Source organism: Narcine bancroftii, chromosome 2 (assembly GCF_036971445.1).
Source record: "Narcine bancroftii isolate sNarBan1 chromosome 2, sNarBan1.hap1, whole genome shotgun sequence".
Classification (NCBI taxonomy): Eukaryota; Metazoa; Chordata; class Chondrichthyes; order Torpediniformes; family Narcinidae; genus Narcine; species Narcine bancroftii.
The window spans coordinates 46,447,418-46,591,596 of record NC_091470.1 but is presented as its reverse complement, the minus strand read 5'-3'; the positions used below and the strand labels follow the sequence as shown (position 1 = coordinate 46,591,596).

The window sequence follows — 144,179 nt, the reverse complement described above, 5'->3', positions numbered from 1 at the left end:
ACATGAAATTCAGATCATGTGCCTTTAAACCTATATAACAGTTTCTATGTTGTACAAAAAAAATAGATGCGACTTTTAGTAAATTCTACATTAACCTTGTGATGTGTAAAAGTTTAACTTTAATTGTTTAAATGTTCATGATAAATTGAAAGCTATATAAAAAATTACATACAGTGTCATTATTTTCAACTTTCTAGTCTATAATGGATGTACTGAAAAATATTATTTAATCTAAAAGGATTCTCAACCAATTGCATCAAAAATACTAAAAAAAAGACATTGTTGTATTAAAGTATAAGGTCCTGAGATGTGCCCCTTTCGTACACACTATTAATCTCCAAATTCCTAATGGAAATAAGTTGTGCCCTGGAAGTGCTCCTAATAGTGTTGAATTTTTAATTGTGATTAATCAGTAAAGAATTGTCCTGATCACTGAAGATCCTTACAAAGTTAGGGGACTCTCTGACCATAACAACATTTTTGCTAGGATCTGCTTTAGAAAAATTTCATCACGGGTGTCAGTGGCTTTCATAAAAGTGCATTCACTTTTCCAGCAGTCCCGATTAAAAAAAACTGAACCAACTCTTCAAATCTGCTCATATGCTGACTTAATATGGCTGTGCAGCTGATAACCCTCTGATAAAATAAACCACTGCTTTACTCGGAAAGCACTAAAAGAAATGAGATTTCAAGTGTACATCTGAGCACAATAAATTTTGTCGGACTGACACAAGCGAGTTAGATTTGAGATTAGCAGAGGATGAAATGCAAGTAAAATGGCAACTCCTTCAGTGGAATTCTCAGATCAATATGAAGTGTAACATCAAGCGTAATATTGCTATTTTAATAACATTCTAAGCGGTTAGAAACATTCCACAGTGAAAATTCAAATTCTTTTTTGAAGCAAAACAAAAAATGCTATTTCAAATAAGTTATAAAATGCATCACTATTCCCTGCAGACATAATTGAATTGTAAATTAAGCTTCACAGGCAAAGCTCCATGATATAAAATCATATTGCAAATCTGTACAGAATTGCACGCACAGTGAATTCAGAACAGTTGTCCCTTTCATACTAACTACTGTGAATCATAAAAGTATGGGAGAGTTGACTTAACTAAGAATACACAGAGACAGACCCAATGCAGAAAATATTAAAATGTTACACCACAAGGCCTTGACTTCAAATTCATGTTTTGACATCCCAATAATACACAGCCCTTTTCCACCAATTTCTATCCCCTACTCCACTTCTGTGTTCCTCCACCAGCCAGCACAAATCTGCACTTCGCCAACTCTGATCTCTTGCATACCCCAATATTTCATCACTCCATCCTTGTGGGAAGGCTTCCTAGACTCTGCACCTTCCTACCTCCCTCTTCCTTTTCCTACTGCTCCATGTGACACATCTGTGTTACTCTCTGAGGTTCAGTTAAATTTTGTTTGTTTATATAAAATCAAATTCATGTGATGGCCAATTGAACTGGGCTTGAGCCAATGAATTAAGACTTGGAGATCAATGCTCTACATAGCTAACTATACCAAAATTTTGTTGGAGTTAGTCATTTACTGTTGCTTCCCAGTTCAATTGCTGTGTATAACAGAGCCGCAGTGCTTGGAAATTAGTGTGATTTTAAAAATGTCAACATTGGTTGAAGACTGTAAAGCCAAATGGCTGCTGAACTGGATGCATTAACTGTAGACAAATTAGTCTAATAGCTGTTGTTGAGAAAAAGTCTATAATCAAGGTTGAAATTGCAAATCATTAAGAAATATTTAATTCAATCAAATGAAGTCAATATGGTTTTATGAAAGGAAAATAACAAGAAGAGTAAACTGAAGGGAACCAGCGAGCAGAGCGAATAGAAGGGAGTCTATACAAGTACTGTATTTAGATTTCCAAAATATATTTGACAAGGAGCCACCTAAAAGGGTGGTACCTCAAGGTGAGAGCTCATAAATTTGAGAGGCCGAGGCAGAGATATTTTTATCACTGGGTGAAGTACTGGAAGACTGGACAGTGGCTAATATATGTTTTTATCTAAGAAGAACTGCAATGATAAATATCTCGCATGATAAACTGATCCAAAAGGTAATGGAGGATTCCTTTCCAGATTGTGACTAGTGGTGAGGTGCAGATATCGATGCTGGGTTCTTTTTGTTTGTCATGTACCTTAATGATTTGGGTGAGAATGAAGGTAGCATGATTAGTAAGTCTGTGTATGACAATAAAATTGGTGGTATAATGGTCAGTGAAGGAGCCTATCTAAGATTACAAATGGATTAAGCTCAACTTGGAAATAATAGATGGAATACAACTCTGACAAGTTTGAAAAATTAAGACATGGCAAAACTTAGAGTAAATAGCAAGGTGTTGTAGAATCAGAATGTGAGTGCAGAGATTAGGGTTGATGAGGAAGAACAGGCAGGGGACAAAACATAAAGGTAGTCAGAAAGAAGGATTGAAATGTATATATTTCAATGCTAGGCATATAAGCAATAAAGGGGATGAACTTAGAGCATGGATCAGTATGTGGAATTACGATGTGCTGTAACTGAAACTTGGCTGGAAGAAGGGTGAGATTGGCTCATGCAGGTACTGGGGTTTAGGTGTTTTAAAAAGAAAAGGATAGGGGTGGAAAAGGGGGTGGAGTGGGGAGTAGGATTACTGGTCAGGGATCGTATCACAGCTGCTGAAAGGGAGGACTCTGCAGAGGGAGTGTCCACTGAATTGGTGTGGGTGGAAGTCCGAAATGGGAAGGGACCAATCACTGTGGTGGGAGTAGTCTATAGGCTCCCAAATAGCCCTTGGTACACCGAGGAGCAGATTAGGAGGCAGATTTTGGAATAGTGTGGGAAATGTAAAGTTGTAGTTATGGGTGATTTCAACTTCCCTAATATTGACTGGCAACTACTGACTGCAAGAGAGATAGATGGGGCTGAATGTGTCAGGTGTGTTAAAGAAGGTTTCTTAATACAGTATGTGGGCTGGCCAACTAGTGGAGAGGTCATACTGGATCTTATTCTAGAGAATGAACCTAGTCAGGTGGCAAACCTCTTGGTCGGGGACCATTTTGGTGAGAGTGACCACACCTTAGCTTCAACATAGCTTTGGAAAAGGATAGAAACAGTCAAAATGGGAAAGTGTTTAACTGGGTAAGGGTTAATAATGAAAGGGTGAGGCAGGAAGTAGTAAAAGTAAAGTGGAAACAGATATTTAAAGGTGAAAGCACAGAAGGAATGTGGAGGAAGTTTAGGGCCCACTTGTGCAGGATTCAAGATGAGTTTGTCCCACTGAGACAAGGAAAAGCTGGTTGGAAAAGGGGACCATGGCTGATGAAACATGTCAGGCAACTAGTCAAGAGATGGAAGGAAGCATACATTAGATATAGGAAGCAGGGAACAGGAAGGGCTTATGAGAAGTATATGGTAGCCAGAAAGGAGCTTAAGAAAGAATTTAAAGAGGGCATGAGGAGGCCTTGGCATATAGAATTAAGGAGAACCCCAAGGTGTTCTATGCTTATGTGAAGAACAGAAGGATGATAAGAATGAGGAACGGGCAGCAAAAGGATAAAGGAGGCAACATATGCCTGGAGATGGAGGAGGTTGGGGAGATCCTAAATTAATATTTTGCATCAGTATTCACAAGAGAAAAGGATCTTGATCAGAGTGAGGTCAAAATTGAAAAGGCCGGGTGCTGGACAATGTGGAGGTTAAAGAAGTGGAAGTCTTGGAGCTTCTTAAAAGATTAATGTCTCTGGGGCCAGACGTGATATACCCCAGGTTGTTGTGGGAAGTGAGAGAAGAGAGAGCTGGGGCAATAGCTATGATCTTGGAAATTCTCTTTGGCCACAGGGGATATGCCAGACAATTGGAGAATGGAAAATATAGTCCCCTTGTTTAAAAAAAGTAATAGGGAGAAATGGCAAAGGAGAATTTAAAGGCCACTCAACAGAAGATGAAGGTTTGGTATGATCGCAAGGCAAAGACGAGAAATTTTAAACCTGGTGACAAAGCGTTGGTTCTGTTTCCTACACATTCAAATCCAGTTAGGATGAGGTTTTCAGGACCCTATGAAGTTAAGTCTAAAATTAATGAGGTCACTTATGTTATTGAAATACCTAATCGCAGATGAGAAACTCAGGTCTGTTATGTAAATATGATTAAGCCATATTTTGAGTAGGTGCCTCACAGTGAGAATAGATTTTTGCCAGAGGTGATGGTTATCGACCAGGATAATGAGGAGACAAGTAAAACACATTTCAGAGATGGTCATGAGACACAAAAATTGATAAGCCTGAGGTTGGAAAATTCTATGGTTTTGCAGGACCTGGAAACAAAGATAGCTCATCTCCAAAATTCAGAAAGGTAAGAAATGAGACAGTTACTTTTAAAATGTGATCATTTATTTCCAGGTGTACCTCAGAAAATTTTCCTATCTTACCATGATGTAGGTGATGTTAAACCTATTAAACAACATTCCTATTGGCTGAATATGGAAAAGTGTAGACTAATAGATCAGGAAATTGACTACATGTTGAAGAATTATATCATTAAAAAGTCTACTGCAAATTGGAGTTCACCTTGTGTTTTAGTGCCTAACCAGATGGAACTGTTTGGTTTTGTATTGACTATAGAAAGGCGAATTCTGTGACAAAGATAGGTGCTTATTCTATTCCTAGAGTGAATGATTGCATAGACAAAGTGGGAAAGGAAAATTTTCTTACTAAAATTGACTTGTTGAAAGGTTACTGGTGTGTTCCTTTAACAGATAGGGGTAAAGAGATTTCTGCATTTGTAACACCTTTTGGCCTGTATGAGTACAATGTCTTACCCTTTGGAATGAAGAATGCTCTGGGGACATTTCAAAGAACGATTAATTCTGTAATTCAGGGGTGAAAGCACACAGGTGCTCACATTGATGATTTAGTTGTCAGTAATGACATGGAATTAGAGATGTTACAGGCCCAGAGGACCCCAAGACCCAGCAGCAATAGAAATTCACCAAGACAAATGGTTACTGAAACAAAAGTTCCTTTTAAACTTCTTTAAGCATAAAAATATGATCAAACTTTAACTTATTACTATTAACTTAACCTAACTTAACCCCTTCTAATTCTAAGTGCAGGTGTATGAAATGTGTATATATTCAGGAAAGTTCTTTGATTCACAGTCCAATCTCACTTCTCACTCCTCCAGGCAATTCTTATACTGTGCACAGAATTTAACATTTATGAATTTTCACCAGTCTCTAGTGAAAAGGTAAAGGGTTAGCATTCAGAAAGATTCAGAGAGAGATTTGTTGCTTGTTGGACACACACAAACTGATTTCCCACAATCAGTCACTTCAGTGTCTTGCTGAAGAAACTTGCCCCATCATGGGTTTTCTAAATGATAACCTCTTCTTCCAGGTCATTCATCACAGAGTTCCTCTCGTTTCCCTTATTTCAGGAGAAACTAGTCAGCCATTTCCTCTTGTAAGGACTACAAGGATTTTTCAACAGGTTGAACTCAGAACTCACAACCCATCTTCCAAAAGCCACTGAAGAAGTCAGTTCTCTCTCTCTCTCACACACACACACACACACACACACACACACACACACACACACACACACAATCCTGTCTGGTCTTTTTCTCTCTCTTAGAACAGCAAACTGAAAGCAGACAGATTGCTGGCACTGGAATCAGTTTCTGCCTGGGCCATCTGTTGCTTTTAAAAACAATAATCCATTTACTCCACAGCATCAGTCCAATTAACACCTACTTGTGAAGTCTCCATCGGCATTCTTCAAAGTTTCTACAAAGTCACTATGGACATGAAGTCTCCTTATGCATGGCTCTTCATTTTAAATGAGATGCCTTTTGTACACCCCCCCACCCCCCCCCCCCACCGTCTATCTCTTTTAAAGACATATAATATACCTCATCACAGAAGAATTGTTTAAATGACTTTCAAAAGAAAATCTCAATTTAAGTAAAAGTGAGTTTGCTCATGTGACTGACTTATCTGGGTTATGTCATAGGACAGGAGAAGGCAAAGGTTTTAACTATCTCTGAGTTCCCTGCTCCAATTAGTAAGAAAACTCTTCAAAGGTTCCTGTGAATGATTGCCTACAATTTCAAGTTTCATAAAAAGTTTCCAGATATTACACTCTTTCTAACAAAAAATGCTTAATAAGGGAGAAAAATTTGTCTGGTCAAAATGTTGCCAAGAAGCATTTGTAAAATTGAAGGTAATTTTATGCCACCAACCTGTACCTAAGTCACCTGACTTAGATAAACCCTTTTCTTTAGCCGTGGATGCCAGTGATGAAGTTGTGGGTGCGGTGCTGTTACAGAAGAAGAATGATGATGACATTGACCATCCTGTATCCTACTTCTCAAAGAAGTTTAATGATCATCAGACAAATTATTCCACCATTGAGAAAGAGTTGTTATTTCTTGTGTTGGCTCCACAACATTGTGATGTTTACATTTGTACAGCTCAAAAATTCTTATTCTTCATTTTTCACAAAAAAATACAATGGATCATGATCAGTATACATCATAAGAATAGACACTTGTTAAATTGGAGTTTAATTTTACAACAGTATGGTTTGATGATAACACACATTAAAGGAAAGGATAATGTGATTGTTGATTGTGTTTCTCGATGCTAAATTTGTAAATGAAATTAGTTACTGTGCATGCTTGTAGATGAACATCGTCTTTTGCTTTATATTGTAATACCTTAATTAATTATTAAAATTCCGTTCTTGCAGACCAACATTTTCTTTGAGGGTGGGAGGTGTTATGGACCATGGACTGACCTTTTGGACTGTGGAGTGTCACCATAAAGGATGGAATTCTAGGAACTCTGTGTGACTTGTGGTGCAACTGGGTTGAACTGTGCAGACAGAGAGAGAATGGAATGTTCAGACTGGCAGTTGGAGCAACAGAACTGTGGTTGGTGTGGTGGAGACCAACTGGGGAGCTGTGCGCAAGTTAATGAAGGGTTAAAAACAACAATTTGAAAACTGAAGGAAGCCATCTAAGGAATCCTTGAAAAAGGATTATGGCAAAAAGCTTATGGCAATGCAACATCAGTCATTTCTCTCTCCAACATTCAATATGTTATTCATTTGGGGGAATTGAATTTGGACATTGAGTTTTGAGATTGAATTCTGTGGACTGTTTTTGGTCTGACTTACGTGACTGACTTATCTGGGGTTTTTGGGGATTTTTTTCGTTTTGAATATTAGGCACAGACTGTAATGGTTTGGGTTTACTTTTACAGGCACACTGTAAAGATATGATATCTGTTTATTTGTCATAGATATTTATTATGAGTTAATTGGATTAAGACATTATATTGTTAATAGTCATCAATAAATTTGGAGTTAAAATTTAACCCTTTTGAATTTTGTCTTCTGGTGTGGCTGGTTTGAGGCATAACCCTTCTCTCTTTGGCTACAGAAAGCTGAAGGTTGACTTTACAAAGGTACACAAAATCATGATGGACATAGATAAGATCAATAGTCACAGACATTTCCAGAATAGTGGGGTTGAAAATTAGATGGCATAGATTTAAGGTGAGGGGATCGATTTAAAGGGGATCGAGGGGCAGCTTTTCACGCAGACGGCATTTGGTATGTGAATGAGCTGCTAGAGAAAGCAGTAGTGGAGCTATAATTACAATGTTGAAAAGGGTCGTAGATGGTAGATGAAGAGTTAATGACATATAGGCAAAATAGGACTCCTTCAGAAATGCAACTTAGTTGACCTGGATGAATTAAGAAAAAGGGCTAGTTATATTTTGCTCTACAATTCTGTCTCTAACCAAACTAAGATGTATTGCATTGAAAGCTGTTTTACAGATGTACATTAGATCAGAGTTACATCAGACCATAATGATTTGGCACCTAATATACATTCTCATCAGTAGCAACATAGTTCATACTGTGCACACCCTATATTCCTTGCTCAATGAATGCAGTATGAAAATCTCTAATTTTTACAGCCCAATTCACTGTCCATCCCTGATTGGGATGGTGTTAATGAGGTGCCTTCTTGAATTAATGTAGTCCTTCTGGTTAATGTAATTGCATAATTCTGGGATTTAGCCCTTCCAAAAGGATGAAAGGCACATTTCTAAGTTAGAATATTATGCGATTGAAAAGGAACCTACAGGTGCTAGTGTTTCCTTGCATATACTGCTTTTGTCCTTCTTACAGGATTGAAGGATGCATTTGGAGTGCCCTTGGCAAATAAATTGCAGTGCATTTTATAGATGGTGCACACAGCACTCATTGTGCTATGGGTACAGATTGGTAAACAATCACATTGTGAAGGAAATACAGTTTGGAAAGTATTAAGTGGAACATAAACTAAATTAATTACTTAAGGGACTTTAACTCACAAACTTTCACTTATCAGATGTTTAGGTTTTAATACATAGCTCCCACGTTGATTTGATATCCAGGCTGAGGTGTTTAATCAAAGAGGAAGAGGCATTTATTGCCAAGGACAAATACAGTTTATTTTTTTTTACTGCAGTTCAAAAATTAAAGATTCGATTTTATTGTGATTGAAATATTTTACGGGTTTAAATTTAATAACTTGGTGGCACAGTACAATCTTTGGTTAATGGGCAAATGCTGAAAGGTGTTAACAACAAAAAAATACACAGCTCCTGCATGCTTTGGGTCAAATGAATTCCAGATGCCTAAAATTGTGTCTATTTTAAGAAACCTGTTTCACCATGTTGCAAATCAGGTGAAAATTTCTACACAACCTTCCATTTCCTATACTATCCCGGCTCAGTTACTAGTGACTTCCTTCCTCCCATTCAGGTCAGTAAGGTCCTGCATTTTTTAACTAGGTCACCCTTTTATGGTTGTTCTAAATTAATGCTACCTCAGTTTGTGAATTGCATAATGATGAAATTGCAACTTGAATGAGCCTTACCAGTATTTAAAGATGTTATTTAAGTGAACCTTATTAACAGTTTAAGCTCCAATATATTGGGTGGTACAAGTTCTGTATTGTACATGGGTTCTATCTTACAATAGTGTAAATGGTGTTTAATGCAGGGAGTTGCGGGATCATGCACTTTGGTTAGAGAAATCAAAAGGCATATTATCTAAATGGACAGAGACTGAAAAATAAATGAAGGTCAGTGGGATCCAGACATTCTGGCATATGGATAGCAAAACACAAGCAGACAAGTCCAGCACAAAGTCAGACGACAAACAACATACTGGCCTTCATTGCAAAAAGGTTGGAGTTTAAAAATACAGCAGTGAGTTTTTGCTGCAATTGTACAGTATATTGGTGAAGCTTCATCTGGAACACTGTGCACAACCTTGGTCCCCTTACCTAAAAAAACATAGAACTTTGGAGACCATACAAAAGGTGATTCACCAGGTTAATTCCTGGGATCAGAGGTTTATCCTACCAAGGGAGATGAAATAGTTTGATCCTACATTCCTTGGGAATTCAGAAAATAAGGGGTGACTTTATTCAAACATTATAAAATCATAAGGAACCTTGAAAGGGCAATGTTGGTATGTTTTCACTGGATGGAGAATCTCAAACAAGGAAACTGTTGGGCACTATCGGTAGCCCAATAATAACACAGAGAGAAGACTGAGGGGAATGATAGGCTTCATTGAGCAACAGACTGCTGGCCTGGGTCTAGGCTAGGAAAATGAGCGGGAAGGAGAGGGGACTCGACTTTTATGGCCAGGGGTCACATGGGAAGGATCAAGGGAGGAGCTATGTCAGGGAGACTCCCAAAGGGCAGGTCAACCAGTACATATAGTCATATCACCACAGAAACATAAGCGCAACTTAAGGGGCTGGTCATTTAAAAATTGAGGAATGTAGAAATGTCTTATTGCAGAGGGTGTTGGACCTCTGGACATTTTTGGCCTGGGTGATGGAAGCTAGATAAGTATTTGATAGATCAAATTATGGAGCAATGGCACAGAAAATTAGTATTAATCATATTAAATGGTGAGGTAGACAAGAAGGGGCTCATGGCCTAGTCTTGCTCTCATTTTCTTGTGAATCAGACACCAAGTATATTTCAGTATATCCTTTGCATATTACCACTGTATTAAGCTCTTTAATATTGTATTACTTCAGCACAGTGTCGGACAAGCCTAACTCATTCATGCCTACAAAATTGCCATTCAGGTAGACCTATTTGCTTGCATTTGGTTCAAATCCTGTTCGCTTCCAATCCATATTATTTGTCCAATTTCCTTTTAGAAGTCCAACATTGTACCTGCTTTTTTAAAGCTTACTCTGGCAGCTCATTTCCGTATAAGAACTACCCTCTGATGAGCTTGACTCGCACGTCTCTCTTAAATCTCTCTCCTCTCGTCTTAAACCTACACTCTTGTTCAAGAATCGTCTACTCCAAGAAATAGACTGTGAGCATTAACTTTATTCATGCCTCTGCAAATTTAATAATCTTCCATAAGGTCATCGCTCAGCCTCCTGCCCTCTGGGGAATAGAGACCCAGCCCATCCAACCTCTCCCTACCATTCAGGCCACATTCTGGTGAATCTCCTCTGCACCCCTTTCAATCGATTGATAACCGGAACTGTACACATGATTCCAAATGTGATATTATAAGCTTCCAGATTGCTTCATTAAGACTACAATATCAGTGATGAAATTTACCTTGCCATGATCATAAATTTGCTTACCAAAGATGTTTGAATTGTTTGACATGATCATACAGTCAAGGATTCCATATCATTCTGCATCTTAATAAGTCCATGATCTGTTGATCAAAGAAGACATCAACCACATTACAAAGAACACACAATTTATAATGGAGCTAAAGACCATTTTAAATAAATTCCCCCTCTGCATTGATTTTTTTCCCCCCAATTCTGATCAGCCAAACAAAGCTATTTATCTGTCCATGGCTGCCATTGTTTATCACAGAATGGTTTACCGAGGAAAGTGTATGCAATGATTTGGATGTGTCACAAGATTACCTATCTGCCTCAATAATGTAATAATTTATAGCAGTTATTATAAAAACAACAAAGATTGCATTGTATACCCAGTTAGGTCTAAAATTTGAACCAAATAATTTTGTAATAGTGGAGAAATGACAGTGTTGCTCTAGCTTCCAATCCTTAATAGAGATTAATATTTAATTTTAATAAAGTAATCACTTAATATTGTTAAATCCTTATTGAATTTTTCCAGTAAAACATTCTCACTGACACTTGCAATGTAAATGTAATTTCAGTCAAATAAATATTATTCACTGCTGTCATCCAAATCAATAAATGTTGGGATTTACCAGTGACCTCTAAATCTTCAAAACTGAATAAATAATGTGTTTCATATACTACCAACAAATTTACTGGCTGATAAATTTGAAAGTTTTCACTGATATTCAATGATGTTTTAATGAGCAAGAGCACATTGCCCCAGCACAGTCCGCTGCAAATGATCGCCCTTAAATTTGGTCAGTTATCGTGGTGCTACCTCTTGTCCAAATCAAGGTTAAATTTTTCCAAATATAGGCATTTTGAGCATATTTATTACAATAATATGGCGATACCGATGTAAGATTGCATGTCTAACAATATTTATAGTCTGATGATTTTAAATCCTTGAAATTGCTGCAGATTTCTCTGGCTCAGAGTAGCATTCTGATATCATGGGAAAACTGTCCTTTCCTGTGAAAACAGAACAATACGGCATCATTAATATAGTAAATTTCCCCAATGCACATCATGTGAGAATACGCATGCAAAATTTAAACCAGAACCACACAAGATGCATTTTCTTCACTAACTTATGCTCGTGTAACGACCTTCAGAGAATTAAATACAGTAGAACCCCTGGTATCTGGAATTCAAGCAACCGACAAAAGAAAATGAGAAAAAAAAAATAGGTAAAAAATATGCAAGTTTGAAACTGTCAAAGTAACTCATAAAGCTTTGGTAAAGATGGGAGCGAATATTCAGACAGTGGAGGGCCTCGGCCGTGCTTTGGGCCCCGCAGCAGACTGAATAAAGTTTGAATAAATTGTTTAAACAAAATAGCGACACCAAGGATGCGGAGCTAGTTGATGTTGTTTGCCATTGGGGTGACTCTCTTAAAGGACTCTCATCCCCGCTTAGTAATCGGTTTTAGTATATTAGTAAGGCTTTATCTGTAAACTTGGGGGAGGGGGGATTAATTCTATAATGTTATTGCTCATCTTTTGGGCGGCTCCGTGGAGGGGGCGGATCCTACAGATGCAGTGACGGTTAAATGTTTTCAAAGGATATCATTGAAAAATAAAGTAAAATGCTCTAAAATTTATATGTGCAAGTGAAATTTGTTCAGTGAAAGTAGTTTTGTCTTTTAAAACTGTTTATTCTTAATGCAAGTATATTAGTTAGGCACTGTAAGAGGAAGTCTCAAGCAACTGGAAAATACACTTATCCAGGATCTACCAATCTCCATAGGTACCAAGGGTTTTACTGTATTTATTATCTCTAGATCTCTTTTTTTTCAAAAACATTCCCCATGGCCTGTGATGTTTCTTCTAGTGTGATAAAGAAACTTGGGTTCCCTTGTATTACAGCAATTGGACCCGGATTATATACAAGGCAAGAGCCACTTAATGTGCACGTCTTGTTCTTTGAGATAGGACATTAAATGCCATCCTGTGGCGCAGCAGATGTTTAGAAGTGGTGTGTCGAAATGATTAAGTACAGTAATGTTTATCTTGGTGGGGAATTCATCGCATGGATGAAGGTGTGTCCTGCCACAAATGGGGGGGCGGGAGGAGGGCTGTTGGTGTGTGTCCTGCCACAAATGGGGGGGGCGGGAGGGGGGCTGTTGGTGTGTGTTCTGCCGCAAATGTGGGGGGGATGAGTGCTGCCACAAAAAGGGGGGAGGGGATTCTGCCGCGATCAATGCGTGTATATATTGTGCACAGTGGAACCCCAATTTAGCGCAATCCCACTTTTTCGTGATGCAATTTTTTTTGACCCCCAACTTTTGTGTTATAACAGGATTGCACTGTATTTATATTTTATTATCAACTCATGACCTTGTGGGACACATCCATTTTGTGCATCTAACCTGAGGTGGGACATTCCGTGTCCAGTGCCCTCTCGTAGGCAGGAGGATCACCAACTCCCAATCACCACATCCCCTTTCGATAAGTTGTTCAATCTTGCAACATTAAGTTGAAAAGAATACTGGATTACCATGTAAAGTTAAACACAAACATCAAGAGCACAGACTTTTAAAGTGCGCAGTTCTTTTTCTTTTAGAGATTCAGCCTGTCAGGTGCTTTGATAAACATGTGATTCTTCTCAACAAAAATGCTTGTCAGCTCTGCTGGTCCACTACTGTCTAGCACTGATGGTGTTTCCTCTGTTGCTGTGTAGGCTGGATCTTCTGCATTTGTCTGTTCTTGCAGCATCCCTTGTGTTTTCAGCAGACTCTTTCGATTCCTTCTCAGTATTTGACCATCCTCTGTTCTGACAGTGTAGGATCTTGGATTTACTACCTCTGGAACGGTGGCCTTCTTGTACCAAGTGTTGGGATCTGCAAGTCTTGGTGTGTCATATTGTGCCAGTGGCCCTAAGCTTCTTGCTGACTTGTTATAGTTGGCTTTTTGTCTCCTTTGCAGATGCTTTTTCTTCCTTTTGACATCTCTATTCTTGTTTGGGTCTGTATAGGGGTGTGGTGCTTTGTCTATGTTCCATCAGGAGCTCAGCAGATGACATGCCATGTTCAAATGGTGAAACTCAGTAACTCAACAGAGCTAGATAAGGATCTCAGCCACTGTCTTGTGCTTTCTTGAGCAGCTGTTTAACTGTGTGAACTCCTTACTCTGCTATAATGTTTAACTGGGGATGCAGAGGACTTGAAGTCACATGTCAAAAATCATACTCCTGCAAATTTATAGAATTCTCTACAACTGTAGCATGGTTTATTGTCACTGTAGATGATTTGAGGAATTCCTTGTTTTGCAAAGATAGACTTCATGTATCTGACGTGCAGGCAGCAGACATGTTGGGAAACAGCACAATCACCATACATAGTTAATAACCAGCAGATAATTCTTTCCATCCAGGTGGAACAGATCAGTCCCAACTTTTTGCCATGGCTCCTCTGGTAAGTCAGTTATGGTCATGGTTCCTTTGTCTGCTTTAGGTGATGTTTCAGACAAGTCTCACAGCTTGAGACCAGCATTTATTCCTGGCCAATAAACAGCAGCTCTGGCCCTCCTCTTGCATTTTTTTCACTCCAAGGTGACCCTTTTCACACATCTTGTTGCGTGATTGAGGAATGATAATTCTCCTGTCTGAATAGAACCCCAGGGATGAGAGTCAGCTCTGCTCTGATGTTGTAGCATTGCTGACATTCACTTCCATTCCAACCTTCATTCAGATTTTTGATGACCTTTTGTTAAATGATGCCCTTTTCTGTTTCAGCTGTGATCTAGTTGGATTTCATGTCAGATGCAGGAAGAGATTCAGTGACCAGGTTCACGTGGAGATTCACATCTGTCTCTGTGGAACTCTCATCGTGTGCTTTACTCTGCAACATTGCCCTAGATAAGCTAACACAATAAGTTTCCCTGGTGTGTAAACCAATTCAAAGTCATAACATTGTGGCTTCATCATTAGTCTTAGGATTTGCAGCGATTTCTCACTGAGGTATTTCTTGATTATGGCTATTAATGGATTGTGGTCTGTTTCTGCTGATAGACCATACACATAGCGGTGGAATTTCTCGAGTCAAGAGACCAGACCTAGATATTCTTTCTCTATCTGTGCATATCAACATTCAAATATGATCATCATCCATGATGCGTCTGCAACTGGCCTACAATCTTCTCTCACAGCTTGAAGTAGTACGGCCCCATTCCATCTTTTGAAATGTCGATAGATATTTTCATCCTTCTGGATGGGTCAAAGAACATCAAAAGACTGGTTCTGTAGTTAGAATGGTCTTCAGTTGTCCCTATTCTTCCTCATGGTTGGTCGTCCACTTGAATTCACTTTTGTCATATAACAACTCTCCCAGGAACATTGTTTTGGAAAACATGTTTGGTATGAATTTACCAATAAAATTGATCATTCCCAGTACTCCCAATATACCCTTTTTGTCTGTGGGTGTAGACATCTCTAGAATTGCTTTCACCTTGCTCCTGTCTGGCTCCACACCTGCCTCCAACAGTTTATCTCCCTGAAAGGTGACTTCCTCTGCACCACACTGACATTTTGCTCTGCTTAGATTTAATCTATACTTCTCAATGAATTGTAGCACTTTTGGTGAGCCTCTCTTAATGTTACTCCTGTGAGGATCCCCATAGGATCATCTCATCCATGTACACATACCCCATTTATGTCTTCTATGATGTGCTCCATCGTCCTGTGGAACACTTCAGGAGCTGAGGAAATTCCAAAAGGCATCCTTGGCCAAACGGTGTATTGAATGTACAGTATTTTGCACTATCCTCATGCAGTTTTATTTGGATCTCGCTTGTAATTTCATCCCTTGTTGGAATCTGATAATGTTCTCTCTTCATATAGCATTCAAGTCTTTTCGGTTCATGCACACGTAGGTCATCGTTCTTCTTTTTGACACCCACCATTGAATTCACCCATCCTGTAGGGTCTTCCACTTTCTTTATGACCCCTAGTGATGTTATTTGGTTGAGTTCCTGCTTAAGATAGCCTTTTAGTGGTGCTGGATCCTGCCTTAGAGCATGGACTACTGGCTGTGCGTCCTCCTTTAATATCTTATAGGTGAACGGTAGAGCTCCAAACCCCTTGAAGATGTCTCGAAATTGATTCAGTATTTCCTCTACGTTGTTCTGTTCATGGGCACTGTTAATGTGGTACACCCTCTTGACTAGGCCTAAGTTTTCACATGCTTTGTCACCAAGCAGAGATTCATGACAATCTGGGACTACTGCAAACGTGAGGTGGTGCTCTTTACCTTTAACTTTCTCCTTGAGTCTACATTAGCCATTTATGCCAATCTACTGTCCATTGTATCCTTTGAGCCAAACAGAATTTGGATGGATCTGGGCTTTCTCTTCATCGACCTCATGTCGATGGTCTTTGTCCCTGTGTTCAGCATGAAAGGAATATCTGCTCCTTTTGCGTGGAATGACACCGTCCATTTGTTCTGCTCAACTCTGTTCATGCTTGACTGTTTGGTGTCTGATGATTTGAAATCTTCCTGTGCTAGCATGCCCATGAAGATTGTATCACTGGGGGCAGTTTCTTCTATAGCAGGGATGGCCAAATTTGCTTAACATAAGAGCCACAAACAATAAACTTTGGAAATTTGAGAGCCGTAATCACGTGATCAAACCATGCTGACTAAAACTACCAATTGTGAGCAGCAGCTAATACGATTCCTGTCTCAGCCACCTTACTGTACATAGTGTTGTATAGGATGACGATGTACAGGACAACCCTGGAATTTCCACCTAAAATGTTGGTTATGAGTGATACCCTTTCAAAAAGGCATCCCCCCCAAAAAAATCTGGCACTTACTGCTGACCAATAGATGCTGTTAAAAGCAAATCACAATATTTTAATAAAAAATATTATTTAAAGGTTTAAATTTTATTTGAATATTGTAAAATAAGCCACTGTCAGCTCCAGTGACAGGCCATTTAAAGCCTGTATAGAGCCAATGGCACTGAGATCGGGCGAATGGATCCCGCGGAGGAACGCTGAGACTTCGCAAATAACTAACGGGGCATGCTCAAGATTACGTTGGAGCCAGCAAGAAAATGCAGCGGAGTTGCAACTTCACTGTCCAAGGTAAAAATTTTAAACTCTTTGTATAGGACTACTCAAAATTTAAGGTGAAAATTTGAAGTTTAGCTGATCGTCCTATACAACAGCATATACACTACTGTTGCGAGCTGCACATTATATGTCAAAGACCCGCATGTGGCTCGTGAGCCGCTGTTTGGCCACCTTTGTTCTATAGTGTGCACACTTTCACTTGTGTTTTGTTTCCCTTTTGAAAAACATTGCATTGTAATTCTGTCCTTTGCACTTAGTATAGAATTTTCCATAGGCTGGGAATGTTGCATGCCACGTCATTTACAATTGAATGTCTCTCTATCTTTTTATTATTTCCTATGCCTCAGTCTCTTTCTTCACTGTCCACCATTCCACCAATGTTGGTGTAATCTGAAAACTTACTAATCATGCTATGTTCTAACCCAAATTATTAATGTACCTGTAGATGATGACACATGAAGGGGACCTGTGGTGCACCGCTGGTCACAGGTTTTCAATCTAAAAAGTAATTCTCCATGACCATCTTCCATCTCTTCCCACAAAGCTAATTTTGTATCCAATCGGCAAGCTCAGAATCCTGTGTTCCAGCCTATCCCGCAAAATAGAATCCATTCTAATCCCTTCATTCACAGAATCCCTTCCACTTGCTTTCCCCAGGTTCCTTGGACATTTCCTTGAGGAACACTTCCATCATTTCTTGAGTCCAAGATGAACAACTCCAACAATCCAGATTTATCACAAATCAATTCTAGAGTGGTGGACTTTCACCTGATTATTATTGATTTCAACTTAGTTCAGGCTACACTTGCTTACGAACTCCCCTCTTGTCAAACACAACCTCTTTCACTCTGGTATTTGTTTATTTTTTTTCCCATGGTTCAAGATTTGGAGTAAAGTTATCCTGAATTAATCTAAATAAAGCACTAGAGAATTTTTTGACAAACATTTGGCACTACTGATGAATCCTTTCACCAATGTTTTTGATTTAGGGCTAATTGAGAATTAGGGGAGTTACAAAAAATTGTTGAAGTTCAGAAAATAAGCTTTTCTCTCTCAATGCTTCACAGAACACTGATCTCTCCCAATTAATAAAAGCATCAGAGTGTCAAGAATGCCTAGACGGCCCTGATCCACTAGAATCTGTATCTGTTAGGAAGCTTTTGGCTTCTACACCAGAAAATATTGTGCTGTACAACTCTGTGAATCTATTTTTCCACGCCTGGTGCACAGTGGCTGCAGTTGGTACCTTTTACAAAAAGAATGCACTGCAGTCTTTCCTTGGTTGTGCCAGCAGTGCCTTCTATATGACTTCAATGACCTCTATAACCAAGAAAATGTGCATTACATTCCCTACAAGTTACACATCATCTTCACTTGGAACTATATTATCAATCCTCCTTCATTGCTCAGTTTAAATCCCGAAACTCTTCTCAGTGGCACTGGATAGGACCCCATCAGAATGACAGTCGTGAGCCACATTTGAAACCTTGGAGAACAATTATGGTTGGCAATAATGCTGATCTTGCCTTATAGGTCCCCAGATGCTGGCTGAAGCAGGGCAGTGAATTTGGTCTTGGATTACCCCATCAATGAGCTTGCATAGGCATAATAGGGAAAGAACCTTCCTGTCCTAGAATTGGTTCAACAAGAGTTCCATTCTTACCTCTGCCTCCTCATAGCATTTACACCTCTTATGTTCTACATTAATTGTAAGAAAGCATCCACATAAGAGTGCAGACTTCATTTAAATGTCAATCTGAATTCCTCGAAGAGGACCCAATGGTTGAAAAAGCAGTTTTAATTGTAAATAGTTTGTGCAATGTAACATGAAATTATGTTGATTTTTGTTGATGACTTTTAATTGCTTACATAGCAGTAAGTAATCAAAATCACTTTTACCAATTACAGTGAATACCAAATGTTGTCTGGGAACTTGTTCAAGAGCCAGGGGTATTAACACAACACTCTACACCAAATATATTCATCTAGAATACATAACATCTGGAAATTAAGCCTTCAAGGCAACTGGGGTGCTGCCACAACAGGCTTATTTATTACTTCTTTAATCTCCTTAGATCGACTAAATTATTTAACGTTGCAAATAAGGTTCACTGAGCAGAGTTTTAAAGATCTTCAGGCAAAATGTGTAATGTGTGAATAGCCTACCAATTCAACAATGCAGCTTGTTTACAGTCCATTAATTTTTTTTTAAAAAAGGGGTGCATCTCATGTGCTGGCCATGGTAAATATTTTGGCCAGATGTCTGATTGTAAGTCAGCTCTTTAATCTGTGAATGGGCTTCTCTCTGCTCACATTAAGATGCTCCATTCTTTTCAAATGTTTTGAAGGAGTTATGGAGGCAAATAAATGTGCTATCCCATATGATATATTAATGTCTCTCCATCTCTCCATGATATATGGGATATTAATGAAGCATTAAGATATGGGTCGACATCTCTTTCCACATTCTACAAAACTGTAACCTTATAAGAGCTCGGAAATTATCGTTGAAGGTATTGAATTATTTCTTCATATCAACAAGAAAAATAATTGTCACATGATTCTTCCTCAATTATAGAGTCAGACAGTGTGGAAACAGGCCTTTCAGCCTAATTTGCCCACACCGACCAAAATGTCCCATCCACGCTAGTTCCATCAGCCTGTGTTTAACCCATATTCCTCTAAACCCATCCTTTCCATATATCTGTTCAATTACTTTTCTAAAAACATTGCAACAGTACCTGCCCCAACTACCTCCTGCAGTAGCCCATTTAATACTCCCAATGACCCTTTGTGTAAATATAGTTATCCCTCAGGTTCCTGTTAAATTTGTCCTCTTCCCCCCCCCCCCCCACCCCACACACACACAAACACACACACACAATACCTAGATCCTCCGGTTAACAATTCCCCTGCTCTGGGCAAAATACTTTCTATATTCACCTGCTCCATGGTTTTGCATATCATTATGAGAACACCCCTCATCTTGCTGCACTCCAAGGAATACAGCCCTAGCCTGCTTAGGTGTCTTATAGCTCAGGAATTCGAGTTCTGGTAACATCCTCATAAATATTGTCTGCATCCTCTCCATCTTGACAACATCTTTACAAAAGCACAATTCTAAATGCAATATTCCAAATGGTGCCTTATCAATATCTTATACAACTGCAACATGACCACCCAACTTTCTATACTCATTCCTCTGACTGGTGAAGATCAATGTGCTAAAAGCTTTCTTGACCATCCTCTCAATCCATTCAAGGTAAAATGTACCCATGGTCCTAGATCTCTCTGCTCTACAGCACTTCTCAGATCCCTACCATTCATTCTGTAATTCACACCCATGTTAGATCACCCAAAATGTAAAACCTCACATTTATATGTATTAAATTCCATCAACCATTCCTTTGCTCACTGCTCAACCAATCAAGATCCTGCTGGAATCTTTGGCAACCATCTTCACCATCCACAATACCAGTATCATCTGTTAATTTGCTAATTATGACATGTACATTTTCATCCAAGTTGCTGATATAGATGACAAACAGTAATACACCCAGCACCAAACTCTATGACACACCATTAGTCCAAGGCCTCCAGTCTGGAAAAAAAAATTCCAACATCATCCACTGCTTTCTACCATGAAGCCAATTTTCTATCAATTTTGCAATCTCACATTGGATCTCATGTGATCTAACCTTCCAGAGAAGCCTACCAAGCATAGCCTTATCAAATGTTCTTAAATAATTCCCAGTGAAACTCTTAATTCGTTGTGCAGTGTCAAATTGGGAAATTTTGGGGACTATTGGATTTTGTTCCTATTAACAGACTGGCACACTTTAATTCAATTTATTTAGAAATGGCATGCAGGATACTAACTTTCTGAATGAAACCAGTTAAAGAGAGTACAGGAAACAGAGGCCAGTGAGTTTAAAGGGAGAAGTGGAACATCACCCAATGAGTCAGATGCCAGAACGTTGATAATCTGTTTTTCTATATTTCACAAATCCCAGAATTTTACTGTAACTATTGACAGACTGTCTATCCCATTTATCCCACAAGTATTAAGTGGCTGGGAGCTGAAGGGATAAAGGAAAGTATAATATGTTCATTATATGGGTACAAAATTGTTGTACATGATAATATAACAGACCAGACACTTCTTGAATATGAAATGAAACAGTAGATTAAACTACACGTGGAGAAAGAAATGGAGTAAAATTTCAGCTTAATGACATTTATTGTGGGCTTGAAGGATTAAGTCTACTTCCCTCTCTACACTTGTTGCTGACCTCCCAGGTATTTTTATCTGTTTCAATGTATAGAATTTTGCTGTTGTTAATTCAATGACATTATGGATTTATAGTGTCATCCTTCCACACAAAATAAGTTTGGTCTAAATTATTGAGAGTAGGCACAAGTCCTTCCATGCACCGTTCTCATTTAATTTACCAGCAGATTCTAAAGACAAATGGGGGCTCAATTGTAACAGCAAAAATAGGAAGATGTAGGGAGGTAAAATTTATATGATGCAGATGAATGATAAAAAGCTTAAATACATTTCAACCGATTAGCGGATCCTCACAAAGTTAAGAGGGAGAAATTGATGAACAACTGAAATTTAAAAGGGTAAGCAAGCTTGGGGTGTTGAGAACTGATGGAGTTGGCCGGCATGAGGAGCATACACCGTTGGTGACAGGTGCTGCATAAAGGATGCTCACTTTCCTATTACCAACTACATGACTTCTATCAGCACAGGAATTTTAAAATGGCTAAGTAACAGCTTCAAGTATAAAAATAGAAGAATAGGCTTCTATAAGTTTGCAAAATGAAAATAACTTATTCCTTGTTCAGTGCACCCAACATTTCATTCCATGTGGAAAGTTTAATAAAAAATATTAAAAAACAATAAATGTTGATATTTCTAATGTTTTGTCTTTAGAACAAGCACAGCTAATAAAGATTCTCCGATCTTACTCTAAAGTGAGACAAACAGAATAGTCACCAAAATAAGAGCAGCACCAGCAAATGACTGACTGGAAATGCTTCTGATCCAGCTGTGGTATGTAGGGCAAAGCTGGATATTCAGTCCACTCCTGAATTTGTTTACACTTGTCCCAAATCTTTGCTTATATGCTACAGTCACTATAACACCACAAGAATGTTCCATTCCTTATTTCAACTATTCTAATATTTTAATTCAGAACTCTTGGATGACCAAAACAATTTTTTCAGCATATTTTATTTTACAAATAAAGGTTTGGTTGAGATAGCAGCTCCTGTAATATCTTTATCAACTCAAATAAGAAATGACTTTTGTTAAATCAAGTAAACTCTAGTGAGGAATGTCACTAGAGTTTACTTGATTTAACAAAGTCATTTCCATGTCCAAACATAGGAGTGCCCCAAATATCCCAACATGATAGGGCTCCTGCAACAAGTTCCTGGATTGCTAGACACAGAATTGGGGCTGGTTCTGTAAAGCATTGTGTGCAGGTCGGCTCTTCAGCCGAATCACCCAGGCTCTGTTTGCAGGTCTGAATTTACAAACAGGATTTACATCCTCTTTAACTGGATTAAAATCAAATTCCAGAGTTAGAATTGAAATATAATTTCACTAATTCTCTTTTATATTTGTAGTAATATCTACAAAAATTAAATTACCGGTAAATATTTAGTTACTGGAAATGTATGCTCAAGGATAATGTTGTTATAATAGTTTCATTATCAGCCAAGAACCTTGAAGTAACTGAGGGATGTGTAACAAACAAGGGCTCCGTTTTGCTAATGGCCAGCTCATAGTTCAACGATTTTAAAGGTGACAAGCTGACAAGAAATTGAGAATTTTAGCTTTTATATTGGTTGACACTGCAGTTAACATAATTGGAGAACCACAAAGAATGCAGATGGTGAATTTTAAAAAATTATTTTATTTTCAAAAAGACTCATGCAAATGCAAACAAATAATACAAAACGTTTTCTTGCCACACAATATAATTTACAGAGACCAGTATTTTTCCCTCCCCTTGTTCCTCTCCCCTCTTCCCCCAACTTATACAAGGACACAATTACATAAGAAAAAGCAATTGCTGAAGGAATTCCGCATCCATGGGTAGAAATGGTCAGTCAAAATTTCAGGTTGGCCTTTTATCAAGACTAAGATATAAAAAGAGGAAAGAAACTGGGATGGGGGCCAAGAGATGCTACGATATAGAATACAAGGCAAGGTGGAGCGATATACCACCAGGAAGCGATGGAGAAGAAAAATTAGAAAGGGAAGACAAAAGCAAGTACAGGAATAGGTTACAAAAAATATGGAAAGAGCGGGACCAGGTTTGGGTGGGGTTACCTAAAGTTGGAAAGAAAAATCAATAATCACGTGTCAAGGAAGAATATTGTTCTTCTTGTTTACATTTGTCCCATTCTGACAATGGATGGATATATCTTTGTAGAACAATATCACCCCCTTTTTCCTTTCATCTCAATAAACATCCAGACTCAAAATATTGACTGACCATTATGATCCATGGATGCTCTCTGACCTGTTGAGTTTAATTCAACATGGATTAGTATGTTTGCGGAAATTAGAGGTACTTTTATGAACGGTGAAGAAGGTTGTTTATGTTTTCAGCAGCATTCAAATTAACTAGCAAAAAATGGGCCAGAAATGGCAGATAAAATTTAACGGATTAGTGATAGGTGAGGCATTTTGGTCCGTCAAATCAGGGCATTATTTCAGCAGTAAATGGTATAGCCCATAAAATATTTAACAGGTAAATGGTTCTCTGAAGCTGGCAAAATAGGTAGGTAGGATAGTGAAGAAAGGGATTGGCTGGAAAGGGTGCAGAAAATATTCACAAGGATATTTCCAGGAGTGGAAGTATTGAGTTCTAAGACTATATAGGCTGGAAATTTTCTCACTGGTATGTTGGAGGCAGAGGGGTGACCTTCTAGAGGTGTACAAACTAATGAGGGGCATAGATCAGGTAAATAATGACAGTCTTTTTTCCCCATGGTAGAGGAGATTAAAACTTGAGGCGTAGGTTTACAGTAAATGGGGAACAATTTATAAGGGATCTAAGGGGTGCTTTTTCTACAAAGATGGTGGTAGGTATTGGTACAAGTCCTTCCATGAAGTATTGGTGCCAGAAGGAAGTAATTGTAATTAAAATATTCAAAAACATTTGGATGGGTACATGGCTAGGAAGAGTTCAGATGGACATGGGACAAAGTGCGGCCAAATGGTATGGTTGGGATGGACGAGTTGGGCAGATGGGCCTGTTTCCATCCTGTAAAGGTTTACGAATCTCAGTGATTCCAATTCAAATTAGTGATCCAGTTAGTTAAATTTTGTGGAAGGCAGTCATTGAGCCATATAAAATTTTGTCTCGGATGTGGCAATTGTTGCATGTGTAAGTTAATAACAGCTTCTGGATGAGTAAGCTACTAACAACTTCTACATGTGAATTAAAATGGATTTAATTTCATTATAATTTCTGGCCCTTATGCTACTGTCCCCCCCCCCCCCCCCCATGTTGAAGCTCTCAAAGAACAAACATTATTGAAATTACAAAATTGTCAGGAACTTTAATTTTTCTAGGAAATATTCTACCATAAATAATGTCAAAAAATATATTTTGGTGAAAGAAGTACCTGTAGCAGTAATTTTAAAAAAAAGCACATTGTCATAATTACTGCTGAACAATTTCTGATCAACTTCATTCCACAAATTTTTTTTAAAAAGTGCTTTTTCACAGTTACATCAGTCACACACATTAACTTCCAAATTACAAAATTTTCTTTTCAGTTCCTTGTTTGCTATTTATTGGAATTCATGAATAAGAGGGCACAGAGGAGATTTCCCAGATGTTGCCTGGATTGGAAAATATGTCTTCTGAGGCAAGGTTAGCAGAGCCAGGGCTATTCTCGTTAGAGTGAAGACAGATGAGAGGTGACAATAGAGATCTACTTGATTATGAGAGGCATAGGTAGGGTAGACAGTCAGCACCTTTTCCCATGGAAGGGCTGGCACTAACCATTAGGCCAACTAGGCAACTGCCTAGGGCACACACCTCAGAGGGGCACTGTTGAAAAGAGATTCCAACAAATCTGGCACCTCTACATCAGTGGCATAGCTAAGATGGTGCAAGGGAAATGACCGCTCCCCCTGAGCTCATTAGTTCCAAAGTGATGCCTGTTTTTGAACAGTAGGACCACAGCATCTGCTGCAGATGCCATGGTCTCACAGGCATCACTGATCTGCCCTGCCATCTCCTTGTGTGTGCTCCCTGCTGATTGGGTTATTAGCTGGCGTGGATCACATGCCATGCATGAGTGAATCGCTGTGAACACAAGGCGAAAAAAAAATTTGAGATTTATGTTTGAACAGTAAATTGGAAAGGGCAAGCCCGAGAGGTGAGAGCCGTGAGTAAAATGTTTGTTTGATTTAAAAAAACTGAATTGATTTGCAAATTGTACCCCATAGTTCAGGTAGGCTGAGAGGAGGGTTCAGAGTCGGTGTCGGGAGCTCTGGTCACTGGAGCCAGGAGTTCCCGATGCTGAACCCTCTCTTTGGCATACACCAGAACTTCCAATGCCAGAGTCCTGAATCTGAACCCTCCCCTGTGCCATCTACCTACCACCCATGCACACCATAGTATGGCAAGAGGAGGGCTCAGAGTCGGCATCAGGAGTTTTAGTGTGCATCTGTAGGCCAGGTGGCGAGGGTAGGGTTTGGGTGTCGTGAGCTTCCAGCTCTGTTGACTGGAGCTCCCAATGTCCAAGTCTCATCTCAACACTGGAAATCCCGTCCAGCCCTGTATCAGGGGCTAATTATAGCAGAAGCCATAGGTCAGATACAATGCTCATGTGGAAGCAGGCAGTCCACTAGTCAACCCACCTGTGGATAGCACAACACAACAGTAAAATTAGCAGTGGTTCAGGCAGTTGAGAACCACTAGTACAGGGTGACAATAAATATATTTCTGAAGTCGTGACAGGAGAAGAGAACAGGAACCAATACAGCCCAAGGGGAGAGATGAGGAAAATGAAGGGAGTGAGGTGGTTGAGCAATATCCCCGATGATGGATCTCTTCTAAGTACGGGGATCGATACAGATTGTTCTCACCCAAATTTAAAAAAATGGTAGGATGAAATTTGAGATACGTAATCCTTAATAAGGGATAGAATCATTCACAGGGGTTTTTCACATGTTATTAGAGATGCGTATGGTGCACCGAGAAATGGTGCCGAGAGGAATAGCGGGAGATTGGGCACACAATGATAATGGTCAAGTGTTAGGTAAAAACATCATGAGCTGGGAATGTAGAGGGAGTCACCCAGTGCTGGGCCGTAACAAGATGCAGTTGTGACCTTGTACTCTCAAGATAAGAGTGGGGATGACAAATTGATGTGCAGGAGGCTAGCAGAGAGGGACAGCAACAGTTTATTCATTGGACAATGTCATGGTATGATAATTTACTAAGTACCTATCCTAAGGTATATAAAAAACACCACTTGCTGATAACGGCAGAATGCACCTTCTCCAACTAACACTTGTTAGTTGCAAGTATTACAATCCGACAATAAAGAACAAAGAACCTTGATTTCGACTCAGTCTGGTGTTTGACTCACTCATTCATGAACAAAGCAGACCTAACACAAGGCAACATGTGAAGATAAATTTGGCTCAAGGCGTGGCCCAGCAACATCATGACTTTGTTGAGGCACCAAAATCAGGAACAAAAAAATCATAACTGAGTTTATTTCCCACACTGAGTGGTCATGTATCATCCAGTCATTCTTTTGCCAATCAGGCATCCATACCACAAGTCCATTAGCCACAGCCCAGGAATCAGTATACTGGTGAAGAGGGTGATCATGGGGATCTAGTGGTAAAGTGACTGCCTTCAACTCAGCATACTGACTGGAGCCACCATCCCCCTCCTCTGATACATGAGTTCCTGACTTGGGATGGTAAGCCACTGCCTTCCACTTTTGCTTTCCTTGCACCCACCAGCTACTACCATCAGTAAACCAGGCATCCTCTTGTTCTGCTGGAGTGAGCAAATCATATGGTTTACCCCACTGAACTGGTGAAGGGGGTAAAGGAGGGGGCAAGGCAGGTTCAACGTCCTCATGACGAGACGGAAGATCAGCCACCTGTTCGTGTATGCGGCCCACCCCTTCAGGCCCTCTGGTTGCACGACTCTGAATATACCACTTCCATTTAACAATAGAAGAATGCTGCGCCCGCCTGATCTTTAGATTAGCATCATTAGCCAGAACCCAATTCATTATTGGAAGTGCAGGTGTCAATTGAACATCTGCATCACCTGTTATTCTTTCAGTCTCCAGCAGGGCCCAGTAACAGGCTAGTAACTGTTGTTCAAAAGCAGAATAACGAGTGGCAGCCTCAGGCATGATATGTGACCAGAATCCCAGCAGGACTCGGCGACCCTCTTGTTTCTGCCAGAGGCTCCAGCAGGCCACATCATCAGTAACGGAGACCTGTAGTTCGTAGGGGGTATCTGGGATACGGGGAGCAATGGGCAGGGCCTGAAGAATAGCCTGCTTGGTGGACTGGAATGCCCTTTCCTGATCGTCACCCTATAAAAAGTCTGTTTTCTTTCGGGTAACCTTATACAGAGGACGTAAAAGCAATGCCAAGTGTGGAATATGGCGTCGCCAATATCCCAATAACTCCAGGAAACGCTGGGTCTCTTTTTTGTTAGTAGGAGTCGCCAAGTCTGCGATTTTATTGCGAACTTTATCGGGAACCACTTGTTCTCCAGCATGCCACTGAATTCCAAGGAAAATAACTGTCTGGGACGGGCCCTGTACCTTGGCAGGATTAATGGCCCACCCTCTTTGCATCAGGGTATCTTGGACACTCTCCAAACCTTCCTGTACCATCTCTTCTGTGGCCCCTTGGATCATCACATCATCAATATAATGGTGAATTGAGAGGGAAGGCGATACTGGCACCGTCTCCAGGTCACGGGAAATTAGGCTGTGACAAATGGTGGGAGAGTGTACATAACCCTGAGGGAGGCGAGTGAAGGTATACTGGTGCCCCTTCCAGGTAAAGGCGAACTGATCCTGTGAGTCCTCAGCTATAAGAATACTGAAGAAGGCGTTAGCGAGATCAATGACAGCATACCATGTTCCTGAGTTCCCAGTAGCAATGTTTTCAATAAGGGTAACAATGTCCGGAACTGTTGAAGTTCAAAAAGCGATAATCAACTGTCATTCTCCAGGAGCCGTCCGGCTTCTGGACCGGCCAAACAGGGCTATTAAAGGGCGACGTTGCGGGCCTCACTACCCCTTCTTCTTGCAAAGCATCAATGGTGGCACTAATCTCTTCTTGCCCTCCAGGGAGGCGATATTGTGGAATGCACACTGGTTTCATGGGGGGTGGCACCATCACAGGATCCCACTTAGCCTGACTCACTACTAGTTTTTTTGTAATGGTCCGAATTCCAAATGCAAATCCCCCTTGGCTAGAATTAAGGGCCATACCGGCCAACATATTAATACCCAGGATACACTTGTCAGTAGCAGCCACCAGGGCATGTAATCAGATAGGGGAAGGGCTATCACCCACCGTGGCACGGACTTTTATTTCCTTTGCCAGGGTGACCGCTCCTCTCAACCCCTCTATTCGAAAGGTCGGTCCAGTACAGAGGTCGGGGTTACCCGAAATCACCGAGTGCTCCCCACCCGTATTGACCAAGGCCAAATATTGGTGGTCATTACCCCCACCCCAATGGATTGTTAACGGTATGTAGGGCCGTGGGTCCCTGTGTATCTGCCGTATCTCAATGGAGTAGACACGGGAGTCCTGCCCACACCCTCATGCTTTAGTAGGGTTCGGGGGCTTCCAGGCCCACATGCCACTATTATCCATGAGCCTTGTTAACCATTTGTTGTACTTCATCATGGGTAACTGGAGCAGGAGAACCCTGCTCGATAGAAGCAGCAGGGGGAGCAGAGGGCACAGCTGGGCCAGGAGGACTCAGCAGCTGGCTGTCGGATCGCTTGAGGCCAGGAGTTCTGGGCTGCTGTGGGCTATGCCGATCGGGCATCCACATTAAGTTCAGTATCCATATGGTGCTTCCAGGGGAACCTAGAACCACCAGGTGCGATAAAGAGGGGTGAAACGGCCCAGGTCGGAAACGAAGCGAGGCAACGACTGCACACTTGTAGTAGGTTGTCAGGGTGCCAGTAGCAGCTTCTTCACCTCCCCTGACAGGACGTTGGCTGGACTCCAAAAGTTCTTCTTCTTGCTGAGAGATGTGGCCACCTCTCAGAGAGTCTCAAACTTCAGCAGCGGGACCATGGCTTATATTACCCAAAAACTGCTTACCCAAGTACCTATTCCCAGCGCAGCAACAAAGATAAGCAAGCAAGCTAGCATACTAGGCTTTTAACGAATAACATAATTTTCAGCTTATCACTTTGAATACAATGGTTTATTTTGCATCAAGGCTAGGCCTCTGACAGTCTGTGACCAAAACAAGCAGGAAGATTAAATGTTCTTGGTACACAGATGTCCTTTCGTCAGATAACAGCATCTCTGGCCCCTTGGTGGAATTTAGCTTATGTCTGCTGATTCTAAAACACAAGCAGGTTCTCAGCCTTGCAGAACCCAAAGCTGCAAGTTTAAAAAAAACAGGTTAGAATCTTCCATTACACCCTCTAGTGAAGGCTTTCATTGCGTCCCATAATATAAATTTGTCTTTCACTGATCCTGTGTTTATTTCAAAATATGTTTTAATTTGGCATTCAATAAACTCCCTCAACTCCTGCCTTTTAAGTAGCATGGAGTTTAACCTCCATGTATATGCTCTTGGTGGGATGTCCTCCAGTTCTATTGCTAATAATAGGGGTGAATGATCTGATGGTAGTCTAGCTTTATACTCAGTTTTCCTAACTCTCCCTTGAATATGGACTGACAACAAAAACATATCAATCCTTGAGTAAATTTTATACCTACTCGAATAATATGAGTATTCCTTCTCACTTGAGTGTTGCCTCCTCCATATATTCATAAGTTTCATTTCCTGCATTGATTTAACCATAAATTTGGCTACTTTATTCTTTTTGCTTGTCTTTTGTCCAGTTTTATCCAACATTGGATCCAAATTAAGGTTAAAATCCCCTCCTATCAATAAATTTCCTTGTGTGTCTGCAATCTTAAAAAAAAATCCTGCATAAACTTTTGATCCTCCTCATTAGGCGTATATATATATTGAGCAAATTCCAAAATTCTGAGTATGTCTAACACTTTATCATTGCATACCTCCCTGCCGGATCTATTATTTCCTTCTCTATTTTGATTGGTTAATTAGTATGATACCACCTCTAGCTTTTGAATTATAGGATGCTGCCGTTACATGTCCTACCTAGTCTCTCTTTAGTTTGTTATGTTCCAGTTCAATTCGATATGTTTCCTGCACAAATGCTATATCTATTTTTTCCTTCTTCAATAAATTTAGTAGCCTCTTCCTTTTAATTTGGTTATGTATTCCATTAATGTTTATAGTCATATAGTTCAACATGGCCATCTTATATCTTGCATACACCTCTTTTCCACCTCTTCGCCACCTCCATCCCCTTTTTCCCATTTTCATCTCTTAGTTTTCTCTTATTACACTTAATGTACACATTTAAGACATAAAGTACCCCCACAGTTCCCACATCCACTAATACCTTAACCCCAAAAACTCCCCCCCTCTCTGAGTTGCCCCATATCTTGTTCGCAGTGTCAACTGATTTTGCAGTGATGGTTATTCCCCCTCTACCCAACCCTCAACCGAAAACACTTTATAAAAACACATATAACAGTTTTTAACAGTTTAAAACTTATGTCTGGGTAAAAAAAAATTTTTTTGACCCTTCTATTCCAATGGTTTATTATCTCCTCAAACTTTATTCCTTGCCTGTTCCAGTATATTTTCTCTTGTCGTGCATCTCAAAAATTTTATTAAGATGGATCTTGGTTTTTGATGTGCCTCTGGTTTCGGAGCTAATGCTCTGTGTCCCCTTTCTATTTCCATTTCTTCCTGCATTTCTGTCATTCCCAGGACCTTCGGGATCCATCCTTTTATAAATTCCTTCATGTCTGTGCCTTCTTCACCCTCCTTCAGGCCCACTATTTTTATATTGTTCCGCCTACTATAATTTTCCAACATATCAATTTTCTGAGATAACAACTCTTGTGTCTCTTTAATTTTTTTGTCACCTTTTGTCATTTTCTTCCAATTTTTCTCCAATTCACTTCCATTTCTATAGCCGTTTCCCGCTCTTCCACATTCTTTACTCTTTTCCCTATTTCTGTAATTACCAGTTTTAACCTTTGCATTTTATCTTCTGTTCTTTTCATTTTCCTTTTAATTGCATTAAACTCTAATGACAACCATTCTTTTAGGGATCTCATTTGTTCTTCAAAAAATACTTTATCTATATTCTGTTCATCAGCTTTACCTTTTATTTCTCTTTGTCTATCAGTTTTACCTTCTATTTCTCTGTGAAGATCTTGGTCTTCTTCTTCCTCTTCTTCTGTGTCTGTACCTGTGTTTGTGTCTTCTTCTCTTCTTTGTGTCTGTGTCTCTTCTGTTTTCCCTGATGAGCTGCTTGTATCCCTTTGTTGGGCCTCTTTTTGCTGGGCCTCTTGTTGCAGGTCCTCCCCTCCTGGACTGCTCGTCTGTTGTGCTTCCTGACATTTGTCTTCTTGTCGGTCATCCCTCCGTCTATCTCCCATGTCTATTTCATCGCTCCCTTTTCTGCTGTCTTCCTCGTCCTCCACCTGAGAGCCCTGGTGTTGGGCGTCCCTCAGTTGTTAGCGCTGTGGCAGCCTGCTCCTCTGCTGAGCCCCCCCTCCCACTGGTGTACTCTTTCTCCTTTGATTGCGTACTTTTGTTTGGCTCCGAGAGCCATTTTTGTAGTCCACCGGCTGGTGAGTCGCGAGTCCGCAGGGCAGGTACTGACCTTGAGGGTCGGGCACTCCTCACCACCACAGTGCCTTCTTCTTTCTTGCAGGTAAGTCCTTCTTTCTTGCAGGTAAGTCCTTCTTCTTTCTTCTCTGGCGACTTTTCTACTTTTTTTCCAATTGTTCTTACTTTCTCCTTCTTGGAAGCCATTTTATTTCTCTTCTCTGTATCTTTATCTTCTATTTCTTATATTTTATTTTTGTTATGCTTTGCTTTTTCCTATTTTCCTGGAGAGGGTTGGTTCTCCCGACTGGCCACTACTCCGTCACATGATTCCTCCCTCTGAAATATTTTGCTTGAAAAAAATTGTCAGTGGCCCATTACCTTTGTTCTGAAACCATCCACATAACTAGTCAATTAGGTACGATTAAAACAGTGGTTTTCAAACTTTATCTTTTTGCCCACATACCACCATAAGTAATCCCTTACTAATCACAGAGCACCAATGACATAGGGAATACTTAAAATGGTATGTGAGTGGAAAGAAAAAAGTTGAGAACCATTGCTAACAGGTAGGTTTTTACAGAGCCATGCAGATAATTCAATCCCCATTGATAGCATTACACACATTATATAATGGCAAAAGTACAATATGTTGCTGCTGTATGGCGTTGAAAAAATGGAATGCATTTCTCGACCAAGCAATTTGCTTTTAGGCCCACAAGGCCTAAAAGCATATTGGGCCATTCAACCCATTGAGTTTGCTCCACTGTTCGACCGTAGCTGATTTAACTGTCTCTCTCAACCCCTTACTCCTGCCTTCTCCCTTACTAATAAAGTACCAATCAACCTCCACTTTAAATATACCCAATGACATGGCCTCCACAGCAGTCTGTGGCAACAAATTCCACAGATTCATCGCCCACTGGCAAACAAAATTCCTCCTGATATCTGTCCTAAGGGGACGTACATTTTTTCCTGGGGCTGTGCCCTCTAGTCTTAGACTTTCCCACTATTGGAAACATCCACTTCACCCCCACACTTTTCAAGATTTGGTAGGTTCTAGGAGATCCTCCATCATCCTTCTAAACTCCAACAAGTACAGGCCCAGAGCTATCAAACACTCCCTTTATGCTATCTCAAGCATTTTCCCTGAATTGGCAAATATTAAGCTATTTGCAATGATAAATAAAACGTTGATTATTTCTATCACAAACTATTTTCTCCAAATTTTCTTTCACGTTAAAAAATGGCAGTACTGCCAGACCTGCTGCAACAGCAATGCTGTTGCTGGTGTGCAGCTGGAGAGAGCAGGGAGTGGAGATACAGTGCTCCCCGAAGGGTCCAACCACCCACCCTGACTGCTAAGGGAGCAGTCTGTAAAAGAAGACAATGTGCATTATTTTTAAATCCTGCGACTGCGGTGTTTGGGCCCAAGTTGGCAGCACCTATGTTCAGCAGCAGGCCACAAGGGGTTGCAGACTCCAGGGGAGCAGTGGAGAACATCTTAGGGTCAGCGCCAAGGGGGGCATCTGCAGACATTTCCCCACCCTCAAACAAGGTGCTGTGCCCCCTCCTGCCCCCAATATAGTCACAGCCATTCCTGGCCTACTAGTGATTCACTCTCCCCCCCACCCAGAGAGAGGTCAGACCTTTAGATCCCTGTCAGCATTATCCTTCCCCTCACCCCTGTTGACAGGTCAGTCCCTGCCCCCTAACTCACAAATGCCCCCTTCTAACATTCATTCTGATGCCGACACTAGATCACCCTCCATTGAGAAGGAAAAGCAGAGGAGACTACCGCAAGGTTGGTGACCACAGTGGCAGACATGTGAGGGGCTCTACAGCTGAGTGATACACACAGGAGGCAAGCTGTTGGTGACTTGTGGGTGTCGAACCCACACAAGGCTGTGGGCTGCTGGAGACTGTCTCCTATGAACTAGATGTGGAACCAGGATTCAAGAGAGTGCTGAAGGCAAGAAGGGCTCCTGAAGGGCCCTGGTGTTGAAGGGCTCCTCATCACTTTAGAGGCTCAGGTTACTGATGATTTGAACTGAACTGCAGAGGCTGCAGGAACACTGGAGGCAAATCCACAGATACTTATTAACTCTGAGGAGACTCTTTTGCTTTTCTTTTTCTTAGCAATGCTAATGGCTAATCTTTGTCTGCTTTATGGCAGACTAAAGACAATTTCATGTAATATGATATTTCTGTTTTATAACATGACAACAACTGGTGTCTAATTTTATAAGAATATGGTCTTCAATTTGAGCCATGGAATCAAATAACATGGAAAAGACCCTTTATTCCAACCAAAATATCCTACTTACCTGTGTTTGGCCCATATACCTCTAAATTCATCTTATCCAAGTGGCTCCAACATTTTTGTAAATATAGTAACGACCTCAAACAACTCTTCAGTCAATCCATTCCACACACCCATCACCCTCTGTGTCAAAAAAGATGGTCCTTCAAGTTCCTGTTAAATCTCTCCCTCTATGTCCTCTGATTATTGATTCCCCTACTCTTGGCAAAAGACTATGTTCATCCAATTGCACGAAAATCTATTTAATATTTTATATATAAAATAAAATATGCATTTAAAAAAAAAATGTTGTTACAAGTTGTAGTCAATACTGAATGAGGGTTCTTAGATTTAATATCTGACCTGCTTTGTGAATAACTTGAAAGTAAGAAGGTCATTGCAGTTGCCCAAGTAACACAGTTGGATATGTCTAATGTGAGCCAGATGCAAGCCTTCAGATCACCAAGTGCTTGTGAAGGGACCCAGCTGGAGGAGAAAGTGACATTTAGCAGAAATTGTCAGATTTCACTACAGACATGGATCCTCTGCTTTTATTGGTCAAGAGAGTCTCCCTGCCTTGTTTCTCATGGCAGATGGACTTGATTTTAATAAAAAAGTATCTGAAGTCAGCCTTTATGTAAATTGTCCAAATGCTTCTCACACACTGGGAGCAAGATTTGCTTGGAAATTAACTAATTGGGCACCACATATTTAAAGACTACACAGTCGGGACATTGGTGTCACATCCTTTAATGGGTACATCTCATTTAGCAGTTCAGCTAATCTCATACACTAGCCAATTGGCACCTTCTGGCTTGAAACCCCAAAACATTGTGTACACAGTAATGCTCTAAATCAAATATTGAGATAATTGATCCTTTAGGTTTAGAGTGATAATAATTTGGGATTAGCTAGCAGAGGATGGGGTTATTTCTCTGCCAAAATTACATTTAGACAAAATCAGCACATGATTATGCTTTGTTTACTTAAAAAAAACTCCAATCAATCTCTTCCGTTGATAAAATTCACCTATAATCATTATCATTCCATTAGCAATTGACCTATTAGCATCTACCCCTCAAGGTAGTCAATTATCCAGCTATATGGTCTCTATGATAAACAGGACAATATAATCTAGCTAATTACTCCCAATTGACCTACAATGAATCGTAAGCAAAGCAATGAAAGGTGCTATCAATGAACATTTAATAATTTACAAAAAAGGTAGTGATCATTTTGAACAAGAGGGAATCTAATTACCTGCCCTTAACATTAAAGGCATTGCCACTTCTACATGCCCCAGCATCCTGGGGATCACCACTGAGCAGAAATTAAACTGGACCAGTGACATAAATATGATTGACAGGTGACTCAACTTCTGGATACACTAAAACAGTTCATTCACCTACAAGGAATAAGTCAGGTGTATGACCGAGAATTTCTTATTTGTCTGGATGATGCACTTTCCAACAACACTCAAGAAACTTAGATAAGAGAACAGAACATCCCACTCGAATGGCACCCCAATCCCACCCTAAACATCCATTTTCTTCACTACTGGTACATTGAAACTACTGGGTAAACCACCAAGCAAATGAGTTTCAGCTTTTCATCTACTCTGCTGCAATAACATAGCCAATCAAGATGTCATCACTGCCTCTGGTGTGGTGTAGGGAGAGGCAGTCTTTCAATTTCCTCTAGTGATGGTTTTAATTGAAGATCCATAGTATCCAGCATCCAAGATGGCAGTGGTCACGATTGGCAGCCCAGACTCTAGGGAACGGTCCCCAAGGAAGCACATGGCATCAGACTAGGAAAACAACCCCTGCCAGGATGGAACAACCTAGAAGAGTACAGAGTAGGAAACCACAGTAGTGGACTAAATGTCAGCTTGAAGTTCAGTGGCCAACTGCCTCACACCAGGCTGTGTGCCTCTTACAAATGGGTTTGAAGACCAGGTGTCATGACAGGGATTCACGAAGAAGCTGCTGGCAACAAGGACTCACTAAAGGCATCGGGCACTGGCAGCTTCCTAATAGTTTCAAAGGTTCAGAACCAGGGGTCGAGGAGGGTGACGTAGATGCTTCAAGCTTGGGGTCACGGCTGGACATAGAGTGTTTATTGGTCCCAACACTCCCTGCATCCCTGTTATCTCCACGGCTGTACAGTCTCCTGTGGAGCTGTGGAGTTATTGGGGTACAGGAGGCAGCGGGATCAACAGACACTCATTGTCTTTGAAAGGTCTCTCTTTTTGCTTCTCTTCCTTGTCTTGATAGTGGAACTTCTTTCTCTGCTCTTACAGGGCAAATGAAAATGGTTTTGTGTTTTTTTGTTCACATTAAAATAAATTGAATCTTCAAAGCATCAATAAAATGGACAAGATCGGCAGAAATGTAGTAATATGCAACTTCCCATCCTAGTTCTACACCATCCTCCCTTGGAAATATTTCACAATCATTCTTTGTCAATAAATTTATACCATGGCTTCCCCTACTTTACAGCAAGAAGGGAAGTACATTCCTTGTATGGACTGCATCCTGGGAAAATCAGGGATTTCAGACCCTAAACCTGAACAATGAATTAAAAAAAACCCAAATGAACACAAACACAATACAATTAATAATTTGAATCAGACCAATTTTAATGATTCTTAATCACATTTTCAAAATATATTAGTTAAATTAATAACATTTAATAATTTATTAATATAAGAAGCATTAACTAGCTTCCATCTGACATCTTTAATGTGCTTTGTTCTGTGGCAAGCATTAAGACCACAGAATCAATCAGGAAAACGCACTATCGTGGTCACATTCATGCAAATTACTCACAGGCATTCATAGGGCCTACTCTTATATCCAAATCAAGACCCATATGAATGACGATTAATGACAGAAGGGTAACAAAAAGCCTGAAAGCACTTTCTCTCTGTTTCACGCCATGTTGAAAGTCAGTCAGATAATTGACTAATAATTAGGCACATCTGTTGTCGATTAGCATTTTTATGGTTGATTGACTTCAAATAAATGCTGTCCATTCTGTAAAATACGACTTTTGGATCCCAGTTTAAAGAATTGTTTTGCTTGTTCAGTGCAAAGATGCAATTTTGATTTTTTTTCTCTCCTGTTGTATTACATTGTGCAGCTTAGTGATGCAAATAAACCCGTTCCCAGAGAGGCCATAATTTACATCAGAAAACAGCATTATACAGTTCAGAAATAAGCCATTTTAATCAGGTACAGGAGGTAGGAAGACAGGTTAACTCCGTATTTAGAAGTCTAAATGTGTCTTCTGTACAAGATTATTAAGATATAGTGCCTTATGTAAATGTTATTTTAACCAATAAGCTTACAGTTTCAAGTCTTTCATTATTAGTTGGCCTCTCCCAATAGTGAACAAATTTTCCATGTTTGTAATAAGTATTCAATGTTTAATTTCTTTCAGTCAAGATTAACAGAGCATATGAAAGGAAAATTAAATGGATAATCTCAGCATTATTGATGGAATAATAATGTTGAGATTATTAAATGTTCAGCCAACTCCAAGACATGGGACTCAACAACCCAATGTGTAAATGAATCCTGGATCTCCTCAATTCCAGACTACAATCAGTGAAAATTGGTAAGAACATCTCCACAATCTCCATTAGTGTCGGAGGACCACAGGGCTCAGTCGTCTGTTCACTATACACCTATGACTGTGTGGCTTGGTTTGATAACAACATAATCTACAAATTTGTTGACGATACCAAGGAAGTGGGCTCTATAAAAGGGGGCGAGGAGTCAGTATACAGGTGGGAGATTTTAAACTTGGCTGAATGGTGCACCAACAACAACACCCTCTCCCTCAAGGTCACCAAAACCAAGGAGCTAATAGTTGATTTTAGGAAAGAAAAAAAAAATCAGGGTGTATGATCCAGTGATCACTGGGGAATCAGAGGTGGAGAGGGTGAGCAAATTCAAATTCTTGGGAGTCACTATCTCAGAGGGTTTTTCCTGGACCGAACACATTAATAGCATTGTGAAGAAAGTACGTCAGAGCCTCCATTTCCTCAGGAGTTTGTGGGGGTTTGGAATGACATCAGAAACCCTGGCAAATTTCTAAGAGGTTTGGTTGTAAGTGTGCTGACCGGCTGCATTAGTCTGGAATGGGAATATCCAGGACATCACAGGCAAAACCCTCCCTGCCTGCCACCGAGAACATCTTCAGGGGGTGTTCAGAGCAGCAGCAGCAATCATCAAGGATCCATGCTACCCAGCACACGTTCTATTCTCACTGCTGCCATCAGGAAAGAGGTGTAGGAGCCACCAGACTCGCATCACCAGGTTCAGGAACAGCTGCTACCCTTCCACCTTCAGACTCCTCGACAACAAACTCATTCAGGGACTCGTTTAAAGACTCTTACTTGTGCACTTTATTGATTTTTTTTTTCCTCTCTGTATTGCACAGTCAGTTTTTAAAATATTTCCTTACATTAAGTACAGGGTTTTTTTTTGTGCCATCAAGAAGTGGTAATTCTGCTTCATCCACAGGAAAAATGATCTCAGTAATGCATGCAATCTGAATCTGAAATGTTCAGCTTCAGTCTCATTGAAGAAAGCACCTTCAAATTCATTGTTCACTAAGAAGAGAATGCAGGCTGAGTGCAGCTAAAGGTGCGGCAGTGGGAAACAAGCTTCTTGATATGGCACCAGGTACTAGCGGTACCTGGTAGATTAATAATTGTAAACTGGTTGGAGAATATCACTGACAAATATTATAACCTTGAATCCTGTCTGTCTGCCTTATTTCCACCCTGAGGCAAAAGCATCAACAAATTAATATTTTTTTTCTATTTTTATTGATTTTGTTTCATAATCTTTAACTTGAGTTTTATAAAAGCAAGTTTCTCTTGATTAATGTTTTTTTGTCACTTCCCACCCACCCTCTATCCAGTAAGCTTATGAGCTGTGCCCCTCCAAAGAGAGTCAACTGGCTACAAGTCACCATCATTACATTTCAGAAGGTAGTCAAAAGTATGCTGGCATAACTCTCAAATCAAATTTCTAACTTTGAATCTGGGGTTGTTAATCAGACAAAATATACTGTACTTTTTCAATGGAACAAGCCACCTTGATGCATGTTTCACTTTTCAAAAGTGCAATGTATTGTCAGAGTACATACAAGGCATCACACACAGCTCAGATTCTTGTCCTGCAGACCTGGCAGAATTTCTAAATTACTGCTAAATAAAAAAAAAACATAATCTAAAGAATTAAAAAAATTATAAACCAACTTGTAGAGAATTTGACTGGTTTCCTTCAAGGAGTTCCAAGAGCATGTTCAACATACTCAAGAAAGAAATGTTAGCATAGAGGTTGGTGCAGCGCTGTTACAATACCAGCAATCGGGAATGGGCTTGAGACCCACTCTGTCTGTAAGGAGTTTGTATGTCCTTTCCATGTTTGCGTGGGTTTTCCCTGGGAGGTCGGGCTTCCTCCCACCATTCAAAACATTCTAGGTGTAATTGGGTAGCAAGGGCTCATGGGCCAAAATGGCCTGTCACCATGCTTGGTGTCTAAATTTAAATTTAAATAGAAATGTAAACAAACTGAATGTGCAAATACAGAAATATAAATATTCAGTAATAAATAATGAGCAAAGTAAGTGTCCTTAAGTAAGTCTCTGAATGAGTCTGTTGTTCAGGGGTCTGAAGGTTGAGGGCTAGCAACAATTCCTGAACCTTGAGGTTCAAGTCCTGTGGCACCTGTACCACCTTCCTGATGGTAGCAGAGACCACAGAGCATGTCCTAGGTGGTGTGGATTCTTGATGATTGCTGCTACTCTCCGATGGCAATGTTCCATGTAGATATACTTGATGATGGAGAGAGTTTTGTGTGCCCACTACTTTTTTGCTGGGCTTTTCACTCAGAGACATTAATGCTCTCATACCAGAGGGTGCTGCAGCCAATCAGCATGCTTTCCACTATACATCTGTAGAAGTCTTCTAAGGTTTCCAATTACATACTGAAATGCTGCAAACTCCTGATGAAGTAGAGGCTCTGACATGCTTTCTTCACGATAGCATTAATATGAGGGGTCCAGGAAAGGACCTTCGAGATGGTGACCCACAGGCATTTATAGTTGCTCACCCTCTCCACCTCTGATACTCCGATGATCACTGGATTATACACCTATGGTTTTCCTTTCCTAAAGTCTACAATCATCTCCTTGATCTTGGTAACAGTGAGTGGAATGATGTTGCTTCTACAGGTATATTAAGAGCAAAAGGTTAGTAAGGGATAAAATTAATCCCCTTAAAGACCAGAGTGGTCTGCTAAGTACAGAGCCGAAAGGGATGGAATAGATTTAAATTTTTTAAAATCAGTACTTACTCAGGAAAGTTAATCAGGGAAGTAAGGAAAACAAGCAGTGAGGTCATTGGAACTTATGAAAATTAAAAAGGAGAAGGTACTTGCTGTTTTAAAGCAAATCAGGGTGGATAAATCTCTTGGGCCAGACAAGATATTCCCTCAGGCCTTGAAGTAGACGTGTCGAAATTACAATAGCTCTGGGAAAAAAAAAATGTCCTTAGCCACAATGCGGTACCAGAGAATTGGAGGATAGCTCATTGTTGTTCCTTTGTATAAAAAAACACTCCATAAGTAACCCTGGAAATTATAGACCAATGATCCTAAGGTCAGTAGTAGGTAAACTACTGGAATGTGTTCTAAGAGATTGGATATACAAGTATTTGAACAGCCAGGGACTGATTAGAGATAATCAACATGACTTTGTGCATGGTAGATCACGTTTAACCAATCTGATAGAATTTTTCGAGGAAGTTACCAGGAAAGTTGATGAAAGAAAGGCTGCGGATATTGTCTACACGGACTTTAGTAAGGCCTTTGACAAAGTCCCAAATGGGAGATTAGTCAGCAAGGTTCAGATGCTCAGTATTCATGCAAGGTAGTAACTGGATTCAACATTGGCTGGATGGGAGAAGCCAGAGAGTGGTGGGAGATGATTTCTCCTCAGACTGGAGGTCTGTTATTAGTGGTGCACCTCAGGGACCAGTGTTGCTTGTAATCAATGATCTGGATGATAATGTGGAAAATTGGATCACCAAGTTTGCAGATGATAATAAGATTGGAGGGTCTGTGAGCAGTGAGGAAGGTTTTCAAAGCTTGCAGGAGGATTTGGATCAGTTGGAAAAATGGCAGATGGAATTTAATGAAGACAAGTGTGAGGCATTGCATTTTGGAAGGACAAACCAAGAAAGGACAAACACAGTAAATGGTAAGGGCACTGACTTCAGTAAAAGAGATGGATTGGGAATACAGTTACATAATTCCATGAAATTGGCATCACAGGTCAATAGGGTTGTAAAGAGAGTATAGGAGTTGGGATGTTATGGTAAAGGTGTATAAAACATCGGTGAGGCAAAATTTGGAGTTATGTGTGCAGTTTTGGTCACCCAACTATAGGAAATAAATCAATAAGATTGAAAATGTGCAGAAAATATTTAATAAGATCTTGCCTGGACTTCAAGAACTTAGTTACAGAGAAAGGTTAAACAGATTAGGACTTTACTCCTTGGAGCGTAGAAGAATGAGGGGAGATTTGATAGAGGTATTTAAAATTATGAGGGGTATAGACAGAGTAAATGTAGGTAGGCTTTTTCCACTGAGGGTAGGTGACATATAAACTGGAGGATATGGGTTGAAGGTGAAGGGGGAACCTTTATTCACTCAACTTGTCTGTGTACAAAGGTGAAATCCTTATGGTAGGACCTGGGGACATACTGAAAAAAATTACAAAGGTGAATTTTCCACAAGATCTGGAATTGTACCTTTTGTGGAACATTATGGTCTTGTGTTTTAAACTGTCCAACTACCAATACAGTTTGTGGAGGTTGCCTTGGTCGTAGTCAGGAAATATATAGCATAGGAGTCTGGCAACCTTATCTGAAGCATATTGGTTTGCAGATATGGTTATCCCCCTTCTGCATAAGGGTACTGAAACAATCCTTCTGAACAGATAAATTGTTAGGATCAAGGTAATGGGATGTGGCGCAGATGACATGCTCTATTATTCATTTTTTTTCTCTTTTATTCTTTACCTTTGGTTATTCGGTTACTTTGGATGTTTCTTTTTCTCTCTCTTTTTACCGTTATAGAGATTTTATTGTGTGTTTGAACTTATGAGTCTGTGAAAATCAAAAATAAAATATTCAAAAGAAAAAAAGTGAAGGGGAAACATGGAACTTCTTCACACAGAGAGTGGTGGGAGTGTGAAACGAGCTGACAGTAGAAGTGGTGAATGCAGGCTCAATTTTAACATTTAAGAATTTGGGCAGGTACATGGATGGAAGAGGTTTTAAGGGTATTGACTGGGAGCAGGTCAATGGGACTAGGTAGAAAAATGGATTGGCACAGACTGGAAGGGCCAAAGGGCCTGTAATGTTCTATGGTCCTACGGAAGTAGTGTTTCACTCTTGTTATGTGAAGGTAGTCTCTCAATGTCAAATGTTAATCAATGCAATGTTGCACTTCTGAAGAGGGATGCAAAATGGAAAAAGAGAAACATGCATTCAGATGAAACCTTTCATGTCGTAAGAGAGCCTTGAATACTGTGAAATGGTTCATCACACAATGTTTATTTAGGGTAAATATCCAGAAGGTGCAAAACCTATCAGTGTAAAAATGCATGATTCAAACATTTTATTTGGTTGGAAGAAAAAAAAATTGCATAGCTTTTGCAAATAAATTATTCTCAAGTGAATGGAGAAACCTGAGCCCAGGTAGAAGTTTTATTGATCTTTTTTTTTTCTCTTCCTTTTATTTTTTTTCTCCTGTATGTTGCTCTGTATTGTGTTTTATGTACCCACGAAGCTACAGCTTTTATTGCAATACATTGTATTAAAGTATGATATAACAATAAGCTTCATTCATTGAAGTGTAGCCATTTACTAAGGGTTAATGTAAGTATTTTTGATTATGATGAGACAATTACATGTAGAAGCAGGTAAAAAGGTAACAGAATGTTGGTGTTTAAAATATGCTGAGAAGAGTGGTTCTATTCTGCTTTCAGAAAATATTTAATTGGTAATTATGCTGAAACTTTATTTGAGGAATTGTTTTTGCTTACATTTCCTTCTTTTAATGAATTCAAATATTAATTTAAGCCTAACTCTTGTAGTATGTCAACATGGTTTTTTGCATCCATTTTAGAAACAGCAGACAGCATGCTATATATGTGGCTAAACCTATCACAACACTGAAAAATGGGCAACCTTTCCATTCCCTCACACTTCAGTGTAAATTAAAACCGCCAGTTGCGTTGCACATGAAAAATGAATGTTGAAATGCGAGTCTGAGCTGTTACAGCCACAATTGTCACCTACACAAAATTGGTCAAGGAATTGTGCATGGTGGTCGATGTGGGCCATTGCTTTTCCTGTTGATGGACAAAGTACATTAATCAAAAAAAATTATAAGCCCTATGAAAAATAATGGCTGAATCAATTTTAAAAGAGTCTGCTAGTTGAATAAAGCTCAGAAATATATTCAAAATTGTACTGCTGTTAGTCCAGTGGTTTCTGTTCACTCAGGCCAGAAGTTGAATTGCTTGATACAGTGCATTACCTTAAAAGAATAATGTACCAAAACCAGCTACAATCATCTAAAATGATATTTAAACAGTGTTATTTCTCATGCATCATGTTAATACTTGGTTTGATCCAAGTTTTATATAAAACCAGAATGCCTTGTTCTGCCAAACACATATCACCCTTATTGCTGTAGGAATCTGGTGCCAAGTTACTGAGATAAAAGCATAAAATGCCAGCTGCCACCAGTTAACATCAATACTCCAATCGGTCTTGAACCTTTAGTAGGGGGCCACCTGTTTCAAAGATCACTTCAAGTCAGTCCCAAAGACTACACAGATTTCACTTTATGGTCATTTGGAATAATCATAAATTCTGAATACTATGGTTACAGCAAGTGAAACATAATTTTTGTGATGGTTTCAAAATTATCACCTCAGCTTCATTTGAATGTCCTCAACTTTGAAAGAGTGTTATGATTAGGAACAATAAATAATGCCTTTTGGGAGCAGATAAAAGCCTAAAAATTCAGAAATATGAGACCTTTAGAATGTTTTGCTCTCAGTTTTAAATAAAGAAATAATTGACTATTTCTCAGGATAAATAAAGCCAAGTCAGATAATAGGAACAAATGCAGAAAGAAGTTTTATGGCAGTGGGAAAACTAACCAGAGGGTATCAAACATGGTGGCCTTCATTGTAGAAAAAATATATGGGATATTTGATGACACACTTTGATGTTAACATTGTTTTAAGATTTTTACTGGGCTACATAAAAAAAAGTTCTACTTTGTGATTAGCTTTGGGTGTTCTGCACAGCATTTAGACACATATAGTTCAATAAGTATCTTTCAATAAATCTTTCACATATTTCAACAAATGCAAGAAATATATCATCTTCAGTTCTTCTCTATCCCAGAAAATTCCCACCCAATTGAAAACTGGCAAATTACATTCCATCTGTTACCATTCCAAATGGGTTATGTTAATTTCTCAACGAATCAGGACTGGAAGTAAATTTAAGCCAAAAAACAGCAGTAGGAAAATGCACAAGACAACACTTTTAGGACCTATTGGCTTCCAGTAAAGATTTTAAGAGAGAAACTGGACATCTTGAGCCATCATCTTGTAAAACATTTCTCATTCAGGAGTTGTCCACTCTTTGGCTTGGCTTCGCGGACAAAGATTTATGGAGGGGATAAATGTCCACGTCAGCTGCAGGCTCGTTTGTGGCTGACAAGTCCGATGCGGGACAGGCAGACACGGTTGCAGCGGTTGCAGGGGAAAATTGGTTGGTTGGGGTTGAGTGTTGGGTTTTTCCTCCTTTGTCTTTTGTCAGTGAGGTGGGCTCTGCGGTCTTCTTCAAAGGAGGTTGCTGCCCGCCGGACTGTGAGGCGCTAAGATGCACGGTTTGAGGCGAGATCAGCCCACTGGCGGTGGTCAATGTGGCAGGCACCAAGAGATTTCTTTAGGCAGTCCTTGTACCTCTTCTTTGGTGCACCTCTGTCACGGTGGCCAGTGGAGAGCTCGCCATATAACACGATCTTGGGAAGGCGATGGTCCTCCATTCTGGAGACGTGACCCACCCAGTGCAGCTGGATCTTCAGCAGAGTGGACTCGATGCTGTCGGCCTTTGCCATCTCGAGTACTTCGATGTTAGGGATGAAGTCGCTCCAATGAATGATGAGGATGGAGCGGAGACAACGCTGGTGGAAGCGTTCTAGGAGCCGTAGGTGATGCTGGAAGAGGACCCATGATTCAGAGCCGAACAGGAGTGTGGGTATGACAACGGTTCTGTATACGCTTATCTTTGTGAGGTTTTTCAGTCGGTTGTTTTTCCAGACTCTTTTGTGTAGTCTTCCAAAGGCGCTATTTGCCTTGGCGAGTCTGTTGTCTATCTCGTTGTCGATCCTTGCATCTGATGAAATGAGGCAGCCGAGATAGGTAAACTGGTTGACCGTTTTGAGTTTTGTGTGCCCGATGGAGATGTGGGGGGGCTGGTAGTCATGGTGGGGAGCTGGCTGATGGAGGACCTCAGTTTTCTTAAGGCTGACTTCCAGGCCAAACATTTTGGCAGTTTCTGCAAAACAGGACGTCAAGCGCTGAAGAGCTGGCTCTGAATGGGCAACTAAAGCGGCATCGTCTGCAAAGAGTAGTTCACTAGACTGCAATTATAACACCACTGTATAAGAAAGGAGTGGGAGAGAGAAAATGCAGGAAATTATAAACCATTTAGTCTAACATCTGTTGAGTGGAAGTTATTAAAATCTATAATGAAGGACAGAGTCACTGACTGGACAAATGTGAGTTCATTCGAGTTAACAGATTTGAAAAGGATAGATCATGCCCAAATAAATGCAATTGAATTATTTGAGAAAGAAACTGAAGAAGAAGGAGGAGAATGTATTTAGAATTCATATGAAGTTCTTGAAGTCTTTCAGCAGGGATCCATAAGGAGACTGTTAACCAAAACTAAAGCTCCTATTAGTGAAGGTAAATAACTGATCTGGTTAAAAGACTGGCAAGGTCAGGGTGAATGGAGAGTAGGCACAAAGAACAGGCACATGTATTTGAACAGAATGTCAATGGACATCGCAACAATCTCAAGCATTAATTTTCTAATTCTGGCCTCTTGTTTATGCTTAGTGTGATAAATCCACCACTTTTGCAGCTGTGACTTTTTTTGCAAAGGTTCAGACTTCCAGAATTTGTTAAACCCTTTTGTTCTAGGTCTCATCTTTGTTCCTTATACAAGATTTTCTTTGACCAAACTTTGATTTATGTGTCCTAATATCTCATTACATAGTTTAGGATTTATAAATTTGATGACACTCTCCTAGAAACACATTTTTGGCCTGTTTAAGCTCCTTACTAAAGTAGCTGCTGTTTACCTATCCATGCCTGAATTTTGTAAAGGGTTTACTGTAAACAGGCAAGAAACAAATTTGAAGAGTCAGAATTGTGCCATTATCTCCATTTCTGACCTTGTGACAGAAGGAGGCCATTTGATGAAACAGCTGTACATTGTCAGCCTTAGGACACTGTCCTATGATGTCCTGGTCAGTCTACAGACTGACTTCTATGTTGGCGGAATCCAAGGGGAGGTCAAAGATGGATCCACGTGGAATTTAGTTGATGATAATTGTAAATTTGACAGGCTTTCCTGCTGGGTTCTGCTGTCATTCAGGACTGAAAACTTTAAAACTTTCAGTGGTAATATCACCTAGCCATTCCAGGTAATAGATGCTCCAGTCCTTCACTTTGAATATACTTTGTATGTTTGCTCAGTAATTCTTACATGTAGCATTCAACATGGAGAAATACTGAATTATCAATTGAGGAAAACTTCAAGTGGCTATCAGCATGAGCTTCCAGATATTTGTGTATTGCATTTGACCCCAGCATCTGCAGACATTTCGTGTTTAATTCTTTACTTATATTTAACCTGATGATGTGAGATTTCTTGGGGGCTTCAAACCCAATGCTGTGGACTCCAAGGAATGAATGAACTTTACTGATTGTGCACCATTGAGTTGCCCCAAGAAGGGGGGGGGGGGGTCCTGGGAGGAGGGGCAGTGAAGTGTGGAGTAGGGAGGATTGTCTTTCCTACCACTGAACAATGATGAAGTAGTCTGGGATAGTGACTTAACAGTATGATTCAGTGATGACATATTTGCACAACTACATCGGTTGTTAATTAAATCTGAGCCCCAACTTCAGCACATCTCCAGTTATACATGATGACTTTATAATATCAGCAAGTTTAGGAGTGTCATTGACTTGGTCACTCCTAAATGGCCTCTCATGTAAACAATGAATGGACAGAACTGAAAATAATATTCTGAAGCATGTTTGCTAACTTGAACAGTAACTTGTTTCTCTCTTTTTAGACATGCTGAGCATTTCCAGCATTTAAAATTTTTTAGTTTACATTAAATTATATCACTGTTGGTCTGACTTAGTCTGACTAAATAAATAAGGGAACAACAGTTGCTACATTCCAATCTTCCAGTTACTTATCCATGGTTGATGGTGATGAGAATATGTCTCCCAGGACTCCACCAATTTCTTCCCAAGCTTCTCACATTTTTTTAAAGACATACAGCGCAGTAACGGGGCCACCAGCCTGTGCCACCAAATTAAACCCAATTGACCTTCAACCCCAAGTACGCTTTGAAGGGTGAGAGGAAACCAGAGGAAATCCATGCAGACAAGGGAAAACATAAAAACTCCTTACACATAGCGTGGGATTCAAACTCCGGTCCTGATTGCTGGGACTGTAACAGCATTGTGCTCACCGCTACACTAACCTTGCCGCCCCATAGTCTCCAAGGATACACTTGGTTCGGCCCTGGGAATTTATCCACCCTATATACTTTAGAACTGCAGTCACCTCTTTGTAATTTGGATATGGTCCAAGACATGACTATTCATTTTCCAAAATTTTGTAGCTTCTTTACCAGAGTTAAAAATGACAAGTATTTATTAAAAGCCATGCCAATCTCTCGTGTCTACACAGAGAGATGATCTCATTGGTCCTAGTCTCTCTCTAGTCACCCTTTTATTCTTAATACAGTGATACCCCGTTATAACATGATTGTGGGGTCCATAAAATCTAATCTCAAAAAAAGCAGGGTCACACTGTATTTCTCTGTTTAATTTGCGTACCTATATCATTCCCATTTCTCCTTTACTTGGAACATCCCAGTTATTCTGTATGCATTTTTAAATCAATCTGGCAGTCTGAGGACCCCGTTCCTGGTTGGAGTCTGATGTTCCCACTCTTGCCTGGAGTCCGGTGCCTGAGTTCAATGACTCATTGCATTATATCCAAATTTACGTTAAAATGGGGCATGTAAAATCAGTATTTCACTCTATGCCTGTTGAATGTCTTTGTTCTTTTCATTACCTTGTCTGTCAAAGCTATCTCAGGACTTTTCTTTGCCCTCCTGATTTCCCTTTTTGATATATTCTTCGAGGGATATACTTGATATCAACTGCCTTTACCTGACTTGCTGTATGTCTCCTTTTTCCCGACAGAGCCTCAATATGCTTTGTCAATTAGCACTCCAAAAACCTGTCAGACCTTCAAAACTTACAGGAATATCTTGTCTCTGAATTCTCCCTACCTCATTTTTAAAACCCCTCAATCAACCTCTCCAAATTTCTGTTTAATGCCATCAAAATTGGTCTTGCCCTCAGTTTAAAAATTTAAGGACTTGTGACCCAGTATTATCTCACTTATTAAAAAGTTTTAGAGTGGCTATTTAATGAAATTTAACAAGTGTACATAGAGCAATACGATGTATATAGCTTTCGGAAACTGATGTTTCTGACATGGAAAAAAAATCACTTTACATAAAGTTCTTAGGAACAGGATCATTATGTAACCTGGGATCTATCTGCTTGTGGATTGATTTTGTCATGTATCTAGTCAAGCCTTCTCCCATTTCTCAGGAGTAAATTGCAACTTCATGTATGTAAAATAACTAAATCTGAAAACTGTATTGAATTGGTTTTCCACCTTTCCTTAAGATTTTTGAAGGGCTGTGCAGAGATCAAAGAGAACATATATCACTTCAAATAAAGCAAAAAGGGATACGTGCAAATGAATTCTCATTACTTAAGAGAACAGTCTCAATCGGATTTTACATTCTATTGAATATATTAGCCATGGATAAGTTTGATATTACACTGTAATGTTGGTGCTTGTCAATGCAGTTTAGCAATCTTTACGTGGCATTTGAAACAGTCACCACAAGTCGGCGCTATAGACAGCATAAATTGGATTGATCCAAATAAAAGCATTTTAATAGCAAAATTAAAGCAAAAGCACTTTTTATGGAGAACATGTGCTCGCAATTGGGCACATATTCTTCATCTACTATTTAATTAGTAATTTTGTACTCTTAGATAAATTCCATGGTTAAAAAATATCATAATTTATTGGAAAACACGTTAATTTAACTGTAAGCTTTGATTAATGTATGACATAGTGAGTGGTGCAAAAGAGTTGACCCAGCTGGCCTTAATATCTATATGTATTTTATTTTAATAGAATACAAAAATGAATAAAGCATTATTAAATCTGACAATTTTTCATTTGTCATTTAAATTAATAGCATCTATTATGACCATTAAATCTGTGCCAGTAGAGAGGCTCAATAACTGAACACAAGGAATGATTAATTAAACAGGATATTTAAAAAGAATAACATGTGACATATTGTTACCAGTTTGAAATAGGACACATTTCTCCTGTTAAGATTTCTTACCACGCAGTAGGTAAGAAATGAGGAAATATGTCTGTCCAAAATGAAGGAAAAATCCTAAAAGAAAACAGACTGTTTTTATAATTTGACTCAAGGTTAAAGCAATTTGAATCAAAACCAATGTCCTCTTTTTATAATCTTGATATGAAAAAGGTGAAACATTAATCTCTGTTAAATAATAGAACATTACAGCACAGTACAGGCCCTTTGGCCCACGATGGTGTGCGGCCCCTATATATCTACCAAAAAATACCCAAATCATCCCTACCTCAAGACCCTCTATTTTATGTACCTGTCTAAGAGTCTCTTAAATGCTCCTATTTTTCCAGCCTCCTCCACCATTCCAGGCACCCACAACTCTAAAAACCTACTGCAAATGTTTCCCCTAAACTTTCCTCCCTTCATTTTGTACAGATGTCCTCTGATATTACCTACTCCCGCCCCGCGAGAAAAGTCCTGACTGTTTACCTTTCTATGGCTCTCATAATCTTGTAGAACCCTATTAAGTCACCTGTAATCCTTCTTCACTCCAAAGAGAAAATCCCTAGCTCTGCTAATCTTGCCACATAACACACATTTTTCAATCCAGGCAACACCCTGGTAAATCCTCTCCATAGCTTCCATATCTTTTCAGCAATGAGTTGAACAGAACTGAACACAATATTCAAAGTGTGGTCTCACCAGAGATTTAGAGAGCTACAACATCTAATGACTCGTGAACTCAATCCCCACCCACCCCCACTGAGTCATGAGCCACAGCTGTCCTATCAACTTGCGCAGTGACCTTAAAAGATCCATGGATTTGGACCCCAAGGTCCCTCTGTTCTTCCACACTCTTAAGTATCCTAACATTAACCCTGTAAACTACCTTCAAGTTTGTTCTTCCAAAATGCATCACCTCAAACTTGTGCGGATTAAACTTCATCTTCCACATTTCTGCCAAACTCAGCATCCTGTCTATATCCTGTTGTAATCTACGACTGCCATCAACACTATCCACAACACCTCCAATCTTTGTATCATCATCAAACTTACTGATTCATCCCTCTACTTCTTCATCCAGGTCATATGTATGTATGTGAAAAAAAAGCAGGGGTCCCAGAACAAATCCTTGCAGAACTTCAGTAGTCACTGACCTCCAGGCAGAATACTTTCCATCCACTACTACTCTTCTCTTTCCACAGAGGGGGCCAATTCTGTATCCACCATGGATCCCATGCCTCGAGTTTCAGAATGAGTCTCCTGTTGGGGGCCTTGTCAAATGCATTATTAAAATCCACATACACCGCATCTACCACCCTACCCTGATCAATTTCTTTTGTTACTCCCTCAAAAAAAAAACTCAATTAGGCTCGTAAGTCATGACCTTCACTTCATAAAGCCATGTTGACTATACCATCCCGAGAAGACGACTTCTCTAAATGTTTGTAAATCCTGTCCTTAAGAATCCTCTACAATAATTTTCCCGCTACTGATGCAAGACTCACTGGTTTGTAATTCTCTGGATGCTCCCTATTACCCTTTTTAAACAAGGGGATTACATTTGCCATTCTCTAATCCTACGTCACCTCCCCTGTGGACAGAGAGGATGCAAATATCATTGCCAATACTCCTGCAATCTCTTCCCTGCCTTCCCAAAATAATCTGGGGTATATCTTGTTCAGTCACAGGGACCTATCAATCATAATGTTTTTAAGAAGATCCACCACTTACTCTTTTTTAATCTCCACATGGTCCATCACATAAGCTTGTTCTATTCTGACATCATCTTGACCAAGGTCCTTTTCTCTGGTGAATACTGAAGCAAAGTATTCATTGAGGCCCCACCCCACCCCCCACCCCCCACCCCCAAACCTGCTCTGACTCCAAGCACAAGTTGCTTCTTTTATCCTTAAGCAGCCTCACCTTCACAATCATCATCTTCTGTTTTTTACATAAGCATAAAACACCTTAGGGTTTTTCTTAATCTCACTTCCCAAAGCCTGCTCATGTCAAGCTCTACTAAGTTCCTTTCTGGCTACCATACAATTTTCATGAGCCCTTCTTGTTTTTTGCTTCCTAAATATAATGTCTGCTTCTTTCTTCCTCTAAACTAGCTGCCTCACCTGTTTTGTCAACCACCGTTCCCATTTTATCCCTGTCTCTTGTGCAAATTTCCTCCACATTTCTGTGCTTTTTCCTGAAAATATCTGTTCCCAAGTTACTCTCCCTTGTTCCTGTTTCAACTCATTATAATTAGCCATTCCCCAATTAAACACTTTTGCCATTTTATCTGCTTTTAACCTTGTCCATAGGTACGCTAAAGCTCAGGGTGTAGTGGTCACGGAGGGGGGAAAAGGGAGAAAATGACACTGTGTATATTCAAGAGGGAAAGGTTTATGTGTATTTTGGTCAATATGGTTCATAGTGTGAAAAATAAAAAAAAAATTAAAAAAATGCTCCCCCACTGAGAGGTCTGTCAACTGACCGGATTCATTACGGGGTATCTGAAGCCATTAATTTTGAAAGCTAATTTTCTGAATGTTCAATATGATTTCATTGTTGGGATATTGTTTGAGGGATACCTTGCTATTACAGCATTGTCTCTTCCTATCTAAAGGCATCTTCAATTGAGTTTATCTAACACGAAAGGAAATGTTACACAGCACACACTCCTAGTACTGGTTCCTTGTAATATTTAGTAACTTATTCTAGTCCAGGAAAACTTAGTCCCTGAAAACTTATTGGATCTATTTGGATTATTTATTCCATATAACAAAGCCCCAGCCCTGATTCCACATCTTGCATTTTCTGCGTTCTGAAAATCCATTCACCAAAAGTTATCTTGGTTAGTTTAAAAATGGCCAAATTGGGAGAACAATTAAATGTAACCATTAGAATGCAACTGTCACTCCGAATTCTAAGAATAAACCATCCACATCAACACAGTGGCAACGAAAGGCTGTGTACTTCGTCCCTTGCTCTATTCCCTCTACACTCACAATTACATCAAGTTCATTTCCAATGCAATCTATAAATTTGCTGATGACATCACCATTGTTTGGTTGTCGAGAAATGATGAATCAGCATATAGTATGGAAATTGAGAATCTGGTTGTGTGATGCCAGAATAATCTTGCTTTCAATATCAGCAATACCTAGGAACTTACTGTGAACTTTAGAAAGACAAATGCAAATGGCCATGCACTGTTTTTATGGATAGGGTGGCAGCTGAGAGGGTTATTACTTTCAGAATCCTGGGATCCACATATCAGAGGACCTCTCCTGGAACTAGCACAACAAGGCAACCATAAAGAAAGCATATCAATGCCTCTACTTTCTAGGAAATCTAACCTCTACTGGTGTACTGTGCAAAGTATGATGATTGGTTGCATCACAGCCTGGTTTGGTAACTCGAGTGCTCAGGAACAGAATCAGATATTTTGGTGCTTGTAGTTTGGCACTGCTCATTTTGGCATTTGCATTTTGGCCATGGACATTTTGGCGAAAAAAAAAAAATTGTAGCCCCTTTGGACATTTTGGCACCTACAGTTTGGCACTGGCCTGGCTCCCTGCTCCCTACCCCCCCCCCCCCCTACTATTTGACCCCTGGCTTTTCAGAAACTCCCTCCTCCCAGGAAACCACTCCCCTGGTGGCAATTGCAGCGGCAGATCTAACTGTAGTGGTCATGAATAATATACTGCAGGATATTAATTATATATGTATGTATATGCAAGTTTCTTGTTATAATGCCTACCTGTGCCTAATCACTTGTAGTGAGGGTTATGAATATAGACTGCTCTGTTTGGTTAATGGTGCATTTTACTTTCGATTGCTTTATCACAATTTCTTGTCAAAAGCTGCATGCACGACATTGCAGAGAGAAAACTGTGACAGTAGCTACAGTCATAGTGGTTGCAGTGAGAAATGTTAGATCATTATTTTTAATAAACAATTTTTTACAATTTAATTAATAATTTTTATGACAATTGGATTGTTTTTAAATGAGGTTTTAATTTTTAAAATAATTTTAAATTCAATTTATGATATATTCCATTATATGTAATTAAACTTACAATAAATAATAAATATATTATAATTTAACAAAAGCCCTTGTTTTTGATTGTTCCCTGACATTTTAATAATTTAAATATATCACTATAAGCTACGGAAAGCCCTCGTTTGCCAGGGAGCAGTTTTCATGGGAGAGGAAGTTTCTGCAATGCCAGGAATTCAGGCAGTGCTGCTACGCGGGGGATTTAGGCAGTGCAATGGGACATAGTTGGCCAGCTGATGGTGACTGGTGCAACGGGCCAAAATATCCAGTGCCAAACTGTGGGCACCAAAATGTCCTCGACCTCTCAGGAACACTGAAGGCTGCAGAAGGCAGCAAACGTTGCCAAATCAATCACGGGCACTTATCTCCTATCCATTGAAGCCATCTATGTGAGGGCTTGCCTCAAGAGAGGCACCAGTATCATGAAGAACCCTGCAACAGCCTGCTCACAATCTCTCTTTGCTGCTCCTTTCTTGGCAGAAAGGTTCAAGAACCTTTCTGGATTTTGAACCCATCAGGCTCTTGAACCTCCCCTTACTACTCCAACCATAAATTACACCAGAACAACCAGAGATTTGTTTACCCCACTGAAATGGAGCTGTTATCTTCTTGTTTACCCCACTGAAACAGCGCTGTTATCTTCTTGTTTACCCCACTGAAACGGCGCTGTTATCTTCTTGTTTACCCCACTGAAACGGCGCTGTTATCTTCTTGTTTACCCCACTGAAACGGCGCTGTTATCTTCTTGTTTACCCCACTGAAACGGCGCTGTTATCTTCTTGTATTAACTATGAATATTTACTTAATTATCCTTTGATATTAATTATCATTTTTTTCTGCCTGGAAATATAATGTAGACTATTGTGGTTGCTGTATCTTATAATATCTGTGTGGCTGCAGCCAGGAAGAATCTTGGTGCATCTGTACATTGTACTTGGGCAATGGACATGGATACAGGAATCCATATAATGAGCCTCTGCATCACTAAGCAAGAAATTCATTCCTTAGATATAGGGATCCAAAACTCAAAATTTCAGTACACTTAAAGATTTATTGTCAGAGTACATAATGACATCACATACAACCTTGAGATTCTGTTTCCTCTGTGCCAGACATTTTTACTTGTCAAAACCAAACTGCGCTCAACAAAAGGCACATGTAAAAAAAAGAGAAAGAAATTTAAACAAATGTAAATATAGAAAATTAATATTCAATAATAAATAAGGTGCAAGAATTCTGAAATGAACCTCTGATTCCTTTTGTTGTTCAGGAGTCTGTTGGTGAGGGGTAGCATCTTATGGTATGAGTCTTGTGGCACCTGTTACTTCTTTCTAGATGGCAGCAGTAAGAACAGAGCATGTTCTGGGTGGTGTGGATCCTTGATGATTGCCGCTGCTCTCTGATGGCAACAATCCATATATATATGACCAATGGTGGTGAGGGTTTTGCTTGAGGTGATATTTGAAGATCAGCACAGAGGGACTGGGGGAGTTGGCTGTTTAAGGATCAGGCCACCCAAGGGATTAGATATGGGGGTGCAAAATAGAAGCTGATCATGGAGTCAAACAGTACAGCTGGTGGAACTTGGCTCTCCTCAGAGCAGGGGGTAGGAGACCCATAGAGGTTTTTAAAGAACTTTTCTCACAACTTGCAAATGCATTAAACTTAATACGTGGAGTATTTAGTTAACTCTGCATATATTAGCAGATGTTTCTGTCCTTTCTAGGAAATCAACACACTAGTGACAATTTAAATTCCACTGACATATTTTACACATCTCTGGAGACAAACTTTACACTGACATATATTACAAACACACTCATTCCCACAACTACCTTGACTACTCTTCCTCTAACTCGGTCTCCTGCTATTCTTTTCGATTCTATTCCCTTCTCTCAATTTTTCTGTCTCTACTGCACCTGTTCTCAAGATGAGGTCTTCCTCCAGCTCTGATCTTCTGAAATGTCTGCCTTCTTCCACAAGCCATCAACTAAACCCTCACCAGCATCTCCTCCATTTCTTGTTCATCTGTCCTGGTCCCCTCTTCTCCCAGATGCAACAAACATAGAATATTCCTTGTCCGCACCTACCACCCACCCATCTCCAGATCCAACATTATCCTCTGAAATTTCCAACACTTACAACAGGGTCCCAGTACCATACACATCTTCCCTTCTCCTCCACTCTCTGCCTTCCGGCTCCCCCCATGGCTCCCTTGTGCACACCCCTCCCCACCAATCGCCCACATGACACCTTCCCCTGTGGCTGCAGGAGGTGCCACTCTTGGCCCCAACAGCTTCTCCCTCACCAGAGCCCGGGGCCCTAAACAGGCCTTCCAAGTGAAGCAACAATTCATTTGTGTATCTGCAGGATTGATTTACTGCATCCGATACTCCCTTTATGGCCTTCTCTACATTGGAGAGACTGGGCACAGACTGGGAGATCACTTTGCTCCATTCACACCAGTGACAATGACCTCCCAGTAGCTACCATTTCACAGTCCCATACTCCCAGCTCTGTATATGGCCTTAAGTGCCATCTAACCAAGACCACCTGTAAAATGGAGGAGTGAATCAAAGTGACATGAGGAAATATTTGTCTGGCACAGCAAATGCTTGTCCAAAATGGACTGTCGGGGTTACTGGGGACAGGCTTAATTGTCGTATTCAAAAAGAAACTAGACTATGTGAGACAATGGGATTGACCACATCCCATTTAAACATCAGTACCAATTTAAAGGCTGAATGGCCTCCCTTTGTTCTGTAACCTTTCTGTGTCTTGTATAATCTTCTGATAGAACCCCCTCAGCAAGTACTGGTACTTATTCTGTGGTTTAGATATAGTATTAGAGGCTGGCAGTGACTGCTTTAGAAGTGGAGAGATAGGGATGCCTCAGTCTTGAGGAAACAAAACAAGCCTAGATGATAAGCAGAATCTGTGTGAGCAATCATGCAGCTAAACAGAGTCAGTTAAATTTAACTCATCCAGTTGATTTTGTATTTGCCTTGAGGTTTATATGGTTCCTTTCACAATCTCCAAATGTCCCAATATTTATCACAGACAATAATTTTGAAGTGTAGCCACTGTTACAATGTATAGTAATATATATTCACTCTCACTTGCCTCATTGTCTAATTTATTTCAAAATGTTGTGATATCTATTCATTCAGTGTTTTAACAAGGTGAGAGTTCAGTGAGAGACAATGTAAGTGAAAGCGACCTCCTAGTCTGAAAAGAATGAAAGGTGAAGGAGTCAGTAAATAACGGTAATTTGGGAAAAAAAATATTCTGTGTTCCTCAAATGACTCTTTTGCTTCTCTTATTAGAGGTGCCAGGCAATGCTCATGGCAACTCTTTGATATCATGTGTGTTACATTTTTAATGTAGTATTGCATGACAATATAAGGAACCTTGAAATACAAAACTGAGTTTATTTTGTCACCTGTTAGGTGAGGTACTTCAACTTTCAACTTCCAAGACCCGAGAATCCACATTTCACCAAATGCTCCTTAATTTTACAGGATAGAAAGAGGCCAATCAAATTGCAGTAAGTGTAAGAAGGAAGAGCCAGGAGGCATTACTGGATGGACCTACTGTAGACCAGAATTTTGTGTTACTTGTTTAATCCTTTATAAAAAGTATTCCTACAAGAGACTACCAGTTTACCTTTCAAACACCAGAGGATTAAAATTTGACAAACTGCATTAATGTTTCATCTACTTTTTGAAAGTCATAAATGGGGTTTGACAAGACCTTGGATCCTATTCTCCATAATTAAACAGCTATTAGAGCCCTATCTTCTCAGATGATCAACAAAGGTGACCCCCCCCAACCAACCATCCAACGACTGATTGCATGTTTTTCAACTAAGAGTTCAAAGTTTCTACATCTTTAAAGAAAATATTTGTACTCATTCATTTTGTTGGGATATTTCAGTGCATAAACACATCTGATCAGGCAGATAGTCCAATGTGAAAATGATATGCAATCATTTTGGTTGTTATGTGAATATTTTAATTTTGCACACTGCTAAAGCACCTTGCACTGAAAACTTAATCATGTTGACTGACAAATGAAATGAAGGAGGTTACGGATGAAAAGAAAAGTTAATGCACCACAAACTGTTTGAATAATGGATGGCTAATGTAATTTAGAAGCATTCCTTCAACACCAGTTCCAGTTCATATTACAATAATGTTTAAAAAGTGAGATCCAGACTATAGGATGCAGAGTGCCTTAATAATATTTATTGTTGGGTAATTTATTTGAACAAATAACTGGAACAAGATTCCCACAGGATCCAATGTTATTTTTACTAGGTGAGATTAGAGGAATTAAACCTAAATTAAAATTGAATATGTATCGAGTGAAATTTGTTCAAATTACCTTAGCAAAAGCTAGAAAATGTATTGCTGTAACCTGAAAGTCAGATATTGATTTGGCAATGGACCTATGGCATGCAGAAGTTTGGAGTTATATTCCACCTGAGTAAATTACATAATTTAAGAGATAAATACCATACATTTTGTGAAATATGGAGCCCATATTTACAAACTGTTGGTGTTAACATTTAAATGAATCTCGAACATTCCCTTTCTCTTATATATGTACATGCAGCCAAGTTTAAAAGTATTGGAAAGTGAAGTACTCCTACTGTGGTTTTCTTGTCCCTTTTTTAAAAGTTTGTGGGGGGGGGGTGGGGATTTAGAGGAGGTTTTTCTTTCTTTTGTATTTTTTTTAAATAAAATCCACGTATTCGCATTAAGTTTGAACTATTATGATGTGTTTAAGGTGGTTTTATATTAAATAAAATATTTATTTTTCATCAAACTTCTCAGAACATTTATCATTAAGTTATTTTGTAAAATTGAGGACTCAAATAAGCTAAAAATTCAAATGTCAACACAAGTAAAACACAAAATAAACTTTTCCCCCCCCCTGAACCAAATATTCTCTTATTGTGACCGTATTTTGGTTTTTGACAGCACAGTGGACATTGCTTCCACAGAATGATTCAGTACTTTCTCCCTTTGCTCTACTGCTCCAGTGACCAGCGGGGCAGCACCAAGGTTTGGTGGGACAGGTATGCCTTTGTCATCTCGCAAGGTCAGCCCCCTCTTCACCCAATGCCCCTGAAGACCGCACATGAAGTTGGTGAACTCCCTCCCCGTTTGCAGTTGCTGTTTACGCCTCGGTTTTAATTGCAGGTTCACTTTTCAGAACTTTTGCAATGTTGAGTGGAAATATCCTAAAAGTCGCAGTCCGGGTCAGGCCTTTCAACCAGGTAAGTCAGTCGGCGCCTTTCGGTATTTTAATGACCGGCATTGAACTCGGGCGGTGAGTGAGCCCCCTTTTGTTATATGGAGACTTGCAATGAACTATTTGACCAGACATTAAAAAGGTCAGAGAAGATTTGGCAGCTCCACGGTGGTTGTGAACGAGCGACAACCATGATGTGACTTACCCCCCTCGGACCGCGGGACCCCTCCGACCCCATCGCTCGGCTCGGGCAACAACCGGGTCAAACATCAGCATCTGGCTTCGGTGAGAAGAACCGGTCCGGAAAGTTACTTCTTTCCTCGGGACGTGTCTGATTGGGGGAAAGAGCCTCGTCTCCTGAGGGTGGGAGATGGGGGCGTGATGGGGGGAGGGGGGGGGGTGGTGGGAGATGGGGGGGGGTGGTGGGAGATGGGGGGGGGTGGTGGGAGATGGGGGGGGGTGGTGGGAGATGGGGGGGGGTGGTGGGAGATGGGGGGGGGTGGTGGGAGATGGGGGGGGGGTGGTGGGAGATGGGGGGGGGTGGTGGGAGATGGGGGGGGGTGGTGGGAGATGGGGGGGGGTGGTGGGAGATGGGGGGGGTGGTGAATATTCCGATCAACGATGAAAGAATGTGATCGGTTGAGCGAATGCATTTTTGTTTTGCTCCATTTAAACGGCAGGTGCTGTCGAATTTGCGTGAATGGGGAAGAAATACTTGCTATTTGCAGACTATCTAATCAAGTCTTTAAGAAATGTAGTTTCGGTATGATGAATAATTGGAAGTTCACTGATTTTTGTTTCAGAAACAATATTTTTTTCATCAGGCTGCCATGTAGTGGATACCCAATCATTCTCTCTCTCTTTTTTTTGATGCGGATTGTTGATCCAAGGTGATGCTGCAATTCGGGAGACATTTTCCAATTTTGTGCCTCCTATGGAGAGCCCTGCCTGGGGAAATTCCAGTCCATTTCACATCAGAACTAATGGTAAAAAAAACACTAGGTCTAATGCAGTCAATTATTTGACAAGAGTTGCCTATTGCTGAGGTTCCCCACTGACAACACAAAGGTAGAGATTGATTCCTAATGTCTGTGGACTCAGTGAGGGTCTAAAAAGAGAAATTACTCCAGAACATATAGATGAAAAACAGTGAAAATCATATCTCTGTTCATATTACCCCAATATTATCCACAACTAGGATCAAAAAAAGTACAAAGCAAGAGGCATGTCGTGTTTTATTTGGAAGCTTCCATTTGACATTTGGAACATTGAGTTTTCACCAGCAAAAAAGAATTGTACATGGACCACCGAAGTGTTTGCTGTTTACGAGTTGGCCAATGTATTATTTATTATTAATGAATGATATGGTAATTATTCAATATTCCAAAGATGCTTTTAGAGGATGTGCTTGTGCCTCTTCTGGAAACTTTTGGTCTTTGTTAGGAGCAGTGGTGGATTAAATACCACCTGGGCACCTCGGCTGAGCTTTAGGAAGGCCCCCTTGAACTTGCCCTCTTGCCCCCCCATTCCCCACCCTGCATTGAAAAGTGTAAGGAGAAATTATTGGATCAAAATGATTTTTGGCGCCCCTCAGACATTTTGGCGTCAGCAGTTTGGTGCTGGCTCTTGCATTTGGCAATGTAATTTATTATAATTTTCATTAAATATAATAAACATTGAGCATTGCTTAAAATTGTTGCTTGGTGCAGTTATGAGTCCAAAACCCAGCAGCAATATAAATTCACCAAGACAAATGGTGACTTAAACAAAAGTTGCCTTTAATTTAAACATAACAACAGGATCGAACTTTAGCTTATTACTATTAACAACCCCCTTCTAATTCTAAGCACGTGTGCATAATGTGTGTATGTTCAGGGAAAGTTCATTGCATTAATAGCCCTGTCATTCACTTCTGCAAGTTCAGTGGTTGCAGGCAATTCTTATACTATTCTCTGGTGCTTAAAGGTAAATGGTTACTGCTCAAGAAGGTTCTTGTTGGTTTCGGAAAGATATTTGTTGCTCATTAGACACACACACAAACTGATCTCCTCCGATCAGTCACTTCCCGTGTCTTGCTGAAGAAACTTGCCCCATCATGGGTTTTCCAAATGATAACCTCTTCTTCCAGGTCACCACAGAGTTCCTCTTGTTTCCCTTATTTCAGGAAAAACACTCTAGCCAGCCATTTCCTCTTGTAAGGACTACAAGGGTTTTCTGAGTTCAACTTTTTGAAAACAACCCATCTTCAAAATGGGGTTTTCAACAAGCCTGCCAGCTTGCCACTTTGCAGCCTCGATTGCAATGGAGCCCGGATTTTGTTCCATTTGCACCTATTTCTGAAGTTCCTTCCAAAGCAGTTCCATTGTCTTTTGCAAAGCCTCTGGTACCTGAATGTCTGGCTTCAGCAAAGCTCTTGCATTTTAAATGAGATGTGAAGTGTATCTGTTTGTGAAGTGACCTACACTGAGCGCACACAATCTATCTCTTTTAAAGACATATTTATATAAAATATAATATAACCTGTAACAGTACTAACAGTTAGGCTACAACAATTTATTTACTTATATTGTGAAGTGAGGAACGGTGCTATGGGCTGTCATGCTGGACCCTGCACTTGGAACAGCAGCTGTTGCTCTATCATGTCAAGCTGACTGACATGGCACTACAAGCGCTGGAGGCTTATCAGTGATAACTAAATTAATGGGACTAGGGACAGGGGCGAACTGGGGCGCTTGTAGTCAACTTACAAAAATTGTACGGGACAAGTGTAAAGTTACTTTAAATTTGCAGGGACTTTGCCTGGCTGATGTGTGGCTCTTTATTATGTTGGAGCTCTGTGCCCAGTTTAAAAGGGTACCTTTTGGAGTCACTAATGGTGTGTCACTGTTTCAGAGGGAAATAACCATATAACCATTTACGGAGCGGAAACAGGCCATGTTGGCCTTTTGAGTCCGCACCGGTTCACTGATTTTGTGCGCCCTCTTCAGGCATTGGTCCCGGTAGATCTTCATTCAATAATGATGCCTCGTGCAAAAAATCTCTTACAGTCTTAGCATATTGTGGAACTTCACTTATACTGGTGTAGTTAATGGATCTTATTCACCTCTAAGAATCTCAGTACATATGTACATTTTACTTATGTATATAACAATCATTTTTTGTATCATATATATTGCATTTACTTCATTCTGATGGGCTGAGTTCCTGCAGCTTCTCAATCAAACATCTGCAATTGCCTTTAAATTGTGTCCCCCTGAATGGATTTGGGACACTTGTTTTTAAACAGGTTGAATACTATGGGCATTCTGACAGTGTCCTTCCACTCTCTCTCTACCGGTGGAACTAAATCCTTGTGCTCCAATTGTTGCTTTGGTCTGGGCTTCTGTCCTTTTGTCTGGATTCTCATCCTCTGCTATTTCAGCCTGAATGGATAAGATTGTTAGGATGTATGAGTTACAGGGTACGTTTCCCTATCTGCATAATGTCACTATCTGTGGAAAAACACAGGCTGAGCACGACAACAACTTAAAGAAATTTTTAGCAACAGCTAAAGTACTCAACCTTACATTTAACGAGAGCAAATGTGTGTTCAACATGACAGAGCTAACCATTCTGGGTTACATTGTCCGTAAGGGCGAAATCCGCCCCGACCCGGAAAGAATGGCCCCCCTTAAGAAGTTACCACCCCCAAACTCAGCAAAAGCCCTTAAAAGGTGTATGGGATTCTTTTCCTACTACTGCAAATGGGTTCGGGACTACACCACGAAGGCATGCCCTCTGTTCGACACTAAATCTTTTCCTCTCTCTCCAATGGCCTTGAAGGCTTTCGAGAGAATTAAAGCTGATATTGCCAAAGCTGCATTCTTATCCATTGACGAGGATGTCCCATTCCAAGTGGAAACTGATGCCTCAGATTGTGCCTTGGCAGGAACCCTTAATCAAAAGGGCAGACCTGTGGCATTCTTCTCCCGCATGTTACGTGGACCTGAACTTAAACATCGTGCCATTGAAAAAGAAGCCCAGGCTATTATTGAAGCTGTACGCTACTGGAGACACTTTCTAGCTGGCAGAAAATTTACTCTTGTCACTGATCAGAAATCTGTAGCCTACATGTTTAGTACTAAACATAAAAGTAAAATCAAGAACGATAAGATGGCACGCTGGTGAATAGAACTCTCAACTTATAATTATGAGATCCAGTACAGACCGGCCAGGTTAAATGATCCCTCTGACGCATTGTCACGATCTGCTGTTGGTGCTCAGCTGGAGGGGCTAAAAAAGATCCATAGCAGACCGTGCCACCCAGGAGTCACGAGATTCTTCCACTACATAAGGGCTAACAACCTTCCTTACTCTCTGGAAGAAGTCAGGAAACTGACTAAAAGCTGTCCTGTTTGCGCAGAATGCAAATCGCAATACTTCAAAGCTCCAGAGGCCACTCTTATCAAGGCAACTTGACCTTTTGAGAAGATTAGCTTAGATTTTAAAGGGCTGTTACCTTCCAACAACAAAAATGTATATTTCCTTACTGTAATTGATTAATATTTCAGGTTTCCCTTTGCGATACCCTGCCCTGACGTCTCGTCAGCATCTGTCATTAAGTCACTTGACAGAATTTTCAGCATTTTTGGTTTTCCCAATTACATTCATCCCGATAGAGGCTCAGCATTCATGAGCGCTGAACTGTGGCGAGCCCTGCTATGAAAGGGGATTGCCACCAGCCGTACCACGAGCCACAACCCGCAGGGCAATGGGCAGGTTGAAAGGGCTAATGCTACAGTCTGGAAGACTGTAAATCTTGCTTTAAAAACACATGGTTACTCTGTTACTCGGTGGCAGGAGGTGCTGCCTGAGGCACTACATTCTATTCGGTCTTTATTGTGTACTGCAACAAATCAAACACCTCATGAACGTATGTTTGCCTTTCCTAGGAAATCAGGAACTGTGATGGACTGGCCAGCCTGTTTATCTGAGCCTGGAACCGTGCTGCTGAAGAGCCATGCTTGGGCGCGTAAAACAGATCCCCTAGTCCAACCAGTTCAGCTACTGCATACTAACCCCAACTATGCTCATGTTACATTCCCAGATGGGAGTACTGTCACTGTACCCCTAAGAGATCTGGCCTCGCCTGGTTTGCCCCTTCCTCACACCCCTACTCAGAGTGAGCTTGAGAGGTTGGAGTCAACCCCCCCCCCCCCCCCAGCCTGTGACCCCTAGTAAGCTTTCAGGTGACTGTGGAGAATGTCTGCCAAGCTGCCTGTCTCCCCTCTGGCGAGCCTTGCTGTACTAGCATTGGCAGTGCATTATCTTTACTGTTAAGGACACTCCCCTTGGTATAACTGTGTATGCACATATTGTCTTTCATTATTGTACGATGAGTTTCAGCTAATAGAAGCCATGATTATTGTTTGGCCACATCATCTTTGTCTACTTCATCAACTGGCACTTTATTTGCATTGTGGGTAAAAACACTGGCATCTCTCTTGCTGTGCCGCATGTTAAGAATTCTGCTCCGGCAGCACTTCACTGGTCTGTGACGGTTGTGCCGGGCCCCCTTACCTTCCGGGCCCCTAGGCTTCAGCCTACTCAACCTGATGGCTAATCTGGCACTGGTTATGAGTGGTTTCTCTTCACACTCTTTAAAGAAAACTATAATGGAAATTGAGTGGATTAATTCAGTGGTATTAGATTTGGGCTTGGAATGGCACTACTTGCCATACCCTGGAGTCAGGTGCATGGGGGTTGGTGTGGAATTGATTTCCACAATACCTAACACCTGCTTTTCTATCTCATTTGGGATTGGAAGCTAGTCAGCCAAATATTGTGAATTGTGTTGATATGAAGATGGGTAGTGTTGATAGTAAGTGGATGGAATTGGGAAACTTACTCAAAATTTAAATGTTAGAACAGCCTGGATAAGTATGGGTTGTAGCAGTTAGACTCACCGACTTTACAAACTCTCATGGAATTAGAATTGCCAAGAGCATCAGTGAATTTTCTCCTTGAAAATCGTGTAACTTTTCAGTCATGATTTTGAATTTATGGATGTTCTTTCCCCATACATGATTTTACAAGAGAGAAAAGGCAATGAGGAGAAAATGTATAATCTCTATGGTTGGCAACAATACTACTGTTGTTAATCCCAAATATCTCAACAACAAAAGAACATTCAGCTTTGATTATTGCTATTGGTCAATGGATGGATACATTGAGGATGACCAGGGAGTCTATTTGCCTGATGAACCCCACAGCAGATACATCAATCAGGTCAGTTTGATTTTTAAAAAATTGTAAGACACTGGATTCCAATAATGAGATGCCTTTTGATTTTAGAATCATAGATGGTAAAATACAATACATTTACTGTATCATATTGGTTAAGTTAATGGACTGGCAGCCAGATTACTGGACGTGTCAAGTGTGGCAGCTGTGAATTGAATTGAAATCTGAAATTTAAATACAAAATGCTTAGTGCAAGATTACTGATGTTTTGTAAAAAAACCTGTTCACAAATGAACTTCATGGAAGGAAATCTGTCACCCTAATCCATTCAAACTATTATGTATCTTGAAAACTTGCTTACAATTTGTATTAAAAGAATACAAGCTATCAACAAATGTTATGTTCTGTATTTTAAAACATTAAAAGTTTATTTTGATTTGAGGACCATTTAGTATTTTATCATTTTTAAATATTGGAAATTCATCTTCTGTCACATATTGAAAGGAAAGGATCTTTAATGACCTTGGGAGAACTGTGCTGGAGAATACCTGGAAAGGGTACAATGCAACTCTCTTTTCGTATGGACAGACAGGATCAGGGAAGAGTTATACGGTGACAGGATTTGGAAGAAACAAGGGTCTTGCCCCCATGATTTGTGAAGAACTCTTCAAGGAAATTAAATTGCATCAAAATGAGAACATACAGTTTTATGTAAGGGGCACAAACCTTTTTGTAGTAATTTTAAGTTTGTTCCAAATCTGATTTAACATCTCAATCTGCCATTTTATATGGTATTAATTGTCTTTTGCAGGTTTATTTTAGCATGTTTGAGATCTACAATGAACAGGTATGTATTAATATTGCATCAATGAACAGGTATGTATTAATATTGCATTATATAATAGCAAAATGGTAATTGTGCATCTGGATATAATGGATTTATCTTAACTGTTATGGAAGAGTGAACATCAACACAAAAGAAAAACATTTTATGCACACATCCACATTTTGGAGTTAGAGGAAAATATAAACCATAGATAGCTACTAACTGAATAAGTGCAAGAAGTCAGCAGGTCCAGCAGTACCTGTGAATTCAAGGGAATGGTTGGAGACCCCACATTAGGAGTATATCGAAGTCTGGTTCACATTTTCTAACAACTGGATATGGTGGCCATACAGCAGTTAAATTATAAGGCTAATAACCCAGACTAATAGCACAGGACTAACATCCTAGCTTTGTGTGTTCATACCCCACCATGGCAGCTGTGGAATTTGAATTTAGTCAGCTGGAATTTTAAGAATTGCCATTATAAAAGCAAAATCTGATTCCTTTATTCCATTCCAAAGGAGGATATCTGCTATCCTTCCTGGCTTGCTTGTGGTTCTGGATACTAATTCATGTAGTTGTCTCTTAAATGGTCTTTCAAACCATTCAGGTATACTATAGCTGTCACATCAAAACAGAGTCCAAAATAATTTGACATTAATCTGTATGAGACAATATTATTACTAACCAGTAAACCTTGCAAAGTGCTTTTCACAAATATTGAGGGACAGTGGGAGATTATGTCCCACAGATTATGGTAGTTGAGCAACAGCTGGCATAGTCATCCTTACAGAATAATGCAACTCCTACAACAGCAGGACAGAGCCACAGAAATATACAGGCAAATGTGAGTACCCCAAGGGTTGAGAATTGGGCTTCCATTACCCTCAGTAGAGAATTTCACAGACTTATTTTGGTTTAGAAACTTCTCATTATTTCTGTCATGAACATTCTACTTTTTTTATATTTATAAATTTAGAAATACAGCACAGTAACAGGCCCTGCCATCCAAATACTCCAATTTACCTGCTAACAATAAACATTTTGAAGGGTGGAAGGAAACTGGAGCCCCTGGAAGAAACCCATGCAGACACAGGGAGAATGTACAAACTTCTTAGACAGTGCTGGATTCAAAACCAAGTCACTAGTGCTGTAATAGCGTTGTGCTAACCGTGCCCCCCAATTTATCTGCATCTACTCTATTAATTCCTTAAGAATTTTGTGTCTCAATGAGGTCAACTTTAATTATTCTGAACTCTAACTAGTGGCCTAGCCTAACACAGACTGCTGAAAGGTCTCCATGGGTTGGACTGGAGCCCTTCATCATGACTGGAATGTAGAGAAGAGAAGCTGGTGAAAACAGGACAGTGTGGAAGGGTATTGCAAGGACTCATGTGGGATTAGTGAACGAGGAAGACGTGAAACATGACAGCAGAGGCAGTAGGTTGGCAGATGCCAGACAAAGGGAGAGAAAGGATAGAAATACAAAAGGGTCAGGTAGAGGAATGTGGGACATCCAAGGTGGAGTGGGTGATGAGAAGCCAAAGTCTATCAATGCTGGAATCTGATAAGAAGAAGAAATTGATGGAAAGAGAGAGATCAGATAGAACTGGGGTGGGGAGGGAGTAGTATATTCCAGTGTGGAGATCGGGGTGAAATCAAGGAATAAGAGTGGGTGGGGTAGATAAAAATTGTGACAGAAAAGGGGAGGAAGGGGGAAGAGTAGAAGTGGTACAAAAAGAGAGAGAGGACTCATAAGAAAATTCTATATTCATACTATTGGACTGTAGAATTTCCAGGTTGAAAATATGACATGTTGTTCCACTAGTTTATATTGGACCTTCCTTTCGTAGTTTTTTTTTTGTTGTTGTTCCCTTTTCCACCCACTCCCATTTGGTTACTTGGTGTGACCTCCACAACACTGTTGAAACCAAATGGTGACTGCTTCTCCGAGTACCAACATTTGTGGGTCTAAAGTTGAGTTTCCTGCAGCTAACTATTTTAACTGCCCCAACCATTCCTAAAACAACAAGCTTGTTCTTGGCCTCATCAATTGTTGAGGAACTTGAGGAACAATATATGTTATTCCTCGATAGCCTTAAATCTAAAAAAAAAATTGGGTAACTCCCAGCCCTATCTGGTTCCACTGTTTCCATCTCTCTGTACCTTCCCCCGAACTTGCTATTTTTATCCTCTCTCATGCTTTCCTCCCCACCCCCCTTCCTTGTGATCAGCCTCTTCATATCTAATATCTTCTGTCTGATCATCTCTGGGGCCCTCCGTCAGCTTCTTTCCCCCTTTGTATGTAATATTACCCCCTTCTTTCAAGAGAAATGGTCCAGATCCAAAACGTTGACTGACCATTTTTACCCATGGATGATGTCTGATTTGTTGAGTTCCTCCAGCAGATTTTTGTCTCAAGATTCCAGCCTCTGCAGCTTTTGGTTTTATCTTTGTCTCTGAAATTCAGTGAGCTTATACTCTGCTATTGGACTCCAACATTAGAGTAAGGAAGTCACTAGTGTAGCTTGGCCAGCAGGTTTAGGGTTTCTACATTGGCTTAGAAGATCCGTGCTAGCCCATGGATTCAAGGGAGACAAATAGTAAATGCCAGCATACAGTGTGAATGGTGATATGACATCATTTTCCAGCAAATTATTTTCTTAAGTAACATATGAAAATTTAGTCAAGCTGTTAAGAAGTTACTAGAAGTATGTAGTTGCATATAAGAATGCATTATTTAACTCAAAATTTTCCATTTGGCCAGGGGGAAATCTCATTAATAATGGGCTTGCCTTCTACATGAGCCAGAATTTGCAGTAAATTGCACAATCCTCCTGTCAGCAATTCCCTTCAACAATTTTATCACTGCTTAAGAGTGTTCTCATAGTTTTCACATCCATCACTAACTCTGGAAATGTTTTTCTGTGTAAGAGTTTCTGTACTTTATTAGATCTCATCATTGTAATCTTATACCCATGACTTCTTGCACCTACCTATTCAGCCACAGGAAATTATCCACAATGTTATAATTTTGAGCATTTCATACCAATGTCAGGCAGCATCCTTAGGAAACTAGCAATCCAGAACAGAAGTTCAGAAACAGCTGTTACCCCTCCTCCATAGGAGTCCTCAACAATAAACTCCTTTAAGGACTCTTATTTTTGCACTTCATTGAATTTTTTAATCTCTGTATTGCAAAGTCAGTTTGTTTATATTTCTTTGTTATTTACATGTATACATATCTTTTTGAATACAGTTTTTTGCACTTCCAATACGTGGTAATTGTGCCTCGGCCGCAGGAAAAAGAATCTGGGTTATATGTGATGCAATGCATGTCCTCAGCCTGACCTGTTTTTATTTTAGATTTCCAGTAACTGCAGGTTTTTTGATTTTTCACATACTTAGTGATCAGCATTAACCTTCAGTTGATATTATGCGCATGACCATAAAGAATGTGAATCGTTTCCAGCCTTTAAAACTTCTCTCAATGTACTTAACGTGATATTTGCTAAAACAAAAACAATAATATTGGAATAATTGTATGAAACAGTGGCAAAATATATTTGTCACATTTTAAAATTATGGCTATTATTCATAACTTTTTGGCCATGCCAAATTCTGGTGAATTTGTAGTAGATTGATTAAAGTGATCAGACATTGATTGGCAGCTACCCTTTTAGAGACTTATTATTTATTGTGGTGACTTGTTTTGGATTTGAAGGTTCATGATCTTCTGTCAAAGATTCGAAAACCAAATGGTCTGCGGATCCGGGAAGGCAAAAATGGATTTTATATGGAGTGCCTTAAGTCAGTTCCCTGTGGCAATTTTGAACAGCTTGAGGCTTTCTTGAAACAAGGAATCCGGAACAGAAGCGTTGCCTCAACAAATTGGAACACCAGTAGCAGCAGATCCCATATGGTGATCAGAATCCACTTTCAGCAGGTATTATGTGTTTGAACACTCAGAAAGGTCATGAGAAATGTGGAACATTTCTGACATCTTTTGGAACTGCTGCCCATAAAACATACTGAGCTAATAGGTGAAATAAAAATAAGTAATACTGGAAAAATTGCATGAGGCAGTGAGCAATGCAATTTCATATATGAATATGAAATCTTTGTAATTGGTCATTATAAAAGGTGGTTCAGCAAATTTGATCCTGCTTCTTAATTTAGTAAAATTTGAAGAGATTAAAATTTATTTTGTCAAAATTTCTCAGTTTAAATTATGGAGATAATAATATTAAGACAAGTACAAATGAGAAAGGAATAAAAGTAAAATTGGAAATGAAAACAAGTGGAGATAATCAAATCCAAGATGGTTTGACTAAAAAGTTATAAAAGTATTACTCCAGTGAAATTTAGTATGCATGATGTAAAATAACTTGAAGTGAAATTAGATTGATTATTTTTGGGTATTTGCTGATATTTTTGATACTTTTCAAAAAGGACAAGTGGGTGTAACCATAGAACCAGGCTCATCTAATCTGTGCCAAATTATTACTCTGTCGAGTCCCAATTACCTGCACCTGGACCATAGGCCTCCCTATCCCTCCTATCCATATACCTCATTGTTCAATTATCCATGTTCCTATTGTTCAATTGCAAGTTTAGAACCTGGAATTTGAAATCTTCTGAAAAGAATGGTAAAAGAATAATGGAGCTGCATAATTTAAAGTTAAAATCACAATGGGTGTATGAATAGATCCTTGGAACAGATTTCTAAAATCAGCAAAAGAAAAATCACTCAATATTGTGCTTTTATTTTTGTTTGTCATTTATTAGCATTATGGACAGAAAACCATGGATTAACTTCCATCAGCATTTTGAGCTTTGTTTTACTTTCGCTTTACCTCTATTGACTCTAGTGTGCTCGTGGATAAAAATTTCTAAATTGAGTTTCAGAACAAATTGTGAGACGAGAATTAATTGTTCCTTATTGACATAGCACCTGATATAGGTGGCTCAAAGCTCCAGTATTTTGAGGCCATCTGTATTTATAACACGTTAAAACTATTTAAAGAATAATGCAAGTCATTGAGAACATGTAAAACTCAATCTGCAGTATGGTCTGTCACCCAAATATATGTTTAGTTTCAAATGCTGCAATCAAAAAGTAGCATTTTTCTTCAGTAGAATAATTGCATATACCTTTAGTAATTATAAGATGCATGGAGTTTTATTTTTACCTTCTTAACTCCTTTATATCAGGAGGTGCCCACCAGATTTTTTTTTTGCACATTTCCTGAAGACAAACTCTCTTCAAGGGTACAGTGCTCTGGGCAAAGTTGGCCCTCCAGTACCTCACCCCAAAGTCATTAATTATCATTTGTAGCCTGTTAAATTATAGGATGTACCAAAGTTGAATCTAGAAATTCATTTTTGTAAGGCAGCAAGATAGTAGTTGTTGTTTTACTTGGTTCCAATTTAAAAAAAAGTAGAATGGAACATGCAGTTGCTATTATAGAGCCTATTTAGCACTTACATCTGAGGATAGATTTCTAGGCATAAACATTTAATGCAGGTGACTGAGAATAAATTTCTATTTCTTCATTTGACAAAATAAAAATATTTATTGGATATTATCTCATTATCTATTGGATTGTCTATTAAACAACATCTCATGAGTAAGTACATGTGAGCCTTTAATTTAAACATAATCAATTTCTATCAGTTCAGCAAGGCATCTGTTGTAAAGTTTGTGATTGGAGAGGTGTGAGCCACAAATTTATTTACATATAAAATTGTGAAAGAAATAGATGAGATAGAAGCAGGGAGATTTTTTTCCATTGGTAGGTGAAACTAGAATTTGTGGACATAGCCTCAAGTTTCGGGAGAGTAGATTTAAGACCAAGATGAGGAGAAACTGCTTCTCTCAGAGAATAATGGATCTATGGAATTCTAAGCCGTATTGAACATATTTAAGGAAAGAAATTTTTGAATAACCAGAGGGCAGCAGGCAGCTAAGTGGGGCTGAGTCTATGGCATGATTTTATTGAATGACGGAGCAGATTTGAATTGCCAGATGGCCTACTTACCTGCTCCTGTTTCTTGTGTTCTTCTGAAAAGGTGTCCCGAATAATTTGCCACATGGCTCCCAAGATCTGACATCTAAACTACTCTCTGCATTGTGAAATACTTCTCTGACTCTGCCAGCTTGTCAGGTTCTCCATTTCACGATTGGCTCGTCTGTGGTCAATGACACCACGATGACCCAATTTTCACTTTGAAAGGATTCACTTTGAATGTATTACAGTGATATTGGAGCTCATGTGATTTACCCTCCCAAAAAGTGTAATGTCTTAACCACAAAAGTTGATTGTGTTTCTTCCTGTACCGTGGGAAGCTTCCCAAATATATTCACCTCAGCATTCTCCCAATGTATTCCAACTGAAAAATTTCCCTCAAATATGTGGCCTAAACAGTGGCAATTGCTCAGTACTTCAGTAGTTAATAGCATTGATTTATACCTATGTCTTGGTTGTCCATCAGGTTAGTGGCCTTACCTGTCTAGAGCTGACATTATTTTCTTGTGCCACAAAGCAAATTAATTATCTACTATTGATTTCATGATTTATACCTTGTGCTATTGACTGTCAACTGCAAGGATTTTTCCTGTTCATAATTTATTCCAGTTGTGCATTCAATTAGAACCATGTCATTCAATGCTGGGGTATTATTGAAAAGCAATATATTTTTTGCAATCAATGAATAACTAAGGCACAGTGCTAGTTACACAGCTCTGATGTTGCAAGTAGATGCACAGCTTTCTGCCCATTCTAATTCCTTCAGTCATTTAAAATTCTGCAAAATAATCTACCTGAAAGAAATTGGATAGTTATTCTCTGCACCCTCATTAAGGGTTTGCTCAGTCACATTCATACAGAACAGGCTTTCAATTCACTAGGTCTATGCTGGTGAGCAAAATATTTAGATAAACATTTTTTAATTAGATGAGCCAGATGTTCTCTACTTTCCAGAAGATGCTGAACATTGCAACCAGTTGCTCACTACCATGTCCATTTTTTCATATTTTATATTAAGCATTTAATTTTTCATTGTTTTTAAGTCCCTATTTCTGAACATTACTGTTGTATTTCACTCATTTTGGCAGGTATTCTAATCATATTTTGATGGGCAAATAAATAACTGCTTCATATCCATAGCAGGTGTTTGTAGACCTACACAGTGTGAAGCATTCTGAGATTGACCTGGTGGATTTGGCTGGCAGTGAACGGCAGCGAAGTGCGGGAGTCACTTCTGACAGATTCACTGAAGCACGAGCAATCAATCTCAGTCTAACAACTCTTGGAAATGTTATTAGGTGAGCTTAACCCAACCTGACCTTTCTTCCAAAAGTAAATGAAACCGATATTGCATCTGGAGTCCAGCTTGCAGTTTTAATATTTATGTCTAATCCCTGCACTGGCAATTCTTTACATCGTGCACAGTAAACAAAATCACTGTGTCTAAGCCTTGATGTCTTTATATTACCTGTTGTTAAAAGGAGAAACTTCAAACTATTCATTGCACATTGTACAGTTCCCTTTCAGACAAGGCCATGGGCAAGAGAGTTCAGTACATTCCCTATCGGAACTCCGTGCTCACTAGATTACTCAGCTCGGCCCTGGGAGGGAACAGCAAGACGATTATGGTGAGTTTTTCATGATATTTGGAAATATCTATAAACTTTTTGCAACCAAGGAAGGCCAGAAACGGACTTAAACTCTTTTTCAAAATTAATGTAATTGCACAATGGAAATGTAATTAGCTCAAATAGACAAATTTTTACCCTTTTTGCAGAGAAATGATGATATATTTTGGCACACCTAAAAGTTCTGTTGATTTCTAATCTAATCTTGAATATTATATAAATCACCCATTGGTCATCTTATCCTGTCTGGTTTACAAATATGAAAAGTTCATAAATCTTAAAACAATGCAACATTGCCACCTAAGAGGGAAAATAGATTCTCATAAACTACTGAGAGCTCCCCAATGATTGACTGACTGTTAATGCACATGGCTCCAATTTTGTGACCCAGTTCCATATCACAGTGGTGTTGAGGGATACTCAATTCCCAGCGTGCCCTGTGGATTATGGATTGGACAAGGAATTTGGTTCCATGTTCTTATAGCTGTCCAAAAAGTTTATGCCTACCTAAGGCTAGCATGTATGGGCTTTGGTATTGATGGAAACAATCACCCATTAATGCAGGCTGTAAATCTCCAGCATATTTCAGAGATCCTGGTCCTGAAATTCCACAGGACTTCCCCAAGCTCCTGCAATGGGAAATCATTTGAGAATGTACAAAAAGACATCATTAATATTTATCTAAACCTTTACAGCGTTTGTCAGTCTCTCAACTCCCAGAGTGACAAAGGGGGACTAGGAAAATGGCAATGAAATTTCCTGGTCTGGTCGTTCAGGTTTGATTATAAAGGATGTTGCATTTGGTGGTACCACAGGATTAATGTCATCTAGAATGAATCAAAAGGTACAAGATAGTGACACGCTTCCAAGGTTTTTTCTCCAAATATTTGAGTGAAATGATTACTAGTTCATTTTGTACAGTAGGAAGGCAGTCAAACTGCATGTAAATGACAATAAACTGAATCTATAACTTCAAAAATTATGAGCCTGAAATTGTGGATTAATACATGTGAGCATTTAATGTTTTCAGTTCAAATTTTTTAATAATAATTTTAACATGGCATTAACTTTATGAAATAAATTGATAAGTATTAGGAGACAAATAATTTCAACTGTGTATTACGCTCACTGTGCAATTTTAAAGACTATAATTTCACATTGCTGATCTTATTGTGTCTTTAATTCCTATTTTTAATCATGAAATTGGTTTCCTTTAAGTATTTACTATTTTTGCAAGAAGAGGCTGACAAACCTAGCTTACTTTCAAAGCATGGTAGGCCAAATCCTGCTGGATGACGCCTAGATTCCTGAGGTGTGCCACTGTATTTGAACTGCTCTCAGACCAGTGAGGTCTGGTTTGGTACAGAGCTGACATACATCTGGGACATGCAGAGTACTCACTGCTGACACTCTGATCCCATGCTGTCAGACTTGACATCAGATTAGAAACCCATTTATTTCAGTGGTGCTTCCTGGCTGAAAAGTTCAGAGGAAATCATAAAATGTTCACTTTAAAAAAATAATAATAATATTTCACTCTTGGCATTCTATTGTCCGTTATTATTTATTTTCTGTAGTTTTAACATTTGTTAAGTCTCCCTGAATATCAGATTTTGTAATCCTAATCCTGCCTTTAATAGCAAGCAATGCTTCATTCTCCACTTTGCCTCCAGCCAAAAGCCATTAGGATGTGTAGGGAGCAGGGCTTTTGGATCGTTTTGCCTGGTTGTCATCGAAGCTGCTCCATGTCAAACCAGATGGTTGCACAAATGGTTCTTGCACATTCAAGTGGGTGGGAACCTTGTGAGGTGAATCCAAGTATTGGGCTGAGTCCATCAAGAGATGGTACATGGAATAGAGATGTAATCTCCTTGAGGTTGTGATGTCTGTACGTGGTGTGATAGTGGTTTTGAGAATGCTTTACTCCATTTCAAACCAGAAAAATGCCTGGTATTACTTTAAACCCACCTTTGATGTTTCTCTATAACATTTCTATTTCTATTTGTTAAAGACAAAGCTTGACGTTTTCTATCGTGCACTCAAACGCCTGGAAATTTCTTAAATAATAATACTGTCCAAGCTCATGAGGACTCCAAAGTTCGATCATTATTTGCAGTGTATTTCGCATTCATCAATGTTCATTTATTTCCAGCTACTTGATACTTCAGTTCACATTAACTAAACTTAAGAAAACTAGGTAGGAAACCCTTAGAAGTATTCTGACTTTAGCAACGTGCTCATCCTGAAATATCTGGGATTATTGATTTTGATTTAGGATTTATTTAATAGTCGGAGGTTCCAGAAGGAGTGCCTGAGACAAGTAAAAATGATTGACCTTTATTCTTAAAAAAAATCAAAAATTTCACCTTACTTTTTGCATATTCAGATGGGGTTTATATTTCAAAACATGCTATGAAAGTTAAGTACTTAATATATAACCCTTTACTTTGCCTTACTGATAAAATTTATTACATTTTATTACATTTATTACATTTTATTAATTTTAAAAATTATTTCCAGATTGCAACAATAAGCCCAGCAGATGCTTGTTATGAGGAGACAATGTCAACGTTGCGATTTGCTGAAAGGTAAAGCAGTGTGCTTTTCTTGCCTAAATTGGTGATGAAATCCAAATTGATTGATGACTATAACATATGTTATCCTCCCAATCCAAGCTTTACTGTGGATATTTGTTAACATTTCAACATAGATCTATTCTAAATGTAAATGGAGTTGGCATGAGTTCATATAATAAGGGGATTAATTCTTCATCTCCACCAAAACCCTGAATGAAGTAACTGGGAGAAATTTGTATATGTGCAAATTAAATGGAGAAAATTATGAAGCTGAAGATTTCATTTAAAAAAAAACTTTGAACAACTTTGGAACAATAAAGATCCCCAGGGGTTTTAACAGTGTAAATGTTGAAGAGATGTTTTTGAGAGTTTCTATGGTAAGGGATTGACTATCTAAGATGGAGACAAAGTTTTTAAAAATCTTTAAAATTTTTCAATGTTTTGCTGTAAGTCTTTGGAGCTCAAGTGCAGAGGGAAAAATCTTTGAAATTTTTATAGCAGAGTTTGATAGATACATAACAAGTAAGGGGTTGGAACATTGCTGTATGAGTGGATGGAAATGTGACATGGAAGTTACAATTAAACCATCTATAATCTCATTAAATTTATAAGGCTTATTGTGGCTTTATAAGGCATTGGTAAGACCAACTATGAGTATTGCGAGGAGTTTTGGGATCCTTATCTAAGAAACCATAAATTGGCATTAGAGAGGGTCCAGAGGAGGTTCACTAGAATGATCCTTGGAATGAAAGGGTTATCATATGAGGAGCATTTCATAGTTTTATAGCTCTTGGATTGTGCTCGCTGGAGTTTAAAAGGATAAAGGGGAGGAGAATCTCATGGAAACCTATTGAAAACTGAAAGGAGTGGATAGTGAGGACATAGAGTATATGGTGGGGAGCCTAGGACAAGAGGCCACAGCCTAAGAATACAGGCAGATCCTGCGTTACAAACATCTGACTTAAGGACCATTCGTACTTACGAACGGACTAAGTGTGGCTTCAGCGGTTCGTCGGCTCAAGGGAGGAGAATGTCATCTGCCATTTTAAGTGGGATCACATTGCCTACTTCAAGAAATTGATTTCAGTAGTTTTAAATGCATATAATGTAGTCCACTAGACATTTTGTTCAATCTCAGATTCCCATTTTCTGCAAATTCCTGATGCAAATATTCTTGATTTACTTTTTGATTTTCAACTTTCTCACAAAGGTTCGATATCACTTATTTATAATAATTTGCTTAATTTAAGAACTGCCTCTTCAGTTAGGATCAAGAGCAATTGGGAACAGGATTTGAATCTTTCATTCTCTGATGAGGTTTGGGATTCCATTTGTAAATTGATAAACTACCTCCCTTTATGTATGACATTGCTTATTGCAATTTAAAGTGGTCCATAGAGTCCATTGATCTAAAGCTAAATTAGCTCATTTTTATTCTGATATAAATCCTCTATATGACAAATGTAACATTGTGGATGCTTCTTTGGATCACATGTTTTGGTTTTGTTCTAGAATAGAAAAAATTTGGAAAGATATTTTTCACCCACTATCAGTGATCTTAAGGTTAAATTGGAACCTTGGCCTTTAATTGCTCTGAAGTAAATCATGAAAATCTGTAGTCACCGTGGTTGAAGTTATAACACAAAATGCTGGAGAAGCCCAGCAGGTCAAACCGTGTCCTTTAGGTAAAAATACATAACCAATGTTTCGGGCTTGAGCCCCTATGAGAAAATGCCAGCAGGTGTCCAAACAAAAGAGTGGGTTGGGGGGGGGGGGAAAGCTGGCAAAGGCAGGAGATGATAGGTGGAGAAAGGAGGGAGGGATAGCAGCAATGAGAGGGAGAAGGGATGGCTGGGTGGGGAAGGGGGAAGGTGTTTCAACTTTTATGTGTGAGTTTTTAGACAACATCTGGATGAAGGAAAAGGTTCTTTACTTTAAAGTTGATGTTAACAGCACCATGAGCCATGCCATGAGGCTGCAAGCCTCCATTACAGATCTTGCATACTGCAGTCTCCTGCTCTGTGTCAGCCCCTGCTGGCAGTCAAGTATAATCAAACAGGAACTATTTCCTTAAGGCCTTACTAGTAGCAAATCTAGATATGTTAAATTAAGATTCAAATGCTAATTTCTTAAAGATATAGGGTCCTTTCACGGATCATTGGCCCATAATCTAAAGTTTTGAAACTGATCTAAACTTCGATGCTGCTATCGGTTTCCAAGTTCGCATCACTTGATGCGAAACCTGTTAGGTTTTCTTTTTTAATTTTTTTTTCTTCTGCAATTTTATCCTAAAATATAACTGTATGGCTTAAATTTGTATAATTGTAAATTTCAATAAAAATATTTTAAAAAGAATATATACTGTAGTCCAAAATCCCCACAGTCCAGTCTCTGTTCCAACTGGGAGGGTAGCCATCTTTGATAAAGGCAACTGGCTGCTGTTGCCCTAACGATTCACAGTTAAAGAGTTTCCCCAAGCAAATATCAGAGAAAGAGAGATTTCAGAGAGCGAGAAACAGGAAGCAGCGTGGATTGTGGAGCAACATGTAGGCGCATTTAGCCTACCTGGGATTGACAGTAGCATCTGGCTGCAACCACCAGACATGAATAAACCAATCTCCATTAAAGTGTGGCCTCATCCAATGTTGGCTGTGTGATGGCCACCAACATCTGGCATCCTACTTGATTCTGCCAGCTTAGGAGTGGTTTTGAAATCATGCAGGACTTCTCAATTCTCGAAGGACCATGAATACACCCTCTCTACCACATTTGGGCAAACAAATAAAGCTGTTCAAAAATCGCCTACATGAATTTGCCACGAATCTTAAAATACCTGTATATTATATACTAAGAGAAACATTTGATGTTAAATAAGAACCGTATGTACCTGTTCCGACTTACCTACAAATTTGGCTTAAAGACAGACTTAGGAACAGATCTCATTCATAACCTGGGGATTGCCTGTACAAAAACATCTCTTTAGAACAGAGATGAGGAATTTCTTTACCCGGAGAGTGGTGAATCTATGCAATTTATTGTTGCAGGCATGTGTGGAGGTTAGGTCATTGGATATATATTAGGACAGATGTAGATAAGTTCTTGATTAGGAAGGGAATCAGAGGTTGTGAGGAGAAGGCAGGAGAATGGGATTGAAAATGATAGTATGTCAACAATGATGGAATGGTGGGGGAGACTCGATAGGCCAAATGGCCTAATTGTACTCGTATGTTTTATGGTATTATAGTCTAAATGGTGAATAGCTTTTAAAGTATCTATATATTCTTCTAATCCACACATTGACCCATTAGGCAAAATCAGAGAGAATAGTGTGTGAAGGCAAAATTATAAGAGGTGATGAGAGAGATCCATGCAAGGAAAACTAAAACACATTTGACACAATTTTAAAAACAAATTCCTATCTGCTAAAACACAAAAATTATCAACTTCCACATGTCTTCCTCCATGTTGAATTCCCAAAAGTGTTACTTCATGCAATATTACAGAATTACCTTCCATAAACAATATTATCACTGAATAAAGACACCAAATTAATCAAATTTCAAATTTTTTTGTCAGAGTACATATATGACATCCCGTACAAACCTGAGATTCATTTTTCTGCAGACTAAGCACAATTTCTATTGATTGGTAACTAAACTGGACTCAAGAAAAAAGGATTTCTCTAGAAAAGAGAGAAAATAAACAAAAAGAAATGTAAACAAACTGCAATACAGGAAGAAAAAAAACAATCAGTAATAAATAATTAGAAAAATAAGAGTCCTTAAATGAGTCTCTGATTCTTGTTTCGGAGTCTGATGGTGAAGGGATAGCAAATATTCCTGGTGGTATGAACCTCTTTCCTGATCACAGCAGCATGAACAGAGCATGTCCTGGGTAGTGTGGATCCTTGATGATTGCTGCTGCTCTCTGATGGCAGGGTTTCACATAGATTTTCTCGATGGTGGGGAGAGTTCGGCCTATGATGTACTGGACTGTGTCCACTATGTTTTACAGGGCTTTCCACTTGGAGACTGTGATACAGCCAGTCAGCACACTTTCCATTACATATTTGTAGATAGTTGCCGAGATTTCTGATTTATACCAGATCTCCACAAATTTCTGAGGAAGTAGCGGTACTGATGTTCTTTCTTCATGCGACTTTAATATGTTGGGTCCAGGAAAGGTCCCCTGAGATAGTGACTCCTGGGAATTTAAATTTGCTCATCCTCTCCACCTCTGATCCCCCAATGATCACTGGATCCTGCCCCTCTGGTTTTCCCTTCCTAAATTCTACAATCAGCTCCTTGATTTTGGTGATAGGTTATTGTTAGCCAAATTTTTTCAATCTCCCTTCTGTACGCTGACTCACCCCCTTTCATAAAGCCTGCTACTGTGGTATCGACAACAAATTTGTAAATTGTGTTCTTGTCGTACTGAGCCACACAGTCATAGGCCTAAGGCGAGTAGAGCAGGGAGCATAGGTCATAGGAACATAGGAAGTAGGAACAGGAATAGGCCAAAAATGGACCATCGAGCCTGCTCCGCCATTCAATATGATCATGGCTGATCTAATTTATGACCTAACTCCACCTACCTGCCTTCTCCTCATATCCCCTAATTCCTCTGTGGTGTTCCCGTGTTGGTGGAGATTGTGGAGGAGATGCTCTTGTAAATCTGCACTGATTGGGGTCTGGAGATGATGAATCCAGGATCCAATTACAGGCCCAGATCTTGAAGTTTGCTGATTAGTTTTGAGGGGATGATGTTGAATGCCAAACTGTAGTCAGTAATAAGCATCCTGATTTATGATGTAATCTAATGGATTTTAAAGTTGTCCATTAAAATATATAACAATGTCACATAATTGAAAGCACAGTGTTTGCCAATTTCTTGTCTTTGAAGAGCCAAGAGTATCCAGAACAGAGCAACAATTAATGAAAGCCTAACGGAACACCTTTTCTTGGATTTGAAAGCAGATAATTCTAGATTGCAAGCAAGAATTGTTGATTTGGAGAAGGCTGGTGATATCCAAAATGATGAGCGAGGTTGGTTTATTATTTTGACACTAACCTTGGAAACTTTTTAGTTTGTTAAAAATGGGATCAATAGCATCATATATTCTGGGCAAATAGTAGTAGAGGAAAATAAGTAAATGCCTTTACACTTTTGATATCATGGAAGATTTAGCAGCTATTTTATTAATTTGTTAGACCAAATTGTCGCCATTTTCTTTATCTGGTTTAACAGGAATTCAAATATAAACATATCTAGGATTCAGGACATAAGTTGGGAATAATTTATAATTTCTGAATAATCCTTGCAATTAGTATTATTATTATTTCTTGTGTTTTACTTTTTCACTATCCCTTAAAAACTTCCCAATCCATCCCATTGACGGTGAGATGAAGTAGGTTTAGCTCTCATGGTTTAGTCACCTTCCTGCAGCAAATTCAATCTGGCATCTATTGTGCCCTCCATTTTGTTTGGGACATGTTAGGTCTGCTTTGTTCATGAATGAGTGAGACAAACACCAGACTGAGTCGAAATCAGGGTTCTTTGTTCTTTATTACCGGATTGTAACACTTGCAACTAACCATGTTAGTCGGAGAATGCATTCTGCCGTTATCAGCAAAATGGTGATTTTTTATACCCTTGGATACGTGCTTAGAACATCATCATATCATTACTTGTCCAATGACTAAAACTGTTGCTATCCTTTCCCTGCTAGCTTCCTGCCTCTCAATCCATCAATGTCTCTCTTATCTTGTAAGTACAAGGATGCATTCACATCTTGTTACAGCCCTGTACAGGGTAACTCCTTACACATTCCCATCTCATGATGTTTTACCTTACAGACACAACCCTTTTTTTTTCCCCTTTATTTGACCCTATGCTCCATAGTTTTAAATTATATATCAAACAATTCAATGTGATTAAAGTGCACATTCCAGATTTAATTAAAGGTTATTTGTATAACATTTTGGTTCGACCATGTAGAAATTGCAGTGCTTTTTATGCATAGTTTTCCCCAGTTCAGGGCACCATAATGTCTTGGATATTTGGTTTCACAGATGTTTGTGAGTACTCAGGTATGTTTAATTGCTTAATTGGTGCAGGTACACGAGAGTGAGGCTTGCTTTTAAGCGTTTGATCATCTTTTGAAGTCTGTAGTTGCCATCGTTTCAAAATGAAGACCTGAGTTGTGCCAATGAAAGTCAAAGAAGTCATTATGAGGCAGAAAAACAAGAATAAAACAACATCACACAAATCTAAGGATTACCAAAATCAACTACTTGCAACATCATTAAGAAGAAAGAGTGTACTGGTGAGCTTAGTCATTGCAAAGGGACGGGTATTCCAACGAAGATCTCCGCTGCCGATGACAGAAGAATTCTCATCATAATGAAGAAAAATCTCCAAACGTCTATCCAACAGATCAGAAACACTATTCAGGAGGCAGGTGTGGATGTGTCAATAAATACTGTCTGCAGGAGACTTTTTTTTAACTTTATTTAAAATTTTATGACATGAATAAAATAAAAATTACATTTAAAGAAATAATAAAAAATAAGATAATAAAAATTAGAATACTACATCATTAAACTACACAAATTAACCCCCCCAATAATTATAACACAACATTAATCATCTAATTTAAAATTAGTCCAACCCTCCCCCCAAAATAAAGAGTGAAGAATTAATTAACAATGTTGTAAATAAAATAGAAAAAACCCCACTTACAAAAAAAAGGATAAAACTTAACAACAAAAAAAATTACTAACAACAAAAAAAAATATCAATACTAAAATAATACCCTTAAACATATATTTAAATCAAACATAATACATGTATTTAACAAATGAAATCCACTTTAAAACTAAGTTCAAATATTAAAATCATATATCTGTTATACAAAAAAATCATAATTAATAATACATAAATACAGAATTGCAGGAGACTTCATGAACAGAAATACAGAGGCTACACTGCAAGATGCAAACCACGTTAGCTACAGAAACAGCATGGCAAGGTTACAGTTTGCAAAGAAGTATTTCAGAGCCTGCAAAATTTTGGAAAAAAGGTCTTGTGGAAATATGAGACCAAGATGAACCTGTATCAGAGTGATGGCAAGAACAAATTGTGCAGGTGAAAAGGAACTACCCAAGATCCAAAGCATACCACCTCATCTGTAAAAAATGGTAGCAGGGGTGTTATGGCCTGGGCATGTATGGCTGCCACAGGTAATGGTGCACTTATCGTCACTGATGATGTAACTGCTGATGGCAGGAGCAAAATGAATGCTGAGGTGTATAGAAATATTTTATCTGGTCAAGTTTCAGTCAATGCCTCAAACTCATTGGTTGGTGCTTCATCCTACAGCAAGACAATGATCCCAAACACACTTCAAAGCTAGAAACTGGAAAATTCTTGAATGGTCAAGTCAGTCATCCAATCTAAATCCAATTGAGCACGTGTTCCTATGCTGAAGAGAAAACATAAGGGGACAAGCCTCTGAAACAAGCAGGAGCTGAAGATGGCTGCTGTAGAGGCCTGGCAGAGCAGCACCAGAGAAGATGCTATGATGTCTATGAATCACAGATTTCAAGCAATAATTGCATGCAAAGGATACATAACAAAATACTAAACATGATGACTTTAATATACATGCCTTAACTATGGCCCAAATATTATGGTGCTCTAAAATGAAGGAACTATGTCTCCATGGTCAAGACAAAATGTTCACAAATACCCTTTAATAAAATCTGGAGTGCGCTCTTTAAACACGTGTGAAATGTTTGATTACAAATTTAAAACTGTGGAGCACAGGAGCAAAAAAGGTAAATGTGTCTTTGTCCCAAATATTATGAAGGGCACATACAGTGCCCTTCATAATATTTGGGACAAAGACACATTTAGTGGGCTGGTTTTCCTTCCCAAGCTACTCCTATTGATGAACATTGAAGTACCCATCAAGATTACATTCTGTGTCTTTGCTAATTCAATGCTTTTTCCATGCATTGCTCAACATGGATGAGAACTCTTGTATCAGCAGAATGAGAAAGTGGTAACTGGGAGGTGGTTTCTTTGTCCTAGTTCAGGGGTCTCCGAAGTGGTCGATATCAACCCCTGTGGTGTCAATGGGATTATCAAGCGGTCAATAAATGCCAAGGGGCTGAAAGGAGGTTGATAACACTTGGGGGGGGGGGGGGGTTGATTTGAACTTTTGTGGTGGAAAGCAGTGGCAGATCAAAGGAAAATAGCATCTATGGCAGTGGTGGCCAATCTTTCGCGAGAGCAGGCCTTGGTGGCTGCCATTGTATTTGGCTTTAGCCTTTGAATGGGTTGAGAGTGAACAGTAGGACCGATTAAGTGTAGAAGAAAAATGTATGTGTTCTTTGTACCTTTGGTAACACAGTCCCCCTCCCCCCAGCCAGCACTATCACCACCCTACTTTGACCAGCGCAGCCACCACCACCCACCCCCGCCCCACCAACCAGCACCAGGATTCCATGCCTGGGGGTTGATAGTCTAATACGTTTGAGGATTTCTGTCCTAGTTTGTGAATTCATGAAGTCTGGAATAGATGCTGCAGACTCCAAAGGCTACTTTTGTATGACATTGAATTGCCTATTTTGGTGGACACACCATGTGATTCTGAGAAATACATTGTCAGCAAGGTGTGATTCTGTGATTTTTAAAAAATATATATATGTTGGGTCAAAAATTAAAAAAAAAAATACTACAGGTTCTGGAAATCTGAATATAATATGCTGGAAATGCTCAGGCAACTTGTATAGAGGAAGCATAATAGTTGTTTAACTGGATAATTGACTCACTTTACCTGGACTCATCATTTCACAGACATTCCTTTGTCCTATTCATTTATTCTGCCACCTTTTTGATTCTAAAAATTACCGCTTTTATCTTTTATTGTGGACCTGAAATATTAACACTTGCTCTTTCCTGCTGAGTGTTTTCAGCATTTTCTATTATTATTTTAGCATCAAGTTTTTAGTTGATCCCTCCATGGAAAAGCTTTTTCAATGTGCATGCGTGAGGAGGACTTTGGCAGGATAGGTGCCAGGTCATTTAATTTGATTATCTTAAATTCACTAGGTTTTTATTATTGCAGACCCAACTGTATTAAGATCTAACAATTCAAGGCTAGAATCTCTGCTGATGTCATATCCTATTTATAAATTGTGTGCGATATATGAATGGAGTAGTACAGAGGCAGGGCTAATGGAGCATCTGCCATATAGCTCCAGTGACTCTGGTTCATTCCTGACGACTGGTACCATTCGCATGGAGCTTGTACGTTCCGCATAAGTTTCTTCTCAGCGTTCCAGTTTCTTGACACATCTCAAAGATGTGTCTAAATTCCTCTTAGTGTGAAAGCATCTGGTCTAATTGATGGCAATGTGGGAAGAATTTAAAAAATGGGATTCTTTATAGTCAATATCTACTGAGCAAATGGAGGCCTATTTCCATGCTCTATTGACTGGCATGAAATGCATAACTTTTTATGGGGCATTGATGAAGAATGTTTGCTATTCTCTCAATAATCTAGAGATGCTAAAACAACAAATTTTAGAAAACGAACGACAAGTGAAAGAAATGCAGAAATCATGGCATCAAAAACTAGAAGAGGCAAGGAGAGAATGGGAACAGCAATATAGCATCATTACAAAGGTATATTTAATATTTTACAGAAGTAATTAAAGATAGTGGACCATTTGTTACATCTAGGATTCCATAATCAAGACTAGCATTGTCTAGGCAGCTGCACTATTCCATTATTTGCCTAATCTGTGTGATCAACTCTTTATTACTATATTATCTTCAAAAAAATGTATTTGAAAAGATCTTTTAACTCAAAGGAAGCATTGAATATATTTATTTCAAGATTCCTGAAGTTCTTTGTAGCTTTAAGGCAAAATAAACTTCGTTTTCTTTCATTGGAGTGAATTCCAACATAAAACAAGGGCATTCAAATATTAAAAGCTAAGCATAAACCTGTTGTGCAACTTTGAATATTTATTTCAAATGGATCTCTATTTAAACAGCAATTAAATTTTCTTGTTAATACAGAATGATTTAGAGCATAGAACTGTAAACAACTGTTTTTATTTTCAGGAAGAGAAGATGATGGCAGTGTTTCCCTATTTGTTGAATGTTAATGAAGATCCCCAATTGTCTGGGGTGATTCGGCATTTTATTCATAATGGTAGGTGAAGCTTTGAGAAAGAATCCATTATGTAAAACTAATGGTGCAAGAGTAACTCTATCAGTTTTCAAGCCTTTTAATATTGTACATTTATATTCTGTTATTGATGTGGTAGTAAAACAAATTTGTTACTGTTTGAAAAGATGCAATAATAATACCATTTGACTGCTGAAGTATTTAACAATTTTCAAACACTTACAGTTTATGGTTGAAAGAGTTAAAGCAAAGAGAACAGATTTGCATCCACTTTAACCTGATACAGTAGGAATTCTGCATGTACTTCATGTATCCAATGTTACTGAATGACAACGCAACTTGTATTTGAAAATAAGTAAGCTGATTTCTTACTGAGCAAAAACCTAGAAAGGGACAGTATTTTACAATTACAACCACAGAATGGTGAAACCAGAAATGTCTTTTAATATTTCAGGCACCTCTGCAATTGGACGCTCTGTAGGTTTGGAACACGACATAGTTTTGAAAGGACCCGGGTAAGTGAAAAGTATGAGCTGAATTATCTTCCAATGTTCTTTGTTATAGGTAGGATTTGCACAGTTCAGAAGATTACAGAAAGACTTAAGATAGATTTTCAGGATCAAGAGCAAGATTCCTTTTAATGTCACATCATTATACAGAAAATGTAATATTACAAAAAATTTCCATTTGCCTGCCATAAGGCAGACATGGAGTCACCTTTAGAATTGCCTCTCACCCCTTACAGTAAGAGAAAAAGAAGCAAGAGAGAGTCCCTTCGAGGCACTGAGTGCCTGTGGATTTGCCTCCAGCACCTCTGCAGCCACACAGACCCCTGTTTGATCCATTGGTAACCCAAGCTCCAAAAGCAAACCTCTGATATGATCAGGAAGCCTTCAGCACCCGAGGCCCTTCGGGAGCCCTTCTTGGCCTCTGCACCCACTTGAATCCCAGTTCTGACACCTGATTCCCATGAACCAGTCTCCAGCAGCACCAGCCTGTGTGAGTTTTTTGACCACAAGTCATCAGTAGCCCACAGCCTGTGAAGCATTTGACCCCAAGTCAACAGTTTAGGTCCTTCAGTCGCTGAGCCCCTCACTGGTCTGCTGCTGTGGTCACTGTCCTGTAGGGTAATCTCCTATGCTTCTCAACGGAGGAGGGTTCTTCCTATTTCTGGAGATGGCAGCCTGTTCTGCCAGGAAAAAAGTGGCAACCATTTTGAATGTTTATTAAACCTACTCCCCAATATTTGTACACATTTCCAAAATACAAATATTTTCATTATAAAGATGCCTGGCCATTGTTTTGGAGCATGACCAGTAACATTCTGTGCACAGAGACATGCAACTGCACAAAAGGATGACTTATCAGCACAGAGAAGGGGAACATTTTTGAAGTTAAGGCTAAAGTTTAAACCTTTTGAAAGATATCAGGCATGTGATTGAATGGAACCATGGGAAATGATCTACCTCTGTGCTAAAGGGCATTAAAATGTACTGAACTTGGACTTCTCAGGATTCTGGACAAGCATGCGGTGATAACGGTTTGTGAGCACAAAGTCATAATTGAACCAGTAAACAAAGGCAAGGTTAGAGTCAATGGAGGAACCCTTTTCACAAAACAGCAGCTGAAGCATCTGGTAAGCATGCAAGCATATGTCTGCTTCTATGGGATACGCCATATATATTTTCCATTTGTAATATGTTTGTTCATATGAACAGTGAATTAGGAACAGGTCTAGCTGCTCCGTTATTCAATAAAAATCCTTATAGATCTGGTTGTATATTCAAAAGTGCATTCCCACTCCTCCTGGTAACTGTCACACTCTATCTCATTCAGAATCCACCCATCTCTGTCTTAAGACCATTCAAAGGCTTAATTTTGGAGAGATTCTCAGCCCCTTGAAAGAAGATATATTGACTCATCTCTATTTCAGATTAGCCAGTACTTTTAAAACTGTAAACCCCCAGATAATCCAGTAAGAGGAAACATCCTTTCCACATCCACATTATCAAAAAGCCTTTCTATAGAATAAAATTGAGAACATTACTAAAGTGGGGACTCAAGCTCACAAACTTCAGATTTGAAGACAAGAATGCCAGTCACTAAGCCATATCTGACCAGGTAGCTTGTGTAAAGTTGGACAAGCAATACCAGCTGAGAAAGTTTACTGATGACCAGCTAATCTGTAATATGTAACTTGGTCAATTTGGAGCTCAAGATAAATCTTATTCATCAACAAATGTTACTGATAATTTTAGTTTAAGTCTTCATTGATATGATTATTATAGGGTTATTATAAAAATGAAATCAGTTAAACCATCCAAGTCTTTGACATCCAGCAAAGCTGAAAATGCAGCTTTTCCTTTGTCAGGGCATTCAGTGACTTTCAGGGACCAGCCTTCCTCAGTATGTCTCTGCCACTGGTAGTCCACATTGCTTAGAAATTTAGGCCAAAATGGACAAGGTGGGCCCTCCCCATATCGACCAAATAAGTGTGGGTGTGGAAGGATTATAGATAGAAGATATGGGCAGCAAGATTCAGCCCAGCAGAGTTTTACTCAAAGACGCAATACTGAATACAACAAAAGTTCCATTTTTAAAATTATTTTGTCTGACCCAATAACTTGGGCATTTATATCTCCAAAATCTCCACTATTTTTCTCCTTTCACAGGACAGAATTATCATGGGATCCAGTTTATTCTTCCTATATGTGGGGTTTCCACATGAAAAGAGTGACAGAGATAAAATGCATAAATACAACTATGATTTCTTCACTTCTGAACTGGCATCTATTGAAGGATTTGGACAGGTGAAACTGGGTATGTTCCATTTTAAGTCTAGCAGTGAATTACATTCTATCCTTCCTGAAGAAGTGTTTTGTCAGACCTTTGGGTTTGAAGATTGATTGTGATAATGCCCGTACTCTTGTACATTTTGAGGAAAAATGCAGAAATAAATGAAAAACTTTTTTTTACAATTTGCCTGTGTATTTCTTCACGTAAGTCAGATAATCCTTGTTTCTTCTCATTTTCATTATTTTGTGACACAAGATCCCTCAAAATCAATTAGCACCCACTTATCCATGGATTGAGTCCCTGACAGCTGCAGATAAGAGACTAAAATTGTGGTTTGTGAGTGAGAGCAGGTGCTGTAGCAGATGCTACTTTGAATTATGGAGTAAAAGAATGTGTCCACGTTACAGCTCTGTGAATACAGTGGCTGAAAATTGCCCTCTCGCTACTGATCAGTTCACTCTTGTCAGATGAGTTGTGTGGAAATTTCCGAGGCACATGCGCTTGACCTCTCAGCTGTAACGTATATTCATGGGGTTGAACAGGCTTGTCAGAGCGAGGTGAAAAAAGGGAAAAGAGGGTGAGGACTGGGGTGAAAGAGCATTGAGAAGATGCAAGTCTCAGCATTCCAATGATCTCTCCTTTTCCTTAGAGACTGGCATTAACAAGCAATCGTGGATAGAATGTCACTGCTTTCATTTAAACTGTCAGCAGGTTGCTGGAAATACTGAAAATGTTGAGGTCTCTATACAGGTAAAATTATGACATAGGAGCCCTATCCATGTATCAGCTGGAACCAATGAAGCCATAACTCAGGTTTAAATTACAGTGAACTCGCAAGAATTTTACGCACTGCTAAATGTTCCTGAGATTCAGAAACATAAAAATGAATTTAAAATCATGTACTGTATTAAAATCATCAGAAACATATTTTAATTTTTAATTTCTTTGAAAATAAAATAAATAAAATGCTGAAATTCTTTTATACAATTAAGTAAAAGTAAAAAAAAAACACAATCAATTAAAAATAAGTAAATTAAATGAAGTTTTCCCTTGCCCTATCTTTCCAATGTTCCTTTCTGTTGAAATGAATGGGTCTAGAATATATATCTATCTATATCTCTCTCTCTCTCTCTCTTTTTATATATTTATATATATATTTAAAAAAAATATTAATTTAGACATACAGAAGGGTTACAGGCCTTTCCGGCCCATGAGCTCGTGCCACCCAAATATCCCCAATTAACCTACGTTTTGAAGGATGAAAGGAAACTGGAAGCACCTGGAGGAAACCCACGTATTCACGGGGAGAATGTACAACTCCTTACAGACAACATTGGATTCAAAACACTGTAATAGATTTGCGCTAATCCCTACGCTAATGTATACCATTGGCATGGTGGTTAGTGCAACGCTGTTACAGCACCAGCAAACTGAGTTCGAATCCCGCGCTGTCTGTAAGGAGTTGTACGCTCTCCCAGTGTCTGCGTGGGTTTTCTCAGGTGATGTCTATTTCCTCACACCATTCAAAACGTACAGGGTTATAGGTTAATTGGGAGTAATTGGGCAGCATGGGCTTGTGGACTGGAAGGGCCTGTTACTGTGCTGTATATCTAAATTAAAAATTAAAATATTTACCAATTTGATGAAGTAAAAAATGCTAAGGAATTGCAGTATGTTTGAACTCCATACCTCTGAACTATAGCTGAATTGTTCAGGATTTTTGCATTCATTTAAGAGTTATTATTCCCCCTAAAACTTGCAGGAAGAATTTCTGGTAATTTAGTGCAGAATTACCACCATTTTCAGAGCAAATTCAAGCCCAGGCATTTGCACTTGTACTTGGTGGTCAGTTTTTAAGTTAAAATTTGGTAATATATTTAAAAAAAACAAGTTAAATAAATAACAAAGAATGAAGGATTTAGTTCATAAATCTTTGTTGTTGGATTTCGTTACAGGAAGAGTACAATCTTACATGGATATTATTCAGTGCCTTTTTATATTTCACATAGATACTGAACAATTGATTGTACCACTGATACTGAAAAAGCAATCATGGAGAGAATGTCACTAATTCTTATTTAAGCCTTCAATATTTAATTTGTGTGTTATTTTTGAAGCAGGTGGAAAACAAGAAGAAATTCTGGATCCAAATTTGATTGGAATTTTTCATGATTTCATAGCTATTATGCCTATGGTAGCTCAAGTGAACCAAATATGTGAAGAACTTAAGAGGGTACAATGCTCTTTTCTTTTAAAAAGTTTTAAAAAAACATTCCTGTGACCACAGTATTGACTTGTTTTTTAAAAACCTGCCTCTGTTATGACACTTGCTGGAGAGCCCATACAGTTGATGACAACCATGTAAGTGAGGAATGAGGATAATTATTTGATTGCTGTATAAAATGGTACAGTACAACTTGTGTATAATGACATTGACCATGCAACATTTTTACTAGTATCAGTATTTTTCCCTAATCGTGTTAAGGTGCTTTGTTGAAAGTATTTTCTTGCATTGAAAAGTAACAATACAAAAAAATGGAGACAAAGGTATTGTCCCCCGACAATTAGTGGTCTCCTCTGTGTAATTTAAGTTGTAGACTTGCTGCAGTGCTAATATTGTTTCATCTTAAGCCTAACTTGAAAGCTTCCGATTCAGATTTATTGTCAGAGAACATACATGACGTCATATGCAATCCTGAGATTCCTTTTTCCTGTGGGCACGGCAGAACTACTACAAATTGGCAGTGCACAACAAAATACACAGTGTAGACATATCAATAAATAAATAATTGTAAACAGATAACAAATGTAAACAAACTGCAATACAAAGAGAATAAAAAAGAAACTCAATAAAGTGCACAAGTAAGAGTCCTTAAATGAGTCTCTGATTGAGTTTGTTGTCGAGGAGTCTGATGGTGGAGGGGTAGCAGCTGTTCCTGAACCTGCTGGTACGAATCTTGTGGCGCCTATATGTTTTTTTTATCCTGATGGCAGCAGCGAGAGCAGATTGCGTGCTTGGTGGTGAGGGTCTTTGATGATTACTGCTGCTCTCTGACGGCAGCATTCCCTGTAGAGGTTCTCAATAGTGGGAGGGTTTTGCCTGTAACGTCCTGGGCTGTTCCACTACCTTTTAGAGGGCCTTGCGCTCAAGGGTATTGGTGCCCCCATACCAATGCAGCAGGTCAGCATACTTTCCACCACACCTCTATAGAAATTTGCCAGGGTTTCTGATGTCATTCCAAACCTCCACAAACTCCTGAGGAAGTAGACGTACTTTCTTCATGTTGCCATTGGTGTGTTGGGTCCAGGAAAGATCTTCCGAGATGGTGACTCCCAAGAACTTAAATTTGCTTACCCTCTCTGACTCGGATCACCCATTAATCACTGGATTGTATAACTCTGGCTTTCCTTTCCTGAAGTCAACAATCAGCTCCTTAGTTTTGGTGACATTGAGTGTAAGGTTGTTGTTGGTGCACCATTCAGCCAAGTTTTCAATCTCCATTCTGTACGCTGACTCATCCCCTTCCTTTATTCGACCTACTACCATGGTATCGTTGGCAAATTTGTAGATGGTGTTGTTGTACCAAGCCACACAGTTGTAAGTTTAAAGTGTGTAGAGCAGGGGGAAAAGAACATAGCCCTGTGGTACTCTGGTACCGATGGAGATGGTGGAGGAGATGTTATTATCTATCCTTATTGATTGTGGTCTGGAGGTGAGGAAATCCATGATCCAATTACACAGAGGGGTGTTAATTCCCAGGCCTTGGAATTTGGTGATCAGTTTTGAGGGGATGATGGTGTTAAATGCCGTACTGTAGTCGATAAAGGGCATCCTGATGTATGTATTTTTGCTGTCCAGGTGTTCCACGGCTTTGTGTAGAGTCAGAAAGGTGGCATCTGCTGTAGACCTGTTACTATGATAGGTGAACTGGAATGTTCCATGTCATTGCTCAGACAGAAGCTGATATGCTTCACGCCAGCCTTTGAAAGCACTTCTTCACTGTTGATGTAAGTGCCACTGGTTGATAGTTATTAGCACAGGTTACCACACTTCTTGGGCATCGGTATAATTGATGCCTGTTTGAAACAGTTAGATACCATGCCCTGACAGAGTGAGATATTGAAGATATCTGTGAATAGATTTGTTAAGTTGATTAGCACAAATCTTTAATACTCGGCCAGGTACTCCATTCGGGACAGATGCTTTCACTCTCCTGAAGGCAAGTCGCACATCATCCTTGGGTACAGACAGGATGGAATCATCAGGAGGCATGGGAGTGCGGAGGGGTGGTTCTTCACTGTAACTGTCATCAATTGGGTGTAGGATGTATCGAGCTCCTCTGGGAGTGAAGCTTTGCCATCTGCTACTTTACCAGATTTGGTTTTTGTAGCAGGTTATGGTATTTATTCCCTGTCACAGCTGTCGGGTGTCCCTTCTTGTTTCCATTTTCATCCGGAATCTCCACTTTACCCGGGCGATAGCTTTTTGCAGGTCATACTTGCTTCTACTGTACTGATCTGGATCTCCGGACTTAAATTATACTTCAGACATATGAGCATGTAACTCCTGAGCAAAATGGAGTGAGGACTGTGCATTCAAAGGCACCATTTTTCAAATCCAGTACCTAGAGTTTCATTTCTAACCATGAGCAATGAATGTGGTACTAAGTTTCAACATGTGGTCTCTAATTGCGCACCATTAGCTTCAATTAATTAAATCTTGGAGGCAGAAAGTAGTGTTAATATAAAAGCAAAAAAATTCTGGAAACCTACAAAAGTTGCAAAAGAAGCTAAATAAATTAAGGTATTTTGGAGGAACCAATTGCTAGAAAGCTGACAGGTAAGAGCAATAGGAAGATATGCCATCTTGCTTAATTACAGAGAAACCTTTGTAGAGGCATCCATGCATTGCTGGGTAACACAAAGTTTAGAAAAATAAATTTTAATAATATAGTAAAAAATTAATAGCACATTTTTCTCTGACCATAGGCAATTACCTTGGAGCTTCAGGTGAAGAATCTGGCGTCAACCGATGCCAAGGGAGAAGAGTTAGAAAAAGAAATTACTATAAAGGTAACAAACAAGGAAGCCAATCAGGTAAGTCCAATTAATAGAAATAATGTTACACTGTTCACTTGAGATTTCATTTTCAATCACTTATCACACCCAGAAAAGAAGTCTATTTGTTCCATTAGGACCTTGAGACTCCCAGCATAACTAGAAATCCTTGCAATTTATTCTCTCTCACATGCTCATCACACTGTATCAATTCTTTTACCAATTACCTCCACCAAGGGAGAGTGTTACGGGTCCAAAGGACACCAAAACCCAGCAGCAATAAAAATTCACCAAGACAAATGTTCTTCTATTAATAATATTCCAGCTAAATGATTCAGCATTACCAAATAAAGTACCTTTCCTAAAAATGTATACTGTATATGCCGTTATGTGGGATGACTTGGAAAATTTTGGAATTTCGACCTAAAATGTTGATTTTAAGTGATATCCTTTGTTCAAGACGAACCCCCCCCCCCCCCAAAAAAATCTGGCAGTTACCGTTGTAAAAGCAAATCACAACATTTTAATAACAAATTATCATTTAAAGGTTTAAATTGTATTTGGATATTTTAAAATAAAACCATATCGGCTGCTTAAAGCCTCAGCACTTAGTCCAGGTGGCTGGATCTCATGACACGTGTGAGATTGCATCAGAACTGGCAGGAAGATTGAGATTGTGTTGAGACTGTCATCAAGGCAAGAATTTTAGCCCTTTTGTATGGGATGACACTGATTTTAAGGTGAAATTTTAAGTTTCAAAGATTGTCTTGTATGGTATTTCATGAAATATTGTGCAATAGGTAACCTAAAATATGCAGGTAGTTTGCTAGCCGATCTGATCTCTCTTTGCATGTTTCTAGCCATATGCAATGGATCCCCAAGCAGGCTTCAGTGTGAGTGGCTAAACCTAATTTTCAGATAAATTAAAGATGGGTAACATTTGCATTCTTTCCTGTGCTGTGAGCGGTATAAGATAAAGTAATTTTTTTAAAACAGATTTTTGAAAAGAAATGCATTAAAAAATTAAATTAATGTTAATTTAAGATATTTAAATAAAATATGATGCTCAAATTTGTAGTGATAAAGTGCTAGTGAACCTCCTGACCACTAGAGAGAGTTAGACTGGTTAGTTGCAGCTTGGTCAGATCCACACAGTCCTGAGTGAGTTCTTTATCAAGTAAAGTATAGTTGTTTTAAAAGAACCCAAGTTTCTTTAGTACAAATAAAAGAAAAGTCACATGGTACTAGGAGTGGAAGAAACACTAGGAGTGTGCATGGGTATCAGGAGTGAGAATCAGTCGATACAGCAGCAGAGAAATGAAAAGTGTGAAGGCCCTGATGCTGTGAATTGGACTGGAAATGTTGACCATGAGTGGAGGCTATTCAAACAAAAATTCATGCTGTACCTGCAAGCCATTGAAGTCAATCGCACTGCTACTTTCTGTGGCGGGACCTCAAGCACTAGAGGTTTTCAATACATTTGATTTTGCTGAGGTAGAAGACCAGGACAATTTCGACAAGAATTGGCAGGGTACGAGGGGGAGATGTGGCATTGCTTGTCGGGGAATATATTACAGCGGAGCTGAGGCAAGATAGACTGGAGAACTCATCGCACGAGGCTCTGTGGGTTGAACTAAAAAATAAGAAAGGTGAGGCTACAAATATAGGGGTATATTATAGGCCGCCAAAAGAGGATAGGGAACTGGAAAGCAAATGTGGAGGGAAATAGCTGAGATGTGTAGTAGAAATAAGGTTGTAATAGTTAGGAATTTCAATTTTCCTAACATTGATTGGGAAACACAACCAGTGAGAGGACAGGATGGCTTAGACTTTCCACAATGTGTTCACGATTGCTTTTTACAGCAGTATGTTGAGGTGACTACTAAAGGGGAGGTAGTGTTAGATCTATTGTCAGGGAACAGAATATGGGAATGGATCTTGGATCTATTAGCTTCAACTTAAATATGGAAAGGGATAGGTCAGGTCTGAGGTTGAAGGTCTTTGAGTGGGGGAAGGCTAGATTTGAAGAAGTGAGAAGGGATTTGCAGAAAATTATATGGGCTGATCTTTTTTTCTAGAAAGGATGTAGAGGAGATTTGGAGGGTATTTAAAGAAGAGATATTGAGAGTACAGGATCTTTATGAGCCAGTCAGATTGAAAGGCAAGGCCAAAAGCTTGAGGGAACCGTGGTTTTCTGGAAAAATTAGGAAGTTGGTTTGGGATAAGAAGGGGGTATCTACTAAATTTAAGAAGCAAAAAATGGATAAGATGTATAATTATTACATAGATTGCATAAAAAACCTTAAGAAGGTAATTAGAAAGGCAAAAAGAAGGTATGAGGTGTCAATAGCTGATAAGGTAAAAGTAAATCCTAAGGATTTTTACAGATATGTGAATAGTAAAAGGAGAGTTAAGGATAGGATAGGACAATGAGAGTGGTGAACTGTGCGAGGAACTGTATCAGATGGGAGAGATATTAAATGATTTTTTCTCATCTGTGTTCACGAAGGAAGAGGACATTGGACTATATGAGATAAGTGAGGCAAATGGCTTAGTTATGGAAAAGATAGGGATTAGTAAAGAGATGGTTTTGGAACTGCTAGGGTCAGTAAAAGTGGATAAGTTTCCTGGTCCTGATGGGATTTTCCCCAGGACGTTAAGGGAGGTCAGAGAGCAAAATCCAGTGATTTTTTTTTAATGATCACTGGAGGAGGGTGTGGTGCCGCGGGATTGGAGGGTTGTTTAAAAAAGGCACGAGGTGTCAGCCAAGTAATTATAGGCCTGTAAGATTGACTTTGGTGGTAGGGAAAGTTATAGAGGGTATTCTTAGAGATGGTGTGTATAAATATCTAGATAAGCAGGGATTGATCAGGAGCACCCAGCATGGGTTTGTGAAGGGGAGTCATGTTTGATGAACCTTGTTGAGTTTTTCAAAGAAGTGACAAGAAAGGTGGATGAAGGTAGGGCAGTTGATGTAGTCTATCTGGATTTTAGCAAAGCTTTTGATAAGGTTCCACATGAAAGGTTAGTAAAGGAGGTTCAGTCACTAGGGATTAATAGGGAAATAGTAAGATGGGTTCAGAGGTGGCTGGATGAGAGATAGCAGAGGGTCATAGTGGACAACTGTCTGTCAGGATGGAAGCCTGTGATGAGTGGCATGCCTCAAGGATTGGTGGTAGGTCCCCTGTTGTTCATAATTTATATTAATGATTTGGATGATGGGGTGGTTAACTGGCTAAGTAAATACACAGACGATATGAAAATTGGTGGATAGCGAGGAAGGTTTTTAGGGATTACAGAGGGATTTGGTTTGTCTGGAAAATTGGGCTGAAAGATAGCAGATGGAATTTAATGTAGAGAAGTGTAAGGTGCTTCATTTTGGAAAAAATAATTAAAATAGGACATATGTAGTAAAGGGGAGGACATTGGGGAATGTACAAGTACAAAGAGATCTTGGAGTTATGGTGCAGCGTTCCTTGAAGGTGGATTCCCATGTTGACAGAGTGATTAAGAAGGCATTTGGTATGTTAGCCTTCATAAATCATAGCATAGAGTATAGGAGCTGGGAAGTGATGCTGCAAATGTTTAAGGCTTTGGTGAGGCTAGGTTTAGTGTATTGTGTTCAGTTCTGGTCTCCAAATTATAGGAAGAATATAGATAAGGTGGAGAGGGTGAAGAGAAGATTTACCAGGATGTTGCCTGGCTTAAAATACCTAGAGTACAGAGAAAGAAGATTGAAGAGGTTAGGACTTTATTCATTGGAACATAGATGGTTGAGAGGGGATTTGATAGAGGTGTTTAAAATTATGAAGGGAATAGATAGAGTAGATGCAAGTAGACTTTTTCCCCTGAGAGCAGGGGAGGTTGAAACAAGAGGACACAAGTTGAGGGTAAGGGGGCAAAATTTTAGGAGAAACATTAGAGGATGCTTCTTTACTCAGAGAGTGTTGTCTGAATGGAATATTCTTCCGGAGGAAATAGTTGAGGCAGAGTCAATTTTTTCATTTAAGAGGAGGCTAGATATATACATGGATAAGAGGGGGTGGAGGATTATGGGCGGAGAATAGGTGGGGATCTAGTGGAGTTGTTCGAGTGAACCGATGTGGACTTGTAGGGCTGAGATGGCCTGTTTCCATTGCCATAAACTGTTATATGGTTATTATTTTTGAAAAATTGCTTTAATACATCGTAAGACATGTAAATCTGGCTTGCGACCAATCCAAGTTATGACCAATCCTTTGGTCCCAATTACGGTCATAAGTTGAGGACTACCTGTAGTAATAAGAAAGTGAGAAAGAGGTTGTTGTGAGAGACAGAGTTTACTTTAGCTGGAGCTGTGAAGATATGCCACACCAGTGAATTAATTCTGGAGCACATGAAAACGTTCGGTGATGATGCAAAAGCCAGTGAAAACAAAGGCATTGCCGTAGCCACAGTATGTGTCCACACACATAATCAAAAAAAATGAGACGCAGGAAACAACAAAAGGAAGTAGAGACATTCAATTGAAAGTGTCGTGACACTCAATATGCAGCAAAACGATGCCCAATCTATGGAAAAGTCTATAATAAGTGCAAAGGGCAGAATCACTATTCAATGTTTTGCCAAAGGGAAACAAAACAGAAGAGAAAGTGTGCACACTGTACACACTATTAAAAAAAAAACACTGCTCTCAGTGATACACTGTTTGCTCGCATGGCAGTGCAAAAAGACTATAAACCAGCAGACACTGAACAGCCAAGCATGAACAGAGTTGAACAGGATAATTGGACTGTGTCATTGTATATAAACTGATCATTCCTTTCAAGCTGGATACAGGCAAAGGTCATTTTCATCTGTTAGCATGACATCAGGGCAATGAAGATAAAGCCATACATCCATACAAATCCTGTACAGCTCAAGGCCTACAATGGGTGAAAGTTAAAGATAAAGAGCACCAATTCAGGTTCACAGTAGTCCCAGATGGACATGAATCACTGCTTGGTGACAAAACAAGTGAAAACCTAAACCTAGTCAAAAAAGTGTAGCACATTAACAGCACCAATGCATGGAACAGCATAGAGGAAATACTGGATCAATTTCAAGTCCTCTACAAGGGATTTGGAGTTCTACCATTCACCTTTAAGATACAGTTAAAGGAACATGCGCAGTCAGTAGTGCATGCCCTGAGGCAAGTTCCAGTGGCAATAAAAGAAAAGCTCAAGGAGGAACTCAACTGAATGACCTCACTAGCAGTCATAAAGAAAGTGGAGGAGCCCACAGAATGGGTGAATTCAATGGTGTGTGCCAAAAAGAACTACGCATATGCATGGACCCAAATGACTTGAATACCATTAAAGAGAGAACATTATCAGATTCCAATGAGGGATGAAATTACAAGTGAGAGGGCTGGTGCAAAGATTTTCACTAAATTGATGCATCCCAGGGCTTCTGGCAAATAAAACTGCATGAAGATAGCACAAAATACACCATTTGGCCCATACTCCTGTTTGTGAATGTCTTTTGGAATTTCCTCAACTCTAGAAGTGTTTCACAGGACAATGGAGCACCTAATAGAAAGCATAAATGGGGTAATGTGTACATGGATGGTACGATCCTATGTGGATTCTCATTAGAACAACACAATAAGAGGCTCCTTAAAGTGTTAGAATCCATCCAGAAGTATGGATTAAAGTAAAACAAAGAAAAGTGTCAGTATGGTGTGAAGGAGATCACCTTTCTGGGAGAGAAACTGTCAAAGGCAGGTGTGGAGCCAGACAAGAGCAAGGTGAAAGCAATTTTAGAGATGTCCAGAACCACTGACAAAAAAGACCTATTGAGAGTGCAGGGAATGATCAATTTCATAGGTAAATTCATATGAAACTTGTCATCCAAAACAATATTCCAAAGGAAGTTGTTACAGAACAAATGTGAATTCAAGTGGACAAATATCCATGAGGAAGAATTGGGATGATTGAAGACCATTCTAACTACAGAGCCGGTGCTTCTGATGTTCTTTGACGCATACAGAAGGACAAAAATATCTACGGATGCTTCAAAAGATGGAATAGGTGCCATATTAATTCAGGTTGTTGGTGAAGTTTGGAGGCCAGTAGCATATGCACCAAGGATGATGACAACATCTGAATGTCGATATACACAGATTGAGAAAGAGTGTCTAGGTCTGGTCTATGGACTCAAGAAATTCCATAGTTATGTGTATGGTCTACCAACATTTGTGGCAGAAACAGACAACAAGCCACTAATAGCAATAATCAAGAAAAATCTCAGTAAAATGTTGCCGAGAATCCAAAGACTGATGAAGCTATAACATTGACTTTGAATTTGTGTACAGACCAGGAAAACTATAGCTGATAGTTATCCAGGGCAATGACGCAGAGAGAAGCAGACAAAGAGAGTTTCACATAGACAGATGTCACTCTCCACGTTAACCTGATCACTGTCTCTCTTCCTGTATCTGATGTGAAATCTAAGCAGATCACAGCTAAAACAAAAAAAGACACAGTTCTACAGAAAGTCATCAAGAATCTGAATGAAGGATGGTGAATGTCAGCCATAATACAACATCAGATTGTTGTCAATGGGCTTCTTGCTCAGACAGAGAAGAATTATAATTCCTCAATCACTGAGACAAGAGACGCTGAAAAGAGTGCATGACGGCACCTTAGAATGGAAAAGTGCAAGAAGAGGGCCAGAACTGCTGTTTATGGCCAGGGATAAATGCTGACATGGTCAGGATGGTTTCCAGCTGTGAGACCTGTTTGAAACATCACGCAAAGCAGACAAAGGAACCTATGATAATAACTGATGTACAAGCAGAAGCATGGCAGAAAGTTGGACTGATCTGTTCCACATTGATTATCGAATTATCCGGAGATTGCACTGCTTCCTAACATGTCTGCTGCTTAAGTGATCAAATATATGAAATTGATTTTTTGCAGGACATGGAATTCCTCAAATTGTCTACAGTGACAATAGACCATGCTACAGCTGTAGAGAATGCCAGAATTTTGCAGTAGAGTATGATTTTCGACATGTGACTTCAAGTCCTCGGCATCCACAGTTAAATGGTAAAGGAGAGAAAGAAGTTCACATAGTTAAACAGTTGCTCAAGAAAGCACTAGACCAGGGGTGTCAAGCTCAAATTCACGGAGGGCCAAAATTAAAAACTTGGACTAAGTCGAGGGCCGAACTAAATATTTATTGAAAATTTTCAACAACATCTGCATGTTTTCTCTTCTTTCAACATATGTAATGTTAAACTTTAGGATATAACTTTAGGAGGATAATGTTACAGGTCAGGAGTAGGTAGCTCAAGTTCACCCTTTGCTTGACCTGAGGGAAACATATTTGGTCCCTGTGGAGATGTAGTCAGCATTCACAGGCTGTGTCCATTTTGGCCTGCATCAGGACTCAGCATTTCCTACTCACTCCTCAGGCTCTAGGCCTCTATTCACCCTCGACCCACCATCCCTCTACTTGACCAGTCCTTTACCCAACCTCTACTCAGCCCTCACTCCACTCGCTCTGCCTCTACCCACCCCATCCTATACACGCCCCTCTACTGCCTCTTCCCTCAACCTGTTCCTCCCTCTACCCGTCTCTCACCCTCTAATCACCCCTCCCCTACTTGCCCTGCACCTCCCCTTTTACCTCTTCCCTATCCACCCCTCCTTCTACTCATCCCTCCCTCTAACTGCCCCTCACACCACCATAACTTCCCCTGCTCATTACTCCTCACCTACACCCTCTGACCACCCCTGCTTACCCACCCACTCAGGCCCAGCGCGCTGCCGATCAGCCACCATCTCTCTCTTCACGTGCAGGGCCGAACTAGCCGTCCCTGGGGTCCGCGCGGGTGCAAGCGCTGAAGGCCGTGGCGACCGGGAGAAGTGCGCTCGCGCTGTGGAAGGGCCGTCCGGTGCCAGTCGCGCGGGGCTCGCGCTGCCCGGGGGCCGTGCGCAGCCTGCCATGCCCGTCGCGCCGACAGGAAATCACAGGTGCTCGCCCATCCGCCGCACCGCTCGAAAGGTGGGAGAAGTGATGGTTGTGCGGGGAGCTTCCAACTGGCTTGCTGGCTGATGACATCGACAGACTTCTCGTGTTACAATTTCTCGTGTTACAATGAAGGGGGAGGATGGTGGGGGTGACATTACCAAAAAACAGGATCGGCTCTCGCTGCAGGGCGGGCCACCTCTAATACATTTTTGAAAGGATCTTGCGGGCCAAATATAATTATATTGCGGGCCAAATTTTGCCCGCGGGCCAGAGTTTGACATGTGTGCACTAGACAGTGGCTCAGATCTGTATTTAGCTCTATTGAGTTACAGAGCGTTCCTACCTGAACATGACATGCCACCCATTGAGCTTCCGATGGGATGTGGACTTCACACCACATCTCCCTTCTATGCAGGCCCAAACAAGAACACAGATGTTGAATGGAAACTAGAGAGTCTGCAATGGAGACAAAAAAACTATGACAATTCAGCAAGAAGCTTAGGACCAATAGCACAACATGACACAGTGAGACTCAGAGATTCCAACACTTGGGATAAAAAGACCACTGTTCTGGAGGAAGTAAATCCCAGATCCTATACTGTTAGAACAGAGGATGGTCAAATACTGAGACGGAATCAAAAGAGCTGATCTGCAGTGTTTCTTGTATTTTCAGCCAGCTCTTTTGATTCCGTCTCAGTATTTGACCATCCTCTGTTCTAACAGTATAGACAGTAATGGGTCAGCAGAGCCAACACAAGCACCTTTGTTAAGAAGATCCACCTGACAAACTGATCCAATAAAAGAAAAAGAACTGCACACTTAAAGAGTTTGTGTTGCTGATATTGTGTTGAACTTTAAATTGAAATAAATATTGTATTAGTGTGTCATGTTGTTAGATTAAACCTCTCAGGGAAAGGGGATGTAGTGATAGAGTGCTAGTGATCCTCCTGAGCACTAAAAGGAGTCAGAGACTGGTTTGTTTCAGCTTGGTCAGATTCAAGATGGATGCCTCCACACAGTCCTGAGTGAATTCTTTAACTAATATAGTTGTTTCTTTATAACAATAAAAGAAACATCACAAAATTCTTAAGTCTTCTCTAGCATCAAACGAGACACTGATGGTGAAATATATCATTGTCTATATTATGACAGCACGAGATGTGGCAGCAGCATTCCTTACTTTTCCTGTGTAATCAGAAAAAGTAGTTTTGCAAAAATATCCATGTTGTTTACACCTCTTTGCTCCTGGTATAATAATGCAGACGAACAATTAACTACATTGTATGGAAAAGAAGAGCAGAAATTCCATTTATCTAATTCTGTTTTCTATATTTAGAAGTCTTCCTGGTGTGCATTAAATTCATTTTTTGGTAGATGAGCACTCTGTCCATTTGCATCTAGAAGTAGATAACAACATAAAATGCAGTGACTGAATTCAGCGATACCGCCCCTCAAATCTCTTCAGGCTGATCTGATCTAGCCTCACGTTTTCCTGTCAAATCCCAAAATAATCCTTTAGAAGTCCAAGAATTTATCCATCTCAGCTTTGAAAGTATATCCTGAGTTCCCAATTTCTCCTGGAGGTGACACCTTGTTAGATATCAATGGATAACCTCAAAAACTTGACTGATTCTGCTTATTGAATGTGGACTGAAACATATAAACTTTCCTCATTGCCTTGTCCCCAGTGCAAGTATATTACTCCAAACTGTACAGAGTACTTTAAAATCTATAAACTGCAGATGCTGCCAACCAACAATTTTTAACAAAGTAAGTGCTCAGTATGTCATAGAGTATCTTCGAGGAGATTTTACATTTCAGGTCAATAACCTTTCTTTTTAATCAGAATGAAAACCTGGGTATTTCCAGTATTTTTTTAAATTTTTAGATTACCAGCATCTACCTTTTATTTAGGTTTTTGCTTACTTTTGTTCTGTATTGCAATAACGAGGAAATCCAATTTGCCATTCTAATTACTGCCACAACTATCTGCAAACTTTCTATGTACCATATGCAAGGATACTCAGAATCCTTTGTACTAGCAGAATTCTTCTTATTTTTTATTGTTTCTACCAAACTAAATAATCTCAGACTTTCCTGTATCCTACTCCAGCTGCCAGTATTGTAGCTACTTGAGCAACTTGATATTCCTTTGTATTTTCCTATCTGCCACTTTATAACTTGCTTTCTCACTCACCTTTGACAAATGCTGCTAAAGATGTTCAGATGACTTAGTCATTGAGCTTTTCCCCTATCCCTACACTAATGCATCTTGCCTTTTCAGCCTGGCACAACTGAGGCTTAAACCAAGGTGTTGCTCCAGATTCTAGAATTTGCAGTACTTCGGTACGGATTAGGGACATAATCATACCAGGCAACACCTTCATATGCATGAATTTGGGTTCTGATTAAGTTGCTGGATATACGATCCACATATTACAAGGTTACACTCAATGAATTTCGTCATTTGTGGCTGACACAGAAAACTGGCAAATTGGTCATAATTATGCATGTCCTTCAGGGAAGAACACCTGATACTTAGATTTGAACCTGTTTGCTTAATGTTTGGTTTCCTGATCTTGTACCAGTGTGTTCCTATTTCATATGTTGGACTTGATGAATGAACTTGTCCAGATGATTTGTTCCTGTGTGACTGTAATCCAGAATTGGTTTCTTTCAAGGTTGCAGTTTGGACACAAGACAAGTTCATTGATCGAAAGCTTCTAATTGAAAACATTTACCAGAGTTTTCTAGAAAATGGAATAGTACATAATAAGTTGGAAGAAGATCCATTTTGGGATCCTTTTGAGATCCTGTACCTTGGGAGGTAAAATTCAGAGTACTTATTAAGTGTTTGAATTTTATTATTGATTATTGTCCATGTTATATTTTGAGATTACTTTTATTGCCTCAAAGCCATATTGGCTTATTTTGTATTGTGATGTTGCTATAATGTTGGATTCTTTCCAAAAAGATTGGATCTCAGATATATGATGTTATTTGAGTGTATTTGTAAGAATTCTGACAACAGCTTTTTATACAGACTTTAATATAGAGGGAGATTTCAAAGCTCAGAGCCTATAGGTAATTGATGACAAAGGAACTACTCACACTAACCATCCGAGACTCTCATTTGTACAAAGCAATATATATTTATTTTTAAAGGTAAAATACTTGTGCTACATATGTATTATTTTTCTGAATGTGTTATGTCTGGTTGTGTGTCTGAATGTTTTCGCACCAAGGACCAGAGAATGCTGTTTCGTCAGGTTACACTTGAACAATCAGATGACAATAAACTTTACGTCTTGAGATTCCAATGGTGAAGTGATTTTAAATTGGGGAATTGCAAAATCCTTGTGCACCAAGTAGCGAGTAAACTGAGACTTTTGAAAATGATATGATACTTTTATGTCCAAATGGCCTTTATTTAAATAACTAATTGACAAATAAAAAAATTGAAAGTGGCTTCTCCTTGAAAGAAATAGCTTGATGGTAAATCTACAAGTCAATTCTCAGTATATGGAACAAGGATAAGGGTCAGGGGTCAATTTTATCTGTCTAGCAGTCCAAAGGCAAATTAGTCTGGAAAAGTGAGTGCAGAAGAATTAGTTGGTAGCAGTTAAATAGAGTAGCTAACTTGTAAGTTTCTACCAAAATGGCAAGATGTGGTGTACCATCCCTTGTTTTGATATTATGAAATATTTGAGGAAATAAATGAGTTTTACTGAAGGACACCTGTCTATTTATATATTTCACAAGGGAAATCATTCGATCATTTCACCATCAGCTCTTCCACATCTCTTTCTAATCTTCAACCTGGTTGTGCTACATTAACCCAGTTAATTGTGTTTTGGGATATGAATAGCAAGTATTGGTGCCGTGTCTTTGCCGCTGATCATGGAGAAGAATTGGACTTTAAGGAACCATCCCCTCAACACTGCAGAACAGCTGCATAGAAGTTATTGTTTAGATGCACTGTCTAGAGGGAACTGGAGCACCATGACTTCCAGTGTCTCTGGGCATCTTCTGCACAGAGATCTGACTGAGATCTATGCTGTAAGTGGCCCCATTCCATTGTGAAGCAAGGACTGATCAAGGGAGAGGTGATGAAGCCTGTGGATTAAGATGTGATTTGAACAAGAAGGCAGTGAATAAGGAAGGGAGAACCACTGAGGCAGATTACATTATTGTAACCATTGAAACTTGGGTGGATAAATGCTGAATGCAAGATATTGATGTGGCAGTGCAGGGTGAGTAATTGTTGTCTTATTCCCATCTCTGCACGTAATGCTCCTAACGTATTGTTTTGAGTGATGGGCAAAAGTTATTAGACTCACTGCATACTCAAATGCTCCAATTGGCATTGATAAGGAGAAAATATAATGTACAACTCATTATGTCATTCAATACTTGAATGATGCAAGGAAAACGGCATCCACTCCAGGTTGAATCACCCCCCCCCCCAAAAGATCCTGGCCAATTTTTCTAAAGTGGGCTCTTGCATTATCTAACCCAGGATAAATCATTCATTCACAATTTGCACTTGAAAAATGGGCATTAATGGATCCAATTTCCAGGCTTAATTGATAGATAACTTGCATGAGATCGTGCAATCTGGGACAGATGGCATGCTGCCTTACCATTATACAATTGCAAAATCATACTTTTGATGAACCAAGAAGATAAAGGGTCATCCAGAAGTAAAAAATGTATAAGATTAAATTGCAAAGCCATCCAAATCTGTCTGGTGGAAGACTGAGTGATTAACCTGTACTTAGCTGATCTGATATAGGTAACATGTCAATGCTTAGTCCCTGCTTATTTCCCACTTATTTACTTGGCACACTGTGAGCTCTACTTGCACTGCTCACTGGCACATAGCACTACCAGGGGGCACCAACTTCAAAGTTAATGGTAAAGGGAGATCTAATGTGCCTAATGTATTCTTGGCGACATTTGCCACTTGCAGAAGGGAGAGTGTGTTCTGTGGTTTTCCTGCATTACAGTTGAAACTTTGTTATAAGATGTGGGAAGGAGGGAAGAAGTCCTTTTTCAGCATTGAATCTTCAGACACACACAAGGCAAGTAGGAAGGGATAACTGTGTTATCTAATGTCAGTCAGCTAACCCAGAGTATGCAAGTCCATTGCATCCAGTATCTTCAGCCTGATGTTCATTCTCCCAGCATAGATGTGATGGGTCATGTCCATGGTATACTTGGAGATGTTATAATTGTTGATGGCAGAGTTTATTGCAACATGTGCAGAAATGAGGCCTGCAGCGAGAGCTCTGATTTCTGCTGAAACTGGTACCTATATTGCAGAGTGTCACGATACTGCATCATGAAGATGCTAGGGCCCCACCAGGGGTGAATAATAATGGCTCCATGAAACACAAGTCTGCTGCTATCACAATCACATAGCCATTTCACCAGGGGTTTTGCTACAGCAGGTCAGCCAGCATGAGCAGCTGGTAGTTGAGGCAAATCAGCAGTATTTTCTCAGCATTCTCTAGGTTTTCACAACTGGGGTCTGGTGCAGGAGTTGGCTGCTAGCGTTTGGTGGAAGTGTGTGTCTGATCAATAGTTGGGAGAGAGACTTGTATTTGAAATGGGCAGGGGCAGAAATGGCCGATAGTTTGGCAGTGGATGCTACCAGTGGGGAACTGGATGGGGAAGATGCAGGCAGGTAATTTAGATTCATTAAAGGGAGCCACTATAGGTTTCCAACACCAGTCCAAGACCTGCGTGGGAGAAACGAAACCAGAAAATACTAGAACCACCTAACATCTGTGGAAAAAGAAACAAAGTTATGGTTTTAGATAACTTTATTTAGACCCTTCATCCTAGACCTGAAAGTTGATGTTCTTTCTCTTTCCACAGATTCTACCTAAACTGCTGAGTGTTTCGAACAATTTCTGCTTTTGTTTTAGTTTTCCAGCATTTGCAGCACTTTTATTTTTACTTTTCATCTGTTGATGCAGGACCCCTGTGAGTGAGGATGAAATGGTCTGCTTTACCCTGAATGACCCCACATGTCCATAGTCCTCCCCACATTAGCCAAGTACATGCATGGATAATCTAGAGGAAAATCTGTGGACTTTGTCATCCAAATTGTGAAATCTTGAGTTTGAATCACCTTTTATGTTTGCAAAACCATTGAATCTAGAAATGCACAAAAGTGGTGAGGCATCCAGTTTTTATCTTTGTGATTTAAAAATGGCAAAGTGGTTCATCAGTAAAATGTCAAATTGTGTCCATTACTTGCCAACATGAACTGATGTCAATATTTTGCAGTGCTCATGTGTGGTTGGAGACATTGGCATATTGCATTGCCTTCGAGGACCAGGTGGATGTCTATAACCATCATGGAAAAGAAGAAGCAGTTATACAAGTGAGACTGTTTCCCTCCATGCCAAAGGGAGGGTAAGTTCAAAATAAAGCTCCAAAATACTTTGTCATCCATGCCATTTCCACACCAACCTGGCCTCTGCAAAGCTGACACGATAGGATACCTCTGCTGCTCGATCCCACAGGCTCATCCACACCCCCGCTCATCCACACACCCCCCCACCACTCCTTACCCTTCCCTATCCCCTCACACTGCTCCCTACACAATATCCATCTACTCCTTTGTGCTCCCCCTCTTCCCAACCCTCAGACCCTCTTATATCTGCCGAATCTCCAGTGAACCCCCCTTTGACCCTTCCTACCCTCCTCCCAAACTATCACCTCCACCCTCTGACTTCCCTTATCTTCCACTTCCTCCCCCTGATACCCCCCACCCTCCTTCCCTTAACACCCTACATCACAGTGACTCCCATTCTGACCATTGCTCATCATTCCCTCTGGCCCCCTCTCAGAGATAGAGCACTCTCTCCTCAGTAGAGGTCTCACCTTTATCCCACTTCACCCTCATCTCAATTAATTCTGTTTACTCCATTTCTTCCACTATCATTCTGCACCCCACTCTGAAGACCACTTCTGCCACTTTAAGCTTTCTTTCTCCTCTTGGACACCTCATCCTGGCCAGCTGCCTGTTCTGGGTCTTTTTTATTTCTATTTGCCACTGAGACATCAACTGTCTCAACTGCATCATTGCCCTGTCTTATTCCAATCTCGCCTCCTCCAAAAGCTCTTCTCTCCTTCTCTCTCCCTCTCTGCACAAATCCCAATCTCACTATCAAATCTGCAGACAATTGTGGTATTGTTATGGTCTGGTGCACCTTGCTGAGGTCAGACAACAGCTCTCAAACACCTCCTCTTACTTATCTATTCTAAGGAGCCTACCAAAGAACATCAAGAAATCATCTCACATGCCATCTATAACATCACTTCTGGTCATCTCCAACCCATGGCTTCCAACCTCATTGTTTTGATCCCCACACTGCTGTTTCTACCTGCTACCCAAGATACACAAACACAATTATCCATGTAGACCTTTTGATTCTGCATGCTTCTGCACCTCTGAACTAGTATAATCTTACCTTAACTCAATTTTTTCCCCCGGGTCCAGTCCCTCCCTGCCTGCATCCATGATACCTCAAATGCCATCCATCTCTTCAGTAACTTCCAATTCCCTGAATGTGCTTACATCACTTTCACTGTGGATATTCAATCTCTCTATACCTCTATCTCCACACACAAGGTCTCAAAGCCCTTTGTTTCTTTCTTAACAACAGACCGAAACAGTCCCCTTTCTCCACATCCTTCTTCACCTGGCAGAACTTCTCTTTTGACTCATCTCACTTTCCAAGTCAAAGGAGTAGCCATGGTTCCCAGCTATGCCTGCCTTTTTGTTGGATTTGTGGAACAATCCATGCTGCAAGTGTGCTAAACTCTTTCTCCACTACATTGACAACTACATTGGACCTGCCTCATGCACCATGATGAGCTCGTCAACTTTATTCACTTTGCTGCCTATTCTGATCTCAAATTCACTTCGTCATTCTCGGCGACACTCTCCACTTTCTTGATCTCTATGTCTCCATCTCAGGAGAAAAAACTTTCTAAGGACATTTTCTACAATCCGATCAATTCTCACAACTACCTCAACTACTACTCTTTACACCCAGTCCCCTGTAAGGATTTTATTACCCTTCTCTGAATTCCTCTGTCTCTGTCACATCTGCCTCCAAAAGGAGGTTTTCCATCCCAGATCATTCGCAATGTCCTCCTTCTTCAAAAAACATGGCTTTCCCTCTACCACTATCAACTCGGCACTTTCCCACATCTCCTCTGTTTTCTGCACATCTGTCCTGGCCCCCTCTGCCCTGAGAAGCAACATGAACAGGAGTTCTCTTGTCCTCACCTACCTACCCCACCATCCTCTACATTTACCATATTATTCTCTGCAATTTCCATCACCTACAATGAAATCCCACAACCAGCCACATCTCCATTCTCTTCTCTGCCTTCCTTTGGACTGTTCTCTCTATGACTTCCTCATCCATCGACCCTTGGCACCTTCCCCTGTGACCCCAGGAGGTGGCACACATGCCCACTCCTCCTCCCTCACCACTATTCAGGCCTAAACAGGTCTTCCAAGTGAAGCAACACTTCACTTGTGAATCTGTGGATGTCATCCACTGCATTCGGTGCTCCCATTGTAGCCTTCTCTACATTGGAGAGACTGGGTGCAGACTGGGAGATTCTTGTCTGACCACCTTTGCTCTGTCCACATCAATGGTTGGGATCTCCCAGTGGCCAAACATTTCAATTCTGTACCCGACTCCCGCGTTGACATTTCTGTCCATGGCCACATGTACTGCCAAACCAGGGTCATCCATAAAATGGAGGAGCAACATCTAACATTCTGTCTTGACACTTTCCAAACAGATGGCATTAATGCTGACTTCTTTGGTTTCTGCTGGACTACTCCCATTCTCCCCTATTCCATTGTCTCCTTTCCTCCAGCTCTCCACTCCTTTCTTCTCCATTCATAGAGCTATCACCCCTCCCCCTGTTTTGTCTGTGCCCTCACTCACTTATCTGCCTATTAATTCCTGTCTGTGAGCCTGTGCTCCTCCCCCTGCCCCTACCATTTTATTTAGGCATCTGCCTAAATTTTGCTCATACCTTGATGAAGGGCTCAAGCCCGAAACTTTGGTTATGTATCTTTATCTTTGCTATACAGAGTATGCTGTTTGACCTGCTGAGTTTCTCCTGCATGTTTTTTCTCCCTTCCCCCCCCCCCCCCACTTTCCCTCCCTCCCCTCTAGGAAACTGTAGAAATTCTTAAGATCTGTGCAGAGAGAAATAGTTAACATTTCAGGTTGAAGATCTTGAATGGGATGTTAATTATTGCTATCACCAGGTTTTTTTTGGGGGGGGATGGTTGAGGGAGGGGATGAAATTATATACACATACACAATATGAAATGCATTACATAAAATTTAAAAATTATAAAAATTGCATGTATATATAAAAAAGAAAAGAAAATCCCCTCCACTCAACCCTCCTCCCTCTCTCTCCCCTTCCCTTACAAAAACCCTTGTGAAAGGAAAAAAGAAATAAAAAAGAAATTGAAAAAGAGAAAGAAAGAAACAGAGAATGCCAAGAGGATAAAGCATGTATAACGTAAACTCTGATTGGAGGTTACCAAAAGTGGGGCCATTCAGAAAGCCTTAAACATACATATCTACATTTTGTAAATAAGGGCTGCATATTTTCAAGAACAGATATTTATTTCACAGACTATACGTAATCTTCTGTAAAGATATACAGCTACGAAGTTCTGCATGCCATCTTTCTATATAACTAAATCTATATCTGTTTCCATGATATTGCTATATATTTCCTAGAAACAATTTGATGCATAATCTAATTTTAATTTAGGTCTTGTAACCTTAATATTACCCAATAGAAATAACATCAGATCCTGTGGCAATTTGACCCCTGTAATTTATTTTTCAAAAATTTACCCACCTCCAACCAAAAATATCAAACTTCAGGGCATTGCCAATTAGAATGCAAAAAAGTTCCAATCTTACATCAACACCTAAAACACAGCTGAATTTAATCAATTTAATTTTTTGTGGAGTCAAATATAATTGATGTATAAAATTATATTGGACTAACCTATATCTTATATTTACAATTTTAGTCATATTATTCCTACATGTGAGGAGTTTTTATTCATTTTTTTATAATTTAGAGTGGATTTTTCAGGTAGCTTAGAAATGGAAAACAAAATCTCTGAAGTTGTTGGGAACATTTGTTGTAAGTGGTTGTGTAACTACAACACAGGTACTGTAATTTACACTGGATAATTCTGTTACTCCTTTAATGTGACAGAACATCCCAGGCTCCTACTTAGAAGCATTAGAAAACAAAAAGTAAGTTGCTTTGCAATGTACAAGATATTGAATTGAATTATTTATGTATACTAAGATATAGTGAAAAGCTTTGTTTTATGTGTTATCCAGACAAGTCAAACTATTCCAAACTATGACAGTTAAACAAGAAAGTATACAGATGCTATGATTATAGTTTAATACACAAAATTGCTGGAGAAAAGTAGCAGGTCATGCAGCGCCCATACGAAGTAAAGATATATAACCTACATTTTGGGCCTGAACCCTTGTCAAGGTACGAGCAAAAAGCAGACAGGCCCCTTATTTTCTCCTCCCCCCTCCTTTTTATTCAGATGCAAAGCTGCTTTTTGCACATGCCTTGAAGAAGGCTTAAAGCTCAAAATGTTGGTTATATATCTTTGCTTTCTATGGACGCTGCGTGACCTATTGAGTTTCTCCAGCACTTTCATGTATCAAGCTTAAGTAGGACAGGTAGTGAGAATAAAGAAAAAGTGTTGAGTACAGTGTTACAGAGAAAATATGTTCAGTTAAAACAGTGCAAGAGCAGCATTATTTTAGAAATGAGAAGTCCATTCAAGAGTGCTCCAAGAGACATTAGAGCAAGTGACCAAAAATTTGGTCAGAGGGAGGGTTTATGGAGAATGTTAAAGAAGAAAGAGAGGTAATGATGTGGCAATTTTGGAAGGAATGTCAAAGCCTATCTGAAGGCATGAAAGGCTCAAAGGACAAAAGTAGAGTAGTTTGGATTTCTTGGATTGATATGAAGATGGAAGAAATTAAAGAGAGTGAGAAAGAGAGCCAAGACTAAAATGTGCTGCAGGAATCATGTTTGTGTTGCATTATTAGTCATTTGCCAAGGCCTCTCCCTCGCTAATAAAACCTTCAAACCAAAGTCTTCCTTTTCATCTCTTTCATTCAACAGTTTTTTTTTCAGTTAAAAAAATATATATACATAAAAATGTTTGAGCTTGAATTTATTTGTATGGAATCTATTATTGTTTAACAGATAATGAAAACTAAAACATCTTGGGCAGGCAAATGGATAAGAAATACTGAGGAATATTATTCAAATGGAATGAGCTCAGCATGGCATCTCCATTGGCTGAAAGGCCTATTTTCTTTTCTACAAATAATAAATTATGTTTTGTCTCTTAATTATTTGCTATAATCTATAAAAGTTGGAACATCTGAACCAAAGTCACATGTAATAGATCTGAATTTTGTGGAGGTCTGATTTGTTTTCTGAATAGGCATAAGATCCTGAATGTTGTGTCATAACAGCTTTTAGGGATTGACTTTCTTTTCAAAATTAGCTGGAAATATCATATGATGAGTCCAATATGTTTATAAGATGATGAATAACACAGTAACAATACCAAGGCAGTAAAATAGAACTCCCAGTAAAACTGTATCTATTAAACCTTTCACCAAGGTGCACAAGCACAGTAGTTATATTTATTTTTGAACTTTACTGTTTGGTCTTGTACTTAGAGTAATTGTGTTTTGATAATGAACTATGAAATCAGTCATTAAAAAAGACTTGCAGATTTAATTTAGTTATTCTATTCAATAATGATGTCAGAAATTTAATGTGGTAGACAGTAATGAGGTTAATGAGTGGCCCTTGGTAATCTAATAAAGTGAAGCTTTGGCAAACTATATATTTGTTGCCCAATGACTGAAATATGATTAGTGTTTCTAAATGAACCAAAAAATAACCATATTGGATGTGGGAGATAAAAGATGCCAGACCCAAAGGCGCCAACAGGACCTTGTTTGCACATTGAGATGTTCAGATTTCTACATGGAAGCCTCCAGAAGCAGAGACTTGCGTGATTTATTCAGACAGCCCTCCGAAGTTTATCCAATGTACTTATAATTCCAATTTCCAATATCTGCCATGTTTAGCTTTTCAAGTTTGTATCCCACAATTCAAACACTTTCTTTCCTCTTTTTAATTTTGTCCCATTTTCACTCCCGCCTTCTTATTTAATCTCTAGGCAGATCATGTGTGATTAAAAAGCCCATTTTCTCTCAGCCATGTTTATGTGATTGAGTTTCTCTTGGCCTCTTTTCTTTGTACCCATCACTTTTCTCTGCAACTTAAAAGATATTTCTCATTTTTGATGTTGGTTGAAATGTTACCTGCTTCTCTCTTACTAGATGCTGTTTGACCTGTTAATAATTTTAAGAGGAGTGCTTTTATTTTACTTGGACTTGTGTCTGGGCAAGAGCTCAGAGCAGCAGTGATATTAAAAACAAATGGAATCAATAAATAACATTTCATTTGAGTTTCAGGTGAAATAAATTTATACAAGGCATCAGGAAATACAATAATACAAAAGAGAATGTTGCTAGGGTTAGATAAAAGGGTGGAAGCAGTAAGGCTAGTATAGACCAGCAGGGTTGAAGGCTTATTTCAATGCTGTATTTTATGTAATTCTTGGATCTCTTTTTCTTGTATATAATCTCCATGATTTTAAACAGTTTTTAATTTTTATGTAAAATTGACTTTTATATTTGGAAATATCTGCCCCTACATCAAATACTAATTCCCTTGAATTTTCTTTAAGGCTGTGGCATTCTTAAAAACTGTCCTTCAGCCAAAATATTAGAGCAGAAGTTGTCACAGAAACACATAGGTAGAGACAAAGCTCTTGCGTGAACCTTCTTTCAATTCCATTGGAGACACTTGAATCGAGTGAGCATATTGGAGAAACTGAATTTTCAGAGAAAATACAACTAATTTGTGGTGTACATTTTGTGCCTAGTCCACTGGGAGATGAACCTGTCGTCGTCAATCCTGATAATCTGCTGGGGAAACGCTTGGACTTTCAAATGGAGATCAGTTGGTGTTTAGGAGTGAAATGGATCCGAGAAAATAGCAACGGAGGAGTTCAAATAGGGTGAGAAATCCCAGTTTTCATTCATGCACACAAGAACAGATCAAACTCCTGAGGTTTCAATCCAATTAACAGTTCCAAACATTTCCTCTTTGTATCTTTTCCCTGGCCATCTGTAAACAGTAACAAAATTATAAATGTGAAAGGATATTCCTCCCTTTATGAAACCCTGTCTTTTGTTTTCCTCTGTTTTTGTGTAACAATAAAACTGTTAAATTCTGCACATGACTAGATATCGTAAACTCCATCAGTAAACACCATATAGAAAGACTACAATCACCTAAAGTAATGAATACCATAAATAGTTCAATTATCATATATATTTTGACTGATTTTGTTCGATTAATCTCATTACAATTTACTTGTTTTTTATTTACTATTTGTAAAGTATTAGATGTGATTTGATCATAGATTGACATTAAACCTAACATTTTCTGGATTATTTATATATTTTTATAATTTCAGTATTTCTCTAATTTTCATGCAAAGTTAAAATTTTGTATCGTTACTGATACAACAATGACCATCAAATCAGAAAATAGTAAAAACACCGAAATGCTGGACGAACTCAGCAGGTTGCACATCATTCATAGATTTATACCGTGCTGTATGTCTATATTTAAATTTATGACCGATGTTTCGGGCCTGAGCCCTTCCTTTAGGTATGAATAAAAAAAGAGAGACCAGTGTCTGTATTAAAAAGGCTAAGGAAAAGGGGAGAATGGGAAGAGGAATAAGGCCAACAGACAAAAAAATGTTGATTGAATATGATAAGAGGACAGGAGAGAGGAAAGGTGAGAACTGATTGAGGGAGAGGGTTATGGCTTGGACCATCTCTAGCAATACTCTCCATTTTCTTGATCTATCTGACTCCATCTCGGGAAACAAACTCTTGACCTGACATCTACAAATCCATCAACTTCCATAGTTACCTTAACTACAACTCTTTGCGTCCTGACCCTTTAAGATTTGTCCTCCTTCAAACAACATGGCTTCCCCTCTACCACGGCAGACTTAGCCTTCACCCACATATCTAAACATCTGCCCTGGGCCCTCCACCCTCATGCGCAATAAGAATAGAATTCACCTTGCCCTCACCTACCACCCTACCAGCCTCTGCATCCAACATGTCATCCTCCACCATTTCCACCATCTACTACATGATCCCACCACCAGACACCTATTCCCCTCTCTGCCTTCCGTAGGCACTATTCCCTCCATAACTCTCTTGTCCACTGCTCCCTTCCCACAAATTCCCCCTCCCAGACACTGACCACAGGAAGTGCTCCACTTGTACCCGCACCTCCTCCCTCACCACCGTTCGGGGCCCCAAAAACACTTCACTTGTGAATCAGCAGGGGTCTATACTGTATCTGGTGCTCCTTTTATGGTCTCCTCTGCATCAGAGAGACTGGATTCAGATTGGGAGATTGGTTTATTGAGCACCTCTGCTCTGCCTGCTGCAATAGTTGGGATCTTCCTGAGGCAACCCATTTCAGTTCTCTACCCCATTGTTGACTTTTCTACCCATGTCTTCATGCACTGTCGGACAGAGACCCGGAAATTGGAGAAATAACACCTTGTATTCCGTCTTGGCCCCCTTCAACCAGATAGCATTAATATTGACTTCTCCAATTACTGTTCGCACCCCCACCCCCAGTCTTCCCCATGTTTCCTTTTCTTTAACTCTCTCTCATTCTCTCTTCCCATTTCCCTCTGACTTCTGTCACAGAACCAACCCCACCCCAATCAATTTTCACCTTATCATATTCCATTAAGTATTGTATCGTATTAGCATGTTTTCTGTTAGTCTGTACTCCTCCCCCTCCCCTTTTCCTCAGCCTTTTTAATACAGACACCTGTCTCTCTTTATTTTCTCATACATTGACGAAGGGCTCAGGCCCAAAACATTGGTAATGTATCTTTACATCCTATGGACACTGCAAGACCTGCTGAGTTTCTTCAGCATCTACAGATTTTTCGTGTTTCGATCAAATCTGAAGAAACTTCCTTGGTCTCCTGATAGAACTGGTTGTCAGCAAGTAATCATAGCAATTATGGTGGCTCATGTTTGTTTTTGAATGAAAGCACTAGAAAACAGGCATATGTAGTATATTAAGAGTGTGTTACCTTTTGAAGAACTTGTGCACGACTTACAAACTTATCTGTGTTATTGTCTTATTGGAGAATGAAGGCAAATGCGAAAAGTTCAGAGGGACCTATGTGTTCCAGTGAATTAATCACAAAAGATAACAACAGGTCCAGTATGTTGTGAAGTAGGCAAAGTGCATATTGGCCTTTATTGAGAAGGGATTAGCATTTAAGAACAAGGAGGTTTGTTACATTTGAACATTATACAATACTGTGCACAGTTTTGGTCCTGTTATCTGAAAAAGCAAACAATAGGCAGGACAAAGGAGATCAGGCTAATTCCTGGGATGAGTGGGTTGTCCTATGAAGGGAGGTTAGAAAGTTTGCTGCAGTCAGAGATTCCCACCTGCTTCAAAAGGGCATCATTCAAACCCATGTCCAAGAAGAGGGTCATGAGGTTTAATTTTTTTTGGGAGGAATATATAGGTTGGCTCAATACCAAGGGCTGAAAGCCCTGTACTGTGCTGTAACATTCTATGTTCTAAGAACAGAGTGAACTGCCTCAATGGCTATCACCCTTCAGCACTCACATCTACTGTGATTAAATGCTTTGAGAGGTTGGTCATGGCCAGAATTAACTTGTATCTAAGTAAAGATTTGGACCCACTGCAATTCGCTTTTTATCACAATCACTCCACAGCAGATGGAATATAATTGGCTCTCCAATCAGCTCTGGATCACCGAGACAACATCAACACATACATCAGACTACTCTTCATCAACTAAAGCTCAGCTTTCAACACCATCGTACCATCAGTACAGTTGCCTAACTTTTTATCCAGGATCATTGTGACCGGATACCTGTGGTTTCAGCTGCACAGGAGATTATGTGTAGTGACGACGGTCATCGAGCCGCTACCACCAGGCCAAATGAAAGTGCCGCAATGCTGGATGGGCATCAGTATACGGTGATTCACAGGCACAGAACAACATGGGATATTCTAACGTAAATTGAGCCTTTTTCACATCCAAAGTTATGGTCGCTCCTGGAACCACCCCCGACAGTGCCAGATGTACTTTATTAAGCAATCTAGCTATGTTGTTTGCTGATTGCCTCCTTTCTACAAATCCAGCTTGATCTGGATTCATTAATTTTGGTAAATATTCTGCTAACCTATTGGCCAATGCTTTTGCAATGATTTTATAATCTGTGTTTAATAATGAAATGGGTCTATATGAGGCGGGATTCAAGGGATCCCTGCCTTTTTTTGGAATCACTGTGATAATTTCCATTGAAAAGGACTCTGGGAGGGTATGCATCTTGGCTGCCTGGTCGATTTGGCGGGGAAACTATCCTTCCCCCAGTTATTTAACAGCCTGCAAAGAGCTCAGGGTCCATGCAATTTTCTCTTTAGAGAAAGGGCCACTAAGGCCCTCTCATTCTTCCTTATCCAAATTTTGGTAGTTCCAATGGAAGCAAAAAAACATCTATTTTGGTAGGATCACCCACTGACTCAGATTTATACGATTCCTTATAAAATCTTCCACATGTTTCATTTATTTCTTTTGGTTTATACAAGATCTTGGCTTCCCCTGTTTGAATCACATTGATTGTTCTTGAGATCATTTCTGCCCTCACTTGCCAGGTCATGACTTTGTGAGCCCTCTCCCCCAGCTCATCGTACTAGTGTCTAGATCTTAAAATCAATGTTTCTGCCTTATATGTTTGCATCATATTATATTTGAGTTTTTTATTCACCACATTCCTGTATTTTTCTTCTGTGCCCTCTCTTTGATTGTTCTTTTCCAGTTAAGCTATCTCCTGTTCTAAAGCTTTAGACTCATTTATGTGCCCCATTTTAATGCTCTTGGTATAACCAATTATCTGGCCCCTTTCATAAGCCTTCAATGTACCCCATATTAGGAAGTTATCCTCAGTAGAGAGGCAGTTCATCTCAGAACAATTCTACCTGAGTTCTAACAAAGCTACAAAATTCCAGTCTTTCCAACAGCAACATATTCAGGCGTCATCTATACATGAAGTCTGCTTATCCAGTATTGTAATGGACAGAATCAAGGGTGAATGGTCAGATAGTAGTCGAGCCATGTACTTGGTCTCCACTATCCTACCCTCCATTTGGACTGATGCCAAAATAAATGAATTCTGGTGTAACAATCGTATTGCCTTGAATAAAAGGGGTAATCCCTTTCTCTTAGATTCCACCTTCTCCAGACACTTATGAGATTTAGCTCATTCATAAAGGCTAGGGTAGACTTAACCACCCTGGCCCTTATTACCTTCTTTACTGATTTTTCCATGATCGGATCAAGGCAAAAATTAAAATCCCCTCCAATCAAAACATTCACCCAACCTTCAGATACTTTCAAGGAAATGTCCTGTATAAATCTTCTGTCATCAAAGTTAGGAGCATAAATATTCTTAGGTGTCTAGGGTTTTGAATATATTTGACAATGCATCATCACAAATCTCCCTGCTGAGTCAGCAACAACTACCTTGACCATCACTGGAATATTCTTCCCCATCAAGATTGCCACTCCCCTGGCTCTGGAATTGAAGGAGGACATTGCCGCCTGGCCTACCCATCCCCTCTTTAACTTTAAATTCTCTTGCTTTATAAGGTGAGTCTCCTGTAAAAATACTATATCTGCCTGCATCTTTTTTTAGGTGTGCCAAGACTCTCTTTCTCTTAAGCACCTGTAAAAATCATGAATTTGATTGACTTATCCATTATCCCTGGACCTCTCCATTATGTCCTTCCCCTTCCTCCTCATCCCCGATACTTAACCTCCATCCCAGTTCTCCACCATAGATCCTTGGCACAGGCGACTGTGTTTCACACAAGAACTAAAAAAAATTAATAGAAATAACACCAGCAATTAAGAACCAAATGAAAAACACCCCAGAAACCCCTCCCCTTCATAATGGAATTGAGATGCTAGGGCTGAGGTACTGATTACAGAAGAATCTTCAGTGGTCAGCAGGTTGAGAATCACACCAGAGAATCACTCTGAAAATAAAGCAGCAAACTGGTCAGAGAATCTAGACAAGGTGAAATGCCTCAATGAAAGCTGATTCATTGAGATTAGCCCTACTCAAGGGTATCAGTTAGAATGATAAATTACTCTCAAAGGGTTATTCATAAACTTCATTGGCCAGCAAGTGAGATGAGGAGACTGAAACTGTAATCTGAACAGCAGGAGGTAGATAATTCAGAACCTTTAGGACCAGAGTTGTGCTTTGCAAAAATCTACAAAGGAAGAAGCAAAAAGATTAAATTCGAGGTTCTTTTATTATCATGTAATAAAACAGGTGTAATAATACACAAAACTTCCTTTAGTCTGCCATAAGGCAGGCAAAGATTCACCATTAGCAGAAGTTGCTCGGTGCCCCTTATATTCAGAGAAAGAGAAGCAAAAGAGAGTCCCTTCAGGGACCTACTCAGTGTCCATGGATTCACCGCCAGCGTTCCTGCAGCCTCTGCCACCACACAGGCTTCAGTCTAAACCATCAGTAACCCGAGCTCCAGGTCCAAACCTGCAACACAACTAGGAAGTCTTCAGTGCCCTCAGCTTCCTCATGTATCCAAGTTCCAATACCTGGTACCCCTTCAACCAGTCTCGAGCCAGTCTCCAGCGGTCTGCAGCCTCGTGTGAGACCTTTGACCGCAGTCGCTAGCAGCTCACAGCCTGCGTAGGTTTCTCGGCTCGAGTCACCAACAGCCTGCCGACTGTGTGTTCTTCAGCCACAGAGCCCTTCACGAGTCTGCTGCCTAGAGTGGTGAGATATATCAATTGAAACCAGCACAGACAATACCTCCGAAAGAAATGAGTCTGGAGAAGTGCTCAGTGTCTGGAAGATCTGTGTTACTCACAGAAATGTACACTGGTTGTGTTGAGAATTTATTGCCACATACATTGTGTAGTTAAATTCTTGCTACAGCTACACAGGCAACCAAGAACTTGCATAATTAAATAAACACATTAAACCTTGAGAGAAATAAAATTATAATGAATATTAAAGATTGGATAAATAGTCACAGTTGCAGTAGTGTAAAAAATGTGCTGTTTCAACTATTTAGACTGTGGTCCTTTCTTTAGGGTAGAACAGAAAGGTTCAAGACCCTGATAGTGAATGATGGGGGTGGGATCTGTTTTTGAACTTAGAGGGGATGTTGGCCAAAACAAAGGCTAATTTTGTTGGATATGTTCAGAGATGATTGTATTGCATTGGGTTGGAGTTCAAAAGCTTTGAAGATGCTGGGCAGAATGTCACAGCGAAAACTACACTGGACTCGAGGTTGAAGAGATGCCTACACTTTAAAAACAGAATGTGTAAAAATTTGATGAGAGGGGTTTAGAAATGGGAAGAGGAAAAATATTGCAATATGAGACAGGATGAGAAAAAGGCAGTAAGAGAAACAAGTACTAAAAAGCAACCAATGTAGAGACCGACCATTGTATTAATTATATTCAGTAATGGATACAATATATAATTATATTTGTGCAGTTATAGAGTTAAAAGATGTTTGTGTTAAGGTTTTTGTAAATTGTGTTTTCAAAGTTACAGAGATAATTATGTTAGTGCAACAATTATGGAGAAGCGTGTCAGTTCAATTATGGAGAGACCTACTTATGAATTTTATAAAGAATTTCAGGATTTATTAATTTCTTTATTGATGGATGTATTGAAGCAGGCGACAGAGGTTCATTCCTTTCTGGATTTTTTTTGAAAGCAATTATTACAATTATCCTGAAGAAAGATAGGGATCAGTTGAAAGCAGGATCTTATAGACCTATTTCTTTATTAAATGTTGATTATAAAATTGTGGCGAAGGTTGTAGCTAATAGGCTAGCTAAATATTTACCAGATTTAATTAATTTAGACCAAGCGGGTTTTATTAAAAATCATTATTCAGCAGATAATATTGTGAAGTTGATTTAACCATATAACCATATAACCATTTACGGAGAGGAAATAGGCCATGTTGGCCTTTCGAGTCCTCATCGGTTCACTGATTTTGTGCACCCTCTTCAGGCATTGGTCCCGGTAGATCTTCATTCAATAATGATGGGCAAATTCAATGCAGGTGGAATCAGTCGTAGAAATGTTTGTGAAATGTGCAGTTCAATCCCAATTTGTCCTTCAAGTAGGTTTTCAGTGGTTGTATGCAAAAATTCTTTAATTAATGTTTCTCAGGAGGAATCTAACCTACCAATGGTTATTTCATTGGATGCAGAAAAGGCCTTTGATAGAGTAGAGTAGAGTGGAGTTTTTTTATTTAAAGTTTTGGAGAAATTTAAATTTAGCCCCTTTTTTATTGGTTGGATTAAGGCTTTATATGGAAGTACTACTGCTAGATTTGTGACAAATGGACAGTTATCTTTACCTTTTATGTTGATTAGATCAACTAGACAAAGCTACCCTTTGTCCCCAGCTCTATTTGCATTAGTTATTGAACCTTTGGCTTAGATGATTAGACAAGATAGTAATATTAAAGATATTAAGGCAAAATCTGATGAATTTAAAATTAATTTGTTTGCAGATGATGTTTTCATATATTTTAACAGAATCTCGGAATTCTTTGAGGAACTTGAATGATAGATTGGAACAATATGGTGAGGTATCAAGTTATAAAATTAACTGGGAAAAGAGTAAGATTATGCCCTTAGCTGAAATGGATTACTCTTCATATTGGCATATTGTGAAATTTAAATGGTCAGATCAGATTAAGTATTTAGATGTTAATGTAGATGTAATTATAGTCATTTATATGAATTAAATAATTTGTCTTTATTGTCTAAAATTAAATATGATTTGAATCGGTGGAAAGATTTACAGATTACATTAATAGGATGAGTTAATTGTATCAAAATGAATATTTTTCTTCGAATACAGTATTTATTTCAATTTATTATTTGTAAGATTCTTTAAAAAATTTTTTAAAGATTTAAATGCTTTGGTGAGGAAATTTTTATGGAAGGATAAAATGGTAAGGGTATCTTTACCAAATTTAACTTGGAAATATGAATTAGGAGGTCTGCAGCTCTCTAATTTTCAAAATTATTATGAAGCAGCACAATTGAAATTTATTAATAGGATGTTTGAAATAGATAAACCTTTGATATGGGCTAATATTGAATTATCTCAGATTGGTGAGAAGAAGATGGATCCATTTATTTATAGATGGAATCCTAAATTACTGAGTAATTACAATTTATCTGTTTTGAAACTTTTAATGGATTTATGGTATAAAAATAATGAAGTCATAGGTACTCAAGGCAAGATTTCAGGTAAAACTCCATTGTATCAAAATAAGCTTTTCCCCTTTACACTTAATAATCAACTTTTGAAGTTATGGGTTCAAAAGTGTATTAAATTGGTGCAAGATTGTTATGAAGCAGGATATTTTATTTCTTTTCAAAGAATGAAATAAGAATATGGTTTAACTTCAAATACTCTTTTTTTTCTTATTATTAAATTAAAGCTTTACTGTTGGATAATTTTGGACATTCTTTTTTTTTATTTAAAATAATATTTTGAATTATTAATCAACAATAATATAACACCTTATCTATTTTATCTAAACTTATCTAAAACTAACTACTCTTATCTAAACTATCCCCTAACTATGCATGAACATACTTGTGTGTGTTGAATACCCCAAGGCACAATTCTCAAAAGTTCAAAGTTCAGTCTCAGAACATCCAATGTTTTTTTTTAATTTTTTATTTTTCACACCATAAATCACAATAGCCATGATATACACTTTTTCTTTTCCACACATTTACAGTGATTTTTTCTCCCCCCCCCCTCCCTCCTCCCAAGCCACCCCCCCACCCCCCCCAATTTTGGACATTCTTTACGGTTACCTAGACCTAGACGATCTAAGTTTGAAGTTTTACTTACTGAAGGTGGTAAGAACGGATTTATATCTGAGATATATGTTTTATTATGGAATAAAATACTTAAGCCGGGTATTCATAAATCTAGATTGAAATGGGAGAAAGATTTAGGTATACGTATTTCTCAGGATGATTGGATGAACTTGTGTAGGGTGGTATGACTAAAATTGTAAATGTAAGGTATCAACTGGTTCATTATAATTTTATTCATCAATTATATTTAACTCTGTAAAAATTAAGGAAATAATTTTATTTCTTCGGATTTATGTTTTAGATGTCATAAAGAGGTAGGTTCTTCTCTACATTCTACTTGGTCATGTGAGACAGTAAAACCCTTTTGGAATAAACTTAAGGAATTTCTAGGAGTTATTTTGAAAGTAAAATTTCTATTAGACCCTGTGGTCCCTTGTTGGGTAATATTAAGAGGGTTATCTTAGAATTGAAATTAACTAGATTTCAAATCACTTTTTTGAGATTGGCTTTAGCGGTGGCCAGAAAATGTTTGTCAAATACTTGGAAAAATGATACTGATTTGAGTATTCAGATATGGAGTTAGGGTCTTGTATTCCATTGGAAGAGATAACGTATAATTTATGCGATAATTATCTTTTTTTTAATTGTAAAAGTTGCAGCCTGTATTTGGATTATAAGGGGTTGAACTATTAAATCCCCTTCCCGCACGTTAGTGGTGTTACTCCAAACCATGCTAATTAACTGGTGAATTTTGATGTTATGTGATCTCCTCTTTCCTTTTTTCTTTTTTTGGGATAGATTAAAGGGGGATGGTTTGGGGTGGTGGGTTAGGGAAGGGGGGGTTTTAGGGGATTAGTTTTCAAAATATCATGTATGTATTTTGTGTCTTTTCTAAGTTTTATTCATTAATTGTATCTTTAATATATTGCATCATGATTTAATCAATAAAATTTTCAAAAAAGAATAAAATCTCAAATCTTGATGCTCTTAAGTCTCCTGAATGTGCTATTTTTTCCCCGCCAATTTAATTGGGTCTTAAATTGTATAGATCCTGATGTAAATGAGGAAGATGCGAACAGTAATTTACACTAACACCATGAAGCTACCAAACTTTTGGAGCAATAGATTTATTAATATTTGGTATAGATTTTCAATTTTATTATTTCATTCTGTCATTCATCAAAAACATACAGTACTGTAATAAAAATAGCTTCTTGTTTGTTGCAGATTTATGATGTACAATCTCCCGACAATGTTCTATACTCCTGCTGTCTGGAATAATACTAATTCTCTCCTGGATTACTCAATGTGTTTCACAATTCACCACGTTACTCCAGATTTCCTTAACTATCTGAAGACACATTCTGTGGTCTTGAAGCTGTGGGGTCTGCAAGGTATGTGAAATAAAATTTCAACTTGCAATAGAGGATGAAAACTCCAGTTCACGTTGCTTTTACTACCAGGCCACTGGTCAATATCAAGCTTTATAGAGTATGTTTGTCGTCAATAACATCCATTAGTATTGGCAGTGGCAGATTAACTATCTCCCGAGCTCTAGACTGAGTTTTAGTAAGGCCCCCCCGGGTCAGAGTCATCGGGGAAGGGGGGTATTCATGGGCCAGACTCCAACTCACATCCTTCCAGCCCTCCCTCTCTTTCTCTCTCTCTCACTTTCTCACACTCACTTGGCAGTGCGCGTGCCACAGCTTGTGGCACAGAATTTTGTGTGATTTCACTGTTGGTTCCTGACTGAGTCAAAGTCAACCGACTGGGACATGAGTCTCCAGCAGACAGGGGAAGACTGATGAATTTTAAACCTTGTATTCTATTTACAAGTTTGTGTTGCTTATTTGCTAAACCAGCCTTGTGTGTATTTATATGTATTTGTGATACGTTGCTGAATGTTGTTTTATTTGTGTGTGCGTGTGAATGCTTTAACCTCATTACTCTTCATAGGCATGCACGTTTCTCTGGCGGTTCCACCTGCATGGGGGATTATGGGTAACAAAGAAGACCATTGAACCCGGATTGAGCTGCCACCTCCCTGAGTGGGCCCATTGTTTTTTTTTTATTTCGGTGAATAGGTGAAAGCCAATTGACAGAAGCTTTGAAAGCTACAAGTTGTTGCAATTTTAAAATACTTTTAATGTTGTGGCATCATTAGCCTAACATTTGTATTGTTGTATCTCTAATTTCTATTATTGTTTGAAGGGCCCCCTTACCTTCCAGGGCCCTAGGCTTCAGCCTATGGCTAATTGCCACTGAGTACTGGAATGTTAAACCATTAGACCCATCGTCATGCCAACCCCCCAGATTCCAGTCCTTCTTTGTTTTGTGAAATACAAAAACTATTCATTGCCACATTTACACAATTTCTGATTAAACTATGCCATTTTCTCAGTTTATTTATTGCACTCTCTAATCATTCCCCTGAAATTCACTAATCTCCTGTAATTCTCTATTTGTTTGGCAGGTTTGATTAGTTATTGTGCAACCAGCCTCACAAGTCTGATTCATTTGTGTCAGGCAATTTGTACCAAAAGTATCTAGGATAAGAGGTGATAACAGTTACATAATGGCAATATTCAAACAATTATCAGCTTGCATTACTTTAAGTGATGTTTCCAACAAGTAAATTGAATACTGATGAGTATCCTTCAGAAACAGAGAATAATAACTGAAATAAAAAACTGACTTCACAGTATATATTTACTAGCCCCTTTTCCACTGATGCCTTGCCCCAGAAATTAACGGGGAATTCACCGGTTAGGGGTCCAGTGGAAAAGGAAAAGAATCAGCCCGCCAGCAGTAAATGATATTAAATCTCACCGGGGATTGTCGACCTCGACCCCTACTCATATCCCCAGAATCATCTGACACTGGCCTGCTGATTAAACCGGAGGAAAAAGAACAATTTCCATCCATTCCATTCGAAAGGAGACTCTCTGATCCCTGTTCAGCGGAAAAGCAGTCAGTGTCCAGGTTAAAGGCGACCAGTGGACACAGCACAAATGGCTTCCTATAAAGGGATAATGCACGGCCAATTAACTGGGATGTCAGTGGAAAAAGGGCTTAATAATGTTACTATATTTAATGTTTCTATATAGTCAGTTTTAATCCTGGAAGTGGCCAGCGACTTGTATTTGTAAAGCTTTTTTTTAAGGACAAGTGTCAGGCACAGATTAGATGCTTTACTTCAAGAAGATACAAATAAACTGATCAATATTATTTTGTAGCTTACATTAAGGGGAAGTTAAATTTTAAATTTTATTCTAGTAATCAGGGAGCAAAATGTGTAGCTGGCCAGCATTTAACAGAAATCAGCTCAGAGCAGAAAGAAAAGTTAATATATATTTCAAAATGTTCAATAGGTAGCAAAATGTTAGAATCATAGAAATGTACGGCACTAAAATGGACCCTTTTGTCCATTTATGTCCGAATCAACATTGATACTTACTGTATCTTCACTAATCGTACTTGCCCACATTAGGGCATTATTTATACCTTTCCATTCAAATATCTGTCCAAATGCCATTTAAAAGTTGTGTTTGTACTTGCCTCAACTATCTCCAAAATACCAGCTTGATCCAAATATTCACCACCTCAGACCTCCTTCATATTCCTCCCCTCTCGCCTTTATCCTGTGCCTTTTGTTGTAGACACTTCTGCCTTAGGGTAGATAGTCAGAATCTTTATTTGATCTATTAACCTTCATAATTTTGTAAACCTCTGTAAGGCAATACAGGCTTTCTTCATAACTACGGCCCTCCTTCCCAACTGCTGTACTCTCTCTATGTGGAGTGTCAACCAGAAGTGTACTCAATAGCTAACCAAAAATTTGTTTCACTGCAACACATCATCCCAGCTTTTATACTCAATATCTCAACCTATGATGGCAAATATACCAAATGTCTTTTTTGCTACCTATCTGTGTCACATCTGTCAAAGAGCTGTAGACTTGTACCCCAAGCTGTTATTTGGTGAACAAAGATGCAAAAATCTCTGTTGGAGCTCCAGCAATCTCCTTCCTTGCTTCCTTCAGCATCTTGGGATAAATCTTATCCAACCTTGATGAGCTATTCACCTATGCTTCAAATTTTCTATCACTTCCTCTTTCCTGATGGAAATAGAGAAGTAGTGGAAATCTATTCTATGCGCCAGAATCTATGTTCCAGAAAATTGATGTACCTCTCATTAAATTCTACAAGCTCCACATCCACTTCCCTGGTGTGTACAGATGGAAAGTATTCACTTATCTAAACCTTGATTTGGAAATTCTGATGATTATGTTTGTCCATGGAAAAAGTCATATTGAAGCTGAGAAGCTGGAAGAATGAACTTTCAGTGGCCAATGGAATTACAGATGATACTCGGAGAGCCAGTTTCTGTTCTCTTTAGCATACATGTCTATAGAGCCTTGAAGGTGGCAATACAGATTGCTAATATTATTAGGAAGGCTTATGGGAAATTGTTCTTCATTTGTCAGAACATTGAATACAGAATTAGTGAGGTTATGTTCCAACTTTTTGAAACCATGTTCAGATCTCTACTGGACTACTGTGGCACTTCCGGTCACCAAGCTATAGGAAGGATGTGATGGTGTTGAAGAGATGCAGAGCAGATTCACAAGGATGTCACATTTCAGTTATGAGGGGAGATCACAGAATCTTGTTCTGTCTGGAGTGGTGGGAGATGATTGAAATATAATTATGAATGGTATAAATAGAATGGGCTGCAGGACACTTTACCCATATCGGAGGTAGATAAAGTTTGAGGCCACAGACTTTGTGAAAGGGGTAAGAGATTTAGATGGTGAACTTCTTCACCCAGAGTACCTGGAATGTTCTGCCTGACTGAATGGTTAAAAATGAAAGCGTTTAAGAAGCGTCTGAATGGAAAAATTGAATTACTGACGCATAGAGGCTGGAAGATGGGATTAATACAGCGGGTGCCCACTGTTCAGTGTGGATGTTGTATGAATATGTGATTGTCCCAGTGGCATTTGCTGAAACAGCTATGTTTGACTCACTGACCACAGGTACTGTGGTTTTACCTCAAAATTTGTTTTCTCTTGATTCATTAATGGCTGATAAAAATACCATCATTCCATGACAACACACACACATTTACAATCCATCAATGCCATTTAATCCTGATCTCCCCCCCCATTCTTCTGTAATTTTTTTCTGCAAGTAGTTTTCCAAATTCTATATGAATTTAATTTTGAATGTGTCAATACCCTTTCAAGCAGCACATTACAGTAATAATGCTAACTATGTTAAAATAAATATACTGCTTCCTTTATTACAAACATCAGTCACCTTGTATCCATATTTCTACTTATTTACTGACAGAACCATTCACTTTTTAAAATTACTATCATGGTCCATGAAAATTCTCTGAGGAGACAACCACTTGATTCTCCATGGAATCAAAGCCCTTTATCCCTGGCATTATTCTAGTAAATCTCCACCCCACCCACATCAAGACCTCATTGTTCTTCTGAAATACTGGTGGGCCTACTTCAACAGAATATTCCCTGCAGGAGCTCAAAATTCTGTCCAAGCAAATATCATTCATGTTCTGATCTCAGACCATTGTTTTCTGCAAGTTTCTTCAATGCCTTCCCTAAATTTCAATCCTGACTTTCCTCGTAGCTTTTCCTGGAAGCTGACCTGTAGACTTCATAGTCTGCAGGGCCCAATTTCCACATGCTTTCTCCCTTTCGTGGTTGCAGGTCTGGGGCCCCAAGATGATGCACAGAAAGGTCTAGGTTTAACAGGGCAAATGCACAGGCCCTGAAGACCAGGTTGTTCCAGGGTGCCAGTGACCTGAAGTTCACCATGACCTGGAGACCCAAAACATTCAATAAATTAACTGAGTCCCTGATCAGACCAAAGAATTCCCAGAGCATCAACTTAATGGGTCCCATCCCCAAGATAATTTTCACCCACGATGACATCGAACATCATTTTGTTCATTGTTTCTTCCCAAAACAGGAGGAATATGTTTGGTTAGCTTCTTGACCGAGCATCTAATTGGTGGGTGTCACTCCCTTTCCTTTGCTGTAAGGGGGTCAAGGTGACAAGGGGCAAAGCACTAATTGGGGCTCAGCCTGATAATTCCATTCATTTCTGATCAGCACATTACAGAAACAATGTTCTGCTCCAGGCGAGGATCATGAAGGTATTTCCAGGATAATAAAACAACTCTGAGCAAAGGCACGAGAGGCCAGATGCCATTCTCCCTGCAAAGGATGAAAAAAAGAATAGTTCTTTTTGGGGAGAAAAAAATTATAGAAATCTAGCAGAAAAGAAAGGAAAGGCATGACCAGAAGGCATAGATTTAAAGTAATAGATAGAAAATATTGAGATGAGTGAAGAAGCTTTGTTTGCCAAAGGGGTTGAGGGTATTTGGAACTTGCTGCCTGAAAATATACTGCTACAGAATTGTCACTGTTCAAGTATTCATATCCTGTGTTCTGCCACTTCTCCATTTCCTCTGCTGCCCATTCTTATCCCTCTCCTTCCCTTCTTGATTCATCTGCCTCAATATCACTTCTCGCTTCTCTTATTCATTCCCCTTTCCCAGATAACGCTTTTCCATCACCCTTCTCCTCTTCCTCTCCTTTTTCTTTTTCTTTTCCACTAACCCTGCTCAACATCTCAAATTTCTTTCAATCTGTTCATCCTTAAATGTATTATCAAAGCAGTCAACAGCAGATTGGTGGAAAGGTAGACCTTTCGGGGAGAGAAAAAGTTACTGTTTCAGCTTGATTACCTTTCTGCTGGTGCTGCCTGACCCACTGAGTATTTCTAGATTTTTCTGTTGTTTCAAATTTTCAGAATCTGCAATTTTTTTAATGATAAATGTTCAGTGTTGATTTTACTTGCTAAAAGGAGGTCTACCTGAATACTCAATGTTGGATGAGAAATAAATTTGTCCAGAAATGAAACATAACCATTATTTCAAACTGTGTTCTGTCAGAAGGTTGCAGAGAAATGGAAACAGTGTTTGCTAATGTCCCACTGTCGAGTGATGGTAACGTGCTGTTAGACTTGAGCTCAGGAAATCAATGGACATCTGTGCCACTGGTATGATAAATCTGTTCTTTGTAAGATTATCCAGAATTAGAAAGAGTTCAAGCTTGCAGTCAATTCATGTTTGCTGACATTAATTTTCCAACACAACCTACATGTACCTGTGCTCTGCTTAATGGTAAGAGCCCATTAATATTTTAATCTATTCTGCAAGTTTTAATCTGATAAAGGAGTAACCTTCTTTAAACAGAGGGAAACATTTCTAGGAATCTATATTTAACATGCTTTGGTGTGTGATCATGCAGGGTGATGAAGACCATAAATTCAAACTATCTCAGAAACTGAGAATGATGGAAGAAGAAGTGAAAAATCTCAGAGAAGCAAACCAAGCTTTAAGAAATGAAAATGCAAAACTGCTAAAGAAAACAAAAAACACTTCCTCGAAGCATGGTAGCACCAGTGATTAGCAGTCACTTAAGCTTTGCTGAATTCTGGTAATTTTTCCCCATCATTTTCTTTAACTCTCAACCTTCTACTTGCCTGTTTGCAGAGGGAGATTCATTGAAATCCACGGATGACCAATCCTGTCAAAGGTCACCGCTTCCCAGCATGGATGCTGAGTTTGCAAAAGCACTCAAGACTTTTTATTTCAGCATGATTGGAGTGAGAGGAAGACTGATCCGCTTGAAGCAGGTCAGGCCACTGGTAAGGGAAGAGTTTTCTTTGTATATGCTTCATAATGACATTGACTAATACAGCAGTGGAATGTTTGAAATCTTCAAGTAAAGCATGAAGGGCTTTGACCCCTTTTAACTTTCAACAGAAATAAAATATAATTCTAAAGTGCAATCTTAGAATGACACAATGTGTTTGGCAGTGGTTAGCAAGTGATGCACAACATTATTGTATCCTATTACAATGTTAATGTTTGAGACTGAGAAAATTTGTTTCTTAGCCACAGACCTCATTCTTTTCCCAGACAATTGTCCACAATTGAAGCACTGTCCACAACCTTGGTGTCCTTTTGATCTGATCAATTTCAAGCCTCTTACCAGGTTATTTCTGAAGCTGCTTTCAGGTGCTTGGACGCAAATAATGCGCCAGCAGATGCGGCTGTGGGAGTGCAGCTGGGACGTTCAGGTGGTCGCAGAGAGACGCCTCTCTGTCACCTGAACATGCCAGCTGAAGGAGAGCCATGTCCGAGCGAATGCCAGCTCCTATGGACTGTGGCCTTAGTCCCACTACTGCTTTCAGGTGCAATGGGGGTTCTCGGAGCCAGAGATTATACCTACAGGAGGAGGGTTAGGTAAGTGCTCCTCCTGGCTGGGTTCTCCACTTTCAGGTGGCCACCCGACAGCCGCATTGGAGTACAATAGGCGGCTTTACATTGGAGTATTTTGGCCACCTGTAAGTGCCTTAAGACCATCTTGCCTTCAAATTGGATCAGTTAGCACACATCAGGCATAAAACAAGGTCTTTGTTTAAACCATAACACAGCAATCTGTGAACAACAGTTGAAGCAAGGGGAAGAACAGCATTCAGAGCTGAAGCCTAAGGGATATGAGGGACAGCCAGAAAAACAGAAGGAGTGAAAGGAGCATGGGAATGTCCCAGCAGCAGACCCATCTCCCTGCAATGCAGGGGAAGAAAACATTGACTTTATGGGCAATAAACATCTCCCAGATAGAGAGATACTTTTCATTAAAGATTCTGCTGAATTATGGTAAGAGTATAGGCAAAGAGACCTCTGGGCACTCCAATCCATAACTTCAATTAATTAATTGGCCATGGGAGCCCAGATGACACAATAATCCCCCATATCTTTCTTTGCAGGACCATCTGTGACACTAACACATGAATGAATGTGTTACTGAAATGGCTGCCAGCAACTGTTGTCAGTGATATGCAGGCTCACTCTGTCTTTCCTTATGAGGGTGTGATATGTGAATTTGGCTTAAATGGTTGGGGATTCTAACACTTGGGAGAGTGCAGTAAATTTTATTATTTATTTATATAGCACATTTAAAACAACTCACATTGACCATGTGTTGTATAGATCAAAAAGACATCACAACTATTTACAGAATAAAACGAATGAGAGGTTAGAACACAAGGTGGATGAGGAGGACTCAAAAATGGCAGCGAATAAAATTACACCTTCATTCTGGATATAAAAATTGATGGAAGGGGCCGAGTTGATAGAAGGAGGAATGTTGTTCCACAGTTTGGGGCTGCAATAGCGAAGGTGTGATCTGAGTTTACAATTTGAGCACGGAACAGCCAAGTTCCCCAAGTTTGCTGACCTGAAGTGGAATAAGGAGATAAAAGAGGGGGCTGGCCCATTAAGGGCTTTGTAGACAAACAGGTGAACTTTAAAATCAATTCTGAGCCATGCTCGTAACCAAAGGAGGGAGGCGAGAGTAGGAGTGATAGGGTCCCTCTTGGCCACTGACAGGAGCCTGGCTGCAGCATTCTGAATCAGTTGCAGACATGATTAGGAAGACCGATTAACCACAGTATATAGGGAATTAGAATAGTCTAAATGGGAGAATATAAGGGCAAGGATAACTTTCTCAAATCTTTAAATGAAAGGAATGATTTGATTTTGGCGTTAATGCGGAGCTGGAAAAAGCTAACTTTTACCACTCATTAACTTGTCTGTCAAACCTGAAGGTGGAATCGAGTATCACACTTTGAGATTTAATGAGGGTGGATAAATTACCAAGACTATTGGAGATAATCTTGGTTGAATTAGAGGGACCAAGTAGGATAACCTCAAATTTGCCTTTGTTGTAAGAAGTATTGAGCCATCCAACACTTTATGTCCTCTAGACAGTTTGTGAGGCTGGCTATCCTTGATTGGTCGTTAGGTTTAAAAGGGAGAGTATCATTGACATAGTGGAAAGAGATACCGTGTTTTTGAATGATATGACCAAGGGGAAGCATGTATAAAGAAACAAAAATGGGGCCTAGAATAGACCCTTGTGGGACCCTGCAGGAAAGGATAACTGTGGAAGATGAAAATTTGCCCATACTAACTGAGAAACTCTTATCATTAAGATATGATTTAAACCAGTTCTAGGCTGTGCCATTGATTCCGACCCCGTACTGGAGACGGTCTATCAAAGTAGTGTGATCCACGGTTTCAATCGCTATGCTAGGCTCCATGAAAATTCGAATGGCGGAGCCACCTGAGTCAGTAGAAAGGAGCTTTTAGAAAGGACGACTCTGTGTTATGGTAGGCCTTTCTGATATGTTATTTTATTCTGTACTTTAAATAGTTGCCTAGTGTATTGGAGCCACCTCCTGCCAATTTTTTTTCAAACACAAGTCTTCTGTGTGTCCCCCTCCACTCTGCTGTCCAGCCTCCACCTCTGGCACAACAGGACTTCTCTCTTGGCATTTATTTCAGAGATAAGAATGTAACATCTCTTTTGGTACCTCAAAATCGTGTCTCCGTTCCTTGTAGCCTCCTACTTCACAGTCATGATATGTTGCTGGTATCAGGCTGCAATAGGGAGTGTGACTTTAAAGGGTTTTGATATTCTCAGATAGTTGTGTTGCAAAATGTCTGAAAAAGTACCAAGTTGAGTGAGGCTCAATTGGAAACTCTATTTTAATGCACAGTGTTTCTTTTAATGTATTTTCGACCAAATTCACAATTTTCTGCTTTATGGAGCACATATTTAAAGTACCAATAAAGGGTGGTATCCAATTTCTGGGCAGATATTTCCAGTTATCTAACATTGACTGAAGCTGCTCCACTTCAAGTTCATGGCTGATGAAACTCTCAGCATGTCCTTTTGTTTAGTCATGACTGTTCCCATACACTCAGACCGGTCACCATCATTCTGCTCTCCACATCTTTGAGGTCCACTCTTTACATTTTTGCCAGTGATATAACATGCCCCAAAAAGCAATTTAGTTGTCAAGCCTCTGTCTTGACTCCGTTGAGTAAAACACGAAAGTCTGCAGATGCTGTGATTGTGGTAAAAACACAAAAATGTTGGAGGAACTTTTCAGCATCCATAGAAGACAAAGATATATTGCTGACGTTTCAGGCCTGAGCCCTTCTTCATGGAATAAGCAGAATAACCCAGAAGCAGGAAATCTCAGTAAGTCCCCTCTGGTCCAGTCACTCCCTACCTACATCTGGGACATTTCACATGCTATCCATCTCTTCAACAACTTCTAGTTCCCTGAACTCAATCGCGTCATGTTTACCATGAATATTAAATCCCTATACACCTCCATTCCCCATACTAAGTATATGGTATCAGTGACCAGCTACATTGGTAAGTGTACTGATGATGTCACTGTGCTCAAGACCATCATTACTCACTCTAATCAGAAGCCATGGATGACTGCAGAGGTGCATGTGGTGCTCAGGAGCCAAGACATTGCCTTCAGAGTGGATGACAAGTTGGCCCTTGCTATTGCAAGTGCTAAGCTGTCTAAGGCCATCAGGGAAGCCCACCGTGCGCATGCCCAGTGCATTCATAGTTACTTCCTGGACAGCAAGTACATGCGATGCATGTGGAAGAGCATCAAAGTTATCACCAACCACAAGGCTGCACTATCTGCCTGTGCTGGTGATGCCCCCCTCCCAGATACACTGAACAACTTCTACATGTGCTTTGAGGAGAAAAATATCGTGGTGGTTCTATGTCTTGCAATGGCCGATGTGAGGAGAGAGTTAGGTAATGTCAACCCATGAAAAGCTGCTGGACTGGATAATATTCCTAGCAGAGCACAGACGTTCTCACCGACAACTTTAACATCTCCCTGAGAAGTGCCGTGGTCACTATGTACTTCAAAGCTGCCACCATTGTCCCCATGCCGAAGAAGTTGTCTGTATCCTGCCTTAGTGACTACTGCCCTGTCTCACTCACATCCATCATCACGAAGTGCTTTGAGAGGCTCGTTATGGGGCACATCAAGCTCCTGCTGCTCAAGTCACTGGACCCCCTGCAGTTTGCATACAGACCCAACCACTCTACAGACAATGCCATTGCCATCACCCTCTATCTAGCCCTTACTCACCTTGAAAATAAGGACTCATATGTTCAAATTCTGCTTATTGACTTCAGTTCGGCATTCAACACAATCATGCCTCAGTACCTGATAAGGAAGTTGAACCTGCTGGGTCCAAACACTTCCCTCTGCAATTGAATTCTTGACTTCCTGTCGAGATCAGTAGCAGCACTTTAAAGACCATCAAACTGAGCTTGCGAGCTCCCAGGGCTGCATGCATGGTCCACTGCTGTACAATCTGCTGACCTACGACTATGCAGCTAAACACAGCTTGAACCGCATCATCAAGTTTGCTGACGACGTGACCATGAAGAGTCAGCATACAGAGATGAGGTCCAGTCGCTAACAGTCTGGAGCAGTCCCAACAACCTGTATCTGAATGTTAATAAGACAAAAGAGATGGTTGTCAACATCACTAGGGCCTGGGGGACCATGTGCCACTGACCATTGAAGGCTCCATCTTTGAGGTCGTCAAGAGTATCAAGTTCCTTGGAGTGCACTTGGCAGAGAATCTCACCTGATCCCTTACCACCAACTCCATAGCCTCTACTTCCTGTGAAGGCTGAGGAAAGTTTATCTCCCACTCTCCATCCTCACTACATTCTACAGAGGACATATTGAGAACATCCTGTACATCTGCATCACCATCTGGTTTGGAAGCTGTATCACCTCAGACTGCAAGACCCTGCAGAGGTAATGAAGTCAGCAGAAAAGATATTTGGGGGCTGTTATGAAGGATATCTACAACATTCAATGCAGGCAAAAGGCAATAAACATTGTGAAAGATTCAACACATCCCTCATGTAAACAGTTCTCCCTTCTGCCATCTGATGGGAGGTACTGAAGCACTCGGGCCCTTACGTCCAGATTGGGCAATAGTTTTTTTTTCCCCCCCAAGCAACAGACTACCAAATTCCCAGAACATATGTGGATAATGTACTGTGGACCTTTACTGTATATGCAGTAATATTTTAATATTTCAATGTGTTTAACTTCTATTTTAACTTATATTTATGTAAATATGCTCCATGGTCCTGGAGAAACACCATCTCATCTTTACCATGTGAACATGGTATGAACCTTAAATAAAGGTGACTTAAAGAACTCAAAGCCCTTCATTTCTTTCTGGAAAATAGACCCAACCAGTACCCCTCCACCATAATCCTCCTCTGGCTGGTAAAACTTGACCTTGCGCTCAATAATTTCTCCTTTAACTCATTCACTTTCTCCAGGTTAAATGGATAGCCTTGGGTACCTGCATGGGACCCAGCTATGCCTGGCTACATGGAAAAATCTATGCTACGTGCCTACACAGGTAAAGCCTGTCAACTCTTCCTCTGCAATATCAGTGACTACTTTGGTGCTGCCTCATGTACTCACGATGAGTTCATTGACTTTATTCACTTTGCTGCCAGCTTCCACCCTGACTTCAAATTCACTTGGTCCATTCACTTGGTCCATCTTTAGCGATAGTCTCCCTTTCCTCGATCTCTCTCTGTCTCCATCTTAGGAGATAAACTCTTGACAGACATCATCTACAAACCCACCAACTCCCACAGTTAAATTGACTACGCCTCTTCCCACCCTGTCCCCTGTAAGGATTCCATTCCATTTTTCTCAATTCCTTTGTCTCCATCGCATCTGCACCCAGGATGAGGACTTCCATGCCAGATAATCAGAGATGCCCTCCTTCTTCAAACAATGTGGCTTTCCCTCCTCTACCATCAACTCAGCACTTGCCCATAAATCCTCCCTGGCCTCCTCCATGTAATGACAGGATTCTTCTTGACTTCCCCTACTACCCCACCAGCCTCCACATCCAACACATCCTCCTCCATGTGATCCCAATACAAGACACATATTTCCCTCTCCACCTTCCACAAGGACCGTTCCCTCCATGACTGCCTTGTCCACTCCTCCCTCCCCACCAATCGTCCCCTTGACACCTATCCCTGTGACCACAGGAGATGCTCCACTTGCACCCACAGCTTCTTTATCACCACTACTTAGGGCCCCAAACATTCCTTCCAAGTGAAGAAACATTTCACTTGTGAATTTGCAGGGGCCATCTACTGAATCTAGTGCTCCCGTTGTGGACTCCTCTACATTCCATGTAGACTGGGAAATCGTTTTGTGGAGCACCTCAGCTCTGTCAGCTGCAATAGTGTGGATCTCCCAGGGGCCACACATTTCAATTCTCCATTCCATTCCTTTGCTGACATGTCTGTCCATGGCATTGTGTATGGCCAGAATGAGACCACCTGCAAATTAGAGGAACAGCACCTCACCTTCTGACTGGGCACCCTCCAACCAGATGGCATTAATATCAACTTCTCTGCTTTTCGTTTACTACTCTCCCCCCAAAAAATTCTTCCCCATTGCCTTCCTTTAGCTCTGTCTCTCCATTCTGTTTCCTTTTGCACAAACATGATAAATTCTTGCCTTGTCCCTTATCATATCCAGTTTACACTTTTTGTTGATCTGGATTCCTCCTCTAGCCAGCATTGTCTGAATTCTGAGACTTTCAGAAATTTCCTGCTTCTGACTTATTCTTGTTATACCTGGAAGAAAGGCTCAGGCCCAAGTGTTGGGAATATACCTTTGTCTCCTATGAACACTGAAAAGACTGGCTGAGTTCCTATAGCATTTTGGTGTGTTTTTACTTGACTCCATTGAAACCAGGCATGGCTCAAGACGCCACAATTGCTGCTTGACCTTGTAAGTATCTCTGGCATTACTGCTTTAATTTTTCATTCTCATAATTAATAGTATTTTGTTTATGATTTAGTATTAACCTAATCTTGTCAGAATAGAACATGTAAGAGCCAATGTAATGAGACAGAAAACAAACTCCTGGAGGAAGTCAACAGGTCAAGCAGCATCTGTGGAAGGAACAGAATTTTCAAAGTTTCTCCACAGTGGGGTAGAATTCTTGTTAATTGGTACAGATTTAATCAATACAATCTGAGTAAAAATTTAACTATTGTTATTATCAAAACCAATCACAGAAAAAGATGTCCTTATCTTCAATACACAGCACATTCAGTCAGAGAAAGAGATGCAAAAGAGAGTCCCCCAGAGTCACCCAGCATTCGTGGATTTGCCTCCAGTGCTCCCCCAGCCTTTGCAGGTGCACAAGACTCTAATTTAGTTCAAGCCATCAGTAACCTGAGCCCAGATACAAACTTCCGACACCATGAGGGTGCTTTAGGAGCCTTCTTGCCCCTTTGCATTAGATTGGTTCCCATTCACTACTATAGTGTAGTTAATGGATAACCTTGCTCTCTGAAAAGTCTGCAATTTACAACTTGCCTTGACCAATAAATCTGAACACCCATAAGAAATTGCATTTTTGAGAGCACTGTTACATCTGCCTGCATACTTTCTGAAGGAGGGACGTCAGTGTAGTAGCAATTTGAAGTGAATTAATGGAAATTTTCAGCTAATATTTCAGGGAAGTTCCAGAATGAAGGCTGGGAATTGAGAGGAAAAATATAACTGCCATAATTTGAATGGCAGAGCAGATTCATTTTGAATGGCCTAACATTGCTTCTCCATGTGGTCTAGTATTTTGAATTAAGAAATGGAACTAAAACAGCCTCAAACTTGATACCAAAGAATCCAGAGATCTTTCTCCTAAGTAACATAAAAAAACAAAGAATTTGGAATTGATTTGGAGGATGCACAAAAAAGATTTGTTAAGATAGCTCTAGCCGCAGCAAAAAAATGTATTATGTCAACCTGGAAATTGGAAGATAATTTGAAAATACAACAATGGTATATAGAAATGAATAAATGTATTCCATTAGAAAAAATAACATATAGTTTAAGAAATAATATTGAAATATTCGAACAAATATGGGAGCCTTACATTAAATACAATAGTGAAAACCTACCGGGGACAAACATTACCTAAGTTGATGGAAGGAGAAAGAAAGAAAAGAATGGACTCAGTAGAATTTCTGGTGTATTTTTGTTGAATGACAACATTGTCTGACTGGTTTAATGTAACCTAGATTGTATACCTAAAATGGATGGGAGGGAGGGGGGGTGGGGGGGTGGCTTGGGAGGAGGGAGGGGGGGGGAGAAAAAGTCACTGTATATGTGTGAAAAAGAAAAAGTGTGTATCATGGCTAATGTGATTTATGGTGTGAAAAATAAAAAATTTAAAAAAAAACTTGATTACCTCATGACTGAGAGAAACAATAATAAATTCAGAAGTAAGATCCAAGTTGTAAAATGGATCTTTGAGTTAAACTGCATTCTATGTTGTTTGTATGGATATCCCAGGTAGTGCAGATTTTAATTTAATTAACTTTATAGTAAGTGAGATCCAAACCACAGGACATTGATTCAGAGTGAAAGGGGAAAACTTTAGGTGAAACATTAGGAGTCAAAGAGCAGTGGGAGTGGAACGAGGTACCAGCTGAAGTGGTAAATGCTGGCTCAATTTTACGATTTAAAAAGAATTTGGACAGGTACATGGTTAGAAAGCGTATGGAGGGCTATGGACTGGGTGCAGGTTAGTGGGACAAGGCAGAATATAGTTCGGCACAGACTAGAAGACCCAACGGGCCTGTTTCTGTGCTGTAATGTTCTATGGAAGTTTAAATGTTGCAAAACGTAATTGATAGACAATTTAGTAAGAGATTAAAATAAATCCATGCAAATAAACAAAAAAACCCAAAATCTATGTTAAGTAGAGGAACTTGATCTGTGCAGAAGTAAGTGGATCTAATTCAAGAAAATATTAAAGTGAAAACTGGAATATCAAATCACACAGCACAACAAGTGGCAATAAATAGATAAGATGTTCATTGAGGACCAGAATATAGGAAAAATAAAACATATGCTGGAAATATCCAGCAGTTCAAGAAAACTATTCAATGGACACAATTCAATATGTGTAAGTTCATGTTTTATAAAATGTACTTTAAAGATTCAACAGAGGACTTGGGAGAGAGAAAATGAATTGTCAATACTTTTCCTTTTAAGTTGGATAAAAATAACTTGTGGAGAGAGCCAAAGGCAAGTTCAGATTGTAATAATACAGCAGTAGCAAATTGTATTTATATACAAGTGACAACCTTATTTTCAGAGAGGAAGTGTGGTGTTCCTAGAAAATGGTCCATTTCGTGATTCTCCAAAACGCAATGCCACATCAACAAACCTGGGTTTGGAAAAAAAAACTGTTTACTTATTTACTTTCCTTGCATAAATTCCCTGAGAGTAAATTTTATTTCTCGTCTAAGATTTGTGGTTAGTGATTTATGAATTCTATATGTGTAAATTTCCATTACCCAAACAGTCATAATGTGGGGGTCCAATTGTACCACATACAAGATGCTTCAGAGGGACATAGTAAGATGCAAATTAACACTGAGTTGAATGAGATTAGAGATGAGCTCAAGTATATAAGTATATAAGTATAAGTATATAAGTATAAGTGTATAAGTGTATAAGTACAAGTGTATAAGTACAAGTGTATAAGTACAAGTGTATAAGTACAAGTGTATAAGTACAAGTGTATAAGTACAAGTGTATAAGTACAAGTGTATAAGTACAAGTGTATAAGTACAAGTGTATAAGTATATAAGTATAAGTATATAAGTATAAGTATATAAGTATAATGCTCCAACAACAATAATATAAATTAAATTACCATAATATATCATGTCACTGAAAAAGGAATAATAAATATAAAAAATAGATCAATGTTAACAGTTGGAATTAGTGTTTTAAAAAAAGTGCAATAGATCATTTGATGGTGCTGGGGTAGCTTGTGTTTTGGGTTGTATAGGGATGTTCAAGAGCTTGATAGTTGCTTGGAATAAAAGCTGTTCTTGAATCTGGAGTTACTGAACTTCAGCGATCTCTACTAAAAACACAGAAATGCTGGAGGAACTCGGTGCCATAGGAAGTATTAGTGATGTTTTGGGCCTGAGTCTTTACCTTCTGATTGAAGGTAGCAGGGATAAGGGAGTGTGACCAGGATGATGAAGATGCTTTATGATGATGACTGTCTTTTTGAGACAATACCTCAAATAGATGTCTTCAGTGGACAGAAGGTTTGCCATTTTCTGGAACCTTCTATGTGCCCAAGATTCCAGACAAGACCAAGATGCAACCAGCCAATATACTTTCCAAAGAGCACCAATAGAAGTTGATTAAAGATAATTTTTAATTAGTGGCTGTGTAAAGGAGAACAGAACAGAGACAGACAGGTTTAGGGTCTGGATATCTGAATGGCAGAGAAAAGGAAATAAGTAATATGCAAGTTTGAAGTGGTAGACTTCTCAGAGAACTGTAGAGTTAGAAAGGCCCCAAAAGAATTAAAATATCAAGCTTCGAATTGGTGCTGTATTTTAATGACAGTTAAACAGCATTTTCCTTAACCCTAACAATAATTCTAAAATTCCCATTATCATAGTGCTGTTCTAGAGCCTGGAGACAGAAAGTTACTATCAGTATAACACCATGCTCAATGACAAATCTCACAGTTGTAACCTTGGTAGCCTGCCTTAAAGGTCTTCACACTACGCATAGGATTCTTCCAGTTTCAGGAATGTGAAAAAATTGACCTCAAAACAATAGGACAAGGGTAGAAAATCAAAGTTACTTGAATGGGCTTTTAAAGAATAGTATCTGGAAGAGATATCTTCTATGTTCAAATAGACAACACAAACACTCCAGGGCAACAGCCAGGTGCTCCTGATGAGTGATTATCACAGAGGTCCGTTTTATTCAAAGTTCAAATTTATTGTCTCAGTACATAGATGACATCACATATAACCTTGAGATTCTTTTTCCTGTAGGCTAGGCAGAATTTCTACTTATCAGTAGTGCAAAAAAAATGCACTCATGGAAAGATACGGTTATGAGCCCAGAGGACCCCAAAACCCAGCAGCTATAGAAATTCACCAAGACAAATAGTTACTTAAATAAAATTTGTTTTTAATTATCTTTAAACATGAAAACAAGATCAAACATTAACTTGCTATTATTAACTTAACCCCCTTCTAATTCTAAGCGCACGTGTATGTAATGTGTGTGTAAATTCAGAAAAGTTATTTGATTCACAGTCCAATCTCACTTCTCATACCTCTAAGTTGCAGGTTGTAGGCAATTCTTATACTGTGCACATAATTTAATATTTATGAATATCACCAAGCCTTGTTGCTTGAAAGGTAAATGGTTACCACTCAGGAAGGTTCTTATCAGTTTTCAGAGAGAGATTTGTTGCTCATTGGACACCCACAACTGATTCCTTCTGATCAGCCACATCAGTGACTAGCTGAATAAACTTTCCCCATCAGAGTTTTCCATATGATAACCTCTTTCTTTCAGGTGATCACAGAGTTCCTTTTTGTT

The 144,179-nt window shown here is 39.4% G+C and overlaps 1 protein-coding gene across 1 annotated transcript; it reads left to right on the top strand.

Annotated features, from left to right (window-relative positions):
- Positions 1-40,976: 40,976 nt before the first annotated feature.
- On the top strand, positions 40,977-133,632 carry LOC138752864 (kinesin-like protein KIF28). The gene is made up of 26 exons (XM_069915482.1): positions 40,977-41,313; positions 59,139-59,215; positions 65,266-65,457; positions 65,917-66,123; positions 66,224-66,259; positions 69,963-70,184; positions 73,411-73,565; positions 73,784-73,895; positions 76,416-76,483; positions 81,374-81,516; positions 86,043-86,164; positions 86,609-86,699; positions 87,130-87,190; positions 88,188-88,311; positions 89,348-89,495; positions 91,592-91,704; positions 94,461-94,568; positions 105,209-105,354; positions 108,825-108,953; positions 115,615-115,749; positions 125,962-126,128; positions 131,722-131,828; positions 132,080-132,224; positions 132,325-132,479; positions 132,830-133,080; positions 133,608-133,632. Exons 1-26 carry the CDS (start codon positions 40,977-40,979, stop codon positions 133,630-133,632), a joined length of 3,576 nt encoding a protein of 1,191 aa, XP_069771583.1.
- Positions 133,633-144,179: the final 10,547 nt, after the last annotated feature.

Coding starts and splice junctions, on each gene's coding strand:
- LOC138752864 (XM_069915482.1), top strand. CDS start 40,977: ATGCAAGGTAGTAACTGGATTCAACATTGGCTGGATGGGAGAAGCCAG. Junction 59,216..65,265: donor GGGTCAGGCCTTTCAACCAG/GTAAGTCAGTCG, acceptor TGATTTTACAAG/AGAGAAAAGGCAATGAGGAG. Junction 66,260..69,962: donor TTGAGATCTACAATGAACAG/GTATGTATTAAT, acceptor TTGGATTTGAAG/GTTCATGATCTTCTGTCAAA.